This window comes from Molossus molossus, unplaced genomic scaffold (genome assembly GCF_014108415.1).
Source record: "Molossus molossus isolate mMolMol1 unplaced genomic scaffold, mMolMol1.p scaffold_m16_p_2, whole genome shotgun sequence".
NCBI classification, from domain to species: Eukaryota; Metazoa; Chordata; class Mammalia; order Chiroptera; family Molossidae; genus Molossus; species Molossus molossus.
In genome coordinates this window covers 115335611-115479789 of record NW_023425355.1, presented here as the reverse complement: position 1 = coordinate 115479789, position 144179 = coordinate 115335611, and the positions used below count along the sequence as shown (strand labels likewise).

General features: G+C 48.6%; 1 pseudogene; it reads left to right on the top strand.

The window, feature by feature from the left end:
* The first annotated feature begins 50862 nt into the window (after nt 1–50862).
* Nucleotides 50863–123084, top strand: LOC118635468 (annotated as a pseudogene).
* Nucleotides 123085–144179: the final 21095 nt, after the last annotated feature.

Sequence of the window (144179 nt, the reverse complement as noted above, 5' to 3'; positions counted from 1 at the left end):
TGTTTGAGATTATGTTGCATGAAATGTAAATGGGAATGAAGATAAGTATTTCTGTCTGTTTTGGTCTCTATTGTATCTCTTGAACCTAGAACCATGACTAAAATATTATAGACATTTAATACATTTTGCTACATGAATAAATCTGTGTTCATCATTTTTATATATTCTGTAACTATTATTCTTTTTCCATCCCTTTTTTAAATTTAGTGTCGGTTGCCTTGAATTCTAGTTTATCTGAGAATAAAATTGCTACCCCAGCTTTATTTTATTTATTTTTCCTAGTATATCTTTTTCCATTCATTTACTGTCCAGTGTTTTTTATTCTTTAGTTTTAAGAATACAAAATAGCTGAAAGTAGACAATAGTAGGCGGGGTCCTGATCTGTGAATTTGGTCCACTTATGTTTATTGTAATTGCCTTTCAGAATTTATTTTGCCATTTTATTTCCCATTAACCATAATTTCTTTTTGTTTGTTTTCTTTTATTCCTGACTTTTGTTGAAAATTTCAAATGTTCCTCTGCTATATACAATAAGTTTATTTTCCTGCAAATTTATACTCATTTCTTCAATCTGTTTGTTAAATTTATCAACACCTATACTGCGGCAGATTGTATTTCCCAAAAATGGCCCTAACAATGTCCCCAATCCCACATATTGTTCTACAATGTGATCTTGACACCCCTCTTATAGAAAGGGAGTGGCGGGGGGGCAGTCTCTGAACCCTCCCATTGAATCTGGATGGATTTGTGATTTGAGTGTAACTTGAAGTGACACTGCATGATTTTCAAGGGTAGGTCAATAAAAGTGATTCCACTTCTACCTTGCTTGTCAGATCACCTGCACTGGAGCCCTGAACAACCATTTAAATAGTCCAACTACCCCAAGGCTGTCATGCTGTAAGCACAAATAACCCACATGGAGAGACCTCATGGAGAGGCCCTGATACCACATGATGAGAGAAAGAAACACAACCAGCTCCCATTTGCTCTGGTCCCCTGTTGTTCCAGCTCAAGCTACAATCTGCCTGTAACCACATGACAGAGTCCAAACCAAAACTACTCAGTCAAGTCCTTCCAGAATTCCTGACCCACAGAAATCATGAGAGATAATAAAATGATTGTGGTTATTTTAAGTTATTAAGTTTTAGAATGATTGTTATGTGCGTGTAACAACTGGAATGGATGCATTTCCCTTGGGAAAAAAATTACTATTACATCCTTCTAGCTTCTACCTACCCACTCCAACCACTATATTGGTGTCACTAGAATTTTGCTCAGGTAGAAAGGAGTGTCTTGCCCTTTTATAGAGCAATATACAGTACTTACTAAGTTATAAAAATCATTTTCACTTTCCATATATCTCATAACTGAAATATGCTGTCCATTTATTTTGATGTGTGATTTGTTATATTTGTGTATATCATTTTATTTTGTGATATTTATTATGCTTCATTTTAAAATATATATATGTATTGATTTTTTTAGAGAGGGAGGAAGGGAGAGGGAGAGAGAGAAAGAGAAACATTGATGTGAGAGAGAAACATTGATTGGTTGCCTCCCATACACACCCCAACCAGAGACCAAACCTGCAACTTGGGCGTATGCCCTAACTGGGAATCAAATCAGCAACCTTTCAGTACACGAAACAATGCTCAGCCAACTGAGACACACTAGCTAGGGTTATTATGCTTCTTTCTTATCCTCTGTTTCCTTTATAAGATTATTAAGGGTTTTTTTATTCTCTTTTCCCCCCTCTATTGGTTTGGAAATTATGTACTCTATTTCTACACTGTTAACCTTACCCTTAAATTTTTAACATACATACTTGACATAACATGGTTTTCAGTTAGTTAATCAATAGCTTTGCTCTCATCCTGAACAATGTGAGGAACTTGGAGTACTTTAATTTTAATCACCCTCCTCCATATCTTATGGTATTATTGTCCTATTTTAGTTGGTGCTTCAAATTAGACAATATTAGCTATTATTTCACAAATCTATTCTCAACAACTTGTTTACTTAACACTGGTTCTTATATTACACACTCTCCTTTTAGGAGCAGTTTCCTTTTTTCTGGATACATCCTTTAGTAGTCTTTTCAGTTACAGTGTTAGTGCTAGACAGTTTTTGTTTGTTTGAAAATGTCTTTGTTTCACCTTTATTCCTGATTACTAATTTAACAGAGTGTAGACTTCTAGATAAATTGTTTGCACTCAGCATTCTGAAGAGATTATTTCATTGTCTTCTGTTTTTATTATTACTGGTGAGATACCTACTGCTAGTCTTAATGTTCTTCCTGAGTGGGTAATCTGTCTCTCCTCTCTGATTGCGTTTAAGATGCTCTTTTTCTCTTTGAAATTTTACCATAATGTAGCTAGGTTGTACTTTCATGTATTCTGCTGAAAATTAATTGTGCATTCTGAACCCATCTTTCATAAGTTTTGAAAAATTCCTATTATGTCATTTATTACTGCTTCTCCCACATTCTCTCTGTTTTTCCTTCTAAAACTCCTATTAGTTGTATTTGGGACTTTTTTAATTCTATTCTCCATATCTTTTCACCTCTTTTCTTATTTTTATTTCTTTCTGCTGCATCCTGGGTAATTCTCTGACATCACTCTCAGCCCCAATAATTCTTATTTAACTCATACACTGAGAATTTTATTTCAATGACTATATATTTTTATTTCTAGAAGTCCTATTTAATTATTTTTTTTAAATATGCATGTTCTTTTTAATAGTGTCTGGTTTTTTTCTTAGGTTTGTATTTTTTCTGTTTTTAATAATTTTAAACATGCTAATTTTATGGTCTCTGTATTAAGGTTCTCCAGAGAAGCAGAACCAATTGGATATATATATATGAAAAGGTTTATTGTCGGAATTTGATTGCATGATTATGAAACCAAGAAGTCCAATAATCTGCCATCTGCAAGCTGGAGAACCAGGAAATTCAATGGTGTAATTCAGTCCAAGTCCAAAGGCCTGAAAATGGGGCAGTCCAATGGTGTAAATCCCAGAGTCTGAAGGCCTGAGAACCAGAACGGAGCAAGAGATTATAGATGTCCCAGCTCAAATAGAGAGCAAACTTGTTCTTTCTCTGTCTTTTTGTTCTATTTAGGCCCTCAATGGATTGGATGATGCCCACCCACATTGGTGAGGGTGATCTTCTTTACTTAGTCTATTGATTCAACTGCTAATCTCATCCAGAAATACCCTTACAGACACACCCAGAAAAAATGTTTTACCAGCTATATAGGCATCCTTTAGCCCAGTCAAGTTGACACATAAAGTTAACTATCACAGTCTCTAAATAGATTGTATGTTATCCAAAGTTCTCGGGTGTCTAATCCTGCTGTCTCTTGCTCAAGGAGGATTGTTTCTTCAGTTGTTTTGTATTTTTGGATTGTGAGCTTATCTTAAGCACATCTTCATCTGTGGGAATTCTATGAGGCCTGATTGATGGGGTGTACTTATGTAAAGTTTTGTTTTTCTTTCTGCCAAGCTCTTCAGGGGTTTCACTATAATTTTTATAACAATTTCTTAGCTTGGGGCTTCCTGGACCACACAAGTAATATATATTTAATTCGCAACCCTCATGGTCAAAATTTCTCAGGAGACACTCTTTTCCACTCAGAGCCTAGAACAAGACAGACAAGCCCCTCTGGCAGTGGGCAAGTTTTTTCTAATCTATCTTCACATTAAGTAGTCCAACTTTATAGATGTATCTCAAGTCAGTCCTTGCCTTACAGGACCCAAGACATTACCCACCTCCCCAAGCAGTCATTAAATTGTCCGATGCCCTAGAGTACTGAGACAATGTCTCTCTGTTTACTCCCACTCTAAGGCAGTCACATCATCCGTCACAAGCTTGCTGCCCTAGTTTTCAAGACCCTTTTTATTCATAGCTCCTGTCAATTTCCCATGTGCACATCTATTCATTCAAATAAATATTTGTTTCTTTCTAGATAACTGTGGGAAATGGGTTTTCAGGTTATCTTTATCATAGTATTGCCAGAACTAGAAGCTAAAATTTATTTATATAAGCAAATATTAAATCCACCATTTGCTGAGATTCCTGGCTGTGATATTGATATTCTTTCCTTAAGTATCTCTGACAGATAAATATACTGGTTTACATTTTTGCACATATTTTTTAATATTGCAGTCATAAAGGCTTACCACTGCCCTAAGTTTCATGATAGAGTGGATTAAAACTCCTAGCATAGCCCGGCCGGCGTGGCTCAGTGGTTGAGCATCAACCCATGCACCAAGAGGTCTCCAGGTCGATTCTCGGTCAGGGCACATGCCCAGGTTGTGGGCCACATCCCAAGTGGGGGGCATGGAGGAGGCGGCCGACCAATGTTCTCTCTCATCAATGTTTCTATCTCTTTCTCTCCCTCTCCCTTCCTCTCTTTCTAAAATCAATAAAGAAAAAAAAAAAAAGCCCCTGGCATAATATTTGACCTGCTGACTGAAATTTCTCTCTCATAATCAGGACTCTATATTAGTACCTCTTCTGTTGACCTTCACCTAAAAATACTTTTCCTTTTATACTTTAGTAATACCATTAAGTCATTGAGAGAGGCCGTGGAAAGGATGAGGAAAAATATATGTGAGCTCTGTAATCATCAAGACATGGCTCTATTACTTTCCAGCTGGGTGTCTTTGGGAATACAGTTTTATCTGAGTCTCGGTTTCTGCCATCTGTAAAATGGAGGTAATGATACCTAGTTTTCAGGGATGAGGTTAAAACTGGAGATAATCTTTATAAAGCATCCGGTACAAAATAGGTTCCTGAATTATTATTTGATTCACCTTTGAGGTCTTTTATTTTCACTATGTAAGTATGCCCCGTGGCATCATCCCCAGTGGCTAAGAAGATGTTCCTTCACTTATGAATTCCCTTACCTTGCTAGACGAAGGAAGTTATTTTTTTTCTTAACATTAATAAAAGTCTCCTTTTTTAAAAATATGTTTTTATTGCCCTGGCCGGTTTGGCTCAGCGGTTAGAGCGTCGGCCTGCGGTCCTGAGAGACCCGGGTTCGGTTCCCGCTAAGGGCATGTACCTCGGTTGCAGTTTGTCCCCGGCCCTGGTCGGTTGTGCGGGTGGCAGCCACTCGATGTGTTCCTTTCACGTCGATGTTTCTCTCTCTCTCTCTGTTCCTCTCTCTCCCTCCCACTCTACCTGAACAAAAAATGGAAAAATGTCCTCGGGTGAGGGTAAAAAAAATATATATATATGTTTTTATTGATTTTAGAGAAAGAGGAAGGGAGAGGGAGAGACAGAAACATCGATCAACTGCCTCCTGCATGCCCCCTACTGGGGATCCAGCCAGCAACCCAGGCAGGTGCCCTGACCGGAATCAAACCCACGATCTCTTGGTGAATGGGACGATGCTCAACCAACTGAGCCACATTGGCCGGACACAAAAGTCTCTTTTTATATGCCTGTGGTCATTTATGGAGCAGTCATCTTAACTTTAATTGCCTTAACTAAACCTCCATACCCAATAAATGTGCCTTGTTCCAGCCATAAAATTAATCATGGCTTTATCTGCATGTTCTTAGCTGGGATGATGTAAGTAGGAAAGGTGAGGTCATTTGTAAGTTTCTAGTTAGAATATACCTGATCCAGAGGATGTCAGGGCTGAAAGGGACCAGAGAAATTCCCAAGATGCGAAGTCTAAGGGAAAGTAAAAGCTGACCTGCCCAAGTTTACCCAACTAGTGAGATCAAAAGCCAGGCTTTCTGATGTCAGGAGCAAAGCTCTAACTGGAGTCATTTTCACTGACCAAACTACAAAGTTGCAACTAACCTTCTGGAATGATCAGTTGCTACTTTGGAAGCAAGCCAGATTGTCATTGTTAATAATTTCCCTTCCACTTTGTTTCTGTGGCCGTATAAACCTATCAATTGCAGCTTTCCAGGGAGCCTTATGACTCAGAGTACATAGATGTTGAATAACTGGATGTTCAATGAAATAATGGACTGTCTTGCCATTTTCTGACATTATGTCCCATAAATCCTATGGGTGAATTTAACCCTTTTACATTCTGGATTCATGTGAGAAGTGGGCATTCTCCTGGCATTGTTATTTTTATGTATTTTAAATATTTTTCCCACATGGGAACTAAAAATACCTTTATTTCACTCCTTGATGGTTAATCCCTCTCAGATGCAGGAAGTTAGCAACCTTTCTATGCAGAGTGGTCAGCTCCAGGCTGTGCTCTACACAGTGACCACCCGCTGAGTAATAGATGCCGCCTGGCAATAAGGAGCCAGAGTGGGGCAGGAAGTGAAAGGGAGACTCAGTGAAGATCCACTGCCTCCATGAGAAAATTCAAATGTTGTGTCTTATCAACACTGGGTTGGGAATGTGGTGGATCTAGACAGAGGTGTATGGGGCCCCAGAGCTCTCGGGTTCTGGGAGGATCTTCAGAAGAATTGAAGGCAAAGGGTGAATGAAAGCGTGTGTTCCAGACTGTGACAATGGCGTTACTGTCACCGAACATGGCAGTAGGAAGGTGGGAGGCCCAGTAGCCCTGGTGATGTGAGTGGGTGGGGGTGGGCACCAACATGGATGCATCTTTAAGGTCAGACTGGTCCATTTGGTGTGGCCATTTGTTTGGGAGTTGTATCCTGAAATGACGTGGACTTTCCTCTGAAGTAAAGGAAAATATTCAATCAAAACTGGGAGTGGGCCCTGGTCAGTTTGGCTCAGCAGTTAGAGCATCAGGCCACAGACCAAAAGGTCTCAGGTTTGATTCCCGGTCAAGGGCATGTACCTTGGTTGCAGGTTCGACCTCCTGCCCCGGCCGGGATCGTGCAGGAGGCAACCAACTGATGTGTGTGTCTGTCTCTCTCCCTCCATCCCTTCCATTCTATCTGAAAATCAATGGAAAAATATCCTCAGGTGAGGATTAAAAACAACAAAACACCTGAGAATGTAAGTGTAGGAGCCCATTGGATCGGGCTGGGTCTGGTAACTCATAGTCAGACTATGTCGCATAGAAATAGCTGTGTCATGGAGATCCCCAGGACAAAATAGATTAGTCCGCCCTTGAGGCTTGACAGTGTCCACTTGAGTCTTTTGGTCCATGAGATTCAATCAATCCAAAATAGTCTTAATTTAGGAAGCACTACCGAGACAGCTAGGTGTTCCACCAAAATTTGTGTTCCCACCCCTCTTGCATGGTATAGAGTTGTCATTTATGCAGTTATGCAACCAGAGACTACCTTTCTCAACTACCCTTGTATTCTCAAATGGCTATGTGACTAGTTCTCTCAGCTATTGAATGAGAAATGATGTTTATCATTCCCAGACTAAGGCATTTAAGAAAATATGCATGCTTGCCCTGGCCAGTTTGGCTCAGCGGTTAGAGCGTCGGCCTGCGGTCCGGAGAGACCCGGGTTCGGTTCCCGCTAAGGGCATGTACCTCGGTTGCAGTTTGTCCCCGGCCCTGGTTGGTCATGCGGGTGGCGGCCACTCGATGTGTCCCTTCACGTCGATGTTTCTCTCTCTTCCTCTCTCTCCCTCCCACTCTATCTGTTCAAAATATGGAAAAATATCCTCTGGTGAGGATAAAAAAAAAAAAAGAAAGAAAGAAAGAAAATATGCATGCTTGCTTTTCCTGTGCTCTCTCTCTCCCCCGCCCCCTTCCTTTACGCTGGAAACTGAAGACACCCAAGTCCTAGAGAAGTGGTTCCCTGTGTGGCTGGTAGGGCCTGGGAGTTTCTGTTCCCTAGAGAGACACTTAGTCAATGACAAGCTGGTATGGGGGCATAAATACCCACTCCCTTGCTTCTGAGTTGGGATCAACCCACACTGCAGAGCCCTCCGAGGGATCAGCCTGAGCTAAGACTTAGCTGAGGATCCCACCTTGCCCGGCTTCCTCGCATTCATCCCTGTCCTGCCTCGCCTACCCCTCCCTGGCCTCCCCTGGAAACCTTCCTTAATAAATCACCCAAATCTTCATTTTATTTCTTCTCCTGGGTAGCCCGACCTGAAACAATCCATTATCCCTTTTCCTCTCCCCCCCTGCCTGGCCAGTTGAGGGAAAGATCAAGTGAAAGGGTGTATGTGACAGCACTTTGTAACTGCCAAGTAACCCATGCAGCTCTTTCTGTGCTGCTTTTTTTTTTTTTTTTTTTTTATCATCCTCACCTGAGGACATTTTTCCATTTTTTGTTCAGATAGAGTGGGAGGGAGAGAGAGGAAGGGAGAGAGAAAAACATCGACGTGAAAGGGACACATCGAGTGGCTGCCACCCGCACAACCAACCAGGGCCGGGGACAAACGCAACCGAGGTAAATGCCCTTAGCGGGAACCAAACCCGGGTCCCTCCGGACCGCAGGCCGATGCTCTAACCGCTGAGCCAAACCGGCCAGGGCTCTGTGCTGCTTTTCCTCAATGTCTCCCTTCAGTGTTGGCGTGTCAGGATGAGACAGTTATTTTAGCGACTGGCAATGAAGGCTTGGGGGGAGAAAACAGTCTTGGTTTGGGAAAAGATCTAGATGAGGCAGAAGAGCACTAGGGGTATTCTTTAGAGGGGGACCACTCAATGAGGTAAATAAAATGCTATGCATAAGGAATGAACAGGAAGTCTGGGTGGGGAGGGGAGAGAACAGACGAGAGGGGAAGGCTGGGGGGTGGAGAAGGTGGCTATGTTGGAATCTACAACGGGGTGATGAAGGGAGAGCTTGGTTCGTGCAAGCTGAGTTGTTGACATGGCTCTCATGTCACTCTCCACCTCACTGGCATAGCCTGGAACCTCAGTAAAGTCGGGTGTGCACACAGTTGCCTGGTGAGAGTGGATTTTAGGAAACCAGGTTCCTGTTCTTGATCATCATGGAGCAAGGAAGAGGACAGTCCAGATCTTGGTCTAGGTTCTGACAACTCCCGACTGGAGGCCTCCACAGACCCACCATCAGTCGGAACATGGCTCTGCCTGAACTCATCACCTTCCCTTCCAAACCTCATCCTTCTATGGTCCTCCAGTAATCCATGTACTCATTGCCCTGTGACAAGCTGTGTTCCTCCCAAAGCAGACCCTGAGACAAGGACTTGGGTGATTCCAGATGAGGAGGTAAGAACGAGACAGTAAAGACAGGAAAGGCAGTCATGAGTGTAGACAACTGGGGCTCCATCTTGCTGGGGGCCTGCTAGGTGTATAGAACACTCCTCACGGTTTCCCAGCCAAAGACTGGGGAAACGGGGGTTTTTGTTTTTCCAGTGACCTTCATTGGTTGAGAATTGCTCTGGGCATGTTAAATCCCTGGAAATTCTGGGCTGCCCAGTGCCTGGGCTGAGCAGTTCCCACAATGCCAGAGGAAGGCCTCAGACAGGGTGCCAGGGAGAGTTGAGTACCTGAGGTAAAAACCTGTCAGTGTGCATGCGGACCTATCCACCACAGCTGCAGGTGAACTCAGAGATGGGCTGGAGGGGTGTGGAGGCAAGCACTCAAATCCTGGCCATCTGCTGGAATTTCCTTCCTTCCCATTCTCACCACTGCCGAAGCTCAGGCCCACGTCATCTCTGTCCTGGAAACAATAACTTACTTTCCAACTGAGCTGCACCTCCTCAAATTCATATGCTGAAGCCCTAACCCCCAATGTGATTGTGGAGATAGGGCCTTTAAGGAGGTAATTAAGGTTAGGTGAGGCCATAAGGGTGTGGCCCTGATCTGACAAGACTGGTGTCCTTTCAAGAAGAGGAAGAGACATCAGAGTGCTCTCTGTTTCTCTCTCTGTTTCTCTCTCTCTCTCTCTGTCTGTCTCTCTCTCTCTCTCTGTCTCTGTCTCTCTCTCTGTCTCTCTCTCTCTCTCTCTCTCTCTCTGTCTCTCTCTCTGTCTCTCTCTCTCCTCACCCCAATTGGAGGATACCGCAGGAAGGCAAGAAGGTACCTGTCTATAAACCAGGAAGACAGGCCTCAAGAGAAATCAACCCTGCCAGCACCTTGATCCGTGACCTCCAGCCTCCAGAAATGTGAGAAAATAAATGACTACTGTTTAAGCCACCCAGTCTCTGCTATTTTGTTATGGCAGCTGAGCTGACTTAGACACTTACCCACTGAGGCCCCCACTTCCTACCTCACTGCCTCCTGTTGTGATGCAAGTGACGTTTCTGAAAGGCAAGTCAGTCCCCAGTGCAAACATTTTTGAGAGCTCCCCAGAACCTGCAGGGCCTGACCGCCCTGACATTGGCACCAAGGCCCCCCACATGCTCTGTGTGTGTGCACGGCCTTGTCTCCCGGCTTGCTTTTGGCATTCCAGCCACCCCGAACTATTTTTAGCTCTCAATTTTGCCACGTGTTTAAGCTGCAATACTGTTCCTACTGCCTAAAGTGTCTTTCTTCCTGCGTCGTCCTGACAAATCCTTGCTCCTCCTTCAGGAGTCCCTGACTCCTCCAGCTAGAGTCCCATATGCCATGACCCCACCCTGGCTTCTAATGTCCACTGGCCCCCCCTCCCCCAATCTGCCTGCCTGCCTTCCTACATAGCCCCAGCGTCAAGACCAGCATCTGGCACATAGTAGATGCTCGCATATTTACTCAATCAATAAGAGATAAAGGAATACAAATTTTTTCTTTCACAGGTCACTGAGTGTTCCAGTGGAAAGGAACTTTAAATATGCTCTGGTTCCAGTTCCGTATTTTGCAGAAAGGAAAGTGTAGCACTGGTCGATGCCCCACCCTCACGCTCATAGGCGTTTCTATTCCAGTCCAGCCAGTGTTGCCGCGGCTGGGACCTCATCTCTGCCTGGGAGCTTCCTCTGGCCTGTGACACCTGCTCGGCCCATACTTGCAACAAAGCCAGAAATGCCAGGAATGAATACGTACCATCAGCTCAGGAGCAGGCCTCAATCAATGACTGACAGGACTTGGTGGATAAATACCCTACTTCCCTCTCCCCTTAGTCTGGATGTCACCGTGGCATGTTCTGTCCCAAAGGTCCCAGCGGGACTGAGCTAACTGCCATAGTAGTGACTAATCTGACCGTTTCCCCTTTATTTATTTCCTTCTCTTCCTGGGCTTACTTCCCACCTCCCTACCAGTGTTTTCTCAGATTACCTCCTAAATAAACTATGTGCACTCGAATCTTTGTTTCTGGGTCTCTTCTGGGGGGATTCAAGCTAAGACAAACTGAGGCCCACGGAGGACAAGGAACATTGCCAAGGTCACACTGCTGCTCAGTGCCAAAGCTGGGTCTACATGTCTGTCTCCTGGCTCCTCCTGCCTACAGCTCATCCTGCTGCCCTGCACGTGGGGCTCTCACAGTGCCCCAGGCTGCCGGCCAGGACATGCAAACTTCTCCCTGTGTGAACCACATAAGGAGGCCCTCACCCTTGGTGCAGTGAGCGGTGGGCCCCCGCCTGGGATTCGGGCACCAGGAGCAGGGTCTCATTCCTTTCCTTCACTGCTTAGCCCTGTGGTGTCACTTCTAGGTCACTTCTCACCTCCTCTCTTTTGAGCCCTAAACCTTAACCTCCCAATGCAGACAATTCCAACTGGAAGAGGCTTTCTTCGAAGAAAGCTTCACACCCCATCCCTTTCCATTTCAGGCTGAAGTGGGTGGGAAAAGCCCATTCATTTCAAGCCAAAGATGCCAACTGCTAAGCCAGAAACAATGAATCTTATAAAGCCCATTTCAAGCCCCTTGGGCTTCAGGGAATTGATACTAAAAAACATCTCTCATTCACACACACACACAGACACATATAACACACAACACATGCAATGCAAACATAGAATGCATACCACACACAACACATAAACACAAAATACATACAGTACAGACAACACATGTGACCTACAGAATGCACACAAACATGACACATGCAACCCACAAAGCAAACACAGCACACACATACAACAACACACACACACTACAGGTATGCACACACACGCCACCTCATTTCTTTTTTTTTTTTTTTTTTAATCCTCACCCGAGGACATTTTTCCATCTTTTGTTCAGGTAGAGTGGGAGGGAGAGAGAGGAACAGAGAGAGAGAGAGAAACATCGATGTGAAAGGGAAACATCGATGTGAAAGGGACACATCGAGTGGCTGCCACCCGCACAACCAACCAGGGCCGGGGACAAACTGCAACCGAGGTACGCGCCCTTAGCGGGAACCGAACCCGGGTCTCTCAGGACCGCAGGCCGACGCTCTAACCGCTGAGCCAAACCGGCCAGGGCCGCCACCTCATTTCTTTCAGTGCCTTCCCCACCTGGGCAGGAGGAAATGTCTGGAGCCCCAGCTCCAACCTTGTCATCGCGTCTGGACTGCACCAAGTGCCATGCTGAAGAGAAGGTTATTCCAGTTCATTTCCACGAGGCATTTTAACCGACTTTTCTCATTGCTTTCTCATGCCTTGGTATTAATTAGCCCCAGGAATTCAATCTGATGCATTAGGCAAAAACAATTCTAAATGCTTTTGGAAAAACAAATTCCAAATTAGCTGTAGCTGAACGTGCATCTATTTGAGGGGCAGGCAATATGAACAGTGAAGCTATAAAAATAGAAATGACACCCCTCTAAGAGGGAAGGCCAAGACCAGCAAGGTCTGTTGACCACCTGGTTCACAGCCCAGCCCTGGTGGAGGCTGTGGGGTGGAGGATGTTGGGCCACAGGAGAGGAAAGAAAAAATAAGTTTTATATCTAGGTTACAGGTAAGAGGGGAGGGGTGATAGTGATTCTCTCTCCTTCCTGCTTTCCCATCTCTGACCTTTTCTTGTCTTTAGAACAACCCTACCTGGAAGTCTAGAAAGACCAATTATCCCAAGGATGCTAAAGGCAAAAACCATCTCAAAGTTCTCCCTGCTTCAAGCAGTAATCTTCATCCACGTGCCTTGTCCTCTTCTGAGTGACACATAGGATCTAGGGCAAAAGTAGCCCACCTGGGTCTGTTGAACATAGCGCTACAGTGCCTAATACCGTGCACGGGTCTCTGACCAACTCACGAAGCTCTGCCTTTTCCCTTCAGTAAGACTTTAAGTTCCTTAAATGCAGGGATATGGCACCTTTGTGATCAGAGACACCATGTTTGCAAGTGTTTTCTGTGTACAGTTGCCAGACTGGTTGTATCAGCTGGATTTGATCAGGGAAACAGAACCACTTTGAGTGATCCAGAGAAGGAGGGAGTTATTATCAAGATCAGCTCTGTCCTGGCCAGATGGCTCAGTTGGTTGGAGTGTTGTCGCATACACCAAAAGGTTGCAGGTTCGACTCCCCATCACGGCACATACCTCAATTGCAGGTTCTATCCCAGGTCAGAGCGCTTACCGGACGCAACCGATTGATGTTTCTTCCTCACATCAATGTCTCCCTCTCTCACGCACTCTCACTCTTGCTCTCTCTCATCAATAAAAAATCATATTCTCAGGTGAGGATTTTAAAAAAAGAAAGAAAGCCCTGGCTGGTTTGGCTCAGCTGTTGAAGCGTTGGCCTGAGGACCAGAGAGTCCCGGGTTCGGTTCCTGCTAGGGGCACGTACCAAAAAGAAAGAAGGAAGGGAAGAGAGAGAGAGAGGAAGGAAGGAAGGAAGGAAGGAAGGAAGGAAGGAAGGAAGGAAGGAAGGAAGGAAGGAAGGAAGGGAGAGAGAGAAAGAGAAAGTGAGAGAGAGAGAGAAAGAGAGAAAGAGAGAGAGAAAGAAAGAAAGAAAGAAAGAAAGAAAGAAAGAAAGAAAGAAAGAAAGAAAGAAAGAAAGAAAGAAAGAAAGAAAGAAAGATCAGCCCTGATGCAGCGGAAGGAGCCGGTTGGGCAGCCTTATGTGTCTGGTGATGGCTCTGAAGTGAGCATGGCCAGAAGTCAGGAAGGAAAAATGGGTGTGAAATGGGGGAAGCCAAGGACAAACTAAACCTGGGAGGACAAACTGGGACCCTCATCCATCTCTTACCACCTCCAACCTCATAGATAGGGGGTGCCGTCTAGCACAAAGCTACACACACACCAGCCCCAGCACACAGGGAAGGTGAGGGTCATGAGTGACATGGATGACATGGATGACAGGGATAACAAGTTGAGGGTCATGTGTGACATGAGTGACATGGATGACATGCTGTGACAGCACCCACCCTACTCCAACTGTCAGACCATAGAAATGGCTGCCCCTGCACTTCCACATCTCCCACAAATTTCTCTTGTGGCCACCCCTAACCCAGAAACATACAAGAAGAGATTCTGGAACACATAATACAGTCTGGTTAAGTTGACACAAAGCCATCAACTAGATAATTACTTCCCCCGCCTACTCAATGCTCTCCAGTCACTCACATTTGCCCCAGACAGTACATAAGCTCGAGTATTGGTGTATTCTGCTGTGTAACAATCTTAAAATCAGAGCAGCATCTAACAATAAAGATTTATTTCTTACTCACAAGTTCATAGGTTGGCTGAAGACCTTGATTCCACAAGTCTTTCTTTTTTTTTTATCCTCACCTGAGGACATCCTTCCATTTTTTTTGTTCAGAGAAAGTGGGAGGGACAGAGAGAGAGAGAGAAACATCGACGTGAAAGGGACACATCGAGTGGCTGCCACCCGCACGACCAACCAGGGCCGGGGACAAACTGCAACCGAAGTACGTGCCCTTAGCAGGAACCGAACCCGGGTCTCTCCAGACCGCAGGCCAACGCTCTAACCGCTGAGCCAAACTGGCCAGGGCACCACAAGTCTTTCATCCTCCTCCTAGGACTGGTGTGAGCCGGAGCACGTGCTTCTCACGGTGATGGCAAAGGCACAAGAAGAAAAGCGTAAACTTGTGAGGCCTCTCGGGGCCTAGGCTCAGACCAGGACACTGTTCCTTCCACCCCACCATATTGGCCAAGCAATTCACATAGCCAAGCAATTCACATAGCCAAGCACAAAGTCAAGGGTGGGCTTGACTTTGTCTACTCTTGACAAAGTCGTGGCAAAGATGTAAATGTAGGGAGGGGTACAGAATTGGCGTTAATGATTCAATCCACCACAAGGGGACAACTGTCTCCTTCTGCACATACCTCTCCCATTATCTCCACCATCAACCCAAGGAGAGTTCATGTCTCTTGCAACGTCTCTTTCTTCAACTGTGAATGCTCAGTTAATGACTCTCAGGCTATTTCTGTTTCACTTTTACCCTATCCTTCCACCTTCCTCTCTCCCAAATTGTATCTAGTAATCACGGGGGGGGGGGGGGGGGAGTAGGGCTTCTTTTCTTCTTTTTTTTTTTTTTTATTCCATATTTGAACTGAAAATCATGTGATGGCCATGTGAAATTCTGCAACAGATACAACTGAATGGAGGAAAACAAAGGCTATTAGCTTTGAAGTGACGTTAGATCAAATAAAGAGTCAGTGTCATCAATCTCCAACAACCCTTGAAATTGTCTGGAAGCGTCATCCGTGATCACTTCGAAGTCTCCATGTGCCTCCTCAGACCCAGCTAATTAATATTTGCTGTTCTTCAAGTCCCAGTATGGAGCTATAAGAAACTTTCTCGGTTTAAATGCACTGTTTGTGATATTTGTATTGTATGACTAAGATTACTTTCTACTAGTTTATAGTAAAAGAACAAATGAGTTAATCCACAGAATGTAGCACAATGCCTGGCACACAGTAAACACTCAACAACTGTTAGCCAGTTAGCAGTGGCTATACTCTTCATTACAAAGGCACGGAGCTTTAGACAGCTATGATTGCTGAGTAACAAACTACTCCAAAATATAGTGGCAAAAAAAAAAAACAGCAATCACGCCCTGGCCAGTTTGGCTCAGCGGTTAGAGCGTCGACCTGTGGTCCAGAGAGGCCTGGGTTCGGTTCCCGCTAAGGCACGTACCTCAGTTGCAGTTTGTCCCCGGCCCTGGTTTAGGTCGTGTGGGTGGCAACCACTCGATGTGTCCCTTTCACGTCGATGTTTCTCTTTTTCTCTCTATTCCTTTCTCTCCCTCCCACTCTATCTGAACAAAAAGTGGAAAAATGTCCTCAGGTGAGGATAAAAAACAAAACAAAACAGCAGTCATTAAGCTCACAGGGGTTGAACATCAGTAATTCAGACAGGGCACAGCACAGGGGTGGCTTGTCTCTGCTCCATGATGACTGGGGCCACAGCTGGGAAGACTTGAATATTTAGGAGTGACTTGAATGACTGCATGCTCCCGGCATCTCTCATCCTATCTGTATCCAGCATGGTGGCCTAAGGGTAGCCAGGCATCGTACATGGTGGCTCAGGCTTCCAAGAATGAGTATTGCAGCAAACAAGGCAGAGCTGCATGGCCTTTTGTGACCCAGCCTCCGAAGCCCACATCGGGTCATCTCTGCCATACTCTATTGCTTGAAACAATCACAAGCCCACAAGACGCGAGAGGAAGGGACCAGATCCCATCTTTCAATAGGAAGAGCATGAAAGAATTTTTTGCCATGTTTGAAAGCCACCACTTATTTATTTCTGGCACATTGGCCATTGAATCAGCTTCTGTGGATTAACTGAGAACCTTAGCACTGTTTCTTTGGGAACTATGTTTTTAGGTCCAAAGAACAGACTTACAAGTTAAGTTAACTTTGGGAAACGACTCATTCATGAAGTGAGACTTCTTGAATTCTCATTTTCCCCTTCCCACAAAATGCTTAACACAGTGAACATAGCTGATATTATTTATTAATGATCAATGCTTACTGAGCACTTCCTATGTACGGGGCTCTATGTTCAGCACTCTACATGGATTGGGACATGTGATCCTCTCAATAATCCTTATAGATGCTTTGTTATTTCCATTTTACAGGTGCAAAAACTGAGGCTTAAGAAGGCAAGTGGCTAGCTAGAACTGTGACAAAAAAATTTGAAACCAGGTCTGTTAAGCCTGCCAAGTCCACGCTTAACTGCCACAGTGTACTGACTGACTCCACAGATACTATCTGAGTGAACAAAAACTCCTGGAGGCCCTGGCCGGTTTGGCTCAGCGGTTGGAGCGTCGGCCTGCGGTCCGGAGAGACCCGGGTTCGGTTCCCGCTAAGGGCACGTACCTCGGTTGCAGTTTGTCCCCGGCCCTGGTTGGTCGTGCGGGTGGCAGCCACTCGATGTGTCCCTTTCACATCGATGTCTCTTTCTCTCTCTCTCTCTCCCTCCCACTCTATCTGAACAAAACATCCAAAAAAAAAAAAAAATGTCCTCAGGTGAGGATAAAAAAAATAAAAACTTCTGGAGATGTGTACAGGGCAGAGGGCTCTGTCCAGAGGAGCAAGCCTGATGCGGAGGCTGTCCCGGATATAGCCATCGGTTCCCACTACAGCTGACCTGTTCTTGTGCCAGCAGGTGAAGGGGCATTAAAGGGACAGCCTTCCTTCCAACATGGATCTGAGTCACACAGTCCCTTCACACGGTCATAACCGATTCGTGTCCTTTGGCCATCCCTGCCTCGCCCCCGAGTTCTCAGCCTTCTCAGTCCCATCAGCCCATCTTTCTTAAACCAGAGCAAACCAGGCCACACTCAGCTTTTTGTCCCCAGGCACGGATGGAGAATGAACTGCTGTTTTGTCCCTGGCTGTACAAAGCCATTTGTGCCGGGACAGCTCGGGCGGGGGGCGGGGGGCCGAGGGGGGCGGCGGGAAGGCGGCACACACAATCCCATTCTCCCAGGCTGGTTAACAGACAGCAACTCTACGCAGGCCGAAGGCCAGAAGCAGAGCTCAGGCTGGAACCCGTGGCCTTAGGGCTGCTCCAGAGGAAAAGAGGTTGTTGCTCTGGTGGGCCGTCCCCAGAGATTTCACAGTCAAGTGCCTGTGTCACCAGCCCAGCCGCCCCCCTCCGTTTCCCCAGCACCCGGCTCTATCCCCATCCTGCAGTTTGGAATGAGAAACCCCCCTTGTTTGGGGGTCTTTGCAATAATGATGAAAGCCTTTTTTTTTTCTTTTTGAGAATTCATCTCTGCATTCCAGAGGGGGCATTTATCACCCCATGCCCAGGCTGCAGACATCTCCCTCCTTCAGATCCTCCTGCCCAGAAAGGCTGCCTTGTCAGACACATGAAACCAGCCCCTCTGGACATCTGGACAAGGCGCAGCCCTTTGGCTGAGCACGAGGCCGTCCTGAATGCCACAGACAGTGAAAGGAGAGCCCTTGTTCCTGGTCCAAATGGCCCAGCTAAATGGATGCAGCTGGGCACAGTGGGGGCAGCAGGGGGCGGGGAAAGGGGGATGGGAGCCAGGCTCTCTTGGCGGCCACCTCAGGCACCTCCACGGGCCAATCTGAAAGACAAGTTTGCTTTCAGAAGAGGCTCCTGGAGCTGCCTTAGTAACACCGTTAAGCCAATAGTTTATAAAGCTCTACGGGTAACCGGCAGTGGCTTTTGTCTGCACAGCGACCCAATCTTCTAGAGCAGAACCTTTCTTCTTGTGGGCAACCCATTCTATTGCAGGACGTGAGCCTGCCACCCTTCCTCCTGCCCCACAGCCATCCATGAGACTCTGTGACCCACTCCTGGCTGGCCAATCAGTATGCTCCAATACTAGGACACAATAATTGGGCATCTGACACTGGCTTGGCCAATCAGAGCCCTCCCTGGGACTTTTCTGCCAGAGATAAGGACTCTGTTTCCACTAGGGTAGCAGTCATTTTGCCCGCCTGGTGGCTGGAAGCTAGCTAAGAAACGGAGTGACGGAGCCCTGAAATTATAGTTTGATCCCCTATGCCTAAAGCTATTTGCTGGATACTTCCATCCCCAGTAACAGTAAATTCTACTTTTTGTTCCAGCTGGTTTGATGTGGGTCCTCTTGGGGCAGCGGGGCCAGCCTCGCCCCTGCTCCAGGAGGGCGGGTCCCAGCCCAGTCCTCTGGGAGTAATCGCGTTCCCGACCAAGTGTCTCCGGGAGAAAATGTAAAGACCTGCAACTCCGGGATCTCTGACCGGCAGTGACCCAAAGAAGCCCCGAGAGGAACCCATCACCTTCACACTTTGCCCTGTGGTCTGGGCAACACTGCACTGCTAGTGACAGGCCAGCCACCGACGCTGAACACGCAGCTCCCACGTGCAGCACAGGCTCCAGTGCCCTGGGCACTGTGCATCGGGATGTCCTGCAGCTGCCCACGCCCAGCTGCTCCCTGAGGCGCCTCAGGGTCAACCAGCTTCAGAGGCAGGTTACCAGTCCTCCGGCATGAAAGAGACTCCTGGCTGCGCACCAAGGCGGGAGCACGCAGGACTAGCAACTTGTACAGGCCAGGAAGGGGGGGGCGGGACAGCTGGGCTCTGATTATCCAGGCAGAGGGGCCTGAATGTTGAATTTTGCTCCACTAACAGGGGCTAGAATTTGCTTCCCCAACTACCAAACAATTACAATGGTAGCTCTCTCTGTAGCGCCACCCCCACTCCCCAGGGACTTGTGCACAACAGGCATTTTGACAATGCTGCTGAAAGGGAAAGGACCCTTTCGGCTCCGAATTCATGTTTAGACACACCGGTAAAGCCAAATCCAGTGTGAAAATATTGAAATCTGCCCTGGCTAGTTTGGCTCAGGGGTTAGAGCGTCCACCTGTGGGCCAAAGAGTCGCAGGTTCAATTCCGGTCAAGGGCACGTACCTTGGTTGCAGTTCAGTCACCGGCACTGGTCTGGGATGTGCGGGAAGCAACAGGTCGACGTGTGTCTCTCTCTCATCGATGATTCTCTCTCTCTCCCTCTCTCTCCCCCCCCCTTTCTCTCCCTCTCTCTCTTCCTCTCTCTCCTTCTCCTTCCCTCTTCCTCTCCCTCCCACTCTGACTGAAGATAAATGGAAAAAGTATCCCCGGGTAAGGATTTTTTAAAAAGTACTAAAATCTATGGAAAAGTTAGTAGGTTAGTTAATCACCAATGACCCAAACCCCTTGAGAGTTCCTCTTCCGGGCACCCAGCCTTGCAACCTTCCTCCAATCCACCACCTAAAGGGTTAACTCCAGAACCTGCCACAGCCCCGACCCAGCACTAAGGAAGGCCGTGGTGGTTAAATATTCTCTTATCCCCAGTTAAGCAGAAAGCCAGTGGCTTGGGGTGAGTGAACCCAAGTCCAGAACAGGGTCCCTGTCAAGGACTGAAGTGACCACTCAGCTTCTCGGGCATTTCTCACTGAACCTCCCTCCCCAACTTTTTTTTCTCCCCTCCCCAACCTCTAACTGTTCTGCTAGCTCTCCAGTTCAGTGTGAATACACATGTGTGTGAGTGTGTGTGTAAGAATATATGAGTGTGTGTGTGAAAGAGGGTGCGTGAGTCTGTGCGTGTGAATCTGTGTGTGCGCGACCAGGCACAAAAATCAACTGTGAGGGACACATTCCACTTGCCCTCATGCCTTCTCTGTTCTTTCCCAAATTACAGTGATACCTCGGTTCTCGAACATAATTCGTTCCAGGAGGACGGTCGAGAACCAAATTGTTCGAGAACCGAAGCAATGAAACCCAATAGGAAATAATGGAAACTGGATTAATTCGTTCCAAGCCCCAGAAAATGCCTATTTACTGGCCTAATTTGTATATAATATGTAGAAAAACATAAGTCTCAACAAGAAATAAAAGTGTACAGTATGTCTAAGGGTTAAATTCAGTGTAAAGCGTGACTCTCCCCACAAAGCGTGACTCTCTCCACAAAGCGTGACTCTCTCTCTGCACTCACACTGGTGACGCAAGCAAGGCGCGCTGGGCCGAATGAACGCTCATCTCGGAAGTTCGAGTTCCAAATATTTGTTCGGATTCCGAGACAAAAGTTTCTCGAATCTCCTGGTCGAATACCGATTTGGTCGAAATCCGAGGCGTTCGAGAACCGAGGTATCACTGTATTTCCTACCTTACAACACCATCCCTCATGCCCTTCCCCTAAGAACACACCTACTGAGAACATGACTGAGAGCCTATTTTATGCTAGACTTTTTACTCTCTATGGTACTTCCAAGTAGTACTGTCATGCCCATTTTACAGAAGAGGAAACTGAGTCTCAGAGGGCTAATTAAGTAGCACCAAACCACACAGCAAAGTTGAGATTTGAACTCAGGTCTGAGGGGACACCATCAGCTGCAATCTTCCCGTGGGCTCCACCGCCTCCGACATACACCCACGCAGGAAAAGCTGCCTTTAGTTCGGGTAACTATTCGAAAACACTTCTGAAAACAGTTTGGCTCCCCTGCCCTGCTTGGATGGTAAAGCCCTCAAGCACAGAGACTCTATTCTTTCTCTGTCCTTTCGGTCCTATCTTCCTCCAGTGCTGGCATTATTCAGGCACTCAATCAATATTGATTAAATCGAGCATCATAAGATGCACTGAACTAAGCCATCCAGCCAGGAGGGCAGCAAATCTTTTAAAAATAGTTAGCTGTGGAAGGGGTTATTTATCATCTTTGGTCTATAAAGGGGGAATAATGATGATACCTCCTTCATAGGTTTGTTGTCAGGCTCAAATGCAAAAAAAAAATAAAAATAAAAAGGCACAGTGCTGGCACACAGTACGTGCTCAATAAATATTAGATAATATTGTTGTTATTATTCCCACCCAATGTTCCCAGCTTGAAGCAAGGTTCTTCATTCCCTCTGCCAATTGCTTCATTCAATGAGGGAAACAACCAAGACAAGACGACAGAGTTACACAGCCCAGTGACTGTCTCCCAGGGGGCTCTTATGGTAGGATTCCAGCTGCTTCTAAGGTCTCTCCTAAAGGCAAAGCTCTGCGGAGACTCAGAGAGCCGGAGGGCTGGCGGAGTTAGCCATTCTGTGTCTATTTAGAAACAGTCTTGCACATTGGCGGAAAGGTCACCATAATCCACTATGTGACTGAGCCCGTGCCCAGCAACAGCCGCGTCCAGGATCCATTGTTGAGTCCGCTCTCACTTCCTGCAGGTCACCAAGCACAGACCCCTGTGTCTGAATGCCAAAATCATTTAATGATTGAAAAAGATCGAGATCAATGGCTTCAGCAATTTCTGGGAAGCGGTAATTCAGCGAGCTGTGGAAGGTTCTCAATTTTCTGTCTCCAGCCTGGCCCTGTGGCAGGATTTATGCTGAATGGGCTCCATGAGGCAAATATATCCTGGGATGGGGCCCCATCCAATCACCCCGCCCAGGAAGTGTTGGCATGCTGACATCACTCTCACAGCTGCCAAGTCTCCCTGCTCTGAGGGGCACTCTCTCATTTCACATTAATTAGAAGGCCATTTTCCAAGCATTTCCATCCCATAATGAAGGGCTTTCTGCAGTGGCTCAGTGAAATATTAAAACATCTGACTTGGAATCTTAAAAAAAAAAAAATGCATCCTGCCTGCTCAGTCTGTATATTGTATAACTCTTCATATTCTCGGGGAGGGGGGATAAGTTCAGAAGTAAGGACAGCTTGTCCAAGATGCTTCGGGGGAGGGGGACTGGCCATCCCACCACCATCACCGCTGACCGCTGTGCTGTCCTCTGCACCCCCTCCATCTGTTTCTCTTGGGGAGATGGAACAGGAGGGGGGAAGGGATGAGAAGATAAGAGATATAGAATCAGAACCTCTAAGAAGAAAGAAACAGTAGTCCTCTTGTGATAGACCAGGATGTGGGGGCTCTCAGTGAACTGCACCCCTGAGTATTCACCCCCCCCTGCTCTTGTCCCCACCCACTATGACTCTGCACTTGGCCATGTGACTTGCTTTGGCCAACAGGGGTTTAACAAGGGTGATACAGGCAGAGGCTGGATCAGCATGTACACATTGTTCTCTTGGAACACTCACTCTTGGGATCCAGCTCCCACGCAAAGAAGCCCAAGTCCGCCGTGTGGAAAGACCATGTGGAGAGAGAGGGGCCCCAGCCCTCTGGCCATCATCTCTCAAAGAGCCAGACACGTGGATGAAGCCATTGCAGACACTGCAGTCCCATCCACCGCCTGACTTCAGCCACATAAACTACCCCAAGCAAGACCAGCAGAAGATCCACCCAGCTAAGCCCTGTCAACGTGCAGAATCATGAAAAGTAATAAAATCATTTTTGTTTCAAGCTAACAAGTTCTGGGGTAGTGTGTTACACAGCAATGAAGCACTAAAATATCCCATTATTGCCCTGGCCAGTTTGGCTCAGCAGTTAGAGAGTCAGCCCACAGACCAGGGAGTCCTAGGTTCGGACTCTAGCCAAGGGCACATACTTCAGTTGTGACCAGGGAGTCCTAGGTTCGACTCTGGCCAAGGGCACATACTTCAGTTGTGACCAGGGAGTCCTAGGTTCGACTCTGGCCAAGGACACATACTTCAGTTGTGACCAGGGAGTCCTAGGTTCGACTCTGGCCAAGGGCACATACTTCAGTTGCGGTTCATCTCTGGCCCTGGTGGGGGTCGTGTGGGTGGCAACCAGTGGATATGTTTCTCTCACATCTCTCTCTCTCTCTCTCTCTCTCTCTCTCTCTCTCTCTCTCTCCCTCTCTCTCTCCATCTCACTCTGTCTGAAGATAAATGTAAAAGTGGCCTCAGGTGAGGATAAAAAATAATAATAATAAAATAGCTCATTATTCTCTAACGGCCTCCAGGTCAGGATCACACTTTCTGGTGATGCCCAATGGACATCTCTCAGACATGTCACTTAGCATCCACTGATCACTCTAGCTCCCCACTAACTGCCACCCTTCTCCTACCCCCCGTTATATTCCTCTTCCCTGCTCAGAAAGAGTGGGGTTTCTTTACACCATAATATCTACATTTCTCACAGAGTAAATTTTGATTTTCAAATGTTGCACTCAGTCATGGCCCTTTACGATAACAAAACAGGGCTCCGGGGTTATAAGGATGTAAACGAGAATCATCCCACCCTGTGCGCAGAGGGTGTGTTTGTGTCAGACAGAGTGCGGATGCTGAGAAATGAGATTCAAATTATGAAAGACTCTAAATTTTACATATTTAGACATGTATATGTGTGTGATTCTGTATAGTGATTAGATATATAGTAATTGCATATATATAATTTCCTGGTCTGTGCTATATCACAAACTAGGCTAAGTATGGAAACGCTGTTTTGTTATGTAGAAATCCTTGCTTTAATGAATTAATAAGATCACTGTGCAATCAACATATTAATTGTATGTAAATGGTGTTGTTTTTTTTTAAACGCTTTAAAACAATTTATTCCCCTGAGCATTTTAAATAGGCCCCCTGGAAAGTTGTTTATGTAGTCATTTGCTCGGCAAACTTCTCTCTCCTGAAGGGTTCCTTTAACCCACAAATGAACACTTGAGGAAACCTCGCTGTCCCTCTCCCTCTTCCTCTTGAGATCCCAGGAGCTAATGTCCTGAGATTTGGGGGCCTGGAATTATACCAAAGTGGTCCTGAAATTTGATTGCTTGTTTTTTGTCTCAAATGTCTGTTGTCCCTTCTGTCAATTAATGCCTACCCTCTTGAGGTCTGGGTAAGGTGAAAACATCAATGACTATCAGGGACAAAGGAGAATCGATCAACCCACTCACACTGCTCACTCTGCCCTGCCGCGTTCCCACCTTGGCGTAGGGGACGGTTGCTTGAGACAGGCATCGCCCATGTTCCCAAGACAACAATCAACATTTAAATGCCACAAGTCACTCAGGACATTCCTCCAGGAACTCCAGGACCTTCCCGTCAAGCAATAAACCAGGAAACCTACAGCATCAAAACAGATGTTTAATAAAGGCAACGCATGTATTTAAGACATGGAAAGAGCCACTGTTTTGTTTTGTTTTGGGCTCCAAACCAACTTACCCAATTTTCAAATTAACCCAACTTTCCAAGGACCTTTGTGATAAGTAAGGTTTCCAATAAGTAGGGCCTGATCTAAGTCTGTTGTCCATATAGAATTTCCCCACAAGCCCCACAGAAATATAATCCTATTTCTTTTCTTGAGATACATAGATCTCAGTATAGATTAACCATGCAGGGCCCCCTCTGGGTGGTGAGTTTAGAATTCAGCTCCTCTCACCTGGAATGTTTCAAGGTAGGCCCTCAGAAAGTGGTCTGAAATCTTTCTTCCCCTTCCCTGCTTCCCACTTCCTTTCCTCAGTTTCCCAAGAAGCAGAAGATTGAGGCTTGAGGGGCAATTAATAGAGCCACTGCCCTTCATGACCTGGGCCACAGCTGCAGCTACCTTGGTGACAAAGGTGGCATTTATAGGGGACTGGAGATGGAAATCCAGCACTCCTACGGGCTGGAGGCCATTCTTGGGGAGTCCAGGATAAACACAAGACACCTGTAACCTGGGTTGGCTGGAGCTGAACTCAGCTTGATGAGCTTTGAAAAGACCTCTGTCACCTGGCTTTGCCGTGGCTGGGCTGTAGAAGGCCTGGTCCTCCCACCGCTCAAATGCCAGTTTGCTCCACACGCACACTCCCGACCTGCCCTGCACTGCAGAGTCACAACTGCGGGGCTCCCTTGCCCGCAGCCTCCCAGGGAGGTTTGGCCAACAAGAAGCCCTTGCAGAAGATTAGAGGGCGGGAGGAGGGGAGAAGCCGGGATATTTCTTCTCCTCTTGCGCTGCTTCCTGTGGCTTCCCCAGCAGCATCTGTGGCTCTTTTGAAGCTCCAGGGCCACTCCCTTCATGGTCCTGCAGGTCATATAGACCTGGCTTCTGGGTTCAAATAACGCCATTTCCTCCCTTTAGCCTTCCAGCCCACAGGGCAGTAGCAGCTTCCTGCTCTGTGAATCTCCGTGCTGCCTTGCCTGTGTGACTCAGCTCTTCCATCACCTACGTAACCAGTTCCCTATATTGCGGCCCCTCACTGAAAGACCTTGTATGACCAATCAGAAAGAATATATGTACCCCCATGTTTGTAGCAGCACTATTTACAATCGCTAAGATCTGGAAACAGCCCAAGTGTCCATCAGTAGACGAATGGATAAAAAAGCTGTGGTACATATACACAGTGGAGTACTACGCAGCTGTAAGAAAGATTTCTTATCCTTTGAGATGACATGGAGGGACCTTGAAAGTGTCATCCTAAGTGAAACAAGCCAAACAGAGAAAGGCAAGTTTCATATGATCTCACTTATTTGTGGAATATAATGAACATAACAGTCTGAGGGATGGGGTAGTCCCAAAGACGCGGAAGTGGGGTACAGACTGACAATCCGCTAAGGAGGGGGGTGGTGGGGGAGAGATAAACCACAGAACTTATATGCATGTATGCATGAACAATGGACATGGACAACAAACTGGGGAAAGGGCAGGGAGGGAGGGGGAGGGGGGAATCAGTGGGGGGAACAGGAGAAACATCTGTAACAAAAATTAATTAATAGCCCTGGCCGGTTTGGCTCAGCGGTTAGAGCGTCGGCCTGCGGTCCGGAGAGACCCGGGTTCGGTTCCCGCTAAGGGTACGTACCTCGGTTGCAGTTTGTCCCCGACCCTGGTTGGTCGTGCGGGTGGCAGCCACTCGATGTGTCCCTTCACGTCGATGTTTCTCTCTCTCTCTCCTTCCTCTCTCTCCCTCCCACTCTATCTGTACAAAAAATGGAAAAATATCCTCGGGTGAGGATTAAAAAAAAAAAAAATTAATTAATAAAAAAAATAAAAATAAAATAAAAGGAAAAAAAAAAAAGACCTTGTATGGTTTCTGCTGTAGCCATCCACTCTCTCTCTTCTTCTGCCTAATTTAACTCAAATTATCTATGATCTCTCCCACAGCCAAATTTATTACATTGAGTTCATAAGAGTAGTGAGAATTTAGAAAAGGGAGGAAGGAAAGGTGGAGGGGAAAGAGGGAAGGATTCATACTAAACAATTACCTCGCTAAATATACAGGCGGCCCTCGTTTATCGCGGTTAATCCGTTCCAGACTCTACCGCGATAAACGAATTTCCACGAAGTAGGATTCTTTATTTGTACTTCGACGGAAGTGGCGAGGGATGACTGTATATGCATTATCTCATTTAATCTTCACACAACCTTATGAGGTTGGTGCTTTTATTATCCTCATTATACAGGTGAAGAAACTGAGGCTTTGAGAAATTCAGCAATTGGCTCAAGGGCACACAGCTAGGAAGTGCGGATTCTGGAGTTCAAACCAAGGAAGGATTTAGGGCAACCTCTAGGAGCTGAGCCCCCTAACCCATCAGAAGGCCCATCTCCACTAAGAACCATAGGAGGCGGGGGGCATTCTGGGCTGGCTTCTAAAAAGATTGTATTTTAGGCCTGAACTGACCTCGAGGCTCTGCCTGGCTCCAGAGGCAAATTCTCCAAAGGCAGGTGGGGTCAGCTTTGTATTGTCCAGTTCAGGAAACCTGAAGTAGTAATGAGCTGCAAGTCTCTCTGCTTTCCCTCTGGAGTATGTGTATGTGGAAAGGTGACAGGAGCCAGCTGCCACTCTCAACACAGTCGCCCACAGCAGGCTGTGACCAAACCCAAAGGGGTGTGACAGTTGCTCCAGATTTCCCAAAGCACCTAGGCCAGGGTGCTGAGGAACAGGTAGGCCCACTGTGTCCCTTTGTGAGACCCAACTCTCAGGCCCCCAGGTCCCCCCAAAGGCCTCTTCAGACAGACAGCAGTGTCTGTCTTCCAGCTGGGCAGGCTGGTGAGAGCTGGTAGTTACGCCATCCCCAGCATCTTGGCTCCCGCTCCTCCCTGGCTGCCCCATGCCCAAGGCACAAGATTTGCAAAGACAAAGATGTCAAGAACATTTGGAATTAGAACCACAGGAGAGGTCAAAGCGGCATGCAAAACAATGAAATTATGGGAGAGATATTTGGAGCCTCCACAGAGGGAATAATTGAAGATGAAGTCTCTCAAGTTCACAAATGTGTCACCAACTGGCTGCCTAATACTTTTGGTAAAAAGGTTTGGGCAGCCTGTCATCCCCACCTACAGATCAGAAGGGAAGCCGACTAGGACAGGGTCCTAAAGCCCCTCTGCCTCACCTGACATTAACCTTTGCATTGTTGGATTGGGGGTATTTTGAGAGCCAAGCATTTGGGGGGTGGGGTGGGGCTGTTTACCAAGGAGTACAGAGAGATTTTGATATTTTAACAACTGGTAAAGCATCACTAAAGCAAGCCAGCTGAGTGACACCCAAGGCCTCCTGGTGAGAAGCCACAGGGACAAGTGACTGCTCTCTAAGGCAGGTTCTCCCAGGCCCCGAGGAAGGAGCTCACAGGAAAGTGGGTCCCTTTCTAAGCAGATACTCTCTGCCGCCACCACTGCAGACACAAGGTGGCCTGTAGGGCTGGTGCACGGAGATGTCTCCCCGGACCACCACCCAGAAGGGAAGACAGTGATTTGCACTGAGTCTCCCAGATTCAATCTCTGTCTGTCTCTGGCCCAGCGCCTGGTCTCTGAGACCAGCACTTGTGAGTAGGAGGCCAAGGCCCCTACTGTCTATTCTCTGCAAAAAGCTAAGTGGCTAGAGGGGGGCTGCAGCTGGGAGAAAGACCTTGACCTCAGTAGCCCGAAGCCTCAGGCTGACAGCAGACAGCAAGGAGGGCCCTTGGGAATGGTACTTTATTGAGGGGCATTTGTCTTCATTTGAGGCAGCCTATATCTCATCACACAGGCGTGCCTCGGGGCCCGAGTCTCCCTGACCCCTACCCTGTCTGTTCCTGCGCCGGTCGTGGGCTAGTTTGAAGAAGTGGCCTCTTAAAGCCCCTCAGAGCCAGGGTGACAGATGTCAGGGAGGAGTAACAGGAAACCTCTGGCAGCACCCCAGAAGGCTCCCAACCCCTGCTCTGGAGAGGAGACAGGGTGGGCACCTCACATACTCAGCCCCCGAAACCTGAGTCCTCCTGGGCCAGCGATTCTGGAAGTTCAAAACTCATTCTGCATAATAATCATAGATTTGGATAATGAAAAACATTTTTACCTATGGTTTTTAGAATGCCAGCTAAAGAAACTAAACCTCAAAACCTGTGTGGCTGGTCGGGTCCCCATGGAAAGAGACTCTGGGGGGAAGGACTCCGCAAGTGGGCTTTAGAATCTGAAAATATCAGAGTGCAAGATTTTGATGGCTTTTTTTTTTTTTCCTGAAAAAGTCAAGATATTTAAAATGTTGGAAGACCATGAACTACGCCCTAGATGCCGCCACTAATCTGCGGAGTTGTGAATAAATCATTTCATCCCTCGGTGCCTCATGTTTCCAAATATTTTTAAAAACAAATCGCCTGCTCATCAAACGAGATGGCTGGAAGCGTGACTACCAAGACGCTGGCGCTGAGACCGCGGAGCCAGGTTCCCAACTCGGTTTTCCCTGGGAAAGGTTTGGGACCCTCTGGGCCTGGGGGGAGGGGAGGGCTGTTGAAGGGACAGCACGGAAGACCTCGGTTAGATGCACGAAGCCAAGCACAACTCCACAGCAGGTCTAGGGAGCTGGAGAGAGGGAGGCACGAGGCACGGGGCGAGCTCGCTCCAGCCCTTCGCAAACGCACAGCGGTGCGGGGACAGTGGCTGGAACCCGAAGGGGCAACCGCGGATCCGATGCCCCCACGGGGCGGGGTGGGGGGTGATGCTGTCGCGTTAAAGACGCGGGTCCGAAAGAGGCGAGCGAGCGGCGTCCGACCTCGGCCACCCGGCAGGACGCGCCGCCGCGCTCGCCTCCCCCGCTCGCAGGTTCATTTCCATTTGGATCTCGGCGCGTCCCAGGCGCCCTTATCTCGCCGCCGCCGCCGCCGCAGCAGCAGCAGCGGCTCTGCAGGCGCGGGCGCCCCGGGCTCCCTCCCTCCCTCCCCTCCCCCGCCCGCCGCCCGCGCCTTTGTCTAGCCCGGCGGCGCGCTCGGAGCCAGCAGGGCGGGTAATTGGCGGCCGGAGGAGGCGAACGGGCCGGCCCGGCCTCCGCTAATGAGCGGGCGGAGCTGCGGGGAGGGCGCGGCGGGGACGGGGTGCGCAGCCGGGGGGTGGGGCTTCAGTGGCCGTGCGCACCCTGGGATGGCCCTCCGGGTCCCGGCTGTCCCCTCCCGGGCTGTGGTGGGGACCGGAGCCCTGAGGGCCATTCCCTCCCCCTCCCCCGTGCGGTCCTCGGCGCGCTCCAATTACCCTGCGGCCGTGCCAAGGCCTCCGGCTGCCCCGGGGCCGCCCCCGCGCCACCCCCGCGTCCCCGGAGAAGTGCCAGGGACTGAACGCGCGGGCTAAAGGGCAGAGAGAAGGGGTGCTCCCTGGGGGCTTCGCCGCGCTGCAGGGGACCCCAGAGGCCCTGGGGCAGGGGCACTGGGGGGAGGGCATGCCCCCGGGGCCCGATGCCAGATTGCTCTCCTAGGGAAGCCCTCAGGCAGCAGCGAAACCTGCTCCCGCATAGATGGTGATAAAATCCACCCTCGTTTCTAAATTAATTATACTGAATCCGCCGCGCTCGGCTGGCGGAGGCTGGCTGGCCCGGGCCACAGCGGGCTTGGATGGTCTGCACTGTGGTGCAATTTGGCCCCTCGCTGGGGGAGGGAAAGATCCCGTGTTGTTGGCTCCAGAAGTCGCCGCTTCAAGCTTAAGTGTGCAGGGAGTGGCAGAGACCAGCAGAGCTTTGAGGGGTCGGGGTGGGGGGCGCGAATGAGAGACTTCGGAGAAACCTTTCTCCAGCCAGCCGTCCCAGTCTGGGAAGCCCGCCTTTCTGCCACCACCTGAGCCAAGGCCCCCTGACCCAGGAATATGCCCCCTCCTGTGGTCTAGTCCCCAACTGTCAGGAATCAGATGCCACAGAGAACTGGCCCTGTGGCCCCACGCTCAGCTTCCACCAATCTCCCCACTGAGCCCCACCGCATTCTCCCTTCTTGCCAGTGGCTGCTGTTGCCGGTTCTTGGAGTCATTGCTGCTTCATGTTAACTTCGAGGCTGCCCCTCCAGATGGGGCTTCTCAGGCTTGAACGCTGAGACTTTGTGGAAGAAAGGGCCCAGGCCTGAGGAAATTGGGGGTCTGGGAATCCCCACACTGGCCGTAGCACAGCCTTAGGAAAGCACAGATAATTCAGAACAGCCCCAGGGGGCATGTTCCCCAATGGCCTCCTGAGTCACTTGGCATAAGGGTAGTATCACCTCCCAGGGGAAGAAAAGACATTGTCTTCCCAAGACTCCTCACCTCGAACCCTATTCTCCTTTCCTGCTGAACTCCCTAACAGTGGCCTCCTAGGAGTGGCCCACCCACCACAAGCTTCTCCCCCTTTTTATTTATGTTTTTATTGAGATATAACTCACAGTGAAGAACACAACTCTGAGGTGCACAGCTTGATTAATATTCACATATGTATATACCTGCATAATCACCACCCAAGTCAAGATATGGAACATTTCCGCCCTGGCCCCTTTGGCTCAGCGGTTAGAGCATAGGCCCGGGGACCAAAAAGTCGCGGGTTTGATTCCGGTCAAGGGCACATACCTTGTACCTCGGTTGTAGTTCGTCCCCCGCCCTGGTCCAGGTTGTGTGGGAGGCAACCAGTCGATGTGTATCCCTCATGTCAATGTTTCTCTTTCTCTCTCCCTCCTACTCTATCTGAAAAATCAATGGAAAAAATATCCTCTGGTGAGGATTAAAATATATATATATTTTATATATATATTTACATATATATACAAAGATATAGAACATTTCCAGCAACCCAGAAGTTTCCTTCATGTCCCTTAGTCAATATCCCCAACTATTCTAATCTCCACAGACTAATTTTGCCTGTTTTTATAAAGGAATCAAGTAGCATGTGCCCTCTCATGTATGGTTTCTTTCACTCATTGTCTGCCAGATTCATTCAGGCTGTTGCATGAAACCGTGGTTCAGCCTTTGTAATTACTGAGTGGTATTCCATTGAATGAACATACCACAAGTTATTTATCCATTTGAATGTTGATGGACATTTGGATTGCCTCCAACTTCGGGCTGTTCTGAATAATGTGGTTGTGAACATTCTCGTATATGCCTTTGGATGAATACACGCAGGAGTGGAAGTGCTGGGCCACAGGCAGGCATGTGACTAACTTTATTGCCAAACAATTTTCCAAAGTAGTTGTACCCGGTTAGCTTTTAAAGATGCAATCACAGTATAAATGCTATTCAGAGAAGTAAATTGCAGGTACAGCATAATAATGACAGAAGATATAGGGGGAGCACTTAGAACGTGCTAGGTATTGTTCTAAGGGATTTGCATGTGATTAACATGTACTGACATGCAGTTACATGCAAATGTTCTCATAGTGCCTGATTTCATCTTAAAATGAGCACAAGATCTCAAGGGCTGGGTCATATTGATCTTTGCATTGCCTACCCCAGTTGGGATCCAGATACAGTACTCTGTAGAATGAATCATCTCCATTTTACAGATGAGGAAACCAAGGCCTAGAGAGGTGGTAACTTGCTGAAGATCCCAGGGCTAGTGAGTGAACTTGCTGGCATTCTTAAGCCTGATTCCACTTGAGGGCTCCTTTAATTTTCTCCTTACACCCTAGTTGACACCATCAGCACTCCAGCACTTCAATCCTTTGAGACTCTTGTTTTTTTCTTTTTGGATTCTGTTTTTGTGTAACAAACAATCCTAAGACTTAGTGATTTAAAAGTTATTATCTCTTCTGTGAGCTGACTGGACTCAGCTAAATGGTTCTCACTTGGGGTGTCTCAAGCGCTTGCAGCTGCAGTCACTTGTATGCTGGACGGCTGGACAGCTAAGATGTGCACACACATGGTTGGTGGTTGATGCTGGCTGTCAGCCAGTTTAGCTGGGGCTGTCAATTGGAGTGCCTCCATGTGACATGGGCTTCCCACACCATGCTAAGTTCTGAGAGGAGTGTCCCAAGAGCAAGTCTCAAGAAGCAACAAAAAGAAGCCACCACGCCACATAAGAGCTATACCAAGAATGGATATAGATACACTACCAGCATAATCTATCAGTCAAAGAAATCACCAGATTCAAAGGGGTAGACACAGACTTGACGGAGCAGTAGCAAGTCACATGACAGAAGACCATGTGGGAATGACAGCTACAGATGTAGCCATCTTTTTAAGGTGTACACCTTCCTTGTTCACTTACCTTGCTTCCCAGCTATAGGTCTAGGAAAACTAGATACATCCCTCCACCTCTTTGGTTCTTATAGATGCAAGGTTCCCAGAACTTGTTTCATTTCAGGTCAAAACTGCCACACTGAGTCCAGTCATCACTGGACACACTAGGCATGCCCCAATTGTGGTCACCCTGCATCATGCCCTGAGCCAGTTCACCATTCCCTGAGCACACAGCTACTCTGGGTCCCTGCCCAAACGCATCAGTTTCTCTTCAAGTTCTGAACACTGATACCACTCTGGAATGTCCCAACCTGCACCTTGCCATCTTGGCTCCCCAGCCCCAGCTGCCACCTGTCCAGGCCTTCCCCTTCTGACAATAACTTCTCAGACACAGAAACCACTCAGATGCCTGACCAGCCAACCTAGGATTTTTCTACAGCCATCTAAGGTGTTGGGGTGGGGGGTGGCCTGTACCCTTGTGCATTACCCATTTGAAAGAGCAGACTTTCCAGCTGAAAGACCTGGGCTTGAATCTTTCCTCTGCTAACTGGCTGTGTGATCTTGGGCAAGTGGTCAAACCTCTCTGTAACTTGCTGTCCATATATCTACAGAATGGATGTCATTATTGGGCCCAGCTCAGAGGACTGGTGTGAAGATTGAGTTAGACAATAACCTATAAGCATTTGGTAGTGTAAAGGAAAGAGTAGACATTCCCAGAGCCAAGTCTTCTTTTCTAAGATTCAGAACCTAATATATATATTATTTTGTGTGTGTGTGTGGTACATGCCCCTAGTGGGAACCAAACCCGGGACTCTCTGGTCCGCAGGCCGACGCTCAACCGCTGAGCCAAACTGGCCAGGGCTAGAACCTCATATTTTAAAGTAAACTTTTCCATGTGATTAGTTTTTATATTTGATGAATTTTCACCAAGCAAACACCCACATAACCAGTACTCCAGAAGTCCCTGCCCCCTTTAGTTCCTATCCACCTTCCAAGACTATACAGCCTTGTAACACCTGTCAACCCATGGTCGTTGGCATCAATTCAAACGCTAACAGGAATCCCCAATTTGGGGTGCAGAGAGGAAGGAAACTTTATTTGGTGCCAACAGCTCGATGGTAATACAGTGTGGCTGTGGAACGGCTGGAGAGCGCTACACCATGGCTGTGAAAACAGCACGGCCAGGAGGCAGCCCGCCTGCTCCTCTCTGGGGAGACAGCTTCAGTGTTTCAGTTCCAGCCAGGGAGGAGCAGCCTTCCACCTGCAATGGAGAGTGAGCTCTGGAGCCAGAGAGGAGCTGACTTATATAAACAGAAGTCCCCACCCCTGCTCCCTGATTGGTCAGAATTGACCAATCTTCCTGATTGTACAGCTCAGATTGGATGGGGAAAGCCTCAGTCCCATTGGCTGAAATAAGACTCCAGGAACTCCTTTATAAGGGCTGGGTCAGCTGGCAGAACCACAGTGCAGGCAGGCAGTCTACCTGGATGTGCATTTCACATGAGAGGCCCCTGTGCAGAAATGGCTGCTAGGTTCCTTGGGGTTTTTTGGTTTTCTGTTTTTTTGTTTTGTTTTGTTTTTCATTTGAGCCGTTAGCCACCAGGAGCCCTTTTTAGCAGGTGTCTTTTTTTTTTCCCCTCATGGTTCACACACCCTACAGTAATATCTGGTCCCATTTGTGGCAGCCAACTCTCCCGCACATTTGGCAAACAAGATAGTCATCTATCTGGTGTGATTTGAAAGAAGCCAGCAAATCCAGCTCCCACTGTGCCTAAATTTCCTCCATTACTGAGGCATTCCTTTGTGTTAGTCATTGCTCCCACCCACAGTTCTCTTTTAAAATGCAAATCCATCTGTGTTGGGGTAACAGCAATTCCCTAGGCCCAAAGGAAAAAAACATCTGGTCAACCTCTTCACACTGGCTCCTTGGACAGTACACCCTCCCTAACCAGCAAAGAAATGTAGGAAAGAGGGAAGCATGGACCAAGGAAGTCAGACCTTACCTGCTTCACAACTTTACCACAGGCCTGTTTATACTTTTAGCATGCTATTTTTTAAGCATATTTTTAAATCTGGTGTTTAAGAACACATCCTCTGCTCCTACCGGCACCCCTAGCCACTATCAACCACAGCAAGTCCGTCAAGCCATCCAACACAGAAAAGAAGCAGGTGGTGATAAAAATGAATCCTGTGGGTGGGCTGGGGCGTGACCCCACACTGCTCTCCCAATACACCTTTTCTAAGCCGGGCCCAGGAGAGCTCCTGGCGCTGTGACGTCATTGGATGTCAGTCCTTTGACAAATGAGTCCAGCTCGCAGCTGGAGCCTTTGATAAGCCATTTGCAGGCGTCTGGGAGACATCCACACTGGTCTTGGGAATGCACCCTATCCCCATCTCAAATTCACATCTTTTCATGTTTTTTTAAAAGCATGCCACGCATCTGTGAAGATTCATGGCTTAAAATATTTTTTCTTTTTTCTGACATTTCACCTTTTCTCCTTATTTTTTTAAGGAAAAGAAAATATTCACTCCAAGGTTCATTTAGTTTCTGGGTAATAACTGTCAGATATTAATGGATAGCCCCATACATCCAGCATAAAATAATAGAATTTGTTGAGTGCATTAGACATCCAATAATGGGCACAGCAGACAGTGTTGTAGAGCTGAAGAAAGGCTTCTCTTAGTAAAAGAGAATGCTTGTCATGAAAAACAAGACATAAAGGACATTTGTCAAAAAGCCCTCTTGTACCTTCATACATTTGCACATGCAAGTCTTCCTATCTGGAAAATTCTTTTCTTGATTTTCTCTCCTCGTCCAGCAAAACTCAGATCAGCCTTATCTCTTTCAGGAAGCATGCCCCTGCTCCTCTTTTGTACTCCCACCCATCACACCCTTTTCCCTGTAGAATCCTGGGCTTGCTCCCGCCAAGGCCTTTGCCATACTGCACTGTAAGCATCACCTGCAATATTGCCCTCTGCAAACTCTAAGCTCCTTGAGGGCAGGGCTTATGCCATCTCCCTTTGCATTCCTGGCCTTCCACTGTCTGAGATTCAGGCTACAGATGTTGCTGGTGCCCACCTGTGCCCCTGGCCCTGATCACTTCAGTGCAGATCTTTCCAGTTCCAACAAACACCATCTGCATCTTTGCCCAAGTATTTTCTCTGGCTTTTGGAGGCCACTTTGCTGTTCCTGTGTCAGGTTAGGAGTTAATGCCCTTCCCAAGGGCCTTCAAACCGTGCCTAAGGGAGTTGGCATGCTCTCGCCCCTCTCTGCATGGGAAAATTGAAGCTTGTGTTCAATATTGGTTTGCAAAGTTCCCCAGTGGTATGAAAGTCCAGTTGCCCACAGTGGTAATGGACTTGATAACGTGCTTTTCATAGACTGCCAGCCTGCCTTCCCTTCCCGGCCTCATTTGCCCACTTCCCTACCGATGTTTCCTGGGATTACCTCTCAAACTACTTGCATTCAAATCCTCGTCTCAGGGTCAGCTTCTGGACCACATAATAGATGCTCAATAAATGATATTTGAATGGGTGATGGAATTTTCATAGCACAAATATCAAATGGAGCTCTCTCCAGCTGGATTTTCTGTAGGGTCTGTATTATCCATTTTAAGTGACCACATTGAGTCAAATTCAAAGTCGCCTTGAAAAGTTTCACTTCACTATGGACCAAGGAGACAAGGCCAAGTGCCAAGAAACTGGAAAGATTCCGTAGCGTGGGACAGAAGCCATGTCAATCTGGTTTTGATTTGGGTCTGCTGGCCAACCTGGTTCCCGCCTTTTCCCTCTTCTGTAATCTGTCACATTGCAGCTTCAACTGGGTCCTGGGTCATGGGGTTCTACTTAAGTGAGAAGCTGTCAGCCTGCGTGTGCTATCCCTCTCCCGGGGGAAACATCAGCAGCTAAGAGTCTGTCTTCACTGTTCTCTTAGCCCCTTTAGCTAACACAAGGGGCTGGGAAATAAGGAAACAAGTGAAGGTGTTGTCAATAGTACACAGTCTGACGTTACTGATTACCTTTTTCCCCAATGATCATCTGTCCATTAGACTCCAGCCTGGTTCTAACAGACCATTTCCTGCCCAGCCTGATGTTTCTGCCACTTACATGGGTCGGGGGGTGGGGGCGGGTTTCTGGAAGCACTCAAGCTTATTGGAGACAAAGCTGACCACTAACATTTATTCTATTTGAAAAATCCTTTGAAATTTTGAGAATGTCCAGATTTATAATAAACTAAAAGATATTTGCCATTTTCATCTCCCTGTGTTTCCTGACAGGATTTCAGAATTGAGATTTTCTTTTTTTAGGTCTAAGAGGCTAGATACCAACTTGGCCCACAGGTGGGAAAGGAACCCAACAAAAAGAGCTAATATGAATTGAGTCTTTTTTTTTTTTTTTTATCCTCACCCGAGGACATCTTTTCCATTTTTTTGTTCAGGTAGAGTGGGAGGGAGAGAGAAGAAGAGAGAGAGAGAGAAACATCGATGTGAAAGGGACACATCGAGTGGCTGCCACCCGCATGGACCCAACCAGGGCCAGGGACAAACTGCAACCAAGATATGTGCCCTTAGCGGGAACCGAACCCGGGTCTCTCAGGACCACAGGCCGATACTCTAACCGCTGAGCCAAACCGGCCAGGGCTGTAATGAGTCTTATAATGTGCTAAGGGCACTGTATATATTATATCCTTTAACGCTCACCCAACCCACAGAACATTCTGATTGTCTCCATCTGACAGATGAGGCAGGAGAAGCCCAGAGAGGTTACAGAACTGGCCCGGAGTCTTTAGGATAGTAAATGGCAGCACAGGGCACCTACCACAGGCCTGAGCTCTTGGCACTCAACTGACTCAACGGGTTACTGAGCATTCGTTATCGCTAGGGGTTGTCATGCAAACTTTCCTTGTTGTCTTGTTTAATCTTCTATTCAGTATGCTCTATTCAGTAGCACTTGTTTTCATTTGGGGTCCGCCCAAGGATACTCTCAGATATCGATGTGAACCCAACTCCTTTATTTGGGAGGGGAGTCTAGAAGGCACCAGTAGCGGAGCAGGGGCGTGAGACAGGATAGGGAAAATAGCCACTACAGGGATTGTTAGTCAGCAAGATACTACCACGGGCTTCTGGGACTCAGTCCATCCTTCTGGTGAGCTTGGGGAGATGTCGTAGAACGTGTACCTCAATTACCCTGTATGAGGAGCAAGGAGGCTGGGGGATTACCCACTCTTATGGATCATTAGTTGAGGGCTAGCCCTCTGGCCTGCTGCATACAGGCAGAGGGGGTCCAGTGCCCGAGAAAGCCAAGAGGTGCAGGTGCCGGCGGATGGAAGACTTACCTGTGTACATTGAAAGACAAGGGTGTGGGGTGTATGGCCAAGGTGCCAGCTGTGCCTGCTACAGTATTATTATCCACATGGTACAGATGAGGAAACAGCCACTTTATAATATACTACAGAGGGCTGGGTAACTATAGATGGAGGCCATAATAACATACTTATTAGAAATCTCAAGACACCCTGGCCAGTTTGGCTCAGCAGTTAGAGCATCAGCCCGCGGACCAGAAAGACCTGGGTTCGGTTCCCACTAAGGGCACGTACCTCGGTTGCAGTTTGTCCCCGGCCCCGGTTGGGGTCGTATGGGTGGCAGCCACTCGATGTACCTCTCTCATGTCAATGTTTCTCTCTCTCTCTCTCTCTCTCTCTCTCTCTCTCTCTCTCTCTCTGCCCCTCAAGATAAATGCAAAAAAAGAAAATGTCCTTGGGTGAGGATAAAATATAAAAAATAAATAGCAAAATAGAAATCTCAAGACAGCAAGAACAGACAACACTGTCTCTTCTCTTAGAAAACTTTTACTTTAAACTACATAAAGATGACCCCTTCCCTAGGATTAGGTTTCTAGGGGGCAGCTGGGTCCCCTCGGGAGGCCCTGAGGGGGAGAGAGAGGCAGTAGACAATGCTACTAGAAGAAAGAGAAATAATAACATTGAAAAGAGGAAGATTTTCAGTATGCTTACTGTACTGAGGCAAAACTTTAAATAGAAAACAATTCCGTAGACCATGAGGGCAATGTTTTAAATCTTTTTGATTACTCCAAAGCAACAACAACAAATGTCCTGTCCTCAAAGAGCTAGCTCCAGGTTTGAAAAAGTAAAAGGCAAATAATAAATGACCTTTCGTCAGGGGATTTTCTGCTCTCCTGAGGCCACAAACCCACCTTCGCTCAACCACAGGCAAGAGGAATTGCCTTGAATGAGAACCCTCCCCGAAGCTGGTCTGAATCCCCCAGCAATGGTGCTGTCAGCAGAACATTCCAGGAGAACTCCTTTATCCCAAGGGAGAAAGCCAATTCAGTTAAGGGGATGGCTCTTGAGCCATAAAACTTCAAGTAATTTCTTTTACAACTCTTAACAGTGATGTATTGCCAAGTGTGGTAGGCAGAGCAACGGCCCCCAAAGATGTTCATGTCCTAATCCCCAGACCTGTGAATATGTCACCTTATATGGCAAAAGGGACTTTGCAGATGTGATTAGGTTAAGGACTTTCAGTGGGGACATTAGCCTGGATTATCCGGTGGGCTCAGTGTAATCACAGGAGCCCTTATAAGTAGAACAGGGAGGCAGGAGAGGTCAGGAGCCTGCCATTGCTGGCTTTGAAGATGGAGAAAAGGGGCCAGGAGCCAAGGAATGTGGGTGGCCTCCCCAAAGTGAAAAAGGCAAGGAAATGAATTCTTCCCCAGGCCTCCAAAAGGGAACTCAGCCCTGCCAACACCTTGACTTTAGCCCAGCGAGACCATGTCAGACTTTTAACCTTCAGCACTGTAAGAGAATAATTTTGCCACTACCATTTGCGGTAACCTGTTACCACAGCAATACAAGAGCAACGCACCAAGGTCCCCAGGGACCCATCGAGCTGGCAGGCTGCTCAGGTTCCCCATGGACACGGTGTGGATAGAGTAGCCTCACAATGATCCTTTTCAGAGGTTTCGGGAAAACTTGCGGAGGGAGGCAGACAACAGTGGCCCCAGGACATGTCATGGCCGAAGAGGACTCCCCAGCCCTGCAGCCATCTGGGGGGCTAAACACCACAGAAATTAGCGAGCAGTTCCTTTGCAAGGATTTACTGAGCTAACTAAAAACTCTACCCCAGCTGTTTCTCATCATCTTCAGATGGCTTTAATCACATCGAGAATCATAAACCAGTGGTTCCCAAACCTGATTGGGCCTCAGAATTACTTGGGGGCACTTGCTAAAGAAGGTCCAAGGCTGCACTGTCTCTGCCCTTAGCTGCTCCATCCCAGGCCTCTTGGATCAGAATCTCTGAGGGTGAGGTCTGGGAATCTGTGTTTTTAAGAAGCATCTCCAGGGGATTCTGGCACCCATCTGTGGACCATAGTTTAGGAAACACTGTCCTAAACTTCTCAGCTTTCAGAGCTCATGGAATGCTTCAACCAGAAGAGACAGGGGATTTCAAAACCCTCCAGAGAGCTGTGTTAAAGAAGGGGCTTCACCATGAGGATGCACATTTGCAACCTAAGTGGCTTTCACCCTGATAGTCTCTAGCTGAAGGCTGGTCCCAGAGCTGAAAGTCCACCATGTCAGCAAAGGCCCCTGCATTCAGACTCCAGCTCCCCCACATCTCCCAGAGCCTGGCCTCAGCCCCACTACTCCAAGATCTCCATCAGCAGAGAGGCAAACTTGAACAATACCCAAAATGGCAGACGCTATTGGTTGACTATTCAACAGCCTCTTCTTCCTTATTGCTTTGTGGGTTTTTTATTTTAATTTTTTTTTCTTTGTCGATTTGAAAGAGAGAGAGAGAGAAACCTCAATGTGTGGTTCCACTTACTTATGCATTCATTGGCTGATTCTTTTATGTGCCCTGACTGGGGATCAAACCCGTAACCTTGGTGTATCAAGGCGATGCTCTAACCAACGGAGCTACTCAGCCAGGGCCTTCCTTATTGCTTTCTAACAGGAGCCTGGTTTTGCTGGCAGGCAGCAACTGAGCAGAAAAGATGGGTCTCTCCTCCAACCTCAGAAGACAATTGCTATCATCCAGTCATGGGAATCCAATTCTCTTTGCCGGTGATAGGGGAAGAAATTACCGCATGACCCAATTCCAAATAAGAGACCAACAAGAAGTCTGCTGGGTACTTCCTGACATGAAGGAAAACATTTCAGGAAGTTTTCTTTCTACTCACTCTCTTCTTTTATGCTTGGGACACTACTTACTATGTGGGGACATAAAGATTGATGCTGTAATTACCATCCTATGGCCATGAACTGACAGATTTAAAGGTTGTAAGAAACATGCTAAAAATTACAGAGCAAAAGAGTAGACCTTGATAAAACCATTGGACAGCTTTGCCAACCTTCTAAACACCTGGCTCCAGAGTTCCTGGCATGGGAGATTAAATAGAAGTTTGCGTTGCTTAGGCCGCTGTCAGTTATTCTATATGGCAGTTTGAAAACATACCCGCCCCCCATTGCTTGACATCACCTCCATTGAGAGGTGCCGTCTATGCCTCGTCTTGAATCTGGGCTCTGTGACTACTTGACCAATAGAAATGGTGGGAGTCTGTGCCAGTTTCTAGGCCCAGGCCTTAAGAAACAGGCCATCTTTTTGTTCCTGTCTCTAGGGACACTTGTCCTTACAACACAGGCTCAAGGCCATGAGGAAATCTGAGCAGCCTGTACAGAGGCCTACATGGAAAAGAAACGAGAACCTGGTCCCCAGCCTGGCTGAGCTGTAGCTGGCAGCCAGCAGTCACTTGTCAGCCATTTGAGCGAGCCGCCTTGGAAGTGGGTTGTCCAGTTCCAAGCTGAGCAGTGCCAGCTGATGTCATGGGAAGCAGAGACAAGACTTCCCTACCAAGCTCCGCTCCAACTGCAGATTCATGAGCTAAACAAATAATTATTGTTATTTTGAGCCACCAAGTTTTGGGGTGTTTCATTATGTATCAATAGGTTACCAGAACATTCTGTCGGTTGCAGCTGAACTACATTCAGATAGGTTCAGAGCCATCTTGCAGACGGTCTGCTTTCTTCTATAAAGGGCCAGAGAGTGGTTTTGGGTTTGCAGGCGGTATGGCCCCCGGTGCGACTACTCAACTCTCCCATTGTAGCATGGCAGCCACAGACAATAAGTAAAGGCATGGGTGTGGCCGCATTCCAATAAAACATAATTTATAAAAACAACTGGCGAGCAGGATTTGACCCTTGAGCAATAGTTTGCTGACCCCTACTGTATGTCACGGCTACACATTCTGCCTCGTCCCAAGCCTGACTCCTTCGGTTAGTCCTTGCCCTGGTCCTCATGTCAGCCAAAAAGAGACCACTGGACATATTGCCATCATTCATCATCATGTTTTAACCAGCCAGCAGGGAAGTTGAAAAATTCAACTTTCCACTGTGCATTGAACCTGGGCCCTGGCCAAAAAGCCTTCCAAAAGCCTGTGGTTTCTCCCAGGGAGCCCAGACATCAAAACCATAAAGACTCTTCCCCAGGCAAATTGTTACCCCCACTTGACACTCTGTTTAATGGAAAGCCTTTCCCAGAAATAAGTATATTAAAATAAGCTTTGCATTTTTTTACATTAACTGAAATTTGATGCAAATTGATAATAAATTACCTTCCCCCTACTCATTCATTTGGGAATCACATAAACTAGTTTACAGTTATGTATTATTACATTTCACATTAATATAGCCATAGGAAGCTAGGCTTCAGAGAAATTTGCTTCCAACACACCATCAGAAATCGAGGAGGTAAAAGTGGGCTTTGGTGGGATATCTGACTCTCTTAATGTGCTGGCCACTCAGAGTTGTGAAAAGTTAAGGCATCAGTGCACCGCTTGAGGCCCAACTAATTCATCAAATGGTCACCATTTATTTTATTTATCTGGCATAATTTTTCCTGTTTCAGGACCTTATAGTCTTCCTTTCTTTCTTTCTTCTTTTTTTCCATTTTTCTTTCCTTCCTTTCATTAACTTTTACATGAATACTTTCAGGACCGTTAGCAATGCACTACGTCTGGATGTCAATAACTAAATTAGAGAATAAAAAATATTTGTTAGCAAATGAAGGTAAGACAGACCAAAGGGCAAACTGACTAAACGTATTCAAGGTAAAATTTCTAAGTACACCTCTGCACCTAAAATACAAGTTCAATGGAGACTTCTGTTTAAAGACGGTGGGCTGGCTCACACACTTACCTCTGCTTACTCCTGAAGCATCACTAACCAACAGAAAATGAATGTTTAAAAGACAAACCCATAAAGGCAGAGAAAATGAGAGATACATTTTAGAAAGCATCTGAATGGGTAGGAGATAACTTAGCAAACTTGAGAAAGTGAATACTAAGCAAGCAATAGGATTGGGAAGATCCTAGAACTTAATGTGTACCGTGGAACTTCCCAAATACCCAGAAATGGGTGATACCAGATGCTTCTATAAACAGAAGTAAAGGTGGGGCTAAAGAGAAGAATTGGTTGAAAGTCTGTTTAGAAGACTGTTCTAGGTTTCCCGCTCTACTTTCTACAGACAGGCCACTGACATTCCCATGGGATGAAGAGCTCCTAAGGAGCATAAAAATGAAGTTCTCTGGACAGGAAATTACCAGGTAGATTCGAGAGGAAGGTATGCGGGAAAGGGTTAAGTAAAGTCAATGTTCTAAATATCAGGAAGACTTGTTTTCTTCCTCACTGGCTTTCAGAAAAATGGCAGGCAGCCTTATGCAACCCCAGGTAGGAAACGGCAGTATCCTACTTTAAGGATTATGGACAGCTCAAGAAAAAGATCTGAAATTACTGTGTAATTAAACATGAACTGATAGCCAGGGGTCAATGGATACCTGCTGGAAGGTCTCTGACTTGAAAGAGAGATGTGAAAGCCAATCAGTAAAGCCTTGGCAAGAACAAACACGATACAAGGAAAAGGAACCTGAAAAAAAAAAAAAACTATTGTTAACATTGTAACAGAAATAATATGGGGATAATAGCTAAAACTTAGTGAATGTTTGCTATATACAGATACTATTCTAAGCCCTTTACATTAATTAACTCATTTAATTCTTGCAATAGCCCTACAAGGTAGGTACGATTATTACCCACCTTTTAATGATGAGAAAACCAAAGCCCAAGGAGATTAAGGAATTTACCTAAATTTATGCAATTAGAAGGTTGGATCTAAACCCAAGCAATCTGGCTTCAGAGTCTGCACTCTATCAATCAATTTTGCATCCCCCAAGTAAGAACAGGATGACATTAAAAAAGAATATTTGGAAAACCCAAAAATAAAACAGGAAAATTTTTTAGAATTAAAAATATTATAGAATCAATTTTTAAAGTCAATAGAATTGTTGGAAAATGAACACGAGGAAAGTTTTCTAAAGGTAGAGCCAAAAAGACAGAGATAAAAATTAGGAGATAAATTATAAAAACAATGAAAGGATTAGCCCAGGAAGTGTAACATCCGAATAATAGCCTTTCCTGGAAAAGAAGAGAGAAAATAAAGCGGATGATATCTTCAAAGAAAATAATTCAAGACATTTTCTTAGAACTGAGAAATATAAATTTCCAGATTGAAAAGGGTTCCTAAGTATCCAATCCAATGGAAATGGATCTATGTGAAGGCATACCACTGTGAAATTTTAGAACTCGGAAAAAAGAGAAGAACCAAAAGACTTCTAGAGAGTGGAAAAAATGAATTTTATTAAAAAGTTGAAGAGTCAGGCCCTGGCCGGTTTGGCTCAGCGGTTAGAGCATCGGCCTGCGGTCCGGAGAGACCCGGGTTCGGTTCCCGCTAAGGGCATGTACCTCGGTTGCAGTTTGTCCCCGGCCCTGGTTGGTTGTGCGGGTGGCGACCACTCGATGTGTCCCTTTCACATCGATGTTTCTCTCTCTCTCTGTTCCTCTCTCTCCCTGCCACTCTATCTGAACAAAGAATGGAAAAATGTCCTCGGGTGAGGATGATTAAAAAAAAAAAAGTTGAAGAGTCAGAATTAATGTGGAATTCTCAAAAGCAACTGGAAGCTAAAAGATAATGGAGAAATGCTTTCAAAATAGTAAGAGTAAATGATTCCCAACTCGGCATCCTATACTCGGAAAAATATATGTAAAGTAAATATGAGAAAGTATAAATGTATTTGCAACCATGAAGATCCTTAAAAATTGACATTCTATACACTCTTTCTCAAGAAGCTAATGCGTAGAGGATGTGCTCCACCATAACGAGGGAGTAAACCAAGAAAGAGAAAAACATGGAATTTAGGAAACAGGAAATTTAATATCTGAATCTGACCTAAGATTAAAGAAGTAAAAAAACCAACCAAGAGGTAGGGAAGCAACAAGGTCACATTGCAAAGGGGTCTTCGTTCAGGGAGGAATTATTGAAGCCATCTTTGCAAATAATCTACCACAGTAAGAATGAAGAAAATATAGCAGTATACTACATAGCTCAGCTGTGAATATTATTTACATAGTCACAATAATGTGGATGCTTAATACTGATCTAACAAACTGTAATTTTGAGAGAGACAAAGGAGAGTGAATATAGGTGATGGTGGTGAAAGAGAACTAAATAATCATTTTCCATTATAGAAAGTCAATAAAAATGAAAAGATAATACCTAAAACTAAAAAATCATGAAGTAGCAGTATAAGTGTGCTAAAGTTAGAGAGGTAAATACCCAGAGATACCCAAAGGAGATGAAGGAGTAGGGGGAGGGGTTTGTCAGAGACTTATATTTGTTCATAAAAAGCCTGTAGAACGATTTCACTGTTTAAATTATATCCATGTATAGTAGGACAAAAATAAAAGCCAATATTTAAAAAGGAAGGTGTACTACTTCTGCTATAACAATTCAATCTCTCATTGACAACCCAAAGCCAATACTAAAAGCTGTGTTTTTCCCCTAGCCAATAACCATGTAAACTTAAAAGGCAGCCGTTTTATACAAATACATGTAGATAAAATGAAAAGGCCTCAAATAGAAGGAAAGACTCCAAGCGACATAGCTCGGAGGTTGATGAAAGGCCACTGTAATGTTAACCAGCTTGCCTAATAGGTATAAAGCTAATTTATACCCAGAACATTCCCATCCATGTGAGAGAATGACCCTCCATTTTACGACATGTTGTATTAATGTCAATCAATAAAAGTTTGAGGGCTTTATACATTATGGATAATAATGTTGGAGCTTTGCAAACCATTCCTAAGGGGGGAGCTACACAAAATTCTATAGAAGAGAACAGAGCAGAGCAACCAAGGCCCGCAGGCGGGGCTGAGCTCTCATTGGGTTCCCGGTTCAGCTATGCAAATGAGACCAGAAGCTGGCCCTCCCCCAGGCTGGAAACAGAAAATGCCCTGGGGATGTTGAGGTCATTTGAAATGGGAAAGTGGATATGGATCTGTTTAGGAAGGAGGCTCAGTGGACAGGGGACTTACTCCTAGATCATGATATTGTGCCATACAGATAGGTTGGGGAATTTTGACCAAGTTACTTCGTTACTTACACCTCAGTGGCTCCTTTTTAAAATGGGACATACTAGTTAATTCAATGGGAGGAATCTTTTCACAATGTTATACGTATAGCAAATTGCCACATTGTACACTTTAAATATCTTACAGTCTTACTTGTCAACTCTACCTCAATAAAGATGAAAAATAAAATAGGACATACCTAATCACCTACACTTGGAGTTGTGACATTAGAAACATCTGTATACTATGTATTCACTTTCGAAATTTTCTGTTTCCCCTAACTTGACTTTGGACTTGGCCATATAACTTGGTTTGATCAATGGGATGTAACTAGAAGTAACAGTGCATTGGTTCCGAGCCTAGACCTTAAGAGTGTCCGCTTGCCTCTTTGTGCCTCTGCCATTGCCATTGGAAGAACATGCCCCCAGAGCCCCCACCGGTCTAAGGAATATAAGAAACACGTAGAGCAGGTCTGGACCCAGTTTGCAGCTAGAGCCCAGCCCAGCTGATCCAGTCTAGATTCACAGAGGCACATCGGCCAACTCACGTATGTGAGAGAAATAAATGCCACTGAGATTGTGTGGCTGCTTCTTACACAGCAAATGCTGACTGATACATGTGATCAAGCCAAGAGATTATAAGGACAAGAAGACCAGGAGCTGAAAAGACAGTGACCATTGGAAAGCACCTAGAGTGCTATAATCTGAGAATAAAGAGAGGCGGTGTACTGAGAAGCTCAGAGTATCTTACTAGAATTTTTGACATAGGGAATTCGTACTCTATAAGCAGATAGTTTTATGGGGTTTTTAATATTTACATTTTAGGATTTCTTTCTTTCCTCAGCTTTTATGGTTGTGTGCTCTCTTTACCAAGGAGGAAAGACAAAGTTCTGTATCCACAATAGGCCTGGAGAAAAAAGAGACTAGTGAACTTCTGGGGTCTAGTATCATGAAAATGAATATAAAAACGATGGGGAAAAGGCAGAAATTCAGAGAGACAAAATCAGGCAACACAAATGGCTCTTCTTGCCTGGAGTGGTTTGTCCTCTAAGGTCTTCTTTCATGGAGCGCTCAGCACTGGGTTAGGTTTAAATAAGTACTTCATATATACAGCCGAAGTTTACTTGGGTTTGCATTGAAGGCATAATCCAAAGTTGCTCCACTGTACCCTGAACTCCCAGAGCGCAAGAACATCTTACTTGTCTGTGCATCTCCTGTGGCTTGCACAGTGCCTGGCCCATGTTACATGGATGGATGGATGGATGGATGGATGGATGGATGGATGGATGGATGGATAAATACTCACTTCTTGGAATTTGGCAAAGTATAAACTTATACAGAATTGAGGCATTTTTACTTGGAGATAATTCTACTGAATAAGGACTTCATCTAAAGTTCTTTATTTATTTTTCTTAAAAAGTTGGAATCTTATTTTTATTTCTTTGACCATAATCTTTCTTCTGTGTGTGCGTGTGTATACACATTAGCTTTTTATTAATTTATTTTTGTTACAGATGTTTCTCCTCCCCCCCTCCTCCCCACAGACACCCTTCTCCCTATCCTGCCCCCGGCCAAGCATTGTTGTCTGTGTTCACTGGTTACACATACATGCATATAAGTTCTTTGGTTCATCTTATCCATCCCCCATGCTGCACTCCTCTGAGGTATGTCAGTGTGAACCACACTCCTTTCTATGTCTCTGGGTCTGTTTTGTTCATCAGCTTTTTCTGTTCATTATATTCCACAGATAAGTGAGACCATGTGGTATTTGTCTTTCTCTGATTGGCTTATTTCACTTAGCATAATACTTTCCAGGTCCCTCCATGTCATCTCAAAGGATACAAGATCTTTCTTTCTTACAGCTGCATAGTACTCCATTGTGTAAATGTACCACAGCTATTTTATCCACTCATCTACTGATGGACACTTGGGCTGTTTCCAGATCTTAGCAATTGTAGATAGTGCTGCTATGAACATATATTCTTCCTGATTGGTGTTTCATGCTTCTTAGGATATATTCCAAGAAGTGGGATCACTGGGTCAATTTTTAATTTTTTGAGGAAACACCATATTGTTTTCCATAGTGGCTGCACCAGTGATCATCTGAAGTTCTTTAAATCACTGTGTGCACTGGGTGCTCCAATATCTTTAATATCATTGCTATCATTTAATAACATTTTGGAGTTTCCTCTACTATCCAGTAACAAACAAAATTCATTTAAAACAAGTTCTCTGACATCTAGGACCTTACTGCGTAATGGAATGTTAATACAGTATTTAGACTGCAATCGTATTCATAGCTTTGGTTGTATGTCATTTCTCAGTCTCATTAATTTCTGTTTTTTGTAGTCCAAATGCTAAGGTGTCAGCTGGTGCAGGTGTGTTACAACTGGGGGCCACGTGAACCAGATGACTTCAAAACAGCTTCTCTGCCCTGTGATGATAGAGTACACCGGAGCCCCAGCCGGCTTACTCTCAGATTGGAGCCACTGGTCACAAAGAGGACACAGTAGCCAGAAAACTCACACATTGAGCAAAATAAACAAAATAAGCCAATCAGGTGAAGGTGACTGCCCACAGCATTGCAGATCGGGGGCAGAATATGTTTTCCCAAACACCAGCTGCCTCTGAATATCGCCTATGTCTGCCCCACTTCTGACCTCTCTGATGACCACAACTTCCCTTATCACCACCTGGGTCCCGACGCCCGCCTCTGAACATCCTCACCTGCCTGACAACCCTCCTGCCTTCCACCTGCCCTCCTTTCCCACCTCAGTCCTTAACATCAGCACCTGCTCCACAGCAGGAGCATCCCCCCGGCCCAGGACCTCCCACTGGCAGCATCCAGAGTGGAATTTTCAGGAGCTGCTGATGGCAGCAGCGTCGTTAATGCGTCTGTGAAGAGTACCTGCAAATGTCGAGGCATTTATTTCTGTTCATTGATTTCAATTTGCTGTGCAGTCATTTCCTAGGCTCCCATTGGCCCGCGTGCTCAGAGCCCTCTTCAAGGTGCGGCCAAGAGCAGCTCGGACTTCCTGGGGCGGCCGGTCCCCCATCGCCGGCACAAGCCACAGCTCCATGGCAGCCGCGTCCATATGTGGGCCAGCGCCGAGTGAATGGGAAAACATTTTGAAGCCGCAGGCTTCTCCTGAATTAAATATTTACTTATTTCATGCCTCTCCCTCTGTCCACAGAGAATCCAGCTCAAACTAAATAACAAAGGAGGTCAGGCTTGTGATCTGCACAAAAATACTCACCCTGCAATTATAGGAATAGTGGGCCTTACAATTAATGCCAGGACTGTGGAACTTGGAGCAAACCCAAAGAAAAGCAACAGAAATGATGTAGGGGCAGAAAGATAAAGCTGGTAGGAAAAGCTAGAGAGGTGGGGCTTGTTTTGAGTGGAAAAGACCTTGAGGGTGCCTTAATTACAGTCTTCGTTATATTCCCATGCTGGTAAATGACAGTGTGGAGTCTCCCGTTCTGTTGGGGACACACTTAACCTCTACCACCAGGTCAGCCACCTCTTGTGTTCAAATTTTTTTTATCTCAATTCCATATTAATAAAAACATATTGAGCACTCAGCCCATAATTGGGTTAAAATCATTTTGCTTTCATTTATATCCTTGTCCTAATATTATCTTCATGATGCAACACGCACAACAACAGGAACTATTAAAGGGTGCAATCAGCACAACTTTAAATGAACATACTAAACTGTTCTTCTCACCCTGGCCAGTTTGGCTCAGCGGTTAGAGCGTCGGCCTGCGGTCCAGAGAGACCCGGGTTCGGTTCCCGCTAAGGGCGCGTACTTCGGTTGCAGTTTGTCCCCGGCCCTGGTTGGTCGTGCGGGTGGCAGCCACTCGATGTCTCCCTTCACGTCGATGTTTCTCTCTCTCTCCCTTCCTCTCTCTCCCTCCCACTCTATCTGTACAAAAAATGGAAAAATATCCTCGGGTGAGGATAAAAAAAATAAATAAATAAACTGTTCTTCTCACATCTCAGTGGATCACCTTGGCATCACACCCACTGTGGTGTCCGCAGTCTGGACTGAAAATATGCCCAGCCGCAAGGCCTCCTGGCCACATCTTTCTCGTCCAGAATGGAGACTGTTTTAAAGACCAAGATCCCCAGAAGCGCATCCCGAGATGAGGATTCACGTGCAAGTGACTGATTAAGGACAGGCACCCAGGGGACGCTGGAGAGGGAGTGGGGAAGACAGATAGGGAAGATGGGTGCTGAAGTAAGATGTGACTTCCAGCAAGGTCCCTGCAGAGGGTAACTCGGCCTGCTCCTGCGGGGGGCTTGGAGTGCCACGCCTCGGGATGGTCCTGAAGGCAAAGCAGCTGGGCTTTCACACGCCTCTGCTGCCAGTCATTGGTTAATGCAGGTCCTGGGGCGGAGGGAGCAGGGGCGATGTCCACCCCAGGGCTCCTCCCGCTCTCGGGGCAGGTGGGGTGGCTTCAGTAGCCTGAGGACAATGCTCCAAAAAAGAGCCCCCAGTGCTGGCTGGAGAAAGCATACTGCAGAAGTGGGGAGATGGAGGAGGAGGTGGAGGAGGAGGAGAAGGAGAAAAGGTAAAACTGTGTACAAGGAGATCTGGGGAACACTGACATTATGCGCTATGGTAACTAATTCATGTTCTATGCTCAATTAATGTTCACCGACTGATGGACTGAAGTGTGCAATGTGTGCTCCCCAATCAGACTCATGCTCTCATGCAGGGGGTTCTGGAAGCTTTCTTTTTTTTTTTTTTTTTTTTTAATCCTCACCCGAGGACATTTTTCCATTTTTTGTTCAGATAGAGTGGGAGGGAGAGAGAGGAAGAAAGAGAGAAAGAAACATCGATGTGAGAGAGACACATCGAGTGGCTGCCACCCACACGACCAACCAGGGCCGGGGACAAACTGCAACCGAGGTACGTGCCCTTAGCGGGAACCGAACCCGGGTCTCTCTGGACCGCAGGCCGACACTCTAACCGCTGAGCGAGGGGGCTGGATTCCGTGCCCAGCCCTGGCTTGGGGAGGGAACTCTTTTTGACCCGTGTGTATGGCAGCCCTCAGGAGATTGAGACCAAGCCGTCTCCTTTGTAAAGCCTTGGTGAAGACAAAATACCGCCACAGAGGTGGTGGTCTGGCAAGCTGGAGCGGAACCTGCACTTTCTTTTTTTTTTTTTTTTTTTTTTTTATCCTCACCCGAGGACATTTTTCCATTTTTTATACAGATAGAGTGGGAGGGAGAGAGAGGAAGGAAGAGAGAGAGAGAGAGAGAAACATCGACGCGAAGGGACACATCGAGTGGCTGCCACCCGCACGACCAACCAGGGCCGGGGACAAACTGCAACCGAGGTACATGCCCTTAGCGGGAACCGAACCCGGGTCTCTCCGGACCGCAGGCCGAAGCTCTAACCGCTGAGCCAAACTGGCCAGGGCTGGAGCGGAGCCTGCACTTTCAAAAAGCATTGCTCTAGGTTTGGCCGAGCAGCGGGGACCTGCGACCCCCGGAAATTTCAGCCAAGGACCAGAATGCCCCATCTGCAAACTCACGCTGCTGCTGTGTGACTTTGGGCAGAGCTGGCTCCTCTCCACTCTCTCCACGTGGACACTTCTGCATCTGTTAAAATGAGGGGGGGCGCGCTTGCTTCCTGCCTGATCCACGTGTAAATGTTCTGCTTCTGGAAAACTCAGGAACGCTCCGAAGAAGAGAAATGACGGGAACCTGGAGTCAGGGCTTTTCATCATCGTGGCCTGGAGGGGCAGGCGGCCGCCCACAGCAGAGCGACTTGTTATATGTTTGGGGCTGCGTTGCGAGGACCCGGAGTGCACTCTGTGGCCGTGTTCACAGTAACAAACAGCCGTGGCTCCCCACTATGATGTTATCACCCTCTGTCTTCTGGTCCCTATTGGCGACATATCGCCATCAACATTTCACCATTTTTGCAGCATTCTTTAATGAAGAACTCTATTTCATCATCCAAAATGTTGTAGAGGTTAAAAGTGTGTGGACATGGATCCTAAGGCCACTGGATTTCTGACACGCCAGACAATGATCAGGTTCATATTTTTCCTGCACACCCCCCGCCCCCCCCCCCCCCCGCCTTGTAGATGGTGCTTATGTTTCATGTTAAATATAATTCTCTTTGGCTTCCCCGGCTGCCTGGGGCCTAGTTCTGCTCTGTCCTAGAGCGGCTCACCCGGGAGCTGCCTCTCCATGTGGCCTCTGGGGTCGATTCATTTTTCTCCCAATGCCTTAATGAGTGATGATTTCTAGAGACAATCAGATCGGCTGTGTGGGAGATTCAGTTCCATCATTACGACAGCCGGAAACATCACAGGCACCATTTTTCAAATCCATGTTTTTCATCACACAGATATGAGTTGATTAAACCTTTGTGATATTACATTGGGGTATTTGAAAATAGCCTTGACTGGCCAGCATGTGGGTCTTGTTTCTGATAAATCTATTACTGCTATGTGTGGTACTTTTACATATGGCATTTGAGAGCCGAGACCGAAGCCAGACTCCCTGGATCCAAATCCCAACTCTGCCACTTACTGCTGTGTAACTTTGCTCAAGTTACTCAACCTCCCTGAGCCTCAGTTCCCTCCTTGATCAACTACAAATAACATTCATAATGAGATAACTTAACTCATAGGGTTAAAGTAGTTAATATGTGTAACATGCATGCACATAGTAAGAGCTACAGATGTTTTGCTATTTTTATTATTTACTCCACTCTGCAGTCCCGTGAGGTAGAGCTAATTTGTTGATTAGGAAACTGATATTGGAGAAGGGTTAAGTAACTTGCCCAAAAAGAGACGTGACATGAAATTTTGTGTTCAGAATTGAATGTCTGTGGTTACTGCTGTTTTACTTCTCCCTTCAAGGTTGGCCTTTATGTGAAGGTAAATAAAGATGTTGCTGGGGAGGACCCCACCCCCAGCTCCATCAGCAAGCAAAAGGACCAAATGAGACACACAAGCAGTCACTGATCAATCCCAGATTAAGCATCCGCTATGTGCTAGGCACTGTGCCAGGCCATTGAGGATCTTGCAGGCTATCTAGAGAGCTGAACAGAGACAAAACTAACCTCATACACCATGATGAGGGCCAGAAAAGACACCTGTACCAAGAGTAATGAGAAAATAGAGATCTGAGGAAAAGGGGCAAGCAGGGAATCTGCTTAATATTGTTGACTCCCCTGACTCATACCTTGTATCAGTCAGTTTTCTGGCAATACTGCTGCATAACAAACAAGCCCCAGGTTTCCATGGCTTACAGTAACACTCATTTATTTTTCTTTAGCTGAGCTTGGCTCTAGGCAGCAAGCAGGTTGGTTTCAGGGCGATGCCCTATAACTCTGCCTTCTGAGGGCAGCAGCTCTCAGCACATATTTCTCAAAGCAACCAGCAGGAGAGCAACAGGCCAATGCAAACCACACAAGCATATTTAAAGCTTCTATTCATGTCATTTCTGCTAACTTCCCATTGGCCAAAATAAGTCATATAACCAGGCATCACTAATGGCACAGGGCACTATACACTGCCTATTCTGTCAGGGGAGCCTGCAAAATCACATCAGTGTGCTTGTATAACCCTATTATCAGGGCGGAGCAAAGACTTGGGAGCAAGAATGCAGTCTACCTTGAGGGCCACGGGCAAGACCAAGGAAGGAAAATAATGTGAGTTTTACAAGCACTAACTGCTATCCCAGGAAACAGGGTGTGGTTAATATATTTGTTAGGTGAGAGAAAGAAACTCAACTCAAATTCCCCTTTGCTACATAACTGGGAAGTCTGGGGTTTCTTGTAGTCTAGTTTAACTGTGTCCAAAAGCCCAAATGAGGTTGTCTCTCTCCATCATTCTGATCTGGTTTTTCTGTGTAGCGGGAAATTGGACTTGTCAGCCTGATGATTTTGTGATCCCAGCGGAAGCTTGAGTCTCCTACAGCACTCACGTAACAAATCTCAGGGAAGCTACCAATTGGCCCACTTGGCCCCATCTGTGCATCTGTGAACCAATTATTGTGACTCTAGAATAGAATGCTCTGTGCGACTGCCTAGGACAGTGGACTGGGGACACAATGATTGTCACTCCCACTGAGACCACTTAGAGTGGAAGAGGGTCAGTTCTCCAAAGAAAATCAGCACGCCTTGGTTGAAGGAAAGGCCAAGTCACTTTGCAAAGGGGTTTGGGGGATGGGAGGATTTGTCGCAGGCATTTTGGTAAACAATCTACCACAGTCGGGTTGGAGTGAACCCAGGACTCTTGGTTGTCCAGTCTCCCCACTACCGAGTGATATTGACACGAGCGGTCAGGCACACTTTGAAAATGCATTAGGTTCCTCCCCACTTAGGTGCTCTCCTATCAGACAGCTCCACCCTCCCCCTCTCCGCACTTACCCTTCAAGGCAAACCCCAGCTGCATACCTCCTGCAAGAAGCCTTTCTTATCTCTCTGGCCCTCAGTCAACTCCCACGGTCACTGTTCTAGGTGTTTCAAAACAGATACTACAGTGTCCTTTCTTGCCTTCTTTCCACTGTGGCCCCTCTGAAGCAAAGTCCTCATCTCCTAGACCACCAGATCTTGGAGAGCAGATGGCACAACTTAAATGGCACCGACCCTTGCCCCATGGCACTGAGGACAGGGCAATGCCCTCGTTGCCACTTAGCAACTGGTAGGTAAATAGAGTTACCACTCCCTGCGGGACCCTGACCTCCCTCCAGCCCCTCCTAAGACAAAAACCTTGTCCGAGTATTTGGGTGTCATTGTAGCTCCTTAAAAAAAAAAAATCCAGAGTTGGGGTGGGTAGAGTAAAGGGGAGAGGAATTAGACTATTAAACTCTCCTGGGTCCAAACTGAAGGGGTACAGCCTAATGGAGTTTAATTGAAAAGAAAAGAAAAGAACACTGTCCCCATTGCTACAGACTGGCTCCTTGAGCTCTCGCTGCCTTACCGCCCTGGCTTCGCTCCATGCAGCCGTGAGAAGCAAACTCCAAACGTCCTCTTGCATTTCTCCTTCATTCGGTTCTTAAGTAACAGGAAAAGGCATCGTGTTAGGACTTGCTAGAAGTGGTGGTACCTACCGTTAAGTGTCTCAGCTACCATCTAATTCTCATTAACACGGCCAACCTGATATTTGTTCTATATTGTTGGATTCGTGGAAGAAAGTAACCTGATTTAGGAAGCAGCAGGGGCTGCCGCTGTGAGGTCTGTAGAGTGTCCCTGCCCCCACTCACCCCCACAGTTTCTAGAATGTGCCGTTGTGAAGGGCGATCCCACAATTTGGGAGAAACACAAGCTGACCTTCTGTGCCATTCAACAAACACCAGGGAAGTGTCCCGCCCTTTCCTGGGGCTTCCGTCTTTGGCCAAGGTTCCAGAAAGCCTTTAGATCCTCCGGACAGGCACCCAGTGCACATCTTATCAAAAGAATAAAAGTGCCTTATTTCCCTTGGCAGAGGTGCTGTGACATAACCCCGGAACAAACCCTCCGCTGGAATGGGGCCCGCCTTCCAAGCGCCTGCCACGCTTGCTCACGGGGGCTGCACTCTCCTCTGCTCAGATCATTTGCGAGGTTTGAAATGCATCCACATTAAACACGGACCACAGCATTTGCCTGCCCATCAGAGTTCCACAGACTTGATACGAGAAGACAATCCGGCCCTTCGTACTGAGCTGAAAAGCTGGCACGCTGACAAGCCATTGCATGAGAAATATCCCTGAGAAGTTGAGAGGTTGGCTGCTGGCGGGTCATCGTGGTGTGATGTGTGCTGAGAAGGTGGACGCGGCCAGACCGCTGGGTTCGTCCACTCAGCGAATGTTTATGGATTGTGTGCTGGTGCGCAGGCCCCAGCGAGAGGGTGAATGCCCAGCCCAGGAGTGGACTCTGCCTGCAGGAAGTTCACAGTTCGGTGAGGGAGCAAGCTCCTTGCCAACACCCACTAGAGAGTAATGCACAGGCCAGAAGTGGTAAAGCACTAAGGAGGAGACAAACAAATAAGAATCAGTGGTGTCAGATCCCTGAACATGGTATCAACAAAGTCAGATTCGGCCCACACCAGCTACTGGGCAAGACATGGGTTCCTCTGGGTTCGCGAAACCGGAGGACGCTGGAGAGAAGTTGTAGAAGTTGTAGAAGACTGAGAAGATGGTGAGATAAGTCAGTGGGGCAGAGGGGTTCAGACCAGGTTGAAAACACATTCAATTTTTTCTCTCTCCATCTGTCTGTCTTTGTGCCCCTATTTGATTTTGTCTTTTTCTATATTTCTTTCTTTCTTCCACCTCCTCCTCCTTCTCCTCCCTTTTTTCCTCCTCCTTCTCTCTTTCTGTGTTTGGCTCCTCCCCCAATCATTGTCTCTTTCTCTTTCTGAATTTTTCTTTTAGATTCGTTTGTTCTGGGTTTTTTTCTTTTCATTCGTCTAACCTGTCTTTTCATCCTTAGATGTCTTTTTCCTCTCCTCCTATATCTGAAAAATCTAGACAAGGAACTGAAAGTTCTCTCTCTCTCTCTCTCTCTCTCTCTCTCTCTCTCTCTCTCTGGCTCATTTGCTTCTGCTTGATTTTTTATTTTATAAGGCAGAAAGTGAACCAGATTTTTAAGGGGAACAAATAAATAATATTTAAGTTACATGTGGTCTTTATTAGGTATTTGTCTGTGTTCACTGTTGTTAAAATAAATCAGGAACTCTTAAAGATTATTTCAAAAAGTAAAATGGGGAAAAGTTAGGTGATATGGGTAACCAATTCATAGAAAGAAAATCTCTAATGATTAACAAAAAGATGAAGAGATAATTAACCCCCATAAGCTAGTACAGAGATACAAATTAAAATAGCATCATTTGCCCTGTCCGGTTTGGCTCAGCGGTTAGAGCGTCGGCCTGCGGTCCAGAGAGACCCGGGTTCGGTTCCCGCTAAGGGCACGTACCTCGGTTGCAGTTTGTCCCCGGCCCTGGTTGGTCGTGCGGGTGGCAGTAACTCGATGTGTCCCTTTCACGTCTCTCTCTCTCCCTCCCACTCTATCTGAAGAAAAAATGGAGAAAATGTCCTCGGGTGAGGATTAAATAAATAAATAAAATAAAATAAAATAAAATAAAATAAAATAAAATAAAATAAAATAAAATAAAATAAAATAGCATCATTTCACACCTGAGGTATTGGCAAAACTTACAAAGTTGAATAAAACCAAATGCTGTAGAAGATATGGGGAAATGGGACCCCTCGTGCACTGCTGGTGGGATTGCAAAGTAACTCTGTTACTCTGGAGGATTATCTGCCAGTGCTTAGAGAAATGAAGTCTGTACAAACCCTACAACCTAGAAACCCTCCAGGTCTTCACCCCAGAGAAACTCTTGTACAGGCTCATGACAGAGCATGACTGAGGCTGTCCATCATAGCTGCATTTGCAGAGCCAAAGAGTGGGAGACAACCTGGGCATGCCTCACAACGGGAAAGGAGAAGTAAGATGGTGCTAGATGTGTATGACATAGATACACATGATGGTGGTAGAAACATATGATGGAATTTCTTGTAGTAGTCAGAACCAATGGACCACATTTACATACAGCACATGGACAGATCTTTAAAAACAGTGTTGAGTGAAAAGAGAATAAGATCTATGGCTTTATATTAAATTACTATTCTTCTAAATTAAAAGCACATGTATACCATCTATCATATAAAGCACAAAAAACACCATATATCTTTCAAAGGATAGACATTAGAGTAGGTGCTAGACCTGGGAATCGGGTGGGGAGAGAAGAATGGAGTGGGGATGGGGATATAGAGGGAAAATAACAAGATAAATAAAACAAGAGGGGTCTATGCCTGGATAAATGAGCATGGCAGTGAGATGTGTTCTGAGGTATATGATTAACTCAACTGTCTGCATCTGAAGTCCAGAGGAAAAAAAAGACTAAAAGAAAGGGAGGAAGACGAGAGAGAGAGAGAGAGAGAGAGAGAGAGAGAGAGAGAGAAGACAAGGTCATTGTCCTCAAGAAGTTCAAAGTAGGCATGATACAGCCTTTTTTTTTTTTAATTTATTGATGTGTAGAAAGAGTGGAAAGAGGAGACAGAGAGAGAAACATCGATTTGTTGTTTCACTTATTTATGCATTTATCGGTTGCTTCCTGTATGTGCCCTGACCGGGGATCAAACCGCAACCTTGGCCTATCAGGACGATGCTCTAACCAACGGAGCTACCCAGCCAGGGCCTAGGGCCTCTTTTGAAGAGGAGAAAAATGAAGGTCACAATGAAGTCATTGAAGGACTTGCCAAGGTTACATGACAAAGAGAAACTTGAACCCAGTTCTTGTCTTTTCTAGCTGCCTCTTTCTTACAATGCAAGGAAGCAGTGTGCTCTCAATGGCCCAAATTCAAGATAACCAAGATGGTGGCCAAAGGGATGAAAGAAGAAGGAAGGCTGATAAATGGCTTTGGGGACCCTCTCTGACCAGAGCAGACATCTGGGCAGTGGCTCAGGGAGGCTGGTAGCCTCTGCTAAGAAGCAAGGAGATCCAGGGCCTGAGTGTATACAGTTCTCATATCCTTGAAGGAACAAGCGAGACATACAGAGAACGTCTTAGGAGGCTTTCTTTTCTATTCTTTCTGCTCTGGGCTGTTCCAGATATTTCCTTTCATCCTAACTCAGTTTTATATAAACGTGTATGCAGCCATAACTTCTTCAACTTTAAAGGACAGAAACCCAATTGAAAAACAGACTAAAAGAAAAGGAAAAAACAGGGGACTCTAGTACGCTGCTGGTGGGAATGCAGACTGGTGCAGCCACTATGGAAAACACTGTGGTGTTACCTCAAAAAAGTAAAAATTGAACTTCCACTTGACCCAGTGATCCCACTTCTAGGAATATACCCTAAGAAGCCTGAAACACCAGTCGGAAAGAATATATGTACCCCCATGTTCATAGCAGCACTATTTACAATAGCTAAGATCTGGAAACAGCCCAAATGTCCATCAGTAGACGAATGGATAAAAAAGCAGTGGTACATATACACAATGGAGTACTACGCAGCTGTAAGAAAGAAAGATCTCTTATCCTTTGAGACAATATGGAAGGACCTGGAAAGTATTATCCTAAGCGAAACAAGCCAAACAGAGAAAGACAAGTATCATATGATCTCACTTATTTGTGGAATATAATGAACATAACAGTCTGAGGAATGGGGTAGTCCTAGAGACGTGGAAGTGGGGTACAGACTGACAATCCCCAAAAGAGGGGGTTGTGGGAGAGAGATAAACCACAGAACTTATATGCATGTATGCATGAACAATGGTTATGGACAACAATGCTGGAGACAGGGCGGGGAGGAAGGGTGAGGGGGGAATCAGTGAGGGAAAAAGGAGAAACATCTGTAACAAAAATAAATTAATTAATTAAATTTTTAAAAAAGAAAAGGAAAAAGCAAAACAAAATGCTGGGGTGGGGGTTATCTGCTCATATTACTGGCCACTTCAAGGAATAGAGCCCATTTCAGGCATGGCTTGATCCAGGGTTTCAGGCATCGTTAGAGGACAGCCTGTTTCTCTGTCTGCCTGTGTGTCTTTGTGTGTGTGTGTGTGCGTGTGTGTGTGTGTGTGTGTGTGTGTGTGTATCTTATTCTCTCCCACCCACCCCCATCTTTTTCTACTTTGCTCAGTGTTGACTTCATTCCTAGGCAGGATTTTCCCTCACCCCCAGCAAAGGTAGGTGCTGTCTGGACCAGACTCATATTCTGGCCACTCTGCAATACCAGACATCAGCAAGTGTCTCTTTTCTCACAGCAGTAACAACTGCAGGAAGAGCTTTCATTGATCTCCAGTGTATCATGTGCCCAAGCCTGAGCCCATCATGACAGCCAGGGGTCTCCCGAGCTCTGGTTGGGAAGCCTCGATCATACACCTGCTCTCCGTGTGTGTGTAGGTGAGTGAGGCTGGGGTATACTAAAGTTAAACCCAATCCTTTCCAAACTGAACTGAGAATGGGGATAGTAGTTTCCCCCAAAGGAAATCAGGGTGCAGTGTAGGCACAAATACCAGGTATCTACTACTATATATGTATGTATATATCTATATGTCATTGTATATGTATTTATATATATTTATGTACAACTTTGTATGTAGTTATTTCTATTTAGTTCTTTTCCCACAGCTAATAAATTCACATGGCTCAGAATTCAAAAGGTGTAAATTAGTGGACAATGAAGTCTCCTTACCATCCTTACCCCAGCCACCAGGTCACCTTTCTGTGGCAGCCAGTCATAGCAGGGTCTTGTCTTTCTCCACAGAGAGACTGTGTGGATGGACGAGGCAATCTATAGATCGTTCTCAGTCCCTCCCCATCATGTATACAAATGGATGCATTCTGGACCACGGGGTTGCCTCTAAATGCATTTTGTGGTGCAGGGGGTGAAGCTTGACCCCAGAGGAGACTGACCTCAGCAGCCTCCGCCAACCCCCTCCACCCCACCCCCACCCAAAGGCCGGGAAGGCTGGGCTGGTCTGCAGGGGGCCGGCCCAGGGCTTTCAGAGTAACTGACTAAGCCCACAGAGCTCCCTGCCGCTGTCCCAGAGCCTTGGTGAGAAGCCTCCAGCTAACAGGGCAATCCACTCCACACTCGGGACCTGGCCTGCCTCTGACCTGACAATACTTCCAGGCCAGGCCAGTAGACCAGATGTAGGTCTGGACAGTGAGCCTGCCCCCAAAGGAAGGGTGCAAGAGGGATTAGCTAAGCAGGGTGGAGTTCTGGTGGGAAGAGCAGAGCAAGGAAGGGGAAGGGGGTGAGCCGGCCAAAGGTGGTCACAGCCCAGGGCAGCCATGGGAGGGGCTAGGCCCGAGCAGAGGACCAACACAGCTGGGACCTCGGCCTCCCTGGCAAACAGGACCTTCATAACTGATGGACCCGCTTGCATCATAGCCACAACAGCTGGTTAAATGCCAACTTTGCATGGAGGCTTTTCTTTTTTGTTGATGTTCATCCCCACCTAGGGATATTTTATCAATGATTTTTTTTTTTTTAGATAGAGTAGAAGGGAGGAGGGGGGTGGAGAGAGGGAGAGAAACATCGATGTGAGAGAGCCACATCAACTGGTTGCCTCCCGCACAACACCGACTGGGTCCGGGAATCGAACCTACAACCCAGGTCCGTGCCCTTGACCAGAATCAAACCCACAACCCTTTCAGTCCACAGGCCAACGCTCCAGCTGCTGAGCCAAACCTGCCAGGGCGCATAGAGGTTTTTCCAACACGAGCCCATTCAACCCTCACAACCATCTTATGAGGTAGGAAGTAGCTTGATTCCCCCTTTTCAGATGAGAATACTGAGCCTCAGACAGGAGTACTGGGCAAGGCTGCAGACCCATGTGTGGGCTGTACCACCCACCCTCCCTGGGCACCTCCATTCAAAAGCCATCTCAGCCCTGGCCAGTTTGGCTCAGCGGTTAGAGCGTCGGCCTGCGGTCCTGAGAGACCCGGGTTCGGTTCCCGCTAAGGGCGCGTACCTCGGTTGCAGTTTGTCCCCGGCCCTGGTGGGTCGTGCGGGTGGCAGCCACTCGATGTGTTCCTTTCACATCGATGTTTCTCTCTCTCTCTCTGTTCCTCTCTCTCCCTCCCACTCTACCTGAACAAAGAATGGAAAAATGTCCTCGGGTGAGGATAAAAAAAAAACAAACAAACAAACAAAAAAAAAGCCATCTCAATCACCCAGCTCCTCCTCTGTCCCTGTTTGGCAAACTTCCAGCAGGCCCACAAAAATCAGGAGCCTGAAAATGGCAAATCAGGAAAAATGCCAGGGATGCTTGGGCTGTGCCTGAGGTTTGCTCACCTGTTGATGCTGGAACTCAGGGCAGGTTTTCCATAAGGAGGGGCCAGGTCCTCCTTCTCCTCCCTCTGACCTCAGTGGGAGCTGCGCGCTTCTAATGGCCAATGGCATGGAGAGGCGCGGAGCAGCGCAGGTCACAGCGGCTAAGTGTTGTCATAATTCTCTCCCCTGGAGCAATGAACTCCATCTCCCTCCAGTCTGTGTGGGAGGAATGTAATCCAGTTCTCCTTGAAACTCAGAGCACATAGCGATTCCCTTCTCCTTTTGTGGTCAGGAAATGAGTTTTGCTCTGTTTTTCACTTGGGGGCTTATTATGCAATTGCTTAAAATATGCAACGGGATGCAGATATTTATATGAGGATGTTGAAATGATGACTTTTTTAATGGAAGCAATCTAATTATACCATATCTGCACCCTTTTCATTTTTTTAAAATTATTTTTATAGTGTTTGAAAGAAGTGCTTTGGGTGTGTGCGTCTGGGTTGTGTTTTTGTTTTTGTTTAGGGTATGTGGTTTTATTTAATCTCCCAGACTGTTTAAATGGATTGCAAAGGAAAAAAAAAATCCAAAAAGTATATGGCTGTGATTTAACAAGATAATTAGCAGCTGCACTTTATAACAAAATCTAAGGCAATTATCACTTCAGGAGGACCCGGAGGGATCCCAGCTGCCAACATCCTGCTTCTCTGCCAGAGGCAATGACATCATAGCTGCTCCAGACAAAGGGGAGGTGGTTTCTGGTCACTGTGATGTCACTTGCTCCAGCAGACTGTCCCCGACAGCTGGAAGACAGGTGGCCACTGCCTAGGACACGAGAGAGCAGGATGGACATGAAAAAGGACATCAGTTCGTTATAGGGCCAAGCCCCCACTCTGCCCGCCCCATTTCCACGGGGCCACCAAGACAGAAACTTGTTTACTTAGGCTTCTTCTCCATCCCCAGCCCTTTCAGTACCTTCTTTCCAAAAGTTGAATTGTTCCTCTTCTGCCTCAGATCTCTGTCTTTATCCCAACTAATTTAAACTTTAGCGGCTTATTGGGTCTTGCCCAAGGTCTAGTTTAGCATTTAGCCAAAACGTGTCCCCTCAAAGGTGAGAACTGCTAAGTTGCATTGGACAACAAGTCAAAGCGAGCTTAGGAAATTTCTATTGTGTTCTTCCACTCTATGGCAAACAGTTTATCAATCTAGGCTCCCAAACACTTGGGGGATCAAAAACAGAACATTCTAACACAGTCTCGTCAAATTCCAGGTACCAAATAGGTATCTGTCATTGATGGAATTTTAGACGTAAAATTGAGCCATGATTATCTCATTCCTTGATTATAAATTCCAGCAAATGTTCAAATGCATCATGGGATAGTCCAGGATGCACTTACGTATTAAATGCACGGTCGGTCCTTTCATGGGTCCAAAGAATGGAGAGAGTGGGTCTGATTTCCTTGTAAACTGTAGGAGTCACAGACCAGCAAGCTGATTCTGGTTACAGGCAGGCAAATGTGCCCCACCCCCCACCCCTTCATGAAACTATAAAGTGGCAGCTAAGGCCTTGTACATCACAACACCAGATGACATTCTTGGGGCCCAGGTGGGAATTTGGCTTCTGTCCTTTGACAAATAAACCACACACACACACACACACACACACACACACACACACACACACAAACGTGAGCTTGTTCTCACTCTCTCGCTCTCTCTCCATCTCCCCGCCCCCTGAAAGCGTCCGTCCCCCTAAGGCCCAAGTTACAAACTAATGGAGAATAACAGGGTCAAGACATCTTTCATTTCTTCTCCCAGTGTCAGCTAGAAGGCTTCTGGGCCACACAGGAAATCAAATGAGACTTGAACAGCTCCAAGAAAGCCACCAACTCCCAGGTCTCACTCAAACACTGATGCTGACCCCGAGGTAACAATGACAGGCCTGCCCAGAACTCAGCCTCCCTCTGGAACGAGGTAGAGTTCTGCATCTGGGGACTAAATGTGCAGCCCACACAGCAGATCCTTTGGCCCAGTGCCATTCTCAGCCTTCTAGAAAACTTCCTGCTTCCTTTATGGAAAACAGGTGTCCATGTCTTCATGCATTAGGCTAGATGTAGGGCAGGACCCTGGGCTGAGGGGCTGTTCCTATTATCTCTTGCTGTTTAACAAACCACCCAAACTTAGTGGTATAAACAACCACTTTAGTATGCTCCCGGATTCAGTGGGTCAGAAATTCAAACAGGGTACAGCTTTGGTGACTTGACTCTGCTCCCTGATGCCTGGGGCTTCACCTGGGAAGTCTTGAATGGCTGAGGAATGACTCAATGACTGGGGGCTGGAATCATCTGGAGGCTCTTTCACTCACATGTCTGGCACTTGGGCTAAAACGACTTGAAGGCTGGGCTCAGCTGGGACTGTTGATTGGCCCACCCACATACAGCCTCCTCGTGTGGACTGGGCTTCCTCATAGCATGGTCACCAGTCAGACTGCTCACACAGCAGCTTGGCGCTCCAAGTGTGAGCATGGCAGCAAAGAAGGCAGAAGTTGCATGGTCCTTTTGCAAGGACTTTATGACCTAGTCTTGCAATTCATATAGTGTCACTCTTGTAGTATTTTTTTTATTGAAACTGTCACAAGCCCACCCAGAATCCAGGGGAAGGGTCATAGAACCCACCTCTCATTTGGAAGCATAGCAAAGAATTGGCTGCTGTGTTTCAAAATCACCATGAGGCTGACTTCTGTTCAGTGACCACTTTCACCTTCAGGCACGTGTTCAGTGTCACTTGAACACTAAGACAACATTTTCCCATCAGGGTCACCGGCATTAGGACAAAGCTTGGAATACAGAGGAGAATGGAGGACTAAAAGGTGAGGTGGAAAGCACTGGTTTGTCTTTTTGCAATGTCTAATTCTTTTCTCTCATTTCTGAGTCTATAAAGTTCCCTCAGACCCTCTCCTTTGCCATTTTCCTCCGAAGTAGATGGAGAAGGATGAGCCACACAACAGCCACATTCTCTCTCTCTCTCTCTCTTTTTATTTTTTAATCCTCACTCGAGGACATTTTTCAATTTTTTGTTCAGGTAGAGTGGGAGGGAGAGAGGGGAAGAGAGAGAGAAACATCGACGTGAAAGGGACACATCGAGTGGCTGCCACCTGCACGACCCAACCAGGGCCAGGGACAAACTGCAACCGAGGTACGTGCCCTTAGCGGGAACCGAACCCGGGTCTCTCAGGACCGCAGGCCGGTGCTCTAACCTCTGAGCCAAACCGGCCAGGGCACAACAGCCACATTCTAAGTGCAGAAAATGTGGCTGCCGTTACGCAGAGGGTGGGGATTAAGAAGCAGGAGGCCCATCTGGAGGAAGCGGGCTTCTCTGTGGGCCAGGGGTTGGGTGATCTAGGTGGGAGGGGCTCTGGTAAAGTTGGAGGTACAAAGCCATTTCACTTCCTTCCTCCTCTCTCCCCCCCTCAAAGCTTGAATGCAGGCTGAGTTAGCCTATGACTCCATCGCAAGGCATCTGTCCTGAGAAGGGAAATGTGAAAATAGAAAGCAATAGAGCATCTGAGATTACCACCAGTGTGCTTGGCAGGGCAGGGTGCTAGGATATTTGTTTTCCACTCGAGTCCCAAGGATGCACCCGGTAGCCTGCCTGGGCCTATTAAAAAAGAAAAGAAAAAAAAAAAAGCACCCAACATTTATACAGACCCGTCCGGGTATTGAGATAAGTAACAGAGGAGATATCCCAAGTCTGGTTGAAAAGGAGCTTCTAGCCCAGGGAATCCACCCCCATTCTTTTAATGGCTGTGGGAACCAAGGCTCAGAGGGGCTGTGACTTGCCCAGGGTCACCAGTGTGTCAGTGCCCTCTACCTGGGGGCATTTTCCACAGGGGTGACAGTCAGGGAAAAGCCCCTGATCGTCAGTGCTTAGCCAGCTCTGCTGGCTGCTCTGGACCTCTGAGCAGCTCTGGGCCTGCGGGAGGGTCCTGCCCATCCCCCGCAACCCACAGAGGCCCCCCAGGCTGTCAGGGCCACGTCATTGCAGCCTGCGGTCTGCCGGGCTAATGGCAGCGGCTGCGAAGGGAGCGAAGCCATGGTAATTACAGCATCAAGGAATCACAAATGGATCTGCAAAAATGACATTAGGAGCATTAGACCTGGCACGGCTGCCTCCGGAGAGGTCGCTGGGAGGAGGCCGAGCGGGGGGGTGGGCAGGGGACAGGAGACAGACTCGCCTCTGTCTCACCCCACCCCCTTCGTCCCCAGCCGGAGCTGTGATGACAATGCCAGGATTCACGAGCCCCTCGCTGAAACCACGTCGGCCGCCAGTCTCGTGTGTGTCAGCGAAGATAACAGATGTCTTTCACAGGGAAATAATTGCTTGAAACACAACTGGACAACCCCCCAGGAGGTTGCATTAGAAGGAGGGAGCCTTGCTTTGGGGTCTTGGGGGGGGTGACCTGGTAGGCAGCCCCCTCCCCAATTCCCATGATCCTTTGACATCCTAATGAGCTGCACTGGCCTCCGTGGAAGATTATTATGTCAGCAATGCCCGCCTGCCCCTCTGGCCAGCCTGGTTGGGGACAATGGCGCTTAGGCGGGGCTAACTGGGGGAGTTTGTTGCTGAAGGAATTCTCCAGAGCCTGGAGGGCGCTGAGAGAGGAGGAACGGAGGGAAGGGCACCGCCGGGTCAGTGACCATCTCCAAAACCTGAGAAATGGGTCCAAAGTGGAAAGTCTGTCTTTGGCCAAAGCTGGCACCAGTAGGTGTCACTGCAAGGAAAGGAGGGGCCCGGGGGCTGTCTGCGGACTGTGCTGGTAAAAATAGAGCTTGCCTGTGTTCCTACTGCCAAGTCACCAAGCCTGGTGATTTATAAGGCTGGGAGCAGACGTGTGTGTAAATGTTTTTGCGTGCGAGATGTGTAGCCAACCGCGGGCTGGCTTTTTCAAACTTACAAGGAGAGAGCGAGGGAGGGAGGGGAGGGGAGAGAGCAAAGGCAGCCAGGGTGGGAAGCACATGGGCCACTTTTATGTAACACTCCTCTGATACACTCCGCAGTGGGGATTTATGCTCTCTTTGAAGTAAATTGCATCCCGGTGCACCATAGCATGAAAGTTAAGATTTACCATGGCTGGGACCTCCGAGACCCTGCTGGAAGCTAGAATAATTAGCACAGCATTTGGCTGCCTCTCCTCCTGCTCCGCGGGTGGTGACAGGAGTGGCACTAATAGATCTTCCAGGCCTGGACCCCGTGTGTTTGTTATGGGGTCCACGGTGGCTGTGGGCAAAGAGGATTCTGGTCAACTTGGAGACACAGAGGTGGGGGAAGGGGCCGGGACAGACCCCATTACTGGGAACAGCGGGACCTGAGCCTCCTGGGGGTTCCTCTGTCAAAGAAAGGGGCCGGGCTACATGAGTGCTTGAGGAACCCAGGGAACTTATTTATAAACAGATTCCAGTGCCAGACTCCTGGCTCACTGTAGGTGGGCGTCCTGGGGCACCTGGCCAGTTTGGGGATCCCCATATTACATCAGCTCCAGTATTCAATGGTTTTCAGAAGGCAGTTCCCGGCCCCCCACGGCCCTCCTGACTTTTCTCCCCACCCACCCTGCTGGCACCTTCCCAGGGGCTTTTCCCAGATCCTTCCCCAGGGCCTTGCACTTTCATGCAGGAGAAGCTGAGAAGTGAATTTAATCAACAAATGTGAGTCCCGGAGGGAGAGTTCGAACAGCTGCCTGGTCACCCCAGCTCTGATGCTAACCGGCTGTGTGATCTTGGATAAGTCCTTGCCCCTCTCTGAGCCTCATCTTCCACTTGTGTATGAGGATGGGGTTGGATTTTCATCAGATCGTCTTCAAAGCTTCCTCTAACATTCGGAAGTAGAGCTGAACCTCTTTCTCCCCAGAACACTCACATGGAGTTCTAAGGAACTGAAACACGGAAGTGATGTCCAGTTATGGGATTCCAGATTCCCAACAGGATGGCGGTGGGGACAGAAGGCCAGTAGGCACGGCTCACTGCAAAGATTGCAAGTGCCTGCTCAGCAAGGGCTTACTCGAGGTTGCAAAAGGTCGTATGGTCAGTTATCGCTCCACAGAACAGAGCAGCTTCCTAGGGTGCCTAGAGACCCCACTTCATAATCATAATAAGAAAGCAACACCGAGTAAGAAATAAGAAACCCCTATCTGATTCTCAGAAGGTTCATTTAAGAATGATGATAAGCCCTGGCCGGTTTGGCTCAGCGGTTAGAGCTTTGACCTGCGGTCCAGAGAGACCCAGGTTCGGTTCCCACTAAGGGCACGTACCTCGGTTGCAGTTTGTCCTTGACCCCGGTTGGTCGTGTGGGTGGCAGCCACTCGATGTGTCCCTTTCACGTCGATGTCTCTCTCTCTCTCTCTCTCTCTCTCCCTCCCTCCCACTCTATCGGAACAAAATATCGAAAAATGTCCTCAGGTGAGGATAAAAAAAAAGAAAAAAAAGAATGATGATAACATTGTTCCCGTGTAACATCTGAGAAAACTGAGGCTTTGGAAAATTGGCCAAACTGAGTCAACGGAGTATTGTAGAAAACAGATTTTGAACTGAAATCCAAGTGAGTGCAAATCTCAACTCTGCCACACTAGCTGGGTGAACTAGCGTAAATGGGAAACCCTCAAGGCCTCGGTTTTGTCATCTGTAAAATGGGTATTAACTCAACCTTAATGAGATTTTATAAGGGCTAACTGAGCTACCACACATATAAGGGACACACAGGGCACCTTCCTTGTAGGTGACATCTCAGGAAGAAATTCCCTGGGCCAGAGTTGCTCAGAGAGTCAGGCCACGGGCTGCCAGCCTCTTTTCTCCCAGGCCTCACGTGGTGCCTGGCATGGGTCAGGCCCAGTAAATATTTACTGAATTGAATTACACCAGCTGCCACCACCGAGGCCTCACTGTCAAGCAGTGTTGGAGAAGTAGCAGACAGAGCTTAAGGGGCCAGTGGTGTGCAGAGAGTTTAGGAAAGGGGGAGAACCAAGTTTTAAAAGCTCATACCCGCCCTGGCCGGTTTGGCTCAGCGGTTGGAGCGTCGGCCTGTGGTCCAGAGAGAACCGGGTTCGGTTCCCGCTAAGGGCACGTACCTCGGTTGCAGATTGTCCCCGGCCCTGGTTGGTCGTGAGGGTGGCAGCCACTCGATGTGTCCCTTCACATCGATGTTTCTCTCTCTCTCTGTTCCTCTCTCTCCCTCCCGCTCTATCTGAACATAAAATGGAAAAATGTCCTCGGGTGAGGATAAAAAATATATATATATAAAAGCTCATACCCGCCCTGGCCAGTTTGGCTCAGCGGTAGAGCATCGGCCTGCGGACCAAAGAGTCACGAGTTCAATTCTGGTCAAGGGCACGTACTTTGGTTGCGGTTTGTCCCCAGCCCGTGGGGCCGTGCAGGATGTGTCTCCCTCATGTCCATATTTCTCTCTCTCTCTCTCTCTCTTTCTCTCTCTCTCACTTTCTCTCTCTCTCTCCCACTCTATCTGAAGATAAAAATGGGAAAAAAGTATCCTAGGGTGAAGATTTTTAAAAAATAAAATAAAAGCTCATGCTGCAGGAGGGCCATGGAGGTTGGGACCAGAATCAGAAGGTGACAGAGGTTCTTGGGCAGACTCTGCAGGACGTATCTTCCAAAACGCCCTGAGCAGGTTTTCAGATCCGGCGGCCAAGACTGGCGATTTGGGGGCAATTTAATCATTAACGTGGAACCAGCAGCCACAAAAGCCAAGTGGGATTCCTGAACGAACCATCTTCTGCGAACTATCCCTCCCTCCCCACCCTAAACTCCCCCCTGCCGCATAAACATGGGGGTAGGAGGGAGAGACGGAGTGGGGCTCCCTCCAGTGTAAATCCTGGGCCCAGAAGGGTGGGGAGTTTCCCAGTCACTCCAACAAATTGCCCACCCTCCTCCTCTCTTCAGATTCTTTGGCCTCAGGGCTCTCCCTGAGCTAAGTGTCTAGACATCCCAACCCCTAGAATGTTCCATAGGACTGCCTTATGCCCCATGGGGGGAAGGCCATAGTGAGGAGAACCTCCCCCCATTGATGAGGCCTGAGTCTCCCCAGTATAATTACCCCTTGTATTCAGAGGCACCGCCCTTCCCTGAAGTCACACCCAGGACAGGTGACACAGTAGACAAGCCAGCAGAGCACCCCAAGGTTCTTGATCTCTTTTCAAAGATCGGGGATGGAGGGATGGAAGGATGGATGGACCAAGTCCCCCGGCCCCTGCTGGCTTTGCTGTGGAGCAGGGCTGGGGGACCTTTTTTCTGCCACGGGCCATTTCAGTATTTATAACATCATTCGCAGGCCCTGCGAAAGTTATCAACATAAAAATTAGCTTGCTATATTTGGTCAGGCTAATTTGGTGAGGCGTGTGATGTTAGCCGGTATTGATTTTGTGGACCTTATATGGCCCGCGGGCCAGATGTTCCCCACCCTTGAGAGCCCAACAGCTGTTACAATCAGAAGTTATTTTTTTTTTCCAAGTGTCTTGCCTACTTTCTCCCAACTATGGCTTTAAAACATTTCCTTTTCTGCCCTGGCCGGTTTGGCTCAGCGGTTAAAGCGTCGGCCTGCGGTCCTGAGAGAGACCCGGGTTCGGTTCCCGCTAAGGGCACGTACCTCGTTTGCAGTTTGTCCCCGTCCCTGGTTGGGTCGTGCGGGTGGCAGCCACTCGATGTGTCCCTTTCACGTCGATGTTTCTCTCTCTCTCTCTCCCCCTCCCACTCTATCTGAGCAAAAATATCGAAAAATGTCCTCAGGTGAGGATTAAAAAATAAATAAAAATAAAACACTTCCTTTTCTGATCCTCAGAAGACAACAACCAACCAGGTGACCGCCTGTAGGAAACTGTAACATTTACTTAACTACCATTCCACACATGGAACATCATGGAAAGAGGGAGGGCTTGGAGGCTGACAGACCCAGATTTGAAAACCAGACCTAACACCACTGAGCTGTGTGACCTTGGGAAACCTACACAACCTCTCTGAACCTGTTTCATCATCTGTGAAATGGGAGTCATAGTCACGATCTCTCAGGGGTGTTTCAAGAAAAGAGAGCGCTCCCAAGAAGTGCTTGGCACACAGTAGATGTTTTCTTTTCAAGGAAGTGAGCTCACGGTGGTGGACAGGAGCCTGGACTTTGGCGTCCAAACAGGTCTGGTTGGAACTCATTCAACCACTGACTGTGTGGCCTTGAGCCGAGGTAATGGAGTCCAAGCCTCAGTCTCCTCATCTCTAAAAGGGTTACAAATAATATGTATCTTTCAGGGTCACCGTGAGGAGTAGACATGTTTCATATAAAGCTCCCAGCAAAAGTGATAGCTGTTATTATCTCTTATGAAAGGAGGTGGGGAAACTGAGGCACAAAATGACCTGCTTGGACAGCAAAAGAGTGATGAGCCCATGGGCTGTGCTGAGGCACCACTAGGGCTGATGCTAACCACGCCTGGTCCTCACCCAGGAAGACTGTGGAAACAGACGCTTCGGGCTCCCTGGGAATCAGGGTCTGGCCTGACCTCTGACTGGCTGCAGCTCAAAGGGTGGGAAAGGACCTGAGAGCTAATTCTGTTCAGTTTCCTGGACTCCCAATCCAGGGCTCTCCTCACACCTCCACGAGAAACCATAGCCAGGTGAAAGAGAACTCCACACCCCACATTAGTTTCCAATCCTGATGCCACCACTTGGGCTGTGTGACCACTGGCCACAGCGTGGCCCCTCTGTGTCTCAGTAATGGAATAACGGTGCCTACCACAAAGAGCTGTTGCAATGGTGAGACAGCGTCTGGCGTATGCAAAGTCCCCAATCAACGTTAGCCACGATTATTATTCGCTCTTTGCCACACAGAGCTTTGATCTCTCAAAGACCCATTAATCGCTCAGCCCCTTCTTCAAGAGATTAAAAAAAAAAAAAAAAAAACAGCAAATGAAATTCTACATGAAATCATCGCTGTAATATTTCTGCTGCCAGGACAAATCATTAGGAAGGGAAAAAACCTGGCAGTGATACCACTGGCCTGCTCAGATGGAGAAGGGACATTAATATAGCAGCTTCCCGTCTAATGGCTGGGGAAGAGGGAGGGGAAGCAGAGAGCTGCAGGAGGGGATGCTGGAAAGAAGGGGGCCTGTCAGTCAGGAGCCCCCAGGAGGTGGAGAGGTCTCTGCACCCACCAGAGAAAGGCACAGAACCAACATGAGCTTGGGAAGGAGGAAGGGCCCCCTGGGGACCACAGCCCAGCATCCCCTTGACCACAGCCCTCCTGCCCGGCAGTGTCCCAACAGTGCAGTGAGTGGCCAGCCGGTCTCCGACTCTGATGCTCCCCCTTCAGGACGAGGGGCCTCCTCGGACTCAGGGAACCGGAACCTGCCTCCATTCCCTACCGAGTCCTGGACCAAGGAGTTTGCTATCCGTGCGGCTGGCCCTACAAGACACATAACCCAGGTTCGTGCTACCCCTGCATCTCTCTCAACTTCTCAACCCCTTCTGGGCATGTTTCCTCAACCGAAGAGTGAGGGGTTTCATTGAGGTCATGGTCTGGAAAGCTGTGGGGGGGCCCCAAGCGTTGGCAGGGGGCTGATGGAGGCCAAGGAGGGGAGTCTGCTTCTTTCAGACCTGGTCCACCATTAACTGACTTGAGGGCCGGGCTAGGGATGAATATGGTTTTGCTTAACCAAAGGGTTCTGCTACTTCAAACTACAGAAGGTATAAAGCTTCTGAGTAGAAGGTCTCCAGCCATCCCTCCCCCACCTGGTGTCCTCTGTCATGGGAGGCACCAAGGACAGGCAGGGGATTATGGTTTAGCCCTGATTTGGGGTCCAAAGGCTTCGCTGATTCTCCTTCCCAAGTGGCCACCGGGCGTAGAGTGTCACAGTTTATCCTCCAGCAAGGGCTGGCTGGACACAATGAGTTGGCCCAAGGCCTGCCTGCAGGAGCCAAACCCAACAGTCTCCTTGGCTTCCTGGCTAGTGCCAGCACACTTCTTGGCAGAGGAGGTGACCAGTGAGCAGAGGGAGAGTTGTTCTGCATGGGCTCAGACGCACCAGAAGGGCGTCTCGTTTGTTCCCATGGGGCGGCGGAGACTCACATTCTGGCATCAGGCCTGGGGTTTCTCAATGGACAACTCGTCCTGCTGGGGTGGGTGGGCAGCAAAGGGCACTACAGGTGTGGGGCCTGCCTGAGGTCATCCAAGGACCTAATTTAGGAAGTGGATGTAAGCAACCAGACCCCATCCATACTCTGAGCGTCCTATTCAATACTCAATCTTTAGTCCGGCCGGTGTGGCTCAGTGGTTGAGCGTCGACTCCTGCACCAAGAGGTCGCCGGTCCTATTCCCGGTCAGGGCACATGCCCAGGTTGTGGGCTCAATCCCCAGTGGGAGGCATGCAGGAGGCGGCCAATCCATGTTCTCTCTCATCGATGTCTCTATCTCTCTCTCCCTCTCATTTCCTCTCTCTCTAAAATCAATAAAGAAAACATATTTTTTTTAAAAATCAGTGCAAAATCCAATCTTGGGGTCCCTGACCAGAAGACAGGAGCCCCAGGTGGAGTCAAGGGGGTACGAATCGGATGGCTTCCTTACAGCACACTGTCAGGGTGGGGAAGAACATCAGCGTGTTAGGCACACCAAAGCTAGAAGTACGGGTAAGGTTTCCTTAAAGGAGGAAGAAAGAACATCCAGAGGACCCATAGCCTTTTTCATAGTTTTGCTGGGGTGCAGATCTGAGCTCCTTGCTGCAGCTCTGAGCTCCTCGGTGCAGCAGTCAAGGCTCTGGGAGTTAGGGCCCCTGCGTGCTCTCCCACCCCAGCAGACAGCCTCTCCCTGCCACGTGGCTGTCCTTCCAGCCGCTCTAATCGCAGCAGTTCATGAATAACCAGACCACTCTCACGACTCTGAGCCTTCGCACACTCTATTCCCCCAGTGCAATGACCATCCCTTCCCCCAGCCTTTCCTCATCCTAATCTACCTGGCAGGCTCCTGTTCACCCTTCAAAGCCCATTTTTTCTTCTTCTGTAAGGCCTTCTCTGATTCTTTCTTGCCCATTCCTCTCTCTCTCTCTCTCTCTCTCTCTCTCTCTCTCTCAGAGACACACACCCACACGTCATTTGTGGAAATTGTTATATTTATTGGAAGAATTTGTTGTCTTTGGCCTACATTACTGAACTCTGAGCATCTTGATGTAGACTATAACCTTTTGTACACACATATACTCGCATGATTGTATGTCGTTTTGTCTCACCTACCTAAAAACCTATTTGAGATCACAGCAAGAATGACGATAACCCGCACTTACCAGTGGCCCAGTGTGTGCCAAGTACCCAACAGGTATTCCTTACAACACCCCTACAGTATGTGTGTGTGTGGAGGGGGGGGGTAGTACACCATTTCACAAATGAGGAAACTGAGGCTTAAGATGGTTAGGTATCCTGTCCAAGGTCACACAACAAGTAAACCTAAGCCAGGGCACAATCATTATTCTTCCAGACCCCAGAGCCCAGTGTTTTCGCCGCTTTCTCTCCACACTGTGCTGCTGCCAGCAAGTCTTCCCCGTTTCTCTGTCCCCAGTGCCTGCCAGTGGAGACACCATCCGCACTTGCGAAGTGGACGGAGCAGGGAGGGTGCAGACAGTCTAGTCTGACCACAGCCAGTCTGACCTTAAACAGTCTGACAGTGACCAGCAAAATGGGTGGCTCTTGCTACTCAAAGTGTGGTCCTCGGACCAGCATCGTCCACATCCTCCAGGAGCTGGTACCGAATTGCAGGTCCCACGGGGAGCTCCCAAGTCAGAATCTGCCTTTGTGCAGGATCCGCTGGGGACTGGTGTGCACAGTCAGGTCCGCGCCTCGGCCGCTTGTTTCCACCGGGAAGAGCCGGGGAAGCTTCTGGCAGGGGGAGCCTGCCGAGCAGATGGAACAGATAATTTTTTAAAAAGCACTTCCAAAACTTCTCACTACTCTGGTTAAAATCGAAATTTCCCTTTCTTATTGCCACTTGGTTAATTTCTTCCACAACAGTTTATTAGAACGGTATCCCAAAAAAAATCTTTAACTCCATTTTTTTTTTTCCTTTCTTTGATATGTTCAACCTTAGGAATGAAAAGCCAATGAAGAACTGATATATACCTTTAATTCCACTCCTAGGTGTACCCGCAGTGGGTGTCACGTGTCCACGAAGAGACACGCTCTGGAATGTCCACGGCAAGGCTCACCCACCCAAAGCCCATCCGCAGTGGGATGGGTAAATAAATGGTGAAAACGTCACACAGGGGAATTCGAACATCAAAACAAGAACAAGCAGCCCTGGCCGGTTTGGCTCAGCGGTTAGAGCGTCGGCCTGCGGTCCTGAGAGACCCGGGTTCGGTTCCCGCTAAGGGCGCGTACCTCGGTTGCAGTTTGTCCCCGGCCCTGGTGGGTTGTGCGGGTGGCAGCCACTCGATGTGTCCCTTTCACATCGATGTTTCTCTCTCTCTCTCTCCCTCCCACTCTACCTGAACAAAGAATAAAAAAATGTCCTCGGGTGAGGATAAAAAAAACAAAAAACAAGAACAAGCAAATCGTAGCTACATTTAACCAAGAGGATACATTCACCATCATCATGTTGAGCAAAAAAGCCAGACCCAAACGACAACATACTGTATGATCCATTTATGTAAGGTTCAAGGACAGGCATGACTATTCGCTATGCAAAGGCAGGATACTTCCCTTGAAGGAAGCAGTGACTGGGAGAGGGCATGATGGGGGGAGGGGCTGTAGGGGGGAGGGGGAGGGGGGCTGCTGTTCTGTGCCCTGACCTGGGGGCTCCTACACCACTGCCTTCAGCTTGTAAGAATTTATCCAGCTGTACACTTAGGATATGTGTACTTCTCTAAATGTAGGTTAGACTTCAATAAAAAGTGTGTTTTTTTTAAAAAGCTAATGTTGCCTAATGGCCTAAAGTCTATGAATATGCAATAAACTTGCAGCATAAGAATTTTGTCCTGCAATTTGCTGCTGACTTCGAGTTCTGGAGGTGTCAGGGTAACAAAGCACCCCAGGGTGAACATTTGACAGGAAGCATTAGCTGCCCCCCAGGAGTCTCAAATACCTGATGGGTTTTCTCCTGCTTAAAATTAAAAACCTGCCTTAAAAGATGCCGAGGAAGGGAGAATGCATCCGCAGCCCTCACTTTGCAATGTTATTAGCTGTGGGAGTTGAGCGCAGTGGGTAGTGGGACTCATCCACAACTGCTGGCTGGACACCAGGTGCCCAGGCCTGGGGGACGGGGCCAGCAGCTTCCTTACCTTTACACACTGCACACACGATCACATGCATGCGTGCAAACACACGCAGCCTTACCCACAAAGGCGCAAAGAGGTCTGCTGCTTAATAATAGTTGCCTACAAACCGTAGCACTCTGGCGTTGGAAAGAGTAATACTAATATCTCACTTTGATTGTATACCTGCTGTGTGCCTGGCACATAGAAGCACTTTGTACACATGATCTCACTGAATCCTAACAACCACCCCGTGATGGAAGGGCCATTATTACTCCCATTTTACAGATGAGGATTGGAGCTTGCCCAAGGCCACACCTTGACCGCTGGTAGAGCTGGGTCATCCCCAGGGAGGGCGCTGATCCACAGCCAGCTTTGTCTCGAGGTTTCCCTGCCTTGGAGGCCATGCTGTCTAAGCCCTCAATTTTACAAGTGTGGCCACTGGATAGGGTTGCCTGATTTACCAAATAAAACACAGGCTTCCCAGTTAAAGCTGAATTTCGGATCAATAATGCATCATTTTTCATATAAATATGTCCCATACAAGATTGGGGCATACTTACACCAACAATTATTTATTTGTTTATTGGAACTTTCACTTTAACTGGGTGGCCTATATTTTATCCGGCATCTCTACCATGGAGCCCGAGGAAATACAGTAACACATGAAGTCATATTGCTGGTTTGTCAGAGGCAGGGGTCCCATAGGACCATGGTGTCTGCAGAGTACTGGTGAGACTCAGAAACTTCCAGACCAGAAGCCACTGTACAAAGGGGAAATGAAGGCAGGAGGAGAGAACTCTTACAACAGCCATAGTCACGGAGGCCATTTTAACTCCTTGAGTAATAACTTGACACAAAAGACAAAGTTAGTAACAAACGTGAAAACCCTACTATTGTAAGTTGGCAGGACTGAGTGATAGCCTTTCTAAGATTTTGAGGGAAATGAAGCTTTTTATTTTTATTTTTTTTATCCTCACCCGAGGACTATTTTTCCATTTTTTGTTCAGATAGAGTGGGAGGGAGAGAGAGAGAGTGAGAGAGAGAGAAACATCGATGTGAAAGGGACACATCGAGTGGCTGCCACCCGCACGACCCAACCAGGGCCGGGGACAAACTGCAACCGAGGTACATGCCCTTAGCGGGAACCAAACCCGGGTCTCTCCGGACCGCAGGTGGATGCTCTAACCGCTGAGCCAAACCAGACAGGGCAAAATGAAGCATTTTAAATGGCATTGATGTAGACAGAGATTGGAAACCCATTCAACAGTGCCTGCTCCTGAAGACGAGAAGAATGTCACCTGAATAAGTTCACTTTCGGGGGTTCGTCTAGGGGCTGCCTCGCTGGCTACCAACCTGCACAGTGTATGTCACTCCTGAGAAAACAAGAGCGATGCTGACGGGCCAGTGATTGCAAATAGAACACCAGGCTCTCTCAGCCACATCAAAGACAAAAAGAAAGGAAATTAATTTGTTGATGCCATGTGAAGGCAAAGAATTGGTTTTGAAGAATTGCAGCAAATGGTTGGGAAAATATGAACCAAAAACATTGGAAAGCTCAGTTAATGCTAAACAAATTATTAATCATTAACAATAGGCCCATGCAGGCAGATGGGAGGGAATGGGGTTGAGGAGGCAGTAGAAAGAGGAAACACTCAACCGTCTTGAAGTATGTGAGAGATTATTAGTTATTTTCTTGTAATTTGGTGATTATTACTGAGGCAGTGTGGGAGGGGGGACTGAATGAAGAGGGAAGGGTGATTACATCAGAATTACCTGGGAAGCTTTTTCAAAATACAGGTGACCTACGCTACCTCTAACTTGAGCAACTCTTTCAGGATTTCTATTCCGTGCTCACTTTGGTATCGAACATCTGCTGTCCTACCCCTTGTCAACAAGTGATATTTACTGCCATTTTCAGGTTCTCAGAGTAAGTCCCCCTTCTGCTGGCTTCCATGAAAAACAAAGGGCTGGCAGAAAGTTCTTCCATCCTGCCCTGGCCAGTTTGGCTCGGCGGTTAGAGCGTCGGCCTGCGGTCCAGAGAGACCCGGGTTCGGTTCCCGCTAAGGGCACGTACCTCGTTTGCAGTTTGTCCCCGGCCCTGGTTGGGTCGTGCAGGTGGTGGCTACTCGATGTGTCCCTTTCACGTCCATGTTTCTCTCTCTCTCTCTCTCTCTCTCTCTCTCTCTCTCTCTCTCTCTCTCCCCCTCCCACTCTATCTGAATAAAAAATGGAAAAAAAATGTCCTCGGGTGAGAAAGAAAGTTCTTCCATCCCTATGGTCCGAGAGCACTCAGTCAAGATCACTGAGACTCCGAGAACAAGATCAAGACTGCCTCGTGCATTTTTGTCCTTCCTGCCCCCCGCGCGGTGCCCAGCACATAGTCAGACACGTGGTTGTTGAATGAATGACACAGACATATCCTCAACTCAACCCGGATGACTACTTCCAGGCATTTCTTCAAAAACAAATAAATTACTGAAATCATCATGGCCTCTCCCTAGGTGGAAATAGTAAAAGGAGAAATACTCACCCAGGAACAGCAGGATATTGGACCAATCACCTGTTGGGGAAAGTGTTAGTCCTCTGAAACACAGAAGCAGCAGCAGCCTTGGCTGGTTTGGCCCAGCGGTTAGAGCGTCGGCCCGCGGACCAGAGTCACAGATTCGATTTCAGCCAAGGGCACGTACCTCGGTTGCAGTTCGACCCTGGCTGGAGTCGTGCAGGAGGCAACCAATTGATGTGTCTCTCTCACATGGATGTTTTCTCTCTCTCTCTCCCCCCCCCCCCACCTCCCTTCTACTCTATCTAAACATAAATGGGAAAAAAATATAGATAGATGATAGATAGATAGATAGATAGATAGATAGATAGATAGAACCTTAGGTGAGAAGTAAAATAAATAAATAAAAAAGCAGCAGCAGCAGCAGCGAGCTGGGACCAGTCTATGCTGTCACGGGTTTCCTGTGGGAGCCATGGCTCTCTTAGCTTCTGTGGTTGACATGGCAGCTGTGGCTTTCATGGCTGTCGTGGCTGTCATAGCCATCTCAGCTCTCTCAGGATGGGCTGCTGAGGAAGAGCCCAACCAGACTGCCCTTGTCCTGGGCCCTGGGTGATTTATGGCCACAACCACACACACACACTCACTCATCCTGTCCACAGACTGAATCTGGGCTAAGGCCCATAAAATAGGCAACAGCTATTGGCAAATTCATTAATTAGGATTCTGTTTGTACTTTTATTGTGAAGGAAAATCATTTGTCAGCTTAAAGTCAGACCCAGTGCCTGATGAGAACTGTTATTCTAAGAAGGTATCGACTGACGACTACGTGGCATTCCCTCTCTCGCGCCATCTCTGCCATTCCACCTCGCCCCCGCCTCTGTCAGCCCAGCCTCCTGCCCCTTCACTTGAGTCAGGGCCTGTGTGTGGTAGATTCTGTGAGTTGTCTTTCCAATAGGCCTGTCCCCTTCTCCCCTGCCAACATAACCCCAGTTTTGTTCAGGGTAAGGGCAGTCCATGTGTGTTGAAGGTGACTAGCTCCTCCCAACTCTAGAGAGGGACGCTTAATAAGGCAAAGCCAGTCATGGCAAATCCATTCCCTGTCCCAGTGACACAATTCTCACCAATGAGGTGAGAGGACGTCTGCTGAGGATTTTTTTTTTTTTTTAATCTTCACCCGAGAATATTTTTCTATTTATCTTCAGATAGAGTGGGAGGGAGAGAGAGAGAGAAACATTGATGTGAGAGAGACACATCACCTGGCCACCGCCCACACAACCCGACCAGGACCAGGGACAAACTGAAACCGAGGTACATGCCCTTGACCTGAATCAAATCCATGACTCATTTGTCCTCGGGCCAATGCCCTAACTGCTGAGCCAAACCAGCCAGGCCTGCTGAGGCTCTTTTATTTTATTTATTTATTTATTTATTTATTTATTTATTTATTTATTTATTTTTAGGTACGTGCCCCTAGTGGAAATCGAACCTGGGACTCTCTGGTCTGCAGGCTGACGCTCCAACCGCTGAGCCAAACCAGCCAGGGCCTGCTGAGGCTCTTTTAAAAGGACTCGAGAGGCCCTGGCCGGTTTGGCTCAGCGGTTGGAGCGTCGGCCTGCGGTACAGAGAGACCTGGGTTCGGTTTCCGCTAAGGGCACGTACCTCGGTTGCAGTTTGTCCCCGGCCCTGGTTGGTCGTGCGGGTGGCAGCCACTCCAGGGTCGTGCGACGTGTCCCTTCACGTCGATGTTCCTCTCTCTCTCTCTTCCTCTCTCTCCCTCCCGCTCTATCTGAACAAAAAATGGAAAAATGTCCTCAGGTGAGGATAAAAGGACTCGAGAGGAAGGGACATTCTCTTGTCAAGCCTTTGGACTTGTGTTAGAATGTGACACCTGGAGTCAGTGAAGCCCTCTTATGAACACAGGGAAGTAAGACAAAGGACCAACCCCAGCATACTGAGGATGGCAGAGCAAAAAGGTGGAAGGGACCTGGGTCTTTGTTGACATCAATGAGCACTATATTAAGCAACCCAGAAATTGTCCTGCCTCTGGGCTTCTGGGTCACAGGAGATGATAAGCTCCCAATAGTCTTTGGCATTTAGAGTGGGCTTTTTGTTATTAGAACTGAAAGCATTGGCTATAACTGCAAACGCCCTGCTACATTTTAACCAACTACAACTAAAACTACCTCCAGATAGATGCACCTTCCAATGGACGGCAATGCCTCTGCTCTAGATATTGCACGAAGTTGTCCAGGTTCAGACTCACACTAGACTCTAGTTGTCCTGTTTTTGTTGGGAAAGAACTAAAGGCCTACCTATCAACCACTTTCCCATCAGCCATCTGGCTCTCACTGATAAAAACCACCCTCCCTCGACCCCCCCAAAAAAATCAAGAAGCTTTAGGCCAGAGTGTGCAAAGACAATACACACACACACACACATACACACACACACACACACACACAATCATCCCATATGTGGGTGTCTTTGTTATGGATTAAATAGTGTCCCCCTGAAAAAACTCACATGTTGTAGTCATAATCCCCAGTACCTCAAAATGGACCGCATTTGGAAATAGGGTCTTGTAAATGTAATTAATTAATAAATCATACTGGAGTAAGATGGACCCTAATCCAGTATGACCGGCATTCCAAAAAAAGGGGGAAATTTGGACACAGACATGCACACGGGGAAAATGTCGTGTGAAGATTGGAATTTTGCTGCCACGAACCAACGAAGTACCAGAAGTTAAGAGAGATGTGACACAAATCCTTCTCTAGACCCTTCAGAGGGAGTGTGGCCCGGGTGACACCTTGATCTCGGACTTCTAGCCTCCAGAACTGTGAGGTAATATATTTCTGTTATTAAAGCCACTCAGTTTGTCATACTTTGTTACAGCAGCCCCAGGAAATAATCTAGTCCCTTAGATGAATATCAGCGTCAGTGTAGGCACAGTTCACCTACTGGAGACAATAAAGCCAGGGCAATACCTTTCGGGCAGAACCTAGGTCATCTCTAAATTGTAAAGTTTCTCCTAGTGTCCTCAGTCACCAAGCTAGCTTGGCAGGCCAGCTGGGCAGCTGTCCAGGGCACCAGTCTGTTAGAGGGTCCAAAATACCACTGGAATAAATAGAAATACCCATGCAAGTTGACACAAGTTTCCACAAGCTTCTACCAAAGTAAACAGCAGCCTTATATGGAAATTTAAAAAACACCCCTGGCTGGCACTGACCCCTCTCTTTGGGTATTTTTGTAATACACACATATAGTTGTGATCAGTTGAAGTTCTGAAACCAAATAAAGCATGGTGTGACTTTCCTACTTACCACAAACAATGATTCCTTTTATTATATAATTTGTAAACCCTTCAATGGGTACCCCCAAAGTTTCTGACTTGAGAAATTGCCAAAGAGAACTGATGTGAGTTCAAGAACTACAAAAAATATAAGACATTTGCCATTTTTATAGACCATTACATTTTCTACAGCCAAGGGAGATAAATGTCTGTGCATAAAATGTTTTAATTAAGCCCAGCCGGTGTGGCTCAGTGGACTGAGCATCTTCCCACGGACTGAGAGGTCCCACTTGGATTCCCGGTCAGGGCACATGCCTGGGTTTCAGGCTCGATCCCCAGTAGGGGGCGTGCAGGAGGCAGCCGATCCATGTTTCTCTCTCACATCAATGTTTCTACCTCTCTCTCCCTTCGTCTCTAAAAAAGTCAATTAAAACATATTTAGAAATGTTTTAATTAAGAAGTTTGGCAGAGTCTGCTTCATAACCCACAGTATCCTTTCGGGTCCCCATTTTCTGTGCTAAGAGAATCCACAGTGGTAGCCGGGCCCATGGCCGCCCCTAATAAGACTCCATTTCTCAGCATCTCACAGGTAGCAGGGACCATGTGGATAAGTTCTGGCCAATGAGATACAATCACAAATACCACGTGACAGTCCTGGGACCCATCAGCTGAGGCTTTTTCTTGATCCTTTCCTCTTCTCTGCTAGTCAGAAAGCAGCCGCACGTTGGACCATGAGGTGGTCTGGGAATGGTCGGCCACGGCAGAGCCGTGGAATTGGACTGCAGGCTCCTAAGGACTTCATAGAGCAGAACTTCCATGTCAGACGCAGACTGCTAGTGAGAGAGGAATACACCTCTGCCTCATTTTACATTTCTGTGACTTACCGCCAAATGTTATTCTGATAGGAATTCACATTTTTTCCTGTGTGAAGAGTCTCCAAATTATTCCTTCATGCAAAGTGCTCTTGAGTCTTGATCTGGCTTTGATCACAGAAAGCATGGCTCTCTCCTGGTCTGGCCTCCACTAGAGGCACTGTTGGGTGGTAGGTGGTATAACGGAGACCCTGTGAGAAAGAAACGGGGCATTGGGAAGGGCAAGATCCCATGTCCTGCATGAATGGGAGGGAAGCCGCGAGCCACTGTAATGGTTTTCAAACATAGCTGCAAATTCTTTGACCTCCCTTCCATCAAGAGGTGGAGTCCAACTCCTCCCCCTTGAATGCGGACCAGCCTTAGTGGTGGGCTTCTAACAAACAGAATCTGGTGGAAGCGACGCTGGTGACTTCCAAGACCAGGTCATAAAAGGTGTAACAGCTTCCACCTGGCTCTCATTCTTGGGGTGCTCATCCTTAAAACGCAGCTGCCGTGCTGTGAGGAGCCACTTAGAAAGGCCACGGGTAGGCATTCTGACGTCTCAGCCTTTAGCCAGCATTAACATCAGGCATGAGTGAGCAAGCCTTCAGATAACCCAAACCCCAACTACAAGCCCCCTCAGGTGATACCAAGTGGAGCAGAGATGAGCTATCCCTGCTAAGCCCTGCTCAACCTACGTATCAATGAGCAAAATTAATGTCATTTTATGCTGCTAAGTTTGGGGGTGCTTTGTTATATAGCAAAAGACCGATGCAACAGCCACCCACGCTGCCTCACAAGGCTGCATGCCACTGTGTGTGAGTCCCCTGCTGCAACAGAGGCTTCTGGAAAGTTCCAACTTTATTTCAGTGGGCTCCTGGAAGGAAAGCACAGGTCCTGGACCACACCTGGGCCAGAGAGACAAAGAGGGCACAGCTTGGTTGGTCAAGTGTCCAAAGGTGGGGAGGTCAGGGCAGAGGGAGCCAGCCCACCTCCCTGCCCAGAAGTTCTAATCAGATCATCAGAGAGCATGTGCGTGCTCGTGTGCCCACACACACATGTGCACACACACACATGTGCACACACACACGCACAAGGAAAGATAAACCTCAGGCCAGAATCCAGTTCTGGGGCCCCCATGCAGCGCTCTTTAATCCCCACCTGGCCACCTGAAGCTTCTCCTTCTAGGGTACCCAAGAGTACCTGGGTTTCAGTTCATTAAGGTCAGTGGCATTACCGAAGTGGCCCCTGACATTTCTGGGAGGATTTCTTGAAATGAATTTCTGAGCCCCAGCAGCATTAAGAAAGGCATGAGACACCTCCTGAAAGACCTATCCAGTGGGACAATCTCCACGGCTCTCTGCTAAGAGTCAAGGGCTCCTCCCTGCTATGAACCGAATTGTCTCCCCCAAATTCCTATCTTGCAGCCCTAAGCTCCATATGACTATATTTAGAGATAGGGCCTTTGGGGGTGATCAGATTTAGATGAGGGCATGAGGGTGGGGCCCAGAACCAAGAGGATTACAGTAGTATCTTTATAAGAACGGGCCCTGGCCAGTTTGGCTCAGCGGTTAGAGCATCGGCCTGCGGTCCGGAGAAACCCGGGTTCGGTTCCCGCTAAGGGCACGTACTTCGGTTGCAGTTTGTCCCCGGCCCTGGTTGGTCGTGCGGGTGGCAGCCGCTCGGTGTGTCCCTTCACATCGATGTTTCTCTCTCTCTCTCTCTCTCCCTCCCACTCTATCTGTACAAAAAATGGAAAAATGTCCTCGGGTGAGGATAAAAAAAATAAAATAAAATAAAATAAAATAAAATAAAGAACGGGCACCAGAAAGCATGCTCTTCCTCCATGCACACAGAGGAAAGGACATGCGAGAGCACAGGAAGGGGATGGCATCTACCAGCTGAGGAGAGAGCGACAGGAGAAACCCACCCTACTGGCACATTGATCTGGGACTTTCAGCCTCCAGAACCATGAGAAAATAAATGTGTGTTGTTTAAGCCACCCAGTCTGTGGTGTCTTATGGCAACCCAAGGAGACAACTACACTCCCCGAGAGGAGCAAAGAACAGGGAGCATGGGAGAAGCTACACCCTGCGTCATCATGGCTTCCCTGTTGGTGACTCGGGAGAGGACTTTGTCCTGGTACATCCTCAGCAGCACAGTCACATGCAGGGGCCCCCTGCGGGCAGCACAATTAGGGGGACATTTGCTGGAAAGCCCCATCCTTACATCTCTCCCTTGAAATCAGCCCTGGTATTAAACATCGCCTTCTCCTTGTGGTCCTGTGGCCAGACGGAAGCTCTCCGAGAGGGCGCCATGCCCTCTCTTTGTGCGGCCGCTGGGAGAACCCTCTGGCCAAGGCGCGGGGAAGAGGACGGCTGAAGACAACTGCCTGGCTTCCCTGCGTGGTTTCCAGAAGCTGGTAACCTAGCGGCCTCTCTTCAACTCAGTACCAGCCGCTCGGCTCTGTTCCAGCTGCCTGGCTGGCCTGGCAGTTCCTGCTGCTCTACAGCTGCCAACATCTGTAGGCCTTCCTTCTGGGCTGTCTTTGTGTTTTGGATATGTGTATTTATATCTGATTCCCGATCCCTGACCCTTCACCCCCAATACTATAAGGGGAACAAAGAGAGGGAGGGAGGAAGGGAAGGAGGGAGGGAGGGAGGGAGGGAGGGAGGGAGGGAGGGAGGGGAGGAAGGAAGAAAGGGAGGAAGGAAGGGTGGAGGGCTGGGCGGGAGGGCAGGAGGAGGGGAGGAGGGAGGGCACGGGAGGAAGGAAGGAAAGAATGGTGGAGGGATGGGATGGAGAAGGAATGAGGGTGGAGGACGAGGGAGGGAGGGAGGAGGGAGTGGGACGCAGGGTGGGAGGGAGGGAGGCAAGGTGAGAGGGAGGGGAGGAAGGGTGGGGAGGGAGGGAGGCCAGGGAGGGAGGGAGGGAGGGAGGGCAGGGAGGGAGGGACAGGGAAGGAGGGAGGGAGGGAGGGAGGGAGGGAGGAAGGAGGGAGGGAGGGAGGGAGGGAGGGAGGGAGGAGGGAGGAAGGAAGAAAAAGGAAGGAAGGAAGGGTGGAGGGAGGGAGGGAGGGAGGGAAGGAGGGAGGGAGGAAGGGAGGAAGGAAAGAAGGGTGGAGGGAGGGAGGGAGGAAGGAAGGAAGGGTGGAGGGAGGGAGGGACGCAGGGTGGGAGGGAGGGAGGCAGGGTGAGAGGGATGGAGGAAGGGTGGGAGGGAGGGACGCAGGGAGGGAGGGAGGGAGGAAGGAAGGAAGGAAGGGTAGAAAGAAGGGTGGAGGGAGGGAGGGAGGAAGGAAGGAAGGGTGGAGGGAGGGAGGGAGGAAGGGAGGCAGGGAGGGAGGGAGGGAGGCAGGGAGGGAGGGAGGGAGGGAGGGAGGGAGGGTGGGAGGGAGGGAGGCAGGGAGGGAGGGAGGGAGGCAGGGAGGGAGGGAGGGAGGAAGGGAGGAAGGGTGGGAGGGAGGGATGCAGGGAGGGAGGGAGGGAGGAAGGAAGGAAGGAAGGAAAGAAGGGTGGAGGGAGGGAGGGAGGAAGGGAAGGAGGATGGAGGTAGGGAGGGAGGGGGGAAGGAGGGAGGGTGGGAGGGTGGGAATGTGTGGGAGGGAGGGAGGGAGGGAGGGAAGGAGGGAGGGAGGAAGGGTGGGAGGGAGGGAGGGAGGGAGGAAGGAAGGAAGGAAGGAAAGAAGGGTGGAGGGAGGGAGGGAGGAAGGAAGGAAGGGTGGAGGGAGGGAGGGAGGGAGGGAGGGTGGGAGGGAGGGTGGGAGGGAGGGAGGGAGGGAGGGAGGAAACAAGGAAGAAAGGAAGCTCAAAGATCCCTCCACCTCTCTCCCCCACCTCCTCATGCCTTGTCCTTGCTTCCTCTAGCTCCCCCTTGCAGGTGCCATGCGAAAGCCCTAAGCTACCCTGCTGCCATCGGCCCTACTCGCACAAACCCAACAGAGCTGCACTATGGCCGACACAGACAACTTGGCAGAACTCCAAGACTTCCGGGTTAGGACCCCAGCTAGCAATGCGTTACTGAGCGATCCTTCATCGTGCACTCATTCAGCAAAGTCTCGATCAATATGCATCCGATGGCTATGGGCCAGGCCTTGTGCCGGGTGCATGGGCACAGACCTGAGCAAGGTCCGTGGGTTCCTGCTTCCTTGTTCTGGGGATGACAGGCAGCAAGCAAACAAATGAGCAAATCGTAGATGGTACTAAGTCCTATGCTAAGAACCAAAGCAGAGTGCTATGGTGAAGGGACTGGGGAGCTCCTTAGATGGGTGGGCAGGGAAGGCATCCCGCAGGTGACCTGTAAACCAAGATCTTAAAAACACAAAGAAGACATGGAGTGACTGAATGGAAGAGCCTTCCAAACAGAGGAAACCGTTAGTACAAAGGCCCTGAGGTGGGAATGAACTTGGTATATTCTACAAACAGCTGAAGGTCAGTCAGTATGCCTAGAGTTCCCAGAAAAGTGATGGGAGATGACAGCACGGAGTTCAATAGAGACCAGACCACAGAGCACTGGGACATCACGATAAGGAGTTGGGATTTCAACTGGGGTTAGGAAAGGGAGGTGACCTAATCAGCTTGCTAATTTTTAACAGATTGCTCTCTGCACATAAGCTACCTACTAATTACAAAGGGAAAAATAGTAACATGGTTGAGAAACCTGGCAGACACCACCTTAGCCAAATGATCAAAGGGAACATCGCTGGTAATAGATCAAATGGACATCACGTGCCTCCTGATATGATGCACTGAGAAGGACATACATCACCCCAGTGGGGTTCCTGCCAAACATGCAGAACCTGAACCTAGTCACAGGAAACATCAGACAAAGCCATGCTAAGGTACAGTCTGCAAAATAACCAGCCTGTACTCTTCAAAAGTATTCATGTCATAAAAGACAAAGACTAAGGGACCATGCCAGATTAAAGGAGATTAAAGAGACACGACAACTGAACACCGTGGGCAATTCCAGATTGGATCCTGGGCCAGGAAAAATTTTTTTTCTCTCTTATTATAAAGGACATTAATGGGACACTGATGAGATTTGAAGAAGATCTGTCCATCAGGTAATAATATTGTAGCAGTGTTGATTTCCTTATTTTGATCAACTGTACTATGGTTATTTTAAAGAGAAAAGCTTTATTTTGTTTTTGATTTTTAAAGGAACACACCCTGAAATATTTAGGGGCAAAGAAGCAGCATGTCTGCAACTTGATCTCAAAAGAGTCAGGGGGGGGGAAATTGTGTGTGTGTGTGTGTGTGTGTGTGTGTGTGTGTGTGTGAGTGTGAGTGTGTGGAGAGAGAGAGAGAGGGTCACACCCTTGCAAATTGGTAAAATGTTAACATTCAGGGACTCTAAGTGAAGAGGATACAGAAACTCTTGGCACTATTTTTGCAACTTTTCAAGTCTGAAATTATTTCAAAATCAGTTTATAAAATAAATATGAAAAAGTTCGCTCTGGCTGCTGGACAGAGTATAAACATTGGGAGGAGAGGCAGCAGGAGGGAAGCGGAGCCAAGGTTGAAGTCCACTGCTATGGCCTAGGACATCCTGCTCACAGGGGCCAAGGGCCAAGGCTTTTAGACCTGGTTCAGAAATCAGAGCCTTGGAAAGGTCGCCCACCGTTCTGCTAACAGGAGGCCCAGCCAGTGTCCGCCAAGTAGCTCCTGCCACTTTCCTTTGTATCCAGGCTGAAAGGCAAACACGAAAGCCCAGGGAGGCCTGAGCGGGCACTCGGCTCCGAGAGGCCTTCCAGACAAGGGGGGGACTGACTGCGGCCCCTGCTGCCTGGTCACCTGTATCTCCAAGTGTCCCCCACTGCCTGTGGGCCCCTTGGCTGGTCTCAGCCCCTCAAGAAACAAGGCTGTCCGGGTCCCAGCAGGCCTTTGTCAGAAATCCTTTTGACCTGAGCCAGGGCAGACCAGGGCTCAGTTCTAAAAGAATAAAGAAACAGCCTTCCTCGGGGGCCTGCCCCTCCTGGCCCGGTGCAGGTGACGCGTGGCACAGCCAGAGAGGCTGTCTAAACAAGCAGAGATTTAGCCGCACACCAGGTGCCACACTCATTAAACAGGGGCCAGCCGCTTGGCTAATCTTCCCGCTGCTTCCAGACACCCGGTTCCCACAGGTGGACAGTGCGCCTGGGTCCTGAGCACGTCTCAAGACGCTGGGTGGTCTGATGATTCTGGACAAATGTGCCGGCGGCTGCCGAGTACAGAAAAACCTGCTTCTCCCGCCCTCCTTTATCAGGCACAAAAAGCAAACAGCACTGTGGGGCCAGCCAGGGGAGGCGTGCACACCCCACATTTGCTGGACATCCCTCCCCTGTTTAACAGTTCATAATTTGACACTCACAGCCTGCTCTGCTGGATTAGAGGCATTCAAGGCTTGCAGGAAAAGGAGACCCGAGTGTGGATGTGGTGATAGATTGCTATCAGCAGGCCCCTAGGAGAGCCTGTTCCTTTATTCTTTCAAAGTCTTTCATGGAGCCGTCCAAGGCGTGGTGACTCACTCTCCAGAATTGGAGCAGCCAGGGCCGTGGGTCTGGGTGGTGATGTCGGCCCGGCCCCTGGCGCCCAGCCAACTAGGAGGTTGGGAGACTGGAGGTTTGCAGGCTCATAAAAAGAAAGCACTTGTTCCCCTGCCAGACAAGAACGCGCCAGGTTCGGTGGGGAGAGAGAAGGGCGCTGCTGGTGCCCAGACGCTCACGCCCAAGACAGTGTCATCCTGCAGCTCAGGAGGCTGGCGAGGACCTGCTGCTTCTTCAGGGCACGCGGCAGCCATGTCAGGGAAGGACCGGGCCGCTGACCCACTTGTAGGTGACCCAGTTACAGGTGAGGAAACTGGGGCTCTGGGAGATGGAATGACTTAGCCTGAGGCCCCCATTGATACCTGCCCCCCACTTCCCTGTGGTAGCGAGGCCTCTGGGAAACTTGGGAAACATAAAACAACCGTGACCCCCACCTTCCGAGGGGGCCTGACCGCTCAGGCTTCAGTGATCATGCCCGGCTGGGGCAAATCTGTGATGTTTCCCCGCCTTCCAGTCTCTCCTCTTGACTGGAAATGGCATTGAGCGGCGTTTCTCAAAGTATCTACAGGCGTGGGAGCAGTCTTATTCGGATCTGTTTGTTTGTTAATGAATTTCAATCCTTCACGGACGGATACTTTTGTCAAGTACAATACAAATGATTTGCTAAAACAATGAAATGGAAAAGAAACACATGCTGCTAAATGCAAGCCCCAACTTTTATATTAGAGTTTCAGACAAACATCCTCCGTCACGCTGCTGTCTGGCCTTAGCTCACAGTGGGCAGGTGCCAGTTTGCGGACCGGCACACTTTGGGTTACAGTGGGGAAAAGTCAAGATCAAAGTGTGGGGATTCTAGTGCCACCTCTGTCACTAACTGGCTGCACGGCTTCCCCCTCGGAACCACCATTTTCAATTGCACAGAGCAGATCATCTCACATGACCACCAGATGAGCAAAGAAAGATGCCAGTTCTTTTCTCTGTCTATAGCTGATCCTTTCTTCCTCAGCAAAGCAGGATGGGATGGGGTGATGAGAATTTTGTTGTAAGGAACAGACTGAGCACAATGCAATTGTGTACATGGTTCCTTTAGGCGAATGCCTGGGCTCCCTCAGATTTCCACCCTCTACCCCTCTTTTCTTTTCTTTTCTTTTTTTTTTTTTTTTTGGTACGTGCCCCTAGCAGGAACCGAACCCAGGACTCTCTGGTCCGCAGGCCAACACTCCAACCGCTGAGCCAAACCAGCCAGGGCTCTACCCCTCTTTTCTACAGCGTGGTGTTTGGGCATATGGGAGAGGAGAATGGAACTTATGCTTCTCACACTTTACTGTGCGCACAGATCACCTGGGGAGACTGTTCAAGTGCAGGTGCTGACTCAGCAGGTCTGCAGTGGGGCCTGAGACTCGGCATTGCCGCCAAGCTCCCGGTTAATGCTGAGGCTGCTCGTCCTGAGACCACATTTTGAATAGCTTATAAAGGATGAGGGACTTATGGGGCCTCCTGCAGGAAGAGGAATCAGGTCCTAAGACACACCCCTGGAAGCTTTCAGGTCTCCACGGCAGAGCGACTCGTCTTGGTTGCTCCTGGAATGGTGGTTGCCGAGGTGAGGACGGTCCTCCCTCCCTGGCTGAAGTCTGAGCCTGGAGAACTCCTGGTCTGACTCTCTGGGTGCAGTCAGAGTCCCAACGCCCCGGCCAATTCTGCCTCCCCTCAGCTTTCATTGGCCCCACGGAAATTTGAAGACTCTTTGACGTTCTCCATCGGACACTGGCCTAGGCTCACTGGCCCAGAACATGCTGCCTTCCTTCCACTGAGAGAATTGCCAGGAACCACGGGCAGCTCTGCTCACCACACGGTGCCACCCTCGGAGTTTTCTTTTTCTTTATTGATTTGAGAGAGAGAGAAAGGAAGTGAGAAGGAGAGAGAGATAGAAACACCGATGAGAGAGAACATGGATTGGCAGCTCCCTGCACGCCCCCTACTGGGGATCGGGCCCACAACCTGGGCATGTGCCCTGACCGGGAATCGAATCTGCGACCTCTTGGTGCATGGGTCGATACTCAACCACTGAGCCACACCGGCTGGACGAGTTTTCTTTAACATGGAGTCCACCAGGTAAGCATAGGGTACAGCCTCCAGACTGTCCTCCCAGAGCCCCCAACACAACCAGGGGCAGACATGCCGCTGCCTGAGACATGCCTCTCACGTCTCAGCTCCCCGTCCCTCTGGCCAGATCTCAGAATGGGAGATCAGAATTCTTTCAGATTTGCTTCTCTCCACTCCAACCCCATCTTCCCTCTGTCCTCCCGAAGCAGAAGGAACAGCCTCTCCGCATTCCTCTTCCTGTCTGGTTGGGATTTCCCTCGCAACAGAGAGTAGGTACTAAAAGAATATAGGAAATCCTTTTCTCTCCAGACAATGCCTGACTTCCATCCAATTTCCTCCCTGATTTCTTCCCTATGGGTTGAAACACAATCTAGTTTGACCACAGCTGAGCAATGGCTTCCTTGGTGAGCAGTAGCTGCTATGTTCCTTGGTGCTCTGGGAACCCTGAGACCTACTGGAAATTCACATGAAAATACTCCCCCAGCCCTGGCCGCTTTGGTTCAGCAGTTAGAGCGTCGGCCTGCGGTCCGGAGAGGCCCGGGTTCGGTTCCCGCTAAGGGCACGTACCTCGGTTGCAGTTTGTCCACGGCCCTGGTGGTCGTGCGCGGGTGGCAGCCACTCGAGCTGTCCCTTTCACGTCGATGTTTCTCTCTCTCTCTCTCTCTCTCTCTCTCTCTCTCTCTCTTTCTCTCTCTTTCTGTCTCTCTCTCTCTCTCTTCCTCTCTCTCCCTCCCACTCTATCTGAACAAAAAATGGAAAAAAAAAATGTCCTCAGGATAAAAAAAAGAAATTAAAAAAAAAGAAAATACTTCCCCAAATGATCCCCGGTCCCTGGGAAATGAAGGCATCTCTCTCGATAGCCCAAGAATCTAAAGTAAAGGGCTTATTCTCTTGGCGATGTGGAAAAGGAGCACAATTCCTGGGGAGGCTTGCCGCTGGGACCTCCCATGATGCCGCCACACCACATGTAATTAGTGAGCAACTACTAGGTGCCAGGCACCTGTGGGGTACTGGGGATATTGGTGGTCAAGATCCTGCTTTCAAAGCACTCACAAGCTTGATGACATAACCTCCCACCCCCACCCCGTGAGCACTGTGACATGGTCCCCAGGTCCCCCTTCAAGGATTTTCCTCTTATCACCCAGGCCTCAGCACCAACCCCTTCAGGGTCTGCCCCGGCTGCTGAGAGCCTCCTGGCCAAGGCTGCACCTCCAGCCCACACCCAATGCCTGATGACTACAGTGTGTGGCCTGGAGACCACTGTGATGGGTCACTGAGCTCCTGAGCTCCCTGTGGGTTCAGCCAAGGCTGTTGGTCAGGATCCCAGCTGGCCTCCTCCCTCTGTCCACTCCTCTTTCCTTCCTCTCCTTTCCTCAGATGTGGATCCCAAGGGCTAAATTTCATCTCAGAGTCTGTTTATCAGAGGACCCAACCCTCATCACCCCCAGGATTTGGGAGATAGGGAGAGGAGGGGTTGAGAAAGAAGCCAATAGCCCGGCCAGTGTGGCTCAGTGGTTGAGCATCAACCCATGCACCAAGAGGTCGCCGGTCCGATTCCCGGTCAGGACACATGCCCGGGTTCTGGGCCCGATCCCCAGTGGTGGGCATGCAGGAGGCGGCCAATCGATGTTCTCTCTCATCGAGGTTTCTATCTGTCGCTCCCTCTCCCTTCTTCTGTCTCTAAAATCAATAAAGAACGAAAAAAAAAAGTCAGAGAAAGCATCCAATAGCTCGTCCTGGGCCAGTTCTGAGAAAGAGTGGCGCTGGGTGTGAGGCGGACTCCGTCCCTCCCACCACGGCTGCCAGCGGAGCGGAAGCTGCCCCTCGGGGAAGGCCGGCCTCCGCTCCCCGCGCTTCCCAGAGGACAGCCGCTGGGTAGAGTCAGGAGAGCTGCGCTGGAGAACCTGCAGGAGGGCCGGGTTCAGCGTGGGAGACAGACCTGGAGGCTGGAGTGAGAAGAACAGACTCAGTGAGGAGAGGTGGCTTAGTGCGCAGGGGGCACTGGCCTGGCCATCGGGAGACTCGAGTTCCCTCCCATCCAGGGTGGGCTGTGTGACAGATCCGTCCCCTCTCTGGGCCTGACCCCTCACGTGTCAGACGAGGGGTGTGCATCTGTGGAACAGGTGGCCCAGAGCCTCTCAGATGTGACCCAGAGAGCTGGGAAAGCAAAGCTGAATTCACCAGGGGAGATCACCCCTTTCTTTTTTAGATAGATCAGAGGGAGTCTGGTTGTTATGGGCTGAATTGTACACACACACACACACACACACACACACACACACACCTATTGAAGCCCCAGCCACCCCCAGGACCTCAGAATGTGACTATATTTGAAATAGCGCCTCTATGGAGATGATTCAGGTAAAATGAGGTCACTGGGATGGGCCCTAATCTAATCTGACCAGCGTCCTTATAAGAAGAAGGAATTAAGACGGAGACACGCACAGAGGGAAAATGACGTGAGGACACAGAGGGGCGACGGCCATCTACAAGCCAAAGAGACAGGCCTCAGAAGCCAACCCTGTGACACCTCGATCTTGGACCTCCCGCCTCCAGAACAGCGAGGCAGTCCATTCTGTTGTTTAACCCAGTCTGCGGTCCTTGTTATGACAGCCCGAGAAGAGTAATACACTGGTCGATCGAATGTATAAACAGTCCCAAAGCTAGCGCTGGAAGGCTTTGTTCCATATGGGGAGGCCCAGGCACCGCTCAGGGGGTCCTGGCTGAGCATCCGAAGCTGGTGCGCTTGGGCTCCGGGCCGGGCAGGGCTCCCGCTCCCCACAAGCCAGGGTCTGTGAGGGCCACACGGGAGGGAAGCCGTCTGCTGATTGCAGAGCTCCGAGCTGTCGGCCGGGGCCTTGACCGCGTCGCTGACAACTCCACACTGTGTATGCCCAGGCCTGGGGGTTGCTCAGCAAGAAGGGGGGAAGAGAGACTGTTCTGACAGGCTGTGGCCACCGCCGCTGTTTGATTCTGATTCCTTACCTCTGAGGAGTCTTTCCAGCTTTAATATGCATATATACAGTTCGTCACTCACTGTGGAATATAATCAGAGACATAATAAGCTGTTCTCACAGCCCACGGATTTAGGGAGTGTCCACAATCCTCCCGTGGCCTGATTTGCTCACTCCAGGCACCCCAGGGTGTCTCAGGAGGAAGGGCCAGGACCACTCCCAATGTCCCGAGAGCTGACTCTGCTTAAGGGAGGCCTTTCTCTAAATATTTTCTCTCCGGGTTTGGCTGGAGACTCTCACAGCCAGTCGGGGGGGGGGGGGGCTTGGAGAGCAAAGCAGGCCCTGCCCCGGGCCACCTGAGCACTCCCTTTGTGAGGAAGACCCCGGGAGCACGGCGGGGCCACTCCCAGGCAGCAAGGGGACAGGCCCACCCTGTCTTTCCCGAGTTCAAGTCCAGGCGCCCGCTGTGGCCGGGGAATGCTGGGCCCAGGCAAACCCCCGAAAACAGGCCACAGCCTCCCAGTCAGCTGCCATGTGTTTGTTTTCACAGCTGCGCCTTCTGCTCGGCTGTTCCAGTGAAGCAAAGGAATCTGTCTGAGAAGAAGAATGTGGCAGAGAGGCAGGAGGCGGCCGCAGGCAGCCTCCCAGCCACAGAGCTCGCCAACACCCGCCAGACACCCAGGAGAGTCACCCAAAGGCCTAGAGGCCAAGGTCACACACTCAGAGACACCCCTCACCCTCACCCTCCAGATGGCCCTGCTCCTCCGTGGGCCAGAGCTTTGCCCAGAGTCCTCAAGGCCAGTGCCAGGCTGGCAGCCTAAGCACACAGAACACGAACCCACCCTCCTGAGGTATTTGATTTGCTTCTTTCTCATTTACAGACAAGCCACACACACACGCGCACACACACGCACACACACTGAGAAGGAGGTCAGCCAGCTGTGTGCACGAGGAACAAGCACATAGAACTGAAAGTGAACAAGCCCACAGCCAGGCGTGCAGTGGGCCTGCAGATGAAGAAACAGAGAAGTGGCAAGAGGTGCCCCAGTCCCAAGGCTAGCTTGGTGCCAGCCCAGCCAAGGGAGGCTCTCTGCCACCCTGGAGATGCAGCCACGGCCCTGAAACCTGTCAACTTTGTTCTGGAGCATTCTGGGCAGCCCAGCAGGAGCCTAGGCAAGGTCAACCCAAAGTCACCCTCACTTGAGTGGTTTTGGCCACAGGGACACCTGTGATCTCAAAATAGGGGCTCTGTCCCTGCAGGTACTCATGATATGAACAGCCAGCATACTCCCTCACCAACCCCCTGGACTGACCAGAAGTCACCCTGAGGGACAGGACGGGTGGAGGGAGCAAGAGCTTGCAGCTAATTTTCTAGATTATAGCAGGCTCCTGCCCCTAAGCAGTCAGATTTGGGTTGAAAAATGCCCCATTGGCCCTGGCCCGTTTGGCTCAGCGGTTGGAGCGTCCGCCTGCGGTCCGGAGAGACCCGGGTTCGGTTCCCGCTAAGGGCACGTACCTCGGTTGCAGTTTGTCCCCGGCCCTGGTTGGTCGTGCGTGTGGCAGCCACTCGATGTGTCCCTTTCACATCGATGTTTCCCTCTCTCTCTCTTCCTCTCTCTCCCTCCCACTCTATCTGAACAAAAGATGGAAAAATGTCCTCGGGTGAGGATAAAAAAAAAGAAAAGAAAAATGCCCCATTGTTATTGCAACCCGCCTTGTGTTGCATTGCTCAGAGGGCTATGAGCAGAATGTAAAATGACTGACCCTCCCCCTCAATCTCGCCTGTTCAGATTAATAATCTAGACACCATTGAGCTCCTCCCCTGGGTCAGCCTGTTCACCCTTGAAAAGCCCTGATAGGTTGAGGGACTTGCCCAAGGTCATACAGTGAAGGTGTCATAAACTGGGCTCTTCTAGAAGCAGCACCTGACAAGGATTCAGGGCCAAGGGAATGATTCGTGAGTGGGGAAGTGAGGCAGGGGAAGGAAGGACCCTGCAAGGGGGGTGTTATCGAGCCTGTCACCTGAGTGAGACACTTGGGGTCAATCCTTCTGGGCCTCTCTGAGAGACCCTGAAAGAGCCACTTCGTGTTATCCCACCTGGGGAGGGGGAAAGCTGGGTACCCGTCCTCTAGCTCCCGTCCAGCACTGCCCTCAGATGGGGGTGTCATGCCCTCAGAGAACGTTCTGGATTGGTGAATGCTGAGAGAATTTGGGCACCAGGAGCGCCTGTTGCAGAAGTTGACCTTGGTTCTATGTGAATTCAGAGTCTTGCTGGATTCTCTGCACTGGCTGCCCCTTGCTTGGCACCTGAGACTGCAATCTTCAAGACCCTCTAGCCGGTCTGTGATGATGTCAGCCTGTCAGGAGCTCGGGGGGCGGGGAGGTTGGGTAGAAACAGCCACCCCAATGCACGCGTGCACACACGCACATGCACATACATGCCACTTGCATGGGGTTCGGCTTCTGTGCTGACTTCAGAATGGGGACGCCCTTGAGAGTCTGCAGTGCCACGTAGAGTAGGCCCTTCTCAGAGAGGCCGCACACCTTGGGAGTGAAGACCTGGATCCCATACCCAAAGTCACCACTGTGTGACCGGGGCAGGGGACAGGTTGCTGAACGCCTCGGGTCATGTAAAATGAGGATATTAATACCTGCTTCAATCCCCTAAGGCTCGGTTTAAAAGTAATAGGGTGGCCTTCCTACCAGAGAACCTGGTCCACAGCAGGGGCAGCTGGCCAGATATCTCCTTTATCAAATGGTGTCATGTGAAAATATATTTCCATATATTTTCACATGACACCATTTGAAACGTTTCGAAGTTTACAATTCAGTGGCATTAAACATATTTACAGTGTTGTGTAGCCATCACCACTATCCAATTCTAGAACATTTACCGTCCAGAAAGACACCCTGTACCCATCAATAGTCACTCCCTATTCTCCCCTCCCCCAAGCCTCTGGCAACCGCTGATCTAATTTCTGTCTCTGTGGATGCGCTTATCCTAGACATTTGCTATAAATGGAATCATACAATATGTGGCCTTTTGTGTCTAGCTTCTTTCATTCAGCAGAATGTTTTCAAGGTTCACCCATGTTCTCGCATGTATCCGTACCTCACCCCTTTTTATGGTGGAATACTCTTCTACGATGTGGATAGCACCACATTTTGCTTATCCGTTCATCAGATGATAGACATTTGGGTTGTTTCCACTTTGGGGCGACTATAATAGTGTTGCTGTGAACTCTTGTGTACAAGTTTTTGTGTGGGCATATGTTTTCAATTCCCTTACCAGCGGTTCTCAACCTGTGGGTCGCGACCCCTTTGGGGGTCGAAAGACCCTTTCACAGGGGTCGCCTAAGACATAACAGTAGCAAAATTACAGTTGTGAAGTAGCAGCAAAAATAATTTTATGGTTGGGGGTCACCACAACATGAGGAACTGTATTAAAGGGTCGTGGCATTAGGAAGGTTGAGAACCACTGCTTTAGACATGACCTAAGAATGGAATTGCTAGTCATATGGGAACTCTATATTTAACTTTTTCAGGAACTACCCAACTCTTTTCCCCGGCCGCTGTACCATTCACAATCCCACAAGCAATGTAGGAGGGGTCCGATTTCTTCACATTCTTACCAACACTTGGTATTTTCCTTTAAAATATATATATATATATATAGCCCTGGCCGGTTTGGCTCAGCAGTTGGAGCGTCGGCCTGCAGACCAGAGAGACCCGGGTTCGGTTCCTGCTAGGGGCACGTACCCCCCAAAAAATGTATGTGTGTATATATATATATATATATATATATACAGATACATACACACACACACACACACACACACACACATATGCATACATATATATAGCCACCCTATGGTGTGAAGTGGTATCTCACTGTGGTTTTGATTTGTGTTTCTCTAACAACTAATGATGTTGAGCATCTGAGCATCTTTCCATGTGCTTATTGGCCCATATATTTTTTTAGGATGTCATTCATGCCCGCGATAGTTACCCTGAGATTAAACCAATACACAGGAGTGGACTGAGATCAATAGGAGAGGGGACTCCAGAACACCCTGAGCCTTTGTCCCCTTGGTCCAGACATCAGAGCCACTAGATGGCTTCAAGGGCCTGGAGTGTAGGACAGCACAGTGGCCAGGATCCGCGGCTTCTGCTGGCAGCCCTCAGGCGAGAGAGGAGGGGCAGATCATATCAGCTAATTTATCTACTTCTTTTTTTTTTTTTCTTTTGGACAAATTCCCAGGATTAAGATCACCAGGACAAAGAGGACAGAAGTTATTATTGCTGCACCTTTCTAAACCACCACAAGCTACATATGTGTGCGGTTTTCCCATTCTGACCTCTCAAGCATGGGCTGTCTGAGTATTTTGCTCATTCATTAATATTTTCTTATCAATTCAGATGACCTCTTTCATAAAATAACTGTATCAACCACATTTTTGGCCTCAGTCTGGTTTCTCTAGAATTTGATTGGAATGTGGTGAAGGTTTTTGGTCTTTGTGTTAAGCATTTTTTATTATCTGTGCAGTTAACATTTATTTTTTATATTCTGATTCCTTCCATTACATCCAAAGTTGAAAAGTTATTCCCCAGGCGCAGAACATGATTTGAAGATGAGATTTTTCAGAGGAAACGGTTTCAGCTCCTGAGAAACCTCAAAAGCTCTCTGAGGGGTTAGATGACATTGGTTTCCTCGGCCCTCAAGGTCCTTCCAGGGAAGGGGGATCACAGTTCAGAACATGGGCTCTAGGGCCAGACTGCTGCTGGGTTTGAATCCCAGCTCTATTACATGGGCAAGTTACTTAATTCTCTGGACCTCAACTTCCTCATCTGCAAAATGGGGATAACAATGGTACCCACTTCGCAGGGTTGTTAAGATTAAATAGCACCCTAAGTATAGCTAAGTTTATCGAAGGAAAGTTCTTGGATCTGGCCTGAGGCCTCAGATCTCCCTTGGCAAGTGAGATTAAAGATGAAATGGGTACTGCCCTCTCTCTGGTCCTGCCCCAAGAGAGAGTTACCGACAGGTCCCAAGCCTAGTCCACTGGAGAGAATGGCTACTTGGTTCAGAGGGCTTCTCTATCCCCTTGTTTCTCTCCTGCCTTCTGTTTGGTGCAACCTGAGGTTGACCGATGACCTGGTCCACTAAACCGAGGTGTAAGTTCATCCCATCTGCCAGTTTACTTGCCCCAACCGCATCCTCATTGCTGCTGACTTCTCTTTACCTCCTGCTGCTGATGAAAACAGCCCTGCGTGTCCGGTCACTTGGTCTCTGCTGCCAAAGCTGCTACCTTGTCATCTCCCTCCCCACAAGACTGCTCAGACCCGAGAATTTTAATTGACCTGGAATTAGAAACTTTAACAAGAGTCACTGGAGAAAGGTTTGAGGTGGATTCAAATGCCTGTGACTTTCAGGTGGGGGTGTCAAGTTTCCAGGAAGCCAGTCAGTCTTGGTGGGGGTGATGACAGGGCCTCAACCAGACAAGCCCTGGGGAGAGACAAAGGTCAGCCCTGGGAAGAGACACGGCCTCAGCCAAACCCTTCTGCCCACTGTGAAAGATTATGATCCCCCTGTTCCTCCAACTGGGCTGGAGTTCAAGTCTCTTGGCTTAAAATGAAATGGCCCCTCGTTCTTAACTCTCCCCCACTGCACACAAACATCCCACAATGGAATGGCGAATAAGAATAGCTGGTCTGGCCTTGGCTTTGCAGAAGGTCTTCCCATCACTGTGTCAGTCATTTCTCTTGTGAGGTGAGCACCATTGTTCCCATTTTACAGAGGAGCCAACTGAGGCCCAGAAGGTCAACATTTAGGTCCAGGTGTGGTCAAGGTGGATCCCAATCCAAGGGTTCTAAGGCTTAGCCAAAAGAAACGGTTCTCCATCTTTAGGGCATCCAATGCCCTGGGGGCCCCAGGTGTGGCCCCATCCCCAGAGTTCTCATTTAGTGGACCTATCCTGGGGCCAAGAATTAGTTTCTTTTTTATCCTCACCCAAGGACATTTTTCTATTTTTTGTTCAGATAGAGTGGGAGGGAGAGAGAGGGAGAGAGAGAGAGAGAGAGAGAGAGAGAGAGAGACATCGACGTGAAAGGGACACATCAAGTGGCTGCCACCTGCACGACCAACCAGGGCCGGGGACAAACTGCAACCGAGGTACGTGCCCTTAGCGGGAACCGAACCCGGGTCTCTCTGGACTGCAAGAGAAAACTGTGTAGAGATTTGCCCCCTCCCTTGCTCAGCACCGACCTTTAAGATGCTCACCAACGCTCTAACCGCTGAGCCAAATCAGCCAGGGCACGAATTAGTTTCTTTTTTCATCTTTATTGAGGTATAATTGACAAATAAAAAGTATATATTTCAGGTGTTCAACTTGAAGTTTTGATATTTGCATACATTGTGAAATAATCGCTGCAATCATGCAAAAGAAACATATTTGGTGTCTCAAAAAGAATTTGCTTTTCTAACAAGTTTCCAGCTGATGCTGATGCTGTAGGGTGGGTGCTACACTTGGAGAAACACTAGCCTAAAACTTTTGCCACTAAACCATATCTCCTCTTTGTGTTAATAAAGAAATGCTTCCAGCAGCTATGGGTGGACAGATCTGGGTGTTTTCCAACGAATCTGTTAATGGCAGCAGAGCTGAAACATAGGGCAGGAGCCGCAGCCTCCAGCTGCGGGGTGTTTCACACATAAGAAAACGAGCTTGAATGAGAGAGGCTGGGGTGTCCTGGGTCGGGGGCTTGAGCACAGGGGGTTAATTCTGAGTTCCTTCTGGAGAGTCCACGTGACTGGAGAGGAGGAAGGTGGAATGATTGCTTATGTACAGAACCATCAAGGTCTTGGCTGTGTAAAACCCAATCATTACTTCCAGGTAGCAATGCGTTTTAGGCAACGTCTCCTGCTTATGCTCAGCAATGCATGAGTCTCAGAGCGGTGGCCAGAGAAATGGCGAGTCGTCGGATATTGAGCGAGTGATAATGGAATCCAGGAGGTGGAAATTACAAGTCGAAAAGTAAAATCGATGCCCTGACTGTGAAATGACTGAATGCCTGGTGAGGAACTGTGTAGAGATTTCCCCCCCTCCCTTGCTCAGCACCGACCTTTAAGATGCTCGCCAGTTCAGAAGTTCCTTGAGGGCAGGGACCATATTTTAATCATGGGTAATCATATCACGTCAGGGCTGAAATGGGCCTTAGAGAGCTTCCAGCCCTGGAATGGCAAATTGGTTTCATTTTGGTGCCAGCTACTATCGTTTAGTGATGGCTGCCTGAAGGGCTGGGCTGAGAAGCTGTCTACCCATCTCTGAGCTTCGTGGGGAGCCAGCCACCATCAATTAGCCACGCTAACCATGGGCAGGGGGCAGGGAGGCGGCACTTTGCTTGGATTAGCCACCCCCGATCAAGTCCTAACTGCCCTGGCGACAGATGAAGAAAAAAAACTGCTCGATAGCCCTGTCTGTGTCCCCAGCCACACCCCAGCGCACCGCTGTCCCCTAGCAGTAATTCTCTACTGGGCCAAGGGGTCTGTGCCTGTCACTCAAGCATCCATGAGCTTGGATGGGGGGAAAAAAAATCCATCTTCAGTTTTACTAACCTCTAACTGAAATCAAGCACTTCCTCCTATTATGAATGTAGGCAACAAACCATAGTAGCATTAGCAGTCCCTGTGACTGTCACCAGTGGAAACCACAGCTATCTTCACAGCACATCAGAGTTGCTGCAGTTACCTCTGAAGATCGCTTATACTCCTCACCAGGATGAAATGATAACGGTTATTAGATCTGCCACTAAATCTTGTTGTTGAATGCATTAATAAAGAAGCACATATATTACTCCATCACAGAGTTGGTTTTAAATATTTGGATAACTGCATTTCAAGAAAATTGGTTTCCTCTGTAATTCTATTTTATGCATTTTAAATACATTATTCTGAGAATGGGTCCATGAGCTTCACCAGATGCCAAAGGGGTGCATGGTCAAAAAAAAAAAAAAAAAAAGGTCAAAACCCCCTGCGGATATTTGCCGATGGCAAGTCCTGTGTGCCAGGGCCCCTCCTGGCTTCGGCTTCAGTCAGAGGAGCGGATGTGGGCCACACGGGCCGCCTTTGGTACCTCGTATTCTTTGCTGTGACTTGGCAGCAACTGGCAGCTGAGACAGTGCAAATTGGCTGCTCTCCACTCTGGGGAGACAGCTGACCTCGGGGGCTGCCTGGGCTCAGATGCCCAGACGGTGACAGCTCGGGCCCTGTGCCAGGCCTCCCCGGTTTGGCCTTCCACAGCGATGGTCAGTCTGGGTCACAGACACAGCAGCTCAATGTTTGGCTCCAGCCTTCTTCACTCTCCTATGGCAACACTTCCCTTCTGCTGTGCTGGCCCCCGAGAACCTGAAAGGCAGGCTTCCTTCGATATCTTCCTGCTGCATCTGAACGCGTTTCTCAGCCTCGGGCTGGGGAAGAAGGCCAATCTGCAGATTTCAATCACGCACAGGCCACCTCGCCATGAAGGGCTCATCTCCCTGTTCTCATTTCACTTTTCAAAATGCACCTATCCTCCTGCCTTGACGCATGCAGATGTGGAATTCTAGGCTATTAGCCCTGGAAGGCACCTGAAAAAAATTGCCTGTTCCACACATCACCTTCCTTCGCTTTACAAGCCGAGACACAGGCGAGGAAAGACAGCGTGACCTACCCGAGCGGCACGGACCACGCTCGGCCAGGGCAGCCCTTCCCCAGCCTCGAACAGCCTCATAAATAATGTACGATTTTTGGCATCGTAACCATCTGTTTTAGGTCAGTGAAAAGTAAAACTGCAAATTCATGCCTATTCAAAATCACCATCTGATTACGTGGGGGAGGGGGATCGGCTCACTACCGCTCCCCACTTCCAGGGGGGGATCTGTTCACGGTGTGTTCTCTGCAACTGGCACAACTGGAGGGTCTGTGCGGAATTCTTATATGTTTTTATTTTCAAAGACCCCTTCGGGAATTCTAGAGGTGTGGGGTAAAGAGTGGAGGCCTCCCACTCAACATCAGCATCACCGACGATGCCTTCAAGATACTTCGGGTTCAGAGGCTACTCCTTTGCCCAAGGAATCTGCCCCACTGCCTCTCAGCCATGCCTGAGATACAAGGTCCTTCAGTTAGTCGAGACAGACAAGGAGCTGTAATGAACATCCCCCAGATCTTAGGAATCAGTAGTGTGGTTTCTTTTTTTTCTTTTTTTATCCTCACCCGAGGACATTTTTCCATTTTTTGTTCAGGTAGAGTGGGAGGGAGAGAGAGGAAGAGAGAGAGAGATAAACATCAATGTGAAAAGAACACATCGAGTGGCTGCCACCCGCACAACCGACCAGGGCCGGGAACAAACCGCAACCGAGGTACATGCCCTTAGCGGGAACCGAACCCGGGTCTCTCAGGACCGCAGGCCGACGCTCTAACCGCTGAGCCAAACCGGCCAGGGCAGTAGTGTGGTTTCTTATGCCTGCGCCCAGTTCCACAGACCTTCAGCTTCTGAGTAGCTGAGAAGGGGCTGAAGTGGGCACTTTTTACATACTCTCTAGGGAAGTGATGCCCACGGAAGAGTGTGATCTACTACTCAAGAAAATCATCCCAGCTCCTCACCATGACCCACCTGATCTAGCCCTGCCTACGAATCAGGCCCCGTGTCTCCATCCTTCCACACTGCGCACCCTCTGTTCCAGCCACACTGGCCTGTTGATGAACCCTCCAAGCCTGGCCCTGCCTCTGGGCTCTTGTACTTGCTTTTCCCACAACCTGAGTGGTCCTCCCTGTCCCCCATCTGCCTCCCCTTCTCTGGGTCTCTACTCCACAGCCCTTCCCTGACCATCTAAAACAGTCCGCACACCTTCTCCTTACCCGACTTGACTCCTTTCCATGTAAGTTTCATGAGACATTCATTCATTTACTTGTTTGGCTGCCTGGCTTCCCATTGGGTAGAAGCATCCTCCAGACAGGGAACCTCACTGTTCTGTTCACCGCGCAATTCCCATGCCCAGAACTGGGCCTGAAACATAGCAGTTACTCAGGAAATACTGGTTAAACTAACAGACCTAGGCACCTCCACCTGCTTCATGATCTAATTTTAGGAACAGTCACTTTCTCATACAAAGCCGAGGAAACTGGACCTGGGAATTTGTGCAGGGAGGGGGGAAGGCAGAGGGAGAGGGCGAATACCTCTGGACCCCTAGTCTAAAGCACACACAATCAGGAGTCCATAAATTAGAAGGAATCCTGCCCTGGCAGGTTTGGTTCAGCGGTTGGAGCGTCGGCCTGCGGTCCTGAGAGACCCGGGTTCGGTTCCCGCTAAGGGCGTGTACCTCGGTTGCAGTTTGTCCCCGGCCCTGGTTGGTCGTGCGGGTGGCAGCCACTCGATGTGTTCCTTTCACATCGATGTTTCGCTCTCTCTCTCTGTTCCTCTCTCTCCCTCCCACTCTACCTGAACAAAAAATGGAAAAATGTCCTCGGGTGAGGATAAAAAAAAAAAAAAAAGAAGAAGGAATCCATTCTAACCCCAGCTGGGCCTTTGTTTCCTCCTCTGTGAAATGGGTGTAATACTTACCTGATGGCACTGGTGTGAGAATTAAGGGAGCTAATGAAGTTTGCATGGAAACACTTAGCAAAGAACTCCATGGTAGTGTTCAACAGCTGCTAGCTTAGGATTCTTTTTCCCATTATCAGAATGCATGTGGCAAAGTGCCTGGCCCAGAGGAAGCCCTGGGAATACAAAGGTGGTCTTGACCTGGTCCCTGGGGTCTCAGGTTTTGAAGACCAGCGACAGTAAAGAAATTACCACCTAATACGAGCACAGCAATGGAGCTGGGGAGACCTGGCCCCAGAACCTACAGGAAGGAATCAGGGCTAACTTTACTTAGTGGGGCCTCTGGGAGAATAAACAAGAGTCTGCTGAGCAGCTGTTTTGTCTTGTTCGCCTTGCAGTTCCCTCGAAAAGGTTCTTAGACAGTTGCTGTCACCCAGTGGGGCTGTTTCTTCCATGTCCTTCACCAAGTCCCCACTTTGGAGTTCGATGAAAATGAAAGACAATTCTCACAACCGCCATCATTTCCATCCCCGGCCCCGCTACCTCATACTTACTTATTTTTATGAACATTCCTCTCTGATTCTGATCCCTTCCCTCGGGATCTGGGGCCCCGCCACGGCCCAGCTTTGTCTTGTTCCTTTTTGCCCCTTTTCTGGAACCCGCCACCTCTGTCATGGTGGTCAGCTAAAAGCAGGATTTGGGCAAGATCTCACAGGGGAAAGATTAAGAGATTTCAGTTTGCTTCTTGTGTTTCAACCTCCTTTCTGATCTGGGAGGGGAGAAGAAGGCAGCCCACGTGGGCGACTCGGAAAACAAGCCGAGATAAGAGCTTCTTGACAGGCCCCGCTAGCAGGCCCCTCATTCACACCGCTTCAAAGACAAACACTTTCCGTTTGTCGATTTGTTTTAGGCCTTGCAGAATCTGCAACTCTGTGGCCTTGACTCTAAAAATAAATCGCCTGCAATAATGACGAGGCTGTTGCAAAGAGGAAGGCGTGCAGAGAAGGAAAGACGGAGGGAGGCGAAGCTGAGAACAGGGGGAGAGAAACCCAATACCCAAACAGGAAGAAGGGATGTGGGGAAATCGCCTGGCTCCTTCCTCCCCACCTATAGCCGGGCCCACTGCAAAAGTCAGCAGCACTGGGCAGGACGCTCCTCCGGTCCGCCGTTCACTGGAACCCAACCACAGGGAAGGAAACCGCCCTATCTAGACACTGTCACCCAGATGCTAACTGTGGTCCGCTCACCGCCACCAGGGTCAGCATCACCTAAGGACCTTTTAGAAGCGTGGATTCTTCCCCTCCCCCCACCCCAGTCCTGCTGAATTCGAACCTGTATTTTAACCAGCACATTAACCAGTTAACACACAACACATTTCAGCAGTGTGCACATTAGAGTTTCAGGAGTGGGGCAGAGCGTCTGGCGTTTCATCAAATGCAATGTAGATGAGACAAACAGCTCTTAATTCTTCTCCCTTCCAACAAACCAGAGGTGAGCCCCTTTCTCGCGAGGGGCTTCCTCTGGGAACCTTCCTTTGGAAAGAGGAACCTAGCAGCATCCAGCTAAGTTCCTTGTTGATCACAGATCAGCCAATGGGATGCTGCAGTTCGCCACCCACCCAAACCCACGATAATCAGGAATCTCTTTGACCCATCCCGTGATCATCCAACATGCGCACGGATGCAGCACGCAGACCTGTTCTAAACCTTGATACTCCCAGGGGTCTCTCTGGGTTTTGACATTTGGGTCCCTTCCTTCCTACCCTCCTTGTTTTGTTTCTCCTTCCCCAGCTCCTGGCCTGAAATGTTTCCCTGTCTCCTCATCTTTATGAAACTCTATTTCATGGCCTCAGTGTGAGATTTTGATACACACTGATAGCCCCCTTCATTCTCCTCTCCCCTCCCCTTATGTCTCCCTGACATATTTCAACCCTCCTTACTGTTCTCATCAGTTCTCTGAAGAGACCATCCTCTCCTCCTTCCTGCCTCAACAGTCATAAACTTGGTTATTTAGTGTGGATTCTGGTTCCCCTCGCTCCTGCCCAAGCTGGGCAGCTGACCATTCAGGCTATTGTTTAGATGCTGAGCAGGTGACAAACAGTTATGGTTGCTCTTTGCTGGAATTCTAAATAGTGGCTGTCACTCTTCATTGACTATAAAATGTACAAATGTGAATGATAAGAAAGAACATAACTGTGCCCCATCTTATCAAATTTATTTTAGCTGTGCTTTAAAATCAATTTAATTTGTAAATTATTCATGGCATGTAGCAACTATTACAGGCTTGCACTACTAAAGCCTATGCTTTAAAGATTGCACTAACTTTTTGGAAACATTTTGTGGATGCTTTTTATCGTTTTTTTTATTACAAAGGTAATGCGTATCTATTTTAGAAAATGTGGATACTGCAGATAAGCCAAAATAATTATTTTATTATCACCTCTAATCCTATGACCAAGAAATAATCACTGTTAACATTTTAGTATATATCTTTTCCGTCTTTTTTCATTCTATACACACACACGCACACACACACACACACACACATTCTCTCACTCTCTCTTCAGGGTCATTGTATACCTACTAGCTTGTCTCCAAAGATGGCCGCCATCAAGTCCTTCAACCTTGCTCTGAAGACCACCACCCCCCACACATCCCACCCCCTCATACCAGCCGGCTCATACCAGCTCCACAGAGCCGATTGTGCACATCTCTTTCTACCTCTTCATTCAGTGACAAGACACCATGTTAATAGCTTAAAAGCAGCCATGGTCGTAAATGCTACCAATCAGGGCTCTTTTGTTTTTTCCCCAGACATCTGGTTTTTAAACATTTACCAGCATACCGCTGTGTATGTATATGCCCGGGGCCAACTTCATGGGCATGCACTCTGAGTAATCACACAGGGCCCGGTGATCAGAATGGCCATGTGCTTGGTTTAATGCTCTGCTGTTGTCACCTTGAAATGCTTAATAAATTTGTGTTTAGACTTGTGCTTTGTAAGTGAAGTCTGATGGGACAACTGGGCATCTGAGTGACAGGCAGAAAGAAGAGCTTATGACTGACCTTCGAGGTGATGAGAATGAATGCTGCCTCACCTCTTGTCCTCATCTGTAAAATGGTGAGAGGAGTACATACCTCACACAGATTTCATGAGAATTCGATAAGGTAACCCACGCAAAGTATCTTGCATAGTGCCTGCCACATAATAGCTCAAGCTCAGCAGCTTAAAACAACATTCATGCCTGCTTTTACATCTCTAGGTCAGCTCATCTCAGCTGGGCTCCACTGCGCAGCTCTGCTTCTGGCTGAGCGCGCCTCCTCATTGCAGATTGGGGTGAAGTCTGACTCTGGGTCTGAGGTGGAGGGGCAGCAGCTACCGGGACACGGTGCTTCTCATGGCAATGACAGAACTGCAAATAGGCAAACCCAACCTCGCAAGCTTACATTTCCAGCTGGAAGGACACAAAGAGGAGATGGTAGAATTACAGCCTCGAAGCCAGGGCTACTTGGCAAAAACTGGGACCACAGTCTTTCAGGGGAATGAAGCTGTGGAGGAGACCCCGCTGCCACAGAGATGTCATCCAACACAGATAATGGGAAAGAATACCCATCTTCTTTCCTCTCCCGCCCTAGGACTTCCACCAGAGTCTCCCATTGGCCAAATATGCCAGGAAGCGAGATAATAAGAGAGCAAGGAATCGCTCTGTGAGACAGCAGGGTAGAAAAGCCAGGGAGGGACGCAGTCTTGGTGGAGAGTCGCCATGGTTTCCTGCTTCAACAGTGCTTGGACGGAACCCAGCGCTCGACCCATCCCCCCAGCCACCTGATCCAGCCTTGGGCCACCTCCTCACAGCGCCTCGGACACCCCCAAGGCCCCCGCTCCAGCGCCCGCACCCGCCTGTCCTCAGCCGCCCACCGTGACTCCACCGCGGCCACCTCGCAGGTGCCAGAACGCCCACCGGGACCCGGAGGCCACCACCCACCGCCAGATCAACCTGGAGCTCTACGCTTCCTACGTCTACCTGTCCACGTCTCACTGCTTTGACCGCGATGACGTGGCTTTGAAGAACTTGGCCAAGTATTTCCTTCCCCGATCGCATGAGGAGGGAACATGCTGAGAAACTGATGAGGCTGCAGAACCAACGAGGTGGCGGAATCTTCCTCCAGGACATCAAGAACCCAGACCGTGACGACTGGGAGAATGGGCTGAACGCGATGGAGTGTGCGTTACACGTGGGAAAAAGTGTGAATCAGTCACTACTGGACTTGCACAAACTGGCCACTGACAAAAATGACCCCCACTTGTGTGACTTCCTTGAAACTCACTACTTGAATGAGCAGGTGAAATCCATCAGAGAACTGGGAGACCACTTGCGCAGGTGGGGGGCCCCTGAGTCTGGCAGGGCAGAGCATCTCTTTGACAAGCCCACCCTGGGAGACGTGACGAGAGCTAACCTCATGCTGCTGCCCATAGCCACGGGGGTGACTTCCCTGGTCACCAAGGCAGTACGTGCATGTTGGAGTTACCTTTACCTTTTCTATAACTTGTACCAAATCATCCACTTACATCTTTTCATTTGTACCATTCCTTCAAATAAAGTAATTTGGTACAAGAAAGAGAGAGAGAAAGAAAGAAAGAAAGAAAGAGAGAGAGAGAGAGAGAGAGAGAGAGAGGAAGGAAGGAAGGAAGGAAGGAAGGAAGGAAGGAAGGAAGGAAGGAAGGAAGGAAGGAAGGAAGGAAGAAAGAAAGAAAGAAGGAAGGAAGAAAGAAGGAAGAAGGAAGGAAGGAAGGAAGGAAGGAAGGAAGGAAAGGAAGGAGGAAGGAAAGGAAGACGGAAGGAAGAAGAAAGAAAGAAAGAAAGAAAGAAAGAAAAGAAGAAAGAAAGAGAAGAAAGAAAGAAAGAAGAAAAAGAAAGAAAGAAAAGCCAGGGACCGATCTGAGAGCAAACAGATGAATCTGACAGCATGTATGTATTTGGCCTAGACCTGTCACATGCCCGTTGAACTCATTGCCTAAGCACAGTAGCAGTCGCTGCCAGCACCCCACCCAGACACCTTGGCACCGACTGATCCCACACAAGTGTCTTACTGGAGACACCTGCAGCCCTGCCTGAGGGCTTATCCGGCTCACGGGAGCGTGCTGGGCTGCACGCTAGGTGGGTTTGGAGGGCTGCAGAACTGTCATTCCTGGAAGTGTCCCTCAACCAACAATGGACAAGAGTTGATGGCTGCTACCCCAGCTTCCTCACCCCATTAGCAAACTCTACATTGCCTCTGAGAGGTCCTGGGTGGGACTGCGTCCCAGTGGTCCACAGTACTAAACTGCTCGTTACCACATTCAGTGTTGACTTCCTTTCCTTCCCTCTCATATCTACCCCCAATGCAAACTCCTTCAGCCAACCTAGGACAGACACTCCAACACAGCAACTCGCAGCCGGCCTTTGTGCCTAATCCCCGCAGTGCCTTCGGGTCACAGCAGGAACAAGCCCTGGGGACAGGCGCGGGCCCGGCATTGGACACCCCTATACCCATCCCTGGGATTTATGAACCACCCACCCCCAGGATCCTATCTGGCTCCTCCCACCTACAGGAGAATAGCTTCCTTTCCATTCCTTCCATGGCAGGAAGAGCAGAGTGAGAGGTTCAGGGAGCTAGCCCCTCCAGCAACCGTCAGGGGCAGGGCTGGCCATGGAAAGTTCTCCCAGAACCTCTGTCCTGTTCCCACTCCCGGGCCTCCCCATCTGCCCCCAGCATCCCACGAAGGACCACCCCTCCTCAGAAGGAAGCGAGTTAAGTGTTGCATTACCAAGGAACTGCCACACTAGCCACCAAAGTGACTGCTTGTTATTTGAACACTTTCTTCTGTTTGACTGAATACAGGAAAAATGTCACAAATAGAATATTCATCATCCTCCTCGTGCGCCTTTTCTTCCCTGCTTATCTCCCTGCTGTCATGTACGAATCCCGGCTTCAGGTTCATTTGGTATGTTGAGTGCGTGCCGGGGAAGAGGATGCAGCTGAGAGCCTTTGCCCACATGCTCTGTCTCGACAGCCCTCCCTCCCGACTGGTGACACCCCACCAGACAAACGCCACTCACACTGACCCCTCGAGAGTAGGACAACGTCTGCCTAATCGGAAGGGCCTTCTGCTCCATGCGGAGGGAACATAAAGGACCCGAGGAGCCTTCACATCCATTTAGTGATTCTCCGCATGTTACTTTTACAGACACCTCGGCTTCCAGAGCTTTTATCCTCAGGTGCTTCTTAGAAGATGCAGGATGGCATCCCCACCCCACTTCAAACACTGTCTGTTTCTAGATTCTCAGAGGGGCTAACGCCGCCTGCCAATTTCTCAGCTTCAGTCATCAGCATGGAGCGTCTCTCTCTCTCTCTCTCTCTCTCTCTCTCTCTCTCTCTCTCCCTCTCTGCCTCTTTTCCATCAGTGCTGGAGACACGGTTTCCCCAGCCCAGTCTTCCTCCAGCCAGGCCCCACCCTACAGATCGCACTGTCAGGCTACAAAGGAACATGTTTCTAGGACTGGAAAATCAAAGGACTTACTGCCCTGACAATTAGGCATTGTGTTCAACTGCAGTAACACGAGCCTAAAAACTGAGGGCTTAAACAAGAAAGGGATGTGTTTTTCTATCCTGTAATAATCAGTGCCGAGGCAGGCCATCTAGGGCAGTTATGGCCACTCCATGAAGCCACCAAGGACTCAGCCCTTTTCTCCTCCATTCTTAGGGGTGACCATCACCCCATGCTCTTAAGATGGCCACTGGAACTCCAACCATCAAGTCGGAGTTCCGGGCAAAATAGAGAGGAAGAGCAGAAGAAGTCTCCTGAGCTGATTTGGCCCCTCTTCTAAGGAGCTTTCCAGATATTCCACCCAGGAACTCCAGTTTATATCTCGTTAACCAGTAGCTGCAAGGGAGGCTGGGAAACCCAAGTTCTTAGCAGGGCGCATCGCCATTACGCATAAAACTGGAGTTCTATTAGTGTTGTGGGCTTAATTGTGTCTCCTTATAATTCATATGTTAAAGTCCTAATCCCCAGTACTTCAAAATGTGACTGTATTTGGAGATAGAGCCTTTAAAGAGATAATTAAGTTAAAATGGGGTCATTAGGGTGGCTAATTCAATATGCCCGGTGTCCTTATAAGAAGAGGAGATTGGAACACAGATACACACGGAGGAAAGAGCATGTGAGGACATGGGCAGAAAGCAGGCCACTGCAAGTCAAGGAGAGAGACGTCAAGAGAAATCCACCCGACAAGGTGCCACCACCTTGATCTCGGGCTCCCAGCCTCCAGAACGGTGGGTCGTTTAGGCCACCCAGTGTGTGGTCCTTTGTTATGGCAGCCTGGGCAGACTAAGACAGGCAGTAGGACGAAGAGAAGGATGGTCATGGGGAGGCAGTTACTAGTGCCTGGAACATTTGGGAAAACCTTGTCTTTATTACCTGAGCATTTAAAGATACATTTTAAGTATCTTAACAGACTTTTTTAAAGATCCATTTTTGTTGTCGTTGTTCAGATAGAGTGGGAGGGAGAAAGAGAAAGAGAGAGAGAGAGAGAGAGAGAGAGAGAGAGAGAGAGAGAGAGAGAGAGAAACATCAACGTGAAAGGAACACATCGAGTGGCTGCCACCCGCACGACCCAACCAGGGCCAGGGACAAACTGCAACCGAGGTACGTGCCCTTAGCGGGAACCGAACCCGGGTCTCTCCGGACCACAGGCCGACGCTCTAACCACTGAGCCAAACCGGCCAGGGCTAAAGATCCTTTTAAAGGTACTTTTCATCAGGTAGTATGCAAAGAGCCTACACCATCCCCACCCTTCCCTGGCCAGCTCTCCCCCAGCCTCCTTTTCTCTCTTCTCTTGGCAAGATTCCTCCCTGGAAATACTTATATGAAAACTGTGGCCTCTCTGTAACCATTTGAGAAGCACTGAAATAGCCCTCCTTCCCTTCCACTGGCCATAAATAGCCTGAAACTCCGAAGTTCGTCCGTGTTTCATTCCTCCGGTTAATCTATTATCTCCAACGAAAGCACAAATTAAATGGCAAATGATTTAAATCCGATCGTCCGAGGCTGTGACGCTGGGAGAGCACTGGGCAGGGCCGGGGGGGGGCGGGGAGGGGAAACCAAAGAGCCAGCGGGCAGAAGGAAGGCCCGGAAGGTCCAGGAGGTGCTGCTACCCCCAGAGGGGTCTCTCAAACACTGCTGGGCCCATCTTTTTTTTTTGCTAAAAGGGGGTGTGGAAGGGTGCTAGAGTCAAGACCAAAAGTTTGCCAGGGGAATATTCTATACCTCTGCCCCATCTGGACTTCTGATATAACAACACCCCCTTCCCACACATTCACCACCCTGACCTCCCTCCCCTGCCTGCCAAGCTTCTCCGTGGGGAGCAAACAGGCAGCTGAGCCGGGATGGTCTGCCTCCCCTGTGCCTTGTCCCTGGTTCCCTCACCGGGGATACCGCTGACATGAGTCATTTGTCTCTGTCTTTGCTGAGTCTGACAGTCCTCTGTCTTCCTCTTTCTTCAATCCGTTCACTTTATTGCTCTGGCAGAGAACACCTCGAGGAGTTCTTTCCCAAAGTGTCAAATGTCCCGCATGCTGTCCTACCCAAAAATATATTTACTGTGCCCGCACATTTGAATATTGACTTGCGTCGGCACCGTACCTGCCTCTTTCAACTCAGTTCTATACCACCAGGGCCGCGAGACTGCAGACATTTCCCAGCTGTCTTTCTGGTAGGTTCTGCCAATAGGAGGCATTGGTAGGAGGTGGGAAGCCAGGAGGAAGGGAGAATGTTCATGCTCCTGACTCCGAGGGGACGAAGCTGCTGGGTTCTGTTTTCCTGGTTAAGCTTTGATACAGGTACAGAATTCAAATCTCAAAATAATCTTCCCTCAGAATTTTGAAGACATGGCATGATTTGTCTTCCAGCTTTCCAGCTGAGGTGTTTAACGCCAGAATACTATTTTTTATCTTTCTGGAAGATTTGGATTTTTTTTTTTTTTTTCCTAAAATTACCCCTGGAGTTCAAAATTGTGATGCCTTTAGGAATGGGTCTTTTATAATTCATCCTGTTTGGCACTCGGTCTGCTCTCAAAATCTAAAGACCGGGGTTCTTTTCTCTGGCTCAGGGAAACTGTTTATGCTTGCATTACTTTGATAATTTCCTCTCCTACAAGCTCTCTGTTCTTTGCTTCTGAAATTTCTCATTAGATCGATATTTGAATTTCAGCTCCTGATCCATATCTCTTTATTTTTCTCTTCTGCTTTCTTAAAAAAAAATCTCCCTGTCTTTTTGCACTTTTCGAGAGAATCTTTCAGCCTAAGTCATCAATTCAAGTCTTCAGCCATGGCCAGTCGGCCACTCCATCCAATGAACTTATTGTGTCAGCAACTGCACATTTTTCATTCCAAGAATTCTGACATATTCTTTTGATAGCAGTCAGCTTTTTATTTATGGATAGCACTTTTACTTCATTTAAATATGCGTCTATACCCTGGGAGAATTCTGTGGGGATTAGTTCCCTTGTTTGTTTAGTTTGGTGCCTCTTTCACAATGTTGGTTTTCCTCAAATATGTTTGATAATTCTGTACTCTCTGTTCCTGTTAGAGATGAAGGTCCAGGCCCATCTCCAGTGGAGGCTGGTTTGCACTTTCTAAACTCCACTGCAAAACGCCTGCGCTCATGGCGGTGACGGCCAGTTCTGGTTATGGAAACCCAAACGCTCATGACGGTTGTGGTGAGAAAGGCCTTGGGTCAAGCCACTTTTCCTTGTTGACATGTGCTAGCTTGTTCTCCAAGCCTAGGGAGTCCCTTCCTCCATGGCCACCGCCTAGGGTCATGCCCTTTTCTCCAGCCCCTGCCTGTGGGGATGTGCTGGGTGAGAGCCCCAGATGTTGGAGAGTTGTTCTCACGGCTTTAGCCCGGAGGCAAGTATCAGAGGCCAACCCTCTGGCAGGTGGGATCAGGGCAGAGCCCTCAACTTGCAGCCTCACCTACAGACCCACAGCTCATCTTCCCTCCTCCAGCCCTTGCTCCCTCCGATCTTGGGATTCTTCCAGAGTTTTCCAGAGTACCATCTCTGAGAGGGAAAAGTCTCTTTCGCCTGTGTAGAATATGGGATCATCAGCACCGCTGTGAGGAGCCTGTCTCCCTTACATCTTTCCAAAATTTCTGGCCAACTGATAACAGCTTTTCCCAGCTTCGCGGCTAGGCTTTGGTTTTCATGTAACATTTCAGTCTGTAAATTTCAAGTACATACAAAAGTAAATAAAAGGTTATGATGAAAAGTATGCTAAGTGAAATAAGTCAGTCACAAAAAGACAAATATTGTTTGATTCCACTTGTAGGGGATATGGAATCAAAAGCAGAGAGACAGAGAATAGAAAGGTGGCGGCTGCCAGGAGCTGGGGGTGGAGATGGAGTTGGTGTTTAATGATTATAGAGCTGCAAGATGAAAAGTTTTCAAGTTTTGCAAAAACGAGTTCTGGAGATTGGTTGCACAAAAATGTGAATGTACTTAATGCTACTGAGCTGTACACTTGAAGTGGTGCAGATGGTGAATTAAATATTTCAATCAAAAAAAATAAAGCCCTGGCCTGTTTGGCTCAGCGGTTAGAGCGTCGGCCCGCGGACCAGAGAGACCCGGGTTCGGTTCCTACTAAGGGCACGTACCTCGGTTGCAGTTTGTCCCCAGCCCCAGTTGGGGTCGTGTGGGTGGCAGCCAGTCGATGTGTCTCACATCAATGTTTCCCTCTCTCTCTTCCTCCCGCTCTATCTGAAGATTAATGCAAAAATGTTCTTGGGTGAGGATTAAAATGAATAATAATAATAAAATAAATTAAATTAAATATAATCAAGCCCGCCATGGACTCATCACCCAGCTTTAACAAGTAAGTATCCATTTGTTTATCTGGAGTCACACGTACTCCCCCTCCGTGCAACCCCTCCCAACACAGTTATGTCTTTATTTTTACTTTTCTATCATTTCCATGGCATTTGAGGAGGGAAGACAAATGATAAACCAGCAACCTTGAAACACGAACTCATTTCTTCATAAACATTTGAAGAGATTACTGAAATTGGGTAATGGATGCTTGGGGTTCATTACATTCTTCTCTCTACTTTTGAGTATGTTGGAAAAACTCCATCATTAAACATTATTTTAAGATGAAAATCATAATGAGGTGAGACATCACCAAGGAAGGAAACTATACTTCGGGTGATGAGCACATAATAGAGTACGCAGATGTCAAATTATACTCTTGTACACCTGGAAATTAGATAATGTTATTAACCAATGTTACCCCAATAAATTTTATTTTTTTAAATAAAAAATCATAATGAGGTGAGACATCACCAAGGCTTTGGAAATAAGTAAATAAAAGTAAAACTCAGTGTTTCAGGACTGAATGTGATTGAATGAAGTATTTTCGCTGAGCTGTTGCCTTGGCAGCCTGTGATGCTCAGGTGGCAGAGCAGGGAGAACAGCGCCTTCGTCCTCTGGTTTGAAAGAGCCATTGATAATCACAGTGGTCCACTGGGACCATCTCCATAGAGTGCTTAGTCCAGATGAAGAGAGCAGAGCAGGGATGGAGGGGGGAACCTCCACTCCAGCCTCCCTCTGCAGCTGTGAACCCCACGCCAGGCTCCTTACCTGACACAAAGCTGACCGGCAGGCAGAGGTGGAAATGACAAATGTTCTTCATTAGTAGACATTTGGGGCTCTGCCTCTTACACTTTATTTGCTCCAGGGCCTTAAAGGTGATCTTACAATTGCTCATTTAAACCGTGGCTAGAGCCCTGGCCAGCTTGGCTCAGCGGTTAGAGCGTCGGCCTGCGGTTCAGAGAGACCAGGGTTCGGTTCCCACTAAGGGCGCGTACCTCGGTTGCAGTTTGTCCCCGGCCCTGGTTGGTCGTGCGGGTGGCAGCCACTCGATGTGTCCCTTTCACGTCGATGTTTCTCTCTCTCTCTTTCTCTCCCTCCCACTCTATCTGAACAAAAAACAAAAAAATGTCCTCGGGTGAGGATTAAAGAAAAAAAAAAGAGTGCTAATAAAAAATAAATAAATAAACCTTGACTAGGTATTTGATTGTATTAAGGAATTATTTGTTTTTATTATTAATGTTTAGGTATTTATCACCTAAACTGTTGATTACCTAAATGCTACCGCAGTAATGTCCTTTTTTAGAGATATAAAAAATAATATAAATATATAAAATAATGGTGGGCGAAATGATATGATGTCTGGGATTGGCTTCAGAATAACAAAGGATGGGTATACCCACATATGTTCACCCAAAAGGACATGTACTAGAATATTCATAGCAGCTATTCATAGTGGCCTTAAATTGGCACTGCCCAAATACGAAAGAAAAAGGAATAGATAAACCACGGCACGTTCATCCAAGAGAGTACTACTCAACAATAAGAAGGAATGAACTACCAGTGGACACACTCTGGATGAATCTCACCAACATAATACTGAGCACCAGGAGCCAGACTCAAAAATCTATACTGTCTATTTCAGTTTATATAAAGATCAGAATGCGGCAAAACTCATCTATGACATTAGGAGTCAGGAGAGTGGTCACCTTGGAGGAGGCAGAGGGAGCAGAATTGGGAGTTTCTGGGGGGAGGGGACATCAGTCATATTCAGTTTTTGTCCTTCATGCTGATTACACAGAAGCTGATTACACAGGTGTGTTTAATGTATGAAAATGTGTTCAACATCTACTTACAATATGTGCACTCTTATGTATATATATTATACTTTGATTAAAAATTAAAAATCAGCCCTGGCCGGTTTGGCTCAGCAGGTAGAGCATCGGCCCGTGGACCAGAGAGCCCTGGGTTCGGTTCCCGCTAAGGGCATGTACCTCAGTTGCAGTTTGTCCCCGGCCCCAGTTGGGGTCGTGTGGGTGGCAGCCAGCCGATGTTTCTCTCTTACATGGATGTTTCTCTCTCTCTCTTCCTCCCTCTCTCCCTCCCACTCTGTTTGAAGATAAATGTAAAAATGTCCTCGGGTGAGGATAAAAAAAAAAAGAAAAAAACCATTAAGAATCATAGTCACACAGGAGAAGCATATGAATAGGGCAAGGTTGGCCATGAGTTCATGGTTACTCAGGCTGGGTGAGGGGTACATGGGAGCTCATTAAAGTGTTTAATCTACTTTAGAAATTCTTCATAATGAAATAACTTTTCTAAATGACCTCATTTTTTTAAATACATATTTTCTCCCATGAAGGTGGGGGAGGCTTGTGTTTAATTGGAAGACAGGAAAAAAAAATCCAAATTAAGTGCCCTGCATTTCCTTCTATTCCAGTCAGGGGCGATTTCCTAGCCGTGCCCACTTCTCTGCTCAAAGACCCCTCGGTCCTCTCACCTCTTTCCTCAGTTACCCTCCACATCCCCATGGAATGGATCAGTATATTCAGGGACAATTGTTTTGACAAGAAGAAAGTTGTCCAGGGCTTCCATTAGCCACTATGCACTTTTATTAATTTATATCTGCCTTGTTCCAAAGATGTCTTTAAGGTTTGCATACAATAGAACAGCATAAAATAAATTACTAATATATAAGAACAAATGAGATAGAGGGAAAACAAGGATAGGAAAATAAGATGGAGCCAAGAATGAAGTAATTACACAAACTACCTGCAGCAAAATCCACAGGGCTCACTGGAATTGAGGCTGAGTTCCCCAGCAACCCGCGTGAAAAAGGGACCCAGGTCACACTGTGATTTACAAAGCTGCTGACATAAAAACAAAGCCAATGTCCATCAGTAGACAAATGGACAGAAAAGCTGTGGTACATATACACAATGGAGTACTATGCAGCTGTCAGAACGAAAGATCTCTTATCCTTTGAGACTACATGGAGGGACCTGGAAAGTGTCATCCTAAGCGAAACAAGCCAAACAGAGAAAGACAAGTATCATATGATCTCACTTATTTGTGGAATATAATGAACATAACAGTCTGAGGAATGGGGTAGTCCCAGAGACGTGGAAGTGGGGTACGGACTGACAATCCCCAGGAGGGTGTGGGGGGAGAGATAAAGCACAGAACTTATATGCATGTACGCATGAACAGTGGACATGAACAACAAAGCTGGGGACAGGGCGGGGAGGAGGGGGGAGGGGGGAATCAGTGGGGGGAAGGAGAAACATCTGTAACAAAAATAAATTAATTAGATTAAAAAAAAAGCCAACAGATGCACAGCTCCTCCTACCATGGGGATCAAGGAGGCAAGTTTTCACCTTGAATTATCATAAATATTGTATCAGGAACAACATTCTCACGTTACGCACAGCAACAGAAGACAAGAGTTTCTTACCCACACGCATACTATACGGCAATGAGGATGAGCGATGTACACCTCTACATAACCATATGGCTTTTCTCATGACTTCCTTCAAAATAGGCTGCTGGAGAACCTCTAGATGCCATTCCGAGAAACTCTGTGGGGACCAAAAGGGGCTTTCACAGGAGGGTGGCTTCCCATGGGACAGACTTTGGAATACCCCAAGCAAAGATCCATAGCCTAGAAGCCATGCACCAGGATTCAAGGTGCCCAGCATTCCCTGGCACCACAGGCAAAGCTGTGTGAATGTGTGTGTGTTTTCCAGAGAGCGGATCCAAATCTTTCATTAGCTTCTCAAAGGAGTCACTGATTGCAAGAAAAGTGAAGAACATCCACCTGGAGGAAAAGAGGCAACACAGACTTCAAAACATTTCCATAAACATTGCTTCTCTCAGGTTCCTGGCGTATAACTTCTTGGGTTGCCGTGGGGGGGGGGGGTAAAAATGCAGGTTTAACATTGAATGGAACTGAGCGGTAGGACTGGAATTCTCCTGTGAAACTGAGCTGATTAGAGCCAGGCCTGACCAGAAGGACCCCTGACCCTGCTCCGAGATTTGCTGGGGGAGCCCTCAGAATCGGGGTAACCTTGCGATGACAGAGGAAGCCAGGTGCCAGTGTGGTTAGGGCCGTCAAGCAGAGCTGCACTAATCTCTGCCGGGAGAATTTGTTTCTAATTTAAAACAATTATAACTAAACACCAACCGAAATCATTTTTTTAAAGTCATTTATCTTTGATCGTGTGACTTCTAATGAATCCTCCAAGCTCAACTAGTGTCAAATATGCTCGAAGGTGACCCAGGTGATTAGTGCCCGGGTTATATGCCAAGCAGCGGGTACAAGCTAGGGGATCCCTACCACAAACCATAGCTTTAGGTCCAGGACAATTAAACTCGAGTTCCTTCTGCCAATAATTAAATAGAAGTTGTTTGTGGAAATTATTGCTGGATGTCATTACTGAGAATAACAATAGCTAACATGTATTAAGTATTTGTTATATGCCAGGCACTTCTTATTCCCATGTGATCCTTACAACAACGACACTCTGACTTGGGGGCCGGCCCATCATTCACATGTTACTTGTGGTCAATCCAAAGCTTAAAGAGGTGAAGTAATTTGCACAAAGTCAAAATATAAGCCCAGATATGTCTGGCTGATCTGCCTTTGGCCTCAACTACCAGGCTGAAACATTTATGAACATGAAACATTCAGTTCACCAACAGTGGCATGGAACAATTAAGGAATGAATTTCAAAAGTGGGGAGGGGACAGTGGTAGAGGGGAACGAAGTTCTGCATATCCCCCTGAAGATAACTGTCATATCCATTAAGAGACCATTCTCCCTGTTTCTTTTTTTTTTAATCCTCACTCAAGGACATTTTTGTGGGAGGGAAAGAAGGAGGAAGAGAGAGAGAGAGAAACGTCGATGTGAGAGAGACACATCGAGCGGTCACCACCCACACAACTCCAACCAGGACCGGGGACAAACTGCAACCGAGGTACATGCCCTTAGCGGGAACCGAACCCGGGTCTCTCAGGACCGCAGGCCGACGCTCTAACCACTGAGCCAAACCAGCCAGGGTACCATTCTCCCTGTTTCAATGATCTATTATTGTGTAACAACAAACTGCCCCACAATGTGGTGACATGAAACAACAATTCATGATTGCCTCTGACATTCTGTGGATGGAGTGGGCTCGGGTGGCTCTCGCTTGGGGTGGCTCATGCAGTTACAGTCAGGTGCTGTCTGGGACTGAAGTCTTCTGAAGGTTTAGCTGGGCTGGACATCCAAGATGGTGCGTGCTTGGGGCTAGAGGTTGAGGCTGGCTGTCATCTGGGAGGTCAGCTGTCGACCAGACTCCCTATATGTGAACTCTCCATGTGACTTGGGCTGTGAAATTCGAATTTCAATTGTTTAATTGTTCAGTTTAATGAAGGATTTTTATTTGACGTATATCCCAAATATTGCACAGGATATATTTATACCCGAAAAAGTTTACTGTGTATCTGAAATTCAAATTGGCAACATACTCATACTAAAAAACATTAGTCATTGATCTGAAATTCAAATTTAACTGAGTGTCTTGTATTTGTGTTTATCTGACAAGCCTAGCAGGAGACCAGACCCATTCTCAACCACGTGGTTGCAGGAGTTGACCTTACCCCCTGTAGTAGGGTTTTGTTTTTCTTTGCCGTATAACAAATTACCGCAAACTTGGCTGCTTAAACCACCACCCATTTATTAACTCACAGTTTCCACAGAAATCTCAGCACAGAGTGGCTCAGCCGGATTCTCTGCTTAGAAGCTCACAAGGCTGAAATCAAGGTGTCGGCAGGGCTACATTCCTTTCTGGAAAAGAATTCACTCCAAGCTCCTTCAGGTTGTTGGCAGGACCTAGTCCCTCCTCACGTTTTTCACACGGCCGCCTCCATCTTCGACCCGGCCAGGGTACCTCAAGTTCTTCTGGTGCTTTGATTTTTTCCTTCTCTTTTCTCTTCTGCCACCAGCCAGAGAAAATTCTCTGCTTTTACGGGCTCATGTGATTCGATTAGGCGGACCGCATCACCTCCCTTTTTTAAGGTCAACTGTGCTATATAACATAACAATCATAGCAGTGAAATCTCATTACATTTACAGCTTCTGAGTATTAAGAGGCATGGGATCTTCGGGGCCCATTTTTAGAAATTCAGCCTACCACACCCCCAGACCCAGGGGCAGGCAATGAATGTTTCTGATGTCCAGCTTCAGCCCGGAGTCAGTGAGATGGAGGGAAACGTTTGCCCAGGATTTGAAGAAAGAACTTTTTCAGGATCGGATACTATCTAAGTACAGGTCTGGAGGCAACACCATCTGAAAGCCGTGAGGGGTGGTGGGCTTTGAAGCCAGCAGGGGTAACCACAGAGAGGTACAGAGGGAGCCTGTCCAAGGGAGCAAAGCCCAGAACTGGCTTTGCAGTCCTGAATCACCCCTGGAGTCCAATTCTGCTTGTTGACTTTTCATTCATAGGGATCTGAGAAGTTCCAGTAGGTTTTCCCCATCAATTTCTTTGTTATTGGAGATGTAATTGACATATAACATCGTCAATTGCAACTGAAACATTCTTCAGTGATGCAGGGGGTTGTGTCAATAGCCTGGCTGGATAACCAGATAAGACCCTCATTTACAAAAACTGGGTCCTGAATCCATGCTAGGCTACTGCCCGCCCAACAGCAGGAAACATTCTCTCCCTCAAAGCAGGGAAAAAAAGAATGAAATAACTCTGAGCGAGCTGCAGGTGGGTCTCCTATAGATTCCGGAAGCCTGCTCCTTGACCTTTCCCAATCCCTTCACGGGTGACAGAGGGGCAGTCAGGATGACCCAAAGGTTAACATGTAGAAGAAAAGCAATGTGCTTGGTCTGGCTGACTGTCACCTGCTCTTTCTAGAACTTTCTCATGTCTTTCCATCACTTGCCCATTCTCTCTTGCAGGACTATTTCGGGAAGACAGTTCCTGTGGAACTTTAGCCTGGCGCCGCAGCTCTCCAGTCCCTATCAGCAGTCAGGAAAACAACACAAAATAACAGATGACTCTTGGGGTGCTATAATCTCATCTTTAAATAAGTAGGCTCCCCATCTACCAGGATATGAATTTGCTCAGTGTAGAGTGAATTCACATTCATTGAGCAACGACTAAGTGTCATAGGATCTACACAATAGTGTTGTTGCAAGCACAGATACACACAGACCCGCGGAGTCCTACCACCCCTGACTGAGGAAGGGATGCTTTTTCACTTCTTTTACAGACAACGAACTGAAGAACCAGAGAGGTGCATTAAGTTGCACCAGAACTCAAAGCAAGTGGGAGCCAGAGCCAGGATTCACACGGAAGGCCGCCTGACTCTGAAAGTGGTGAATTCCAGTCCTGCACCCGGGGCTGGCTGAGTTAAAGTGGCTATGGCAAGAATCTCGATTTGTCTAGTTTTATTCCTCCCAATAACCCTGAAAAGTAGATATTTATGAACACTGGCCCCATTTTACAGATGAGAAAACCACTTCCAGAGTAACTTGTAATATCATAAAATGAGTTAAGTGCAGAGTTGGAGTTGGAGCCCAGGGTTGGTACTTTTTTGCACTGAACAATACATGATGGGGGAGGAGGATCGGAGCCGAGCAAGGCAGGAATTTGAGGTCAGAAATCAATAATACTCTGGTATCATTCATACTCCTATTAATTAGTTTGCTCCCTTATACATTCAGGTATTTATTAAACACCTCTGCTCTGTTATGCTATGGGAAAGGCGGATATCACCGGTCTTTGCCTTCAAAAAATGTATAATCTATGAGGGGAGATGACTTGTTTGTTTGCCCTAAAGAAGATGGCATTTGGAAAAAGTCATAAAGGAGCCCTGGCCAGTTTGGCTCAGCGGTTAGAGCGTCGGCCTGCGGTCCGGAGAGACCCGGGTTCGGTTCCCGCTAAGGGCACGTACCTCGGTTGCAGTTTGTCCCCGGCCCTGGTTGGTCGTGCGGGTGGCAGCCACTCGATGTGTCCCTTTCACGTCGATGTTTCTCTCTCTCTCTCCCTTCCTCTCTCTCCCACTCTATCTGTACAAAAAAATGGAGAAGTATCCTCGGGTGAGGATAAAATAAAATAAAATAAAAATAAAAGTCATAAAGGAGAGCTGCAAGTTCTGCATGTGAGGATGGTACGCGAGAAACTGAGGACAGAACATTCTAACAGAGCCGGGGCAGGGGAGGAAGGGATGGCGGGAGAAGAATCCAGAGGAAGAGGAGGAGCAGAGTTCACTGCAGGGAACAGACCTGCTTTGGGTATTTTAACAGGAAGGGATTCGATATGGGGAATTGGGTGCAAAGAACATCATTGGAAGGGCTGCGGAAAAAGCAAATGCAGGTCCTCCAGAAATGACCACAGGACATGGCGGGACTGACCCTCTGGGAGAGCTACTCCCTCGGCCACAATCACAAAAGTGGAAATCTAGGACTACTGGGTTCAAGAACATAACCAGAACTTTGATCTAAGAAGATCAAAGACTGGGTAGCAGAATGCTGGCTCAGAAAATTCACACAACCTTGCTTTCATACAGAAAACCAGCCAAAGACGCAGGGATATGACCACCACCTCACTTCCATCCTCCAAATCTTGAGCAGTCAGAGCTTGCACATCCAACTGGTAGAATTTACTCCATTCACATGCAGAACCCAAGCTGCAAGGGAGTCTGGGAAAGTTTTTTTTTTTTTTAGCTTTCTAGGTTTGTTCTTTAGAAAGGCTCACAGATAGAGGTGGCAATGGGTGTTGAGTACCATAGACAGTCGTAGCTGGTAAACCACTGTTAAAAAGAAAACCATGGGCCCAAAATGGCGTCACTTGTGCTAAAAGCCCATGATACCAAACCTAGACTTAATAACTGATCTAACTGCAGTTTCAACCTCTCCCTGAAACAAAATCTCAATCAACCAGTCTGGAATTTTCTGGCCAAGCACCAGTAAGGTAATTTTTCACATGGGCCCTCTCCATTCCCCATCGAAAGGAGAGGCCAACTCCTTCCGGTTCTCTTCCCCCCAGAAGAAGATGTCCTGGCCCAAAAATGATCCTTTGTTTTCTTCTGTTAATAGCTCCTTTCCCTATCCTTCTTCTTATAAAAATCTTCCATTTTATACAGCCCCTCAGAATGCCCTTCTAGTTACTAGAAGAGATGCTGCCCAAATCACTTCATAAAAGCCAATTAAATCTTCACGTTTACTCAGTTGAATTTTGTTTTGTAATGCCACCAACCACTAAAAACAAAAAGCCCTAATTGGTGAAGTCTGCCGATTTCCATGGTGTAAATACTCTCACGCTGGCTGCTATTAAGCTACAAAGGCAATGTCACTGAAGTCAGAGTTGGGAAGAGATGTGTACAATTGGCTCTCACAAACTGCTCGATACAGACTGCTCCCGCACACCTCTGCTAACGGATCCTCTCCGATATATGGAAGAGGCAGTGGAGAGAGGGGACGGAGTGAGGGGAAGACTCGGCAAGGCCATGTTTGCTCCATTGAAAGCAGGCTCCCCGCCCCTTTCCGACGTCCCCTTGTTATTGGCTCCCTTCCCACCTTACCTGCAGACTCTGCTGGCTTATTTCTCAATGCTAAGAATCTGATCTGTGCAGACCGTGGCCCTGAATGAGGAAAGGAACACAGCCAAATTTAGATTCTAGTGTGAAAAGAAAAGCCATTATTTCTGCCCAGGAGGAGGAGGTGGAAGTCTGACTGTTGACCGCAGAGAACCTACCGCCATCTCTGCCTTTTGTTTCTAGCTGTCTGGGGTGGAGGCTACTGCTACAGAGAAATTAGAGCTTCCCCACAGATGGGGGACCGTCTCCGATGCTGCACCTCTGTGGCCCTGGCAGATGAAGTTTCCTCATTCTCCATTTTGCTCTCAAATGTTCCCAAGACAGCAACACCAGGGAGGTGGACAATTCCAAGTGACAGTGCCAATAGGGAGGCCGTTTGCTGACCAGTTTGAAGAATCTTGGCCAGAAAGGGCAATCATCTGGGCTCCTTTTTTTTTTTTTTTTTTTTGCTTTTGTTTTATATTGCTTTTGGGGAAAAAAATCCTCAAGTTCAACCACTGTGGATTATTGAACCAAAGAAGATAAACTTCAAACGGGAGCATGAAAGGCACTGGGAAAGAAAAAGATAATAATGAAACAATTGGATCTTCCTTTAAATTGGACCTGTGGATATAGGGAAAGAAGGAGGTGGCTTTTTTTTCTTTTTTTTTTTTTTTTAATCCTCACCTGAGGACATTTTTCCATTTTTTTGTTCAGATAGAGCGGGAGGGAGAGAGAGGAAGAGAGAGAGAGAAACATCGACATGAAAGGGACACATCGAGTGGCTGCCACCCGCACGACCAACCAGGACCGGGGACAAACTGCAACCGAGGTACGTGCCCTTAGCGGGAACCGAACCCGAGTCTCTCTATACCGCAGGCCGACACTCCAACCGCTGAGCCAAACCAGCCAGGGCAAGGAGGTGGCTTTATTTGTTTAGTTATTTAGTTAGTTGGTTAGTTATTTTTAATTGAAAACATACGCCCTTTGTGGCTGGAAGCAAGAGTTAACACAAGGCGGGGCAGGACCTTGCTTGCGCCTCCGGGAGCAGGAAAGGAAAGACAGCCTGGCCTGGGGACAGAGTTCTAATTGGCTTAGGCCAGCCGTAGTGTGGGAACACAAATGGGGAGGGGGGTGCCATATATAAAAAGTTACAGGACAGTTCATCTACCTCGAGTGTCTTACAGCATACACCTCTTGAATTTTAACGACCAGAGTTACGACTGGGCAATTAACCCCGTGAGCAGTAGCCCTCCACCCCAGACAGCTAGAAACAAAAGGCAGAGATGGCGGTAGGTTCTCTGCGGTCAACAGTCAGACTTCCACCTCCTCCTCCTGCGCAGAAATAATGGCTTTTCTTTTCACACTAGAATCTCAAAAAAAGGGGGGGGGGCGAGTACACATGCAAGAGAACTATTGTATAACCTGTTGTTTTTTGGTATCCATCCTATTTCATGCAAATATACTGTAATTGTAAAGGTTTAGAGGACAAGTGGCAAAAATCCCTTGAAACATCCAAAAGGCTTGAAGCAGGTTTTAAGCTGTTAAGAGTGTTGGTTACTTACCTATAATAATTAGCTATTCAACGCAAAAATCACTTTTCTATCCAGGCCGGCACAGCAGTGGGGAAGGAGTTACTGAAAGAAGTTAAGAGTTTATTTCCCAGGGAAATCCTTCTGCGTGCTAGAAGGCGGATTCTGGAAAGGTTTATGCAACATCTTGCAGAAGGGTAGCGTTTTGCCAGTTGTCCCTCAGCCCTACCCCAGCCCCACCCCCTTCTGACCGAAGCAGAATAAAGGGAGTGGAGACAGCCTGCTGCTGACAAAGTGCCGAGGAGAAGAAGGCAGCTGTTGCTCTTTTAAAATAGGGGTGACAAGGGTACGAGTGGATAATTAGGATGGAGTTGAAGATGGTCTTATTTCAAATGTAGTGGCTCCCGATGCCCAAGCTGCCATGAAAGCAGTTTCAGAGACGGGAGGGATAGGACCAGGTGTGCTCCCAATGCTGGAGAGACAAAAAAAAAAAAAAAAGATTAAATTCAGTCATGACCCGCCAACCCCCTCCAGTCATGTGCCACAAGCTCTCGGGTCCTTTTGCAAGGGCCTGCCCGATCTGGTGTCTCTTGGTTATACACTACCAGTGACTGCTGTGCGGGCTTTAGTTAAATATTTATGTGATTGTTTTAATGAAAACTTCACTCTCTATAGGAAAATCAATAGAGGCTACACTGCGCCCTACTTTTATGCAGGCGTGAGCTGAATCTATTGTCGTGGACACCCTGCTGATGACGGGTGTCCAGCTGGCGGGGTTGGCCCTCTGAGTTGGAGGCTAAATACTGAAGAGAAATGAGCAACTCCTCGGGGAGCACGTCTTGCACAACCAACCTTTTGGACATTAGTCATATCCCCACGCAGGGCCAGCTCCATGGGCGGGCAACCGATGCACTCGCACGGAGCCTCAAGCCCAAAGCGTCCCGTTGCTGGGGTTTCAGGCTTGCGGCGGCCACTGTGAAATTCTGAACAATTTTACCTTTGGATTTGTGTTTTGTGAGTGAAATCTAACAGGACAATAGAGCTTCCATTTACACACAGTGCCACCTCTTGCCCTCCCACCCAGCAACCACTTTCGTTCTCCTCCCTGAGTGGGAGGGTGAGGGTGGGGTGGGTGCTCCTGGGTGGCGGGGTGGAGCGTGGTGGAGGCCATGCCCCTCCCAGGCTGGTAGTACTACAGGGCATCCAGCAGGCCAACTGGGTTGGGGCCAGCCCAGCACCTACCCCCATCGGGATGCCAAGCGCTCCCAGCAGTGAGGCAGCAGTCCCTCCGGGTATTCCTGTGGGAAGGAGAAACTGACTCGTCTGCCCGCAGCCAGGGCCCAGCATAGAGGTCTGGCTGGAGCGAGGGAGGACCTGGTAGCTGGTGGACCAAGAGGGCGGATGTATGAGGCAGAACCCCCAGGTACCTCTGAGAGTCCACACTTATCCCTAGGCATATCCCTGTACCCAAGGGAACATGACACTAAGTAACAAATAAAAATCACGATCGGTCGAAAGAGAGAAACTGGAAAAGAAAGAAAAAAGTTTTATATTTAAGTATATTTGACGGCACCTTTTTTCTTGCTTTCTGAGCAAGGTGCCCTGAATTTTCATTTTGTACTGGGTCCCCCAAATTATGTAGCTAGCCCTGTCACTGTGTTTTACCAGTACTTGGATCCCAAGGGCTAACAGAGTTCTAGATTGCCCCTCACTGACTTCTATCACTTGTATTGGGCCCTCGGGCCTGGCTAGTGAGTCTTGCTGGGCCTGAGGCCTGACCTTCCCTATCCAAAGCCCCAAGCAGGGTACCTGCCCAGTGATGGCATGCTAACAATTAACAAAAGTTCTCAGGGCCTGGTAGCCCTGATTTGTGGCATTTGCTTCTTTCTGTACGCAAATACTCCCACCCTGGGCCATTTCAAGCCACCAACAGGGCATCTGCTCGGTGTGCAGGTTAGAGCTGGCCCCAGCACACAAGCCTCTGAATCCTCAAGGCATTAAACCAGGGCCCCAGAAAGATAAGGGAGATAAATAGAACAAAAGAGCTTTCTCCTAGACTCAAAGTTTTCCACCTTGGCTGCCATGGAACCACCTAGTGAGCCCTTAAAATGCATATACCCAGACTATATCCCAGACCAATGACATCAGCTTCCCCGAGGGTGAACCAGGCAGCAGTATTTTTAAATCCCCAGGTGATTTTATTGCCAGGCCAGAGTCATAAACCTGGGTGGATCTGTGGTTTTCGAACCTTGGTGGTCATCAGAATCCCGTGGAGGGCTTGTTAAAACACCCAGTCCTGAGCCCCATCCCCTGAGCTTCTGACTCTGAGGTCTGGGGTGGGACCCAAGAATTGGCTTTTCTCACAAGTTTCCAGGTGGTGCTGGGGCTGCTGGTTCAGGGACCACACTTTGAGATCCACAGTTTTCGAAAAAGCCTGCCTGGCGTCAACCACCTGGGGTTCACCCTGATTAAGAAGGTGCTAGGTATAAAGCTGTTACTTAATTGGAGGCCCCGGAGTTGGGGTTTACAGAAAATCTCCCTCCTGTGAAGAAGCTATTTGTTAAGAGTGAAAGGCAGGAGCCTGGTAGTAAAAGGCGACTGAGCTGTGACATGCCACCTGCTTAATTAAAAATGCATTCAAGGAGACAGAGGCCAGGTTGATCAGCCCTAGGTGGTCACCTTGAGGGATTTGCTGCCGGCAGGGCTGTCGGAGGAGGAAGCAGAGAGGGGAGCTGGGCTGTCTCCTTCTCCCCGCTGCACTGTCAGCAGCCTGTCCCTGGCTCCTCAACTCCCTTTCTAAATTCTTTCCTATCTTCTAATTCACCCTCCTCCACTTCCGCACTGAAGCCCCTTTCTCAGACTGAAATAGGGAGCCATGCTTAGCAAACAGACTCTGGTTAATAATAATAATAATAATATCAACTGCTGCCTTGTGTCTGGACAATCATCAGGTGAGACCGGGAAAGTGACCTCGGGTAAAGCCTTGTTCGTGAAGCCGGTGTCCCACCTGCCGTACGATCTAAGCCTCCTTTAGAACACATCTTTTACAGGTACTTGGAACTAAAAGGAAACATGCAAATATTCTTTTTTTTTTTTTTTATCCTCACCCGAGGATACTTTTCCATTTTTTGTACAGATAGAGTGGGAGGGAGAGAGAGGAAGGGAGAGAGAGAGAGAAACATCAATGTGAAAGGGACACATCAAGTGGCTGCCACTCGCACGACCAACCAGGGCCGGGGACAAACTGCAACCGAGGTACGTGCCCTTAGCGGGAACCGAACTCGGGTCTCTCCGGACCGCAGGCCGACGCTCTAACCGCTGAGCCAAACCGGCCAGGGCCATGCAAATATTCGGACCCAGGAATTCAACTCCTAGGAATCCCAGGAGCAATGAGCTCGTGTGCCCGCACAAAGACACGGACATGAACATTTGTGGCAACTGTATTCCTAAAAGCCAAAAACAAAACAACCCAAATTGCCACCAACAAGAGAAAGGATAAGTCATGGTGGATTCGTACAATGGAATGCTACCTAGCAATAACAAAGAAAAGCTGCTGATACACGCAACAACATAGATGGACCTCACAAACATTCGGACTGAAAAATGCCAGGCATGAAAGAGTGCCGACATTCTGATTCAATTTCCTGAAGTTTCAGGACAGACAAAACTAATCGATGAGGATAGAAGTCGGGGTAGCAGTTAAAGAGGTGGGATAGTATTGACTGAGAAGGAACAAGAGGGAACCTTCTGGAATGCTGGAAATAGTTTAGGCCATGTGGCCTCCTTCGGATGATAGTTTTTGATACCTGGGAACTGGAGTCTGAAAAAGTTTGACAAATGAGCAAAGATTTTGTTTTTGTTTTTTTCTTCATCTTGAATCAGCCAAGGGAAAGAAAGAATCCTGGCCAACCCAAGACCCCGAGACCCAGCAGACTCGCACCAGCCCTGAAAGGTAGGGACGATTATTATCTCCATTTCACGGACCAGGAACCTGAGGTTAAGAGAGTTTGAGCAACAGCTGAGAAGGGAACCCAGCCCTGTTGTCACCAAGGCTGACTGCTAACCATCCCATCAAACTGAGTCTATAGCAGAAGACATCTGTGTGTTCCATGGAATGCAGTCCTTAAGAAGCGCTCATGATCCTGTATGTGCCATGGACCCCTTTGGCATCCATAGGCTGATGAACCTATGAACTCCTTCTCCAAATAACGCTTTAAATACATACAATAAACTACGATGGAATTGCCAAGCAGGCTGGTTCTGTTGCAGTAGGCATTACAATATTTTGTGATCTAGTCGTACATATGTTTATTTAATGCATTAAATAACGACATAAAATAACTGCTGTAATTTCAAAATAATGAGTATAAACAGTATTTGCCGCCATGTACAATGACTGTAATGTGATATAAAAATATCTGTGATTTCTGCTGGTCACAAAGTTACCGCTACTGCCAATATCGCTGTGGTTTCTTTGCTATGTCTATTAAAGGAAATGCTAGATTTCGGTTAGAGGTTAGCGAAAATAAAGATGTAATTTTTTTCCCATCCAAGTTCACGGACCTCCTGGAGTCTATCAGTTTAATAATCCCGCCTTCCAGGGAGCAGCCAGAGGCCCTGGAAAGAGAGGGGGCAGCTGGGCTGGATTTGGGGCCTGGCTCTATCAGGAGCTCACTGGGTGGCCTTCCAGAGCTCACTTCCTCCCTCTGGCTCTGGTCCCCTCCTCTGTGGAAGAAAGGAGGTCGTACTTAGGCACTCTTCACAGTCCCTGGCTTTGCCTTGTCCCCAGAAGCTCCACAGCTGGCTGCCTCCAGCGCTGTCTTCAACCAATCAACACGTGTTTAATGTGGGCTTACCCTGTGCTAGGAGCCTGCAAACCCCTGAGGGGAGCCCCTCTGCTTCCCAAATGCAATTGGACCTCCCCTCCCGAAGCCGGGAGCCAGCAAAACCCCCAAATGAAGGACTTCCTTCCTGGCCAGTTCCCCTCCAGGAGTTTACGTGCCTCCAGAGAACCCATCTCCACCTGCCTCGCATCCGATGATCTATGGGTGGCTCTCTCCTCCCCCAGCAGACCTGGGAGGACCAGGAATGTCTACCTCATCTCTCCACCCCCTTCATTCCAAAGCGGGGGCATTTGCAGTTCGAAATTCTTTGTCGCATTGATTCTGTACCCAAAGGAACCGGGGTTAAGTGAGAGGAGAGTATATAACCCAGGTTCCAGTCAAAGCAGTAAACATCAGGGAAGATAAATGACAATGCAAGGGTCAGATCAGGCCCGGGAAGGGGTGATTAATGACCAAACACCCGCTTCCAAAATCAAGCATGCTGTAAGAGGGGGAGCTCGGTGAGATCTGACCGTGTCCAGAAGGGTTTCTTGCAACCGGCAGAGCCGGAGATGGGCCTTGAAAGCTGGCAAGATGTGAACTGGCCAAGGCGAGGGGGCCTGATGTTAAAGGTCAGCAGGTCAGGGTCCATCTCTAGACCAGTTCTTCCCGTTTTCCTGGGGCCTCCAACCTGCACTGCAGGATCACCTGGGGATCTGCTAAGCCTGCGCTGCCTGTGTCCGTTCCTGAGAGATTCTGATTTCATTAGTAAGGTGGGGCCCAGGCCCTGACCAGTTTGGCCCAGCGGTTAGAGCATCAGCCCGTGGACCAATGAGTCTCGGGTTCGATTCCGGTCCAGGGCACGTACCTCGGGTGCGGTTCATCCCGGCCCTGGTCAGGTTGTGCAGGAGGCAGCCAGTCGATGTGGCTCTATCACATCGATGTTTCTCTCTTCTCTCTCTCTCTCCCTCCCTCCCATCTATCTGATGATGGATAGAAAGATATCCTCACGTGAGGAATAAAAAAAAAAAATGTAAAAAAAAAAAAGGTGGGGTCCAGGCTTGGGGATTTTTTTTTTTTTTTCAAGCTTCCCAGATGATGGGAGAGCAGGGCCAGGAATTCGGGGCACCACAGGTAGTGACGTGCCTGCAGCAGCCATCTGAGGAAGCGTCTCTCCTCCTCCACCCCTGGGTCCTGGGAGGGGCACTTCCTGGGCAAGATGTTTCCAAAGGAAGAAGCCTGCAGGGGAGGGCAGGGGAGGGCAGGGGGAGGGTTACGAGAGATGAGAAGCGAGTTCTAGGAACTCTCTGAAATAAGACTACAGATTTCACCGGTATTGGCCAATGAATTCACCTGTCTTTATCCCTTTCACTCAACAAAAACAGAGCTAGCACATCTGCGAGGCCCAGAGCGTCTGGCCCAGGGGTTTGTGGCGGACATAAAAGGGCCTGCCTAGGTCTCGCTTTACCTGCCAGTGTGCAGAAACAAAATAGCTTTAGCAGCAACGGCAAAATGCCACCGAGTCATCACTCCACCCCTCAGCTGAGCACTAGCCAAAGTTCCCCAGTTATTTCCTGAAACTCCCCTGGGGTGGGGGCGGGGGGAGCCGCCTGGATGCCAGGCGTGAGCCCTCTGCTCTGCTTGGGGACCCTCCAGCCACGAACTAGATGCTGAAAATACAGCAAGAAAGAAAACAGATCGGTTTTTTGTTTTGTTTTGTTTTATCCTCACCCGAGCACATTTTTCCATTTTCTGTTCAGACAGAGTGGGAGGGAGAGAGAGGAAGAGAGAGAGAGAGAAACATCGATGTGAAAGGGACACATCGAGTGGCCGCCACCCGCACAACCCATCAAGGGCCGGGGACAAACTGCAACCGAGGTACACGCCCTTAGCGGGAACCGAACCCGGGTCTCTCCAGACCGCAGGCCGACGCTCTAACCGCTGAGCCAAACCGGCCAGGGCAAAGGATTGTTTTTTTTAAAATCCTGTCCTTGTGGAGGCTGCCTTTCTGGAAACCCTTGGGTGAGAGAGAAAGGCCAGAGACCAGATAACCAACTACATCACATGGTGGGTCAGATGGTAATGACTGCCAAGGGGCATCAGAAACAGGGAGGGGGGGATAACGTGTGCACGGAGGGGGGGGGCAGCCAGGGAGAGCGTCACTGAGAGCTGACCTCTGCATAAAGACCTGAAGGGAGGAAGGATCATGCAGCATTAACTGAGCAGGGGGACGAGGAGTAATCCTGGCAGAGGGAAGAGGAAGTGCAAAGGCCGTGGGACCGGAAGAAGCCAGAGTGGGCCTGCTCTGTCCTGGGCAGTGCGGGTGGAGCAGAGGGATCAAGGAAGAGGGAAGAGAGGATGAGGTCAGACAGGTGACGGCCCGAGTCCTGTCGGCCTGACAGGACACCACCAAGGGACAATAGAATCGCCATCAGTGCTGCTTTCGCTCTGAGGGAGCTGGAAAACTCTGGAGGGCTTTGAACAGAGGAGTGGGGTGATCTTACTGGGGGCACACTGGCTTCTTTATTGAATCTCTTGACCGCAGGGGGCAGAGGTGAAGCAGAGAGGCCAGTGAGGAGTCAGCAGAGAGAGACTCGGGGCTCTACCCAGCCTGGTGGCAGCCGATCCTGAAAACAGTCTAGGTGTGTTTTGACAGTGAGGCCAACAGGGTTTGCTAACCAAGCAGATGTGGAGTAGGAAAGAAAGAAGAGAGGCAATGGGGTCCATGCGTTTGGGCCTTTGCAAAACGGGAGACAGGTGTAGCTGGTTACTGAGCTGGCTGGGGAGCTGTGGATGGAAGAGGAGGTGCTGGGGAGGGGGTGTCAGGCAATGCCGGAGGAGCCTTTCCGCCCTCCCATTGGCCATGTCAAGGAAGTTGAGCAGGCGGTTGAGCAGGCTTCCATACCCTGTTTCTGAGCTCTGGACCCCAACTGCCGCCCCCCATCCTGGGTGGGGACACAGGTAGCCCACACCCCTCCATCCACACTCCACCCAAGAAATACAAAGCCCCCGGGCCCATCAGCTCCTGGAAATACTGGAGACCCTTGTCACCTCAGTTCAGCCAACACAGGGAAAGCCCATGTGGTGAGAAAGCCCTTCAAGTAGAGACCAACGTTCCTAAGTAAATAGCGGGGGGGAACCTCAAGTGGGAGCTGATCTTCAAAATGACACTTGAATCATAATAATGTTATTTTATCTTTTTCTTTTTCTTTTTTTATCCTCACCCAAGGACATTTTTCCATTTTTTGTTCAGATAGAGTGGGAGGGAGGGGGAGAGAGAGAGGGAGAGCGAGACATCAATATGAAAGGGACACATCAAGTGGTTGCCACTTACATGACCAACCAGGGCCGGGGACAAACTGCAACCGAGGTATGTGCCCTTAGCGGGAACCGAACCCGGGTCTCTCCGGACCGCAGGCCGACGCTCTAACCGCTGAGCCAAACCGGCCAGGGCGATCTTTAACAAAATGGAGCTTCAAAGTGCAACTGTGCACTAATTCCCAGTAACTAATTCTTACTTACAGGGCGCTAACAAGTTTGGTTGGGAATTCAGAGCTTTTCTCTCCCCCTCCCCCCACCAAACATCTAGTGATACAGGGGCCTCCTATTCACCCGGGACTTTCACACACCATCAGAAAGACGGTCATTTGGGGGAAAAAAATAAATAAATAAGTACACGGTCTTCATCAATATTGTCCTAAGAGTCTCTCTTGATTCTTTGTTCTTCAAAAGGTCCTCTTTTGGAAAGTTCCATCATGCCTTCTGCTGATGGATGATGTCTCTCAGGTTCAGGTTCAGAACCAGCTGACTGGGCCAGACCCCGATTAGCAGCGGCTCCTTGTGTGTGGGGGGGGACAATTCCCCAGCATCACTTTCGTTGACTTCCGGAAATCCAGCAGCTCTTGACTTCACTTCGTCATTGTACTGCACTGTATCAGCCGCGGTCCTCGCCCTAGAGATTGCAGGGCAGAAGGGACACAGCTAGAAAGCAGGGAGGGATGTCTGGGGAGGGACAAATTTCAGGTGGTCAGTTCATTACCAACATGACTCTTCTGCTGTCCTGCTCAACCACATAGCTGCAGTGACCCAGGGATTAAAGGTTCGGAGGACGAGGAGCCCCTGAGCATGGCCAAGGGCATATTCTCCAACATCTGGATGTGTACGCAGCTCCCACTCTGGTAAGACACGTCAAGGAGTTCCTATCTAAGACCCAGAAAAATGCCGAGAAGTTTCCCATCTGGCAGCTGTGATTCTGCAACCCCGATGTCTTTCTAAAGCTCGGGCTGCATTTTCTCCTTTGTTTGCTGGGTTTCTCTTCAAGGCCCTACTCTGGAAGCAGGGTATTACCCATGCAGGGCCCTGCCCCCACAGAGCCACATTTATGTAATCATTCCAAAACTCACAAGTCCTGAAAACTTTGAGGAATGTTATTAGGCCCTGTAGGCCAGAAGGGCCGTTTCCAGGGTAACGACAGCTGCACTCTAAGGAAGCAAGGCCTCTCCTGTCCTGCACGCCTCTTGGAGTGCAGGTCGCTGCAGAGAAACACATGCCTGGAGCCTGAGAGGCACTTCCTGCGGTCCTTCCTCATGGGGCCTCGTACACAGGGAGAGAGCACGCCACCGGTCCCTGTGCGCTGGAGGGCCACACCTCCCGCCTCGAATGCCCCATCCTGTTGTCTTGCCATAAGTCCACCCATACTTGTCCATCAGCACATCTCAATTTGCGGTCTGGAAAAGTCGGTCGAGATGCGAGAGGAACTCCTGCACACGGTTTGTTTTTCCTCGGCCAGCTGCCTGGCTTTTGTTTGGAGCAAGGTGGAAATAAAAACGCCGTCTCTAAGGGAGAGAATGTTCTTTCCAGGTGCCTGAGCGGCTCCAGGCCCAGAGAGCTTGACTGCGTCGCTTTGGCGTTGGTCGGAAGAAAAAAAACGCTAGTGTCCTTCTTGCCTAAACAAGACACACTTCCCCCATCTGATAAGGAAGTTTGGAGGGAGGCCCGAAGGGGAGCATTCTGAAATTGCTGTCCATGTAAGGCTTTCTCCCCTGTGTTTGTTGACTTTCTGTGTTTCCTGATCCAGCCCAGCTCTGGCTGGATGGCTGAAGGGGAGCTGCCTTCAGTGAGCGAGAGACCCTCCCCGCCCCCGTGAGACTCATGCCATCTTTTTTTTAATCCTTATCCGAAGACATGCTGAGAGAGAGCGAAATATCGACGTGAGAGGGAAACATCCATGTGAGAGAGAAACATCAATGTTGAAGAGAAACATGAATCGGTTGCCTTTCTTATGTGCCCCAACCAAGGACTGAACCCACAACCCAGGCACGTGCCCTGACTGGGAACCGAATCGGCAACCTTTTGGCGTATGGGACGATGCTCAACGAACTGAGCCACTCCGGCCGGGCGAAACTCATGACATCTTACTGAAGTCCAAGAACAGGGCTATAACTGATGAGGCTAAGGCAGGTCACGGCCGCCCCTTCATCCTTTCCTGCCCCCATGAACAGCAAACTTGGCCTTGGCCTCGCATTTCCTTGTAAGCTTCTTAGTCAGGAAAACTCTGAGCTATGGCTGGAAACACAGACGTCTCCGCCGATGACACTGAACTTCCCTGATTCATATGGAGTCAGAGCCTATGATTCCTCCTGGGTTTCGGAGACGTGACAAACAGGAACCCCTCGGGATTGTAGGCCTTTACCCTTGAGACAGGGAGAGCCCAGCAGAGAGGAAAAAATCAACACATGTGACCAAGAAGGGGCCAGGGCAAAGCTGAGTGGCGCCACTAAAATTCAATAGCGCCCTGGCCAGTTTGGATCAGCAGTTGAGTGTCGGCCTGTGGACCAGAGAGTCCCGGGTTCGGTTCCTGCTAGGGGTACATACCACAAAAAAAAAAAAATTCAATAGCAATTCAGAGGAGGGAGCTTTCAGGGTAGGCCTACTGGAGGGGGGGCAGGGGAGGGCCTGGGGTTCTTGACTGAAGTAAAAGATTTCCATAGAAGGGGAGGGACAGGCAGGGGTTGGCAGAGCCGAACCACTGAGGTAGGACTCCCCCAGCCTGCGCGAGCAGAGACAACGATACACTCAACATTTACCAGTCACCTACACCAGGGTACATGCGATGGACTAGGCACCACATTGGGATTTGCAGGGGATCTGAGGCTGGTTCCGCAGGACCGGGACAGAGCGAAGACAAAGACCTGGAACGAAGTGACGCATCATCTGAGTTTGGGTCCCCCAGAGGCCAATGCTGAGACAAGGACCTGAGTGCAAGTGGGTCGTCTGGGAGGAGGCGAGGAAGGGAAGGCAGCCAATGAGCAGGTCGCTGCTGTGGGCCACTGAAGCTCAGTCCGGTTGTGGACCTCTGAGAGCTGGTGTGGAACTCACACTCCAGAGCGCTGCACCACGGACGAGGGAGCTGTGGTGTTGACCCACCAGCTCCCAGCAGTCACTGGTTGAGGGCTGCTCCCAGGGAGCATTACTCCCCTGGCACTTCCTGCCTGCCTGTCCGCCCCGATGACCAGAGACAGCCCCCAGGTGGTGAGACACAGGTGCTCGAAGCTGAGAAATGGTGAGCGCAAGGGCACGTGGGGGAGGCATCCGTGCACCTGCTGCACACGTGGCTGAAATGGGGGGAAGAGGACATGCACCTGTGGCCTCAGTAAAGACGCCAGGACAGAGAGGGGCTTCCAAACAGCCCCTGAAAGATCCTCGGGTTCAATATACTGAGCAGTGGGGCAGGCCGTGGGGCATCATTTCACAGAGAAGCAGCAAGAACAAAGACAGCCAAGCAAGGGTCGTGTCTGGGGGAGGCTGAAAGGTCTGACTTGGCTGAAGCACAGCGGCTGGGAAAGTCACGGGAGGACCTTGACAGCCAGTGGAGAACTCAAATGCCCGGCAACAGCTTTGCTCCCCATTCCATAAGCATCGGTGAGTCACTGAGGTGTCTGAGCAGGGATGGCACTGAGTTGTGTTTCAGGAACATTAACCTGGCCAAAAAGCAAGGGGATAACTCCGAGGCAGGGCGACTAGGTAAAAAGTCCCAAACGCGCCATTTGTTATCCACAGCGGTGATTAGATCTCCAGGGACAGAGATGAAGGAAGCTCCCTGCGGCTCTGGCCCCAAGAGAAAGCGCCCTGAAAAGAACCGTGTGGGAGTTGCTAAAAGACGGCCCAGCCCCTCAGCTGCCTGGCCTGATTGTTCCTTCTGGCAGAGATGTGGGCCCACTCATTTCTCTCCTATTTTCTTTCCTCCAAAAACGCTTTTGGCCTCCAGTTTCCGAAAGCTTTGCTCAGTGAGTTTAAACAGCATCTCACAGCATGGCCGAGCAATAACAAATGGTGCCTGGTGGCTCGCCTGCTGGTGGCTTAAAAAACAATTGATGACTTTTAATCAGCTGAATGAGCATGGGACAAATGACAGCATGGCCTGAATGCGGCCCAGACGTCATCGGCTGACATCAGTGGGGAGGAGGGAGGTGCCCTTCTGGTGAGCTTGGGAACAAACAGAAGCAGTTCCTGGCTGCTCCAGGCTCCCCGCCCCAAAGCCGCAGCCTGCTTTCTCACCTCTCGGGGAAACCGGGAGAACCAGCTGCAGGAGCCACAGGGGTGAGCCTCCGGGAATTACATACCTGCAGGTCAGGCCATGCAATCCGCTGGGCCCAGGACTGGGGCTCTGGAAGGCCAGGGCTCAGGGCCTCCAGCTGTCCCCTGGACAAGTCCGTGTCCCTCCGGACTTCAGTTTCCCCCTCTGGAAAATGAAGGCAGGAAAGGCAAGCTTGCTTCCTCTGTTATGTTGGTGGAAGAGCTTCCGAAGCAGGCTGACTCTGTAAAGGGCTCCATTTAGGGGTCTGTTGGTGGATTCTGCCCCAACACCCCCACCCACCCCACCCCACCACACCCCTGCCACCTTCCCAACCCACACAGCAATGGAGCGCTTCTGATCAAGGAATGCAAATTAGAGCAAAGGAAGCCAAAAAAACGGCGGGACTGGAAATGAAGGGATCTGCGGAGTGCTCACTAAATGCCAGGCCCCGAGCTAAGTGTTTCTGTGCATTATCTCATTCTCTCCATCTGGCCGACGAGGAAACAGGCTCTGAAGGGCTAAGGAGTCTGCCCCTGGCTCTGCTTCAACCATGTAGTGGGAGGGATCGGAAGCCCATCCAGTTGCAAGACCTGCTCTTCCTCACCGTTCCAGCTCGAACTGGGCACAGCCACAACCTAAGAAAGAGGCCAGGGGGGACATGTGGCCCTTTGCAGGAACATGATTTATATTTAGAAGCGCGAGAAGTCTGCTAGGCAGCTACAAGTAATGCCCACAGGCAAATCCTCGGCCAGAACCACAGGAATGCAAGACCTTTATGCCGTCAATCCTCCGGGCCACCAAAAATTAGGGATGGAGAAGCTGCTTCCCAGGATTCTTTTTTTTGCTTCGGACTATTTGGACTGCAGGCTTTTCCTGATACCTTCTGTGCCCGCAAGCCCCTTCCCAATTTTCCTTATGCCCATCCGAACCACACCCTCTCTTCTCTGAACTTCCTGGTACTTCCTGTCACCTCTCTGCCACCAGCCCATGACTAGGTCAGTATCTCAGACCTCATGTCCTATGCAGAAGGAAATCTAGACCCTTCAGTGTCACCCCGGTCACTCCCGCTTGCCCACCCTCCACGCTCGATGCACAGTTTCTCTCCCTGAGAAAGACTGTCCCTCCCCCTCACCCCCCCGGCTTATGGCAGGTTGCCTGGGAGACGGGTCCTGAGATGGAGGCCGGAGTACAGGAGGTGGCCTGGAGGGTATTCTCGGGAACAACACCTGTGAGGGCCGCAGGATGGGACCAAGGAGAATTTGAACTACTGTGCAGTTGCAACACAGGCCTCTGCTGACCCCATGGAAAGTTCTAGAGCTGAGATGGTCCTTCAGAGGTATCCTGAATTGAGGCAAAGGAGTGAGCCCTTGTATCGCCCTCCCACAGACTAGTTACTGAATACAAGGTGGTCCCCAGGGAGGGGGGCATCACCTTGGATAAGGCAGCTCAGCACCCATCAGCTAAGGGCAATTCTGAGTCACTCCTGAAGGGGGATCTGGGTGGCGCAGAACCACATCCACGACCCCATCCAACAAAACTCCTGCTCATCCTTCCATTAGCAGCTCCCGCTCATCCCTTCCACACCCCTCGCCACTACCTAAGCACTTCGGACTGGCCATGATTCCAGTATTGATCTGTCAGCTTCACAAATGTTGCATAACGCCTCCCCCTCCGGCTCTACACAGCGAGAAGCTGGGATCACCTTTACCGCTTGAGCACTGTCCCTGGCACACAGACGTCTCTCCCTAAGTGCTGGTTAGATGGATGTTGCATGGGAGGTGCTGGCAGGCTCATGGGAAGATTCCAGCTCCCATGATTTCCACTCGTTCAGTGCCTCCAAGTGTCTACGTGGCTTCTGCCGCGGACAGGCAGGCACAGAGAAGGCTTGCTTCCCCAGCCAACCTGGCAACCTCTCTTGAGCTCAGGCCAAGAAAGTCCTGTCCTTGTTCCTTTCCCTGTCCAGCGTTCTGCCTCAAGTCCATTTCCTAGCTAAGAGGGCCAAGTGCATTTAGAGACCTCCATGCCAGGGAAAGCCCAGTGCCCCTGCCAACCACGCTACATCACCGTTCCTCTGAAGGAAATTACTATTGATCCCACAGCTCTCCTCCCCATGCTGTTTGCTGGGGACAGCCAAGGATTCCCGTGCCAGCTGGGCTCCCACACGGCTCGACTGTTCCTGCACCAGATGGCCAGACCAACACCCTCTGGCTGCCGCACGCCCCCGGGAGACGGGGCTCTGACGTCTATCCGCCTGGCTTTTTCTGTGCAGAGGACGGTGGGGTCAGAGATTACAGGGCCAACCACATTATAATAAAAATCTCTGCACAATAAACAGATTTCCAAATCCCAGTCGTTATCAATGTAACCAAAGAGGCAGGGAAACTTTTCCTGTAGTCCTACGACTTACACTGCTCATTCAACGGATCTCAGTTGACTGCCTACTTGGCCAGAGAAACGCAGTGGCAAACAAGACAGTCCCTACCCTCAAGGAAGTTACAGTCTAGCAAAATGACTAAATCATTTATTGTTCAAGCCAGGGCACTTTTGAGAACATAAACAGGGTGCGATTAATAGTTAAATCAGGGTACTAGGCATAAGCCAGGACTTGTCCCAGGCAAACCTGGACACTTGGCCACCCCAGATATAGATACTACCTGACCAAAATGGGGGTGTTCAGATAATGGGGGTGTTCAGATAATGGGGGTGTGGTAGTGTTAGGTCGTACCACAAGGTGGCGCAATTGAAATACTCGTAGCTTTTCTTTGTTTTTGTTTTCTATCTTGATGAAAACTAATTTTTCTTTCCAATGCCACAGAGCACATAGAACCCTTCCTTCGTGTGCTGGAGCCACAGATAGTACTGGTTCTCGACAGTCTATCGTTACATTTTCAGGAGTTTTGTAAGCCAATTGTTAAATACAGCCATTAAGACAAGTTAAATTAAAATCATGACGATTAAATTAAAATTAAAATAATTAAGAACTTAAAATTGAGTACACTGTATGAAAAACAAAGGTGATAAATGCTCATCACTCCCACCTTCCTGATGACTTTTACAGTGTGGTAACGTGTCTGTTTCCGAGGTTAGCTCATCTGTGGTACCCGCGTGGTGGAAACGCTACTGAACGGTGTGCTATTGCACAGCTCTTCCCAACTCCCATCCAGAGCTCTCGCATGAGTAGCTAGAGCCCTGCAGTGCTCGGAATATTTACATCATGGAAATCAACAGATGCTACAAATCAGGGCTTTGGGAAGGGGGTGGGGCACCAGTTGTTAAGCATTTACCAGCACACTGCTGGAACCGGCATTTAAGTTCCATAATGTACGAGGCCAATTTTCATGTCCTTTGGGCAGTTCTATCACATTCCCCCCAAATTACAATGTCCTCTCCCGCTCAAATAAACAAAGTTGGGGGCGGAGGGGGTCACGTTTCTCCCATAACCTCATCTGGACACTCAGGAATGGGGAGCCCATATAGATAAGTCAGCTTAGTGCTAAATGCCACAGCAGGGGTGAGTCAGGGAGTCCACAGCCAGACTCTAGACGGAAAGCTCACCCCAAGCAATTGATGCCTGACATTTGCATATTCAAATTAACCAATGAGGAACTCAAGATATCTTGTCTGTGACTGGTGATGACTTTGGGACTTCCCACAGTACCACTCATGCTGTCAGTGTGAGTCAGGGCCCGGCAGTAAGGGATGGCACATTCAAGAGGGTTCATTGGGAAGGGTTTAGCAAAGGGACTATTTACAGAGGTGTGGGCACATTACAGAAACCATAAGGGACAGGGAAGTGCCCTGGGACTAACAACTATGGAAAACTGCTACCATGGCCCTGGGCAAGGGGTTGGGGCTGTTGGCAAGACAGAAGAGAGCTATAGGTGAGGGCTGCCGTGGGCACAGAAATGCAGCCAAAGTGCAGTCCAGCCAGGGAAATCCGTACCCCCACCTCTTGAAAACTTCTGCCAGACAGAATGTCTGTCAGTGCTTGTCTCATTAGCCAAACCCAACCAGAAACCAGTGGCCAAGGCCACTGAAGTGATCCGATCCAAGAGGATCAACCCTGTGGGGTCCACAGAAAGCACATCTACCCAACCAATATGGGGCTGCCCTCTTCGGTCAGCAGGCTCCACAGGAGGCGCCAGGGACCACTCACCTCATGAGGCCTGGCCCAGCAGAACCAACCACAAGCTGGCTGCAGGCCAAGAGGCAGGCGGGCCAAGGCCTAGCAAAGCTACAACAAAGCCATCCGAGCCCTGGCCAGGTGGCTCAGTTGGTTGGAGCATCGTCCAGGGCACTCAAAGGTTATAGGTTCGCTTCTCAGTCAGGGCACATACCCACGTTGTAGGTTAGGGTTAGGGCCCATTCAGGGGACAACCAACCTATGATGTTTCTCTCTCTCTGTCTCTCTCCTTCCTCTCTCTCTAAAATCAATTTTTAAAAGAATACCCTTGAGTGAGGATTAAAAAAAAAAAAAAAAGCCATCCAAGACCATAGACTTGACACACACTTAACGTATGGATGTGTCTTAGCTCTACATACGCCCATAATCAAGCCTCCGCATAGGTGTGGATTTTAT